Below are 140,981 nucleotides of genomic sequence, written 5' to 3'. Positions count from 1 at the left end.
GAAGTCGTGCCTGTAGGTTTCAGTCACAGTGAACAGTTATGACACTTTTTTTTATCAGATGGCTCCTTTCACGTGGACTGATGAATGTTAGTGTTTTCTTGAGGTTGATATATGGAAAAAGTGGCTTTAATGAACAGGTTTGTTTATTTGTAGTTGAGGTTTAAAAGAGATGTTCAGCTGAAGGATAGCTTCATGATGAAAAGCAGTTTGTGTTGAGGATTTACATCATTTCTATTTATTTATCGAACTGACGTTTTTGTACAATAGTGGTACAAATGCAAACATGACACCAAACATGAACCACAACAACCTAAATATTGACAGACATGAAGAAAATAATGGAGGAATACCCACATTTATATAATTAATAGGGTTAAAAAACATCCAGTGTATAATCATTTGAAACATGATAGATGGTGTCCATGAAGGGGTAGTTGGGGTCATCTGAGCTATATGGGTACGTCAGACATAAAATGTTGGGAACTGCTGCTCTACAGGACCTGAAAACACTTTGCCTGATAATTTGGGGAAGTAAAATCTGCCATATGCACAGAATGAACTCCGCTCTGTATGAAAGAAATATGTGACATACATGTTCACCAATGGGTATATTAAATTAAGGTATGCTCAGATTGTGACATGAGAAGGAGTTCTTTGTGGTGCGCAGCAGGACCTTCAAAGTTGAGAGGTCACACACTTCAGTGGGCATAGCTAATCCTGTCATCTGGACTCTGAATTCCTCTGTGCTGAAAGGTGTTAGAGCTTCGGTTACTAGTCTGGGTGTCAGTTTATTGCCATATTCTCAGGAAAAATATCACTTGGGTTCATTTTGATCTTACCATATGGTCTAACCCAGTGTGCTGTAGCTCCTGTATTTGCATGTTGATGCTGTGCCCGGTACCAACAAAAAGAACTGGTTAAGTTGCATTGCATTTTAGTGTGTTATAATCCAGCGGCTTGACTGCTTAAGGCCGCCTTTGTAATTATTCTAGTTGTAATGAAGGGTGAAACCAGGGAGAGGACGGAAAGATGCTGACTGTGTTTTTCTGTTTCCTCTGAACAGATCGTGAGGACCAATCAATCCTTTGCACGTAAGTACTGCAACTCTTAACTCTCTATTAATGGGCCTCCTCTCCTCTCTTGAGGTCATTTCTCTGGTTGTCCTGTTCTTTAAGGTGGCTCTGGTGATAAAGCAGCTCGATGGGCTGGAAAATCAAACTGTCTCAAGATGAAGACTATATAGCTGCACCTTAATAGGGTTACCACATATGAAGACAGGGTCTTACTTCTTGTCCTCAAAATGTGTATGTACAGTGAAGAAGAGTAAAAGCTTTGCAATGACATACAATGAGAGCACTTAATATGGATCATCACTTCTGAATGGGCCAGCTCCCATCATCCTGCTGTTTTATTTAAAGACTGGTTTCAAATAGCTTTTTGTGGAGGCTGGGTTGTGCAGCAGCTCTACCCAATACTGAGGGAGTTATGAGTGTGGTTTGGTGCCCTGCCTTCATCTTCTTTGGCAGAGAGTAATTAAGTGGCACACTCTTTCAGTGTGGCTTGAGTTGACGCTGCCAATGAGCGTACAAGAGCTGTTGTGTAATCTGTCCTAAATGCTCAAAACTGCACCCCCTGTTGGTGACAGCTGAGCCATTTTAGCAGTGTTTCACCCAGTTTAGAGAAGCTGCTTCATCACTGTAAAGAAATCTATATTGATTTCAGTGTAAAAGACGTCAGTTGGAAGTCTACAATAATATTTATTGAGCAACAAAGACTTTTGGGGAATATACTCCATCAACATACAGTAAAGCATCTTCAAAGGTAAATGTAGGCCCGTGAAAATGGAAGAAAGAAGAAACCAGTATGTGGAACAATGGATCCTCTCAGTTGAATCTCCCAGAACGATATGAAGACCATGTGCAAAAGTAGGTCTGAAAGACAGACTGAGAGAACAGATCTTCAGACTTTTCAGAAAACTGTACTATTATATTTTTGTCTTCTTCTTGTGCTGCTGCAATGCAAACATTTTCCTCCTGAGATCAATAAAGTTTGATCTAACTTAAACTCTCCTTATCTTTTCGCCAAGCCTCCTTTTTACTGAAGAGATGTAGCATCACGTGGTTAATACTGTTTCCGATGCTACTCTTCCTCCAAGGAAAATGGATCCTGGAGAAACACTGATTTGAAAATAATCACAAGTTATCTGCCCAGGGTGTGCAGGCCAGCTCACAACTTGTGTTTATACAGATCTGACTTAGAATAAAAAAGACTGCATGACCTTTGCAACAACCACTTTTAATCCAGTTAAAATGTCACAAACCTATTTAGCATAGTTAGTAGTTGTGTGGTTTAGCAGTGATGTGTTCAGAATAAAATCTGCTGACCCGGGTCTTGTGTAAACGGTCAAGTTCCTGTTATTTACTTGTGTTCCCGCATTTACGGATGAATGAATGATCAAACGTAGGATGAGCCTGTGTTAAGCTTATATGCTGTATCCCAAAGAACAGAACAGGGAGCGGCCCATGAGACCGAGAACTTGTAGAATCTCTCACGTAAGAGTTGAGAACACTGTTGACCCTCTGACGTATGTGAGTTGTGAGAGAGCAGGAGATAGAGAGTGTTCACAAAGTGAGGGGTCCTGCCATAAGAGACCACATTACATCTTGTCTAAGAAAAAGGGTCAAATGTGGGAAAGTCAGTGAACGGTCATTTCCATGAGAAATATTACTATGAAGACATCAAGCCAAACTGGGATGTGTAACTAACTTGACCTATATTGCTATGCCTGTATCCTGTGTTTGAGGACTCGCCCATCGAAATCTAGTGCGGCGGCTAAATCTGCAGTGCTCTATGTGCAGCTCAGCTAATAGCCAGCTAGACTAAAGCCACCGGTATGTAGCTAGATGTAGTGTTGCTGGCCTGGTTTCGGTGTTGGGTCCTGACTGCGGGAGCTGTGGATGGCCCTGCCTGAATACAGCTATCATTAGAGACGGCCCAAAAGCAGAGCCTGGAAACTTTGGAGACTGGCCCACCAAACCACAGGGTTCTCCAGTAAAACAGGCTGACAGACGAATAGATGGGTTTAGAAAACAACAACAGATAGCCTGATGGTCCTTCACACTCTCCTTCTCTCTTTGTTTAGCCTTTTCTTGGGCTTCATCCAATCACTCTTGACCACCATAATGATGAGTAAGAGATATTTTGGTTAGGGTTTTACTATGTTTTGTCTGTATCTTGCTAAATTGTGGACAACTTACACAGATTAATTCCTGTAATTTGGACATGCATCACAACTAGAAGCCTGTAATTCATGATTTCAAACGAAGGGTGTAATCGTTTGTTGGAAGGGAGGAGAAAGGCAGAAACTAAAGTGTGTTTTTATTTGCTTTTACTCATTCTGCATTAACTCACTCTGTCCACTCTGTGTGTCTCCATGCTGTCTATCCCCTTTGTCTACAGAGGTGAATCAGGCGCTGGCAAGACCGAGAACACGAAGAAGGTCATCCAGTACCTGGCCCACGTTGCCTCCTCACACAAAGGACGCAAAGACCACATTCCCGTGAGAGCCCCACTGCCTACATTTGTCCTTCTCTATCCTTGGCCAAGCATGGGCCTCCAGTTTCTCCTCTCTTCTCCTCTCCTCTCAAATACATCCCATTTGAACTGTCCTTGGTATTTGTGAATTTCCTCTGCGCATCATTATTGTAATTTAAAGGAATAGTTCGACATTTTGGGAAACACACTTATGCCAATCAGCATGAGAAGATCAATACCACTCTTATATCTGTCTGTTAAGTATAAGGCAGCCAATTAGCTTAGTTTAGTAGAAAGACTGCAAACAACTGGCCTGGCTCAGCCCAACGGTAACAAAATCCACCTCCCAGAACCTCTAAAGCTCAATAATTCACACGTTATATTCATACAAAAAATTGTTCATCTGGACCAGGAACTTCCAGGAGGCTAGATGCCTGGCATCTGCTCAGCGCCAAGAAATAGTCCAGCAGAAAACCCCCTCATGAAACAGCAAAATTACGTTTTTACACTTCGGTTATTGCACAAATTAAATGAGGACGATATAATGTGTTCATTAGTAAGCTTTAGAGGTGGTGCTAGTTGGATTTAGTTTGGACAGAGTCAGGCTAGCATTTTCCTCCTGTTTCCAGTCATTGTGCTAAGCTAAGCTAACCAGCAGCTGGCTGTAGACACATACATTCATATTTGCCGTACAGATATAGGAGTGGTATCAATCTTCTCATCTAACTCTCAGCCAGAAAGAGTATTTCTCAAAATGTCAAACTATTCACTTAATGAATTGTAATGTTATTGTGTTCGAGTCAAAATAAAAGTGCATAGCTCAGTTTTGATTTTTGATATTAGCTGATAACAAGTTGTGTATTAATCCACAGCTAACCTAATAGACTTTAATGTAGCCTGACTGGTCACTGCTCCTGCTTCATGTCATCCAAAGCCATTCTGCCCGAGTGTGCCCAGTGCTGGGCTAAGTGTGTACTGGTGTTCTGTTTCCTGTGGCTTGTGTCCGACATAAGCGCTTCAGGTTTTAACACTTACATTTGTTTATCCATAACAAACAGCCAGAATCTCCCAAAGCATTCAAGCTCCAGGCAAGTGTATCTCCCGCTTTCTCAAAAAGAGTGTGTGGTCCGTTTCGATGTTCGTGTGTGTGTGTGTGTGCATGCCCTTCTCTCTAAATCTCTGCCGCTTCCATAATGATGTTGACAGACTAATCTAAGCTTCTCTCTTTATGAGGTATTTGTTTGTGCTGGCTCAGTCTTCTCACATGATTATTTGAAGCCCACTGAATCTGCCATTAAACCAGCAGGCTCATGATACTAAAAACACTTTGTTTTATCAGTTGCTTCGAGGTTATTAGAACAGTTGGAAATTGTTTTATTAGAAACATATGTCAGCGTCAAATGCAAAAATGAAATAGGTCAAACCTGTCATTAAAACTGTTCACATTAAGTGCTAGTGGAGCATTAACTGACTCTGAAATCAGACCACAGCCGCACTAAACATCTCTCCTCAAGTGTTTTATACCAAGCTTCATCTTTTACATGTTGGTGAAGTAAATATATGATATGATACTAAATGCCCAGGTTTTGGATATCTTTTAATTTGGATATCAAAGATGATAAAACGTGATGGTAGTTGATCCAATCTTCCATATGTACTTGCATGTTTTCCATTGGTGATGTCCTCCAGATGCATGTGTGTATTTTGAAGTGCATTTCGCTTAATAATTCATTGGCCTATTCTTTAGCCTTGTTTGTGATAATATTATTCCAGTAACCAACTGTGTGCTTCAGTCCATATGTGGCTTTTTGCGATCCAATCAATAACCAAACACGGGTTGTTTCTATGTGGATGCCTCACCTGGGTTTTAATCCACAATGTTTTGTCCCAGAAGTACCATAAATGATACTCTGCTGACACAGTACTGAGTTCGCTCCAACTCCATCTTCTGTCCCTTGTGCTCTCCACAGAACTTGATATTTTCTGGCTCACCTCCTCCCTGCTTGATTTATCCAGGGGCTATTTTTTCTTTCTTTCCCAAATCAATGCCTGATGTTTCTGTGTCCTCTGTAAATCTAATATAGCAGCAGAGACTTCGGTGAAACCTATAACCTGCAGCTTTGAGCACACACAATCCGGGTGAATGCCTGCTTAATATGCTGCGTTTCAGTAGCTGTGAGTGAGTAGCTGTAACTCAGCGCCTCAGCGCTCCCCTGCCAGAGTACGCCATTCACACTGACCTCCTTAATGCTGCTTTCCTTCTGTGTTGCATTACGGCTGCCTCTGAGCACAGGCCAGAGGAATGTAGAACCAGGGACTGAGGGAGAGCGAAGATATGGTGCAGGAGAGAGGTTTGGAAGGGGGTGAAAAGGGGGAGAGATGAAGTAGTGGAGAAGAGGTAAAGCAGACTTTCATATTACATAGACCAATGGAAATTCCTGTTTATTCTTAAGTTATGCAGGGATGTATGCACTGGTTTCTCTGTTATTTAGAGCCTGAAACGTCTCTCCTCTCTCTGATGAACCCTTTCCTTGCTCTATCTCTTCAGTCCAAATAATTATCTCTCTCTCTTTCTGTCAGTCTCCTTTTTCTTGCTTTCTGTTTAACAACACATCTTAGTAGGGCTGTAGGTAGTCCCATGTTTCTTTCGATGGCCATTTCTGTCCCTGTTCCCCCTGAGCGGTCAGAGTCCAGAGGAGTATCCTGGAGTCAGATCAAGGCAGGATCTGATCTGCTGTGGGGGCTATTTCTGTACAGCCAGTGCCCTGGATAGAGCAGATTGTGTCATGTGTAGGGAGATTCAGGGGCTGTAGGGAATGTCCCAACCACCTATCAACCCAGGTTTTGAGATTTGGGAAGAAGCCATCGTCTCTATCATGGTGGTACAGTCTTTGGATATATAGGGCATATCATCACAACCACAGGAATGTGCAGGCGGGAAGAAGGCTCTCACTCATCGACCCAAACTAACCACTCACTGTAGGGCATGTGTCGAAACACACTCGCTATATTGCCTTTGTGGTTTCACGAGTTCCGTCAAAACTATTTGGTTGTCTTGGCCCGTTAAACTTGTCGAGTTCCCCTGACAAAAATCGCATTGTACTGCAGTTGACTGAAGTAAAGCCAACAGAGCCATGATAAATTGTTTCTTGTCTGAAAGATTGGTTTAGCATATTACCTTGGCTACAGCTGCTCTGTGACGAAGGATTGACCAGCTTGCGTATGTTTTGGCAGACACAGAAAACTGTGATAAATAGTGATAAAAATATTCATTACATGGTGCCAGGCGTTAGAAATGTTTGACAGCTACTTGGGTTTTTACCTCTCTGTCTTTCTCCACAGGGTGAGTTGGAACGCCAGCTCCTGCAAGCCAACCCCATCCTTGAATCTTTTGGCAATGCCAAGACAGTGAAAAATGACAACTCCTCTCGCTTTGTGAGTTTACGGTCCCTGTTTAAATGATCATTCTCTTGATTTATCTATAGGTAGTATCCAGAAGGGAAACAGATTTAGGTAAACTCCACATTGACAATCAGTGCAATTTACATTTGCCTTAACAGACACGTACAAAGAAATGTACATAATCTAAATAATCTAAATTTGAAACATGCATTCTTCTTTTCCTAACTTACAGATAACAGTAGTGAGTCCTCACTCTAGATTTTCAAGGTTAGCTACATAAAACAGATAATCTTATTTATTATTAGAAGTTTGGATCCATGTAGCTTTCATGTTTTACCTTTTAACTCTTTCACTTTTCCCCTCTTTCACCTTTTAACAAAAAACAAACAAATTGAACAAAACATAAGGTACAGGTACAATACCACTCTAATGTCTGAATGGTGAATATGACGCTACAGCCACCAGCCAGTTAGCTTAGCTTAGCATAAAGACAGGAAACAGCTTGCCTGTCTAGCTAACGTGTCAATAACTGAGCTTTAGAGGTGCTGGTAGGTGGATTTTGTTAAATTTGTTCCCCCTTTGTGCTAAGCTAACCGGCTGCTACCTGAAGCTTTATATTCACTGGAAATGAGAGTTGTATTGATCTTCTCATCTAACTCTCCGCCAGATAGAGATCATACATATTTCTCAAAATGTCAAACTATTCCTTTAAATATCTTTTGGCACTTTTTAATTTAAATATGTAACTTTGGAATATTTGATAAAAACAATGATTTTGTTCATAGGTCTTCTCTTATAAGTTCTTTAATAATTCCTTCAACAGCTCTAGTATTATAAAGTGGACTGATGCTGTGCTTGTGATATTTTGTGATCTTGTAGTGATGAGTTACAGGAATCACATCAATCCTCACCTTTTAAGCATTTTAAATTACTGCATGACTAAGTAAATCATGTGGCCAAGATTGACCACCACGGTGAGGACCAGTAGACAGATGAGCACACATATTCACACACACTTTCATACACACATTCACTGTCAGGAAACCACAGACATTTCTGAGATTCTTTCTGACCTGCTAACCTGACCTGATATAGGCTTTCTGTTCTGCACTTTGTCTTTATCATCAGCAAAAGTCCACCAAGTGGTATTTAAAATGCAACGGTGCCCAAAGGGAGAGGAAATATATGATAGATGCACACACACACAAACCTATACAGTGCGGTACACACTGACATCTTTTTAATTAACCTTTCAACAAGCTCAACAACTGTCTTTTAACATAAATATGCGTCTTGTGTCCTGCAGGGGAAGTTCATCAGAATCAACTTTGACGTCACAGGCTACATTGTCGGGGCCAACATTGAAACTTGTATCCTCATGACTGGGACAGGCTGACGGAGCAGAAGGTCAAAGGATTGTTTCAAACACAACAAAGGGAGCTAAAAGACAAGAGTACACACTGAGTTCAGTGCTGAGAGCGGCGGTTAGGCTTTACTACTCACCGCGGCTTATGCTTAACCACAAGAATGCCAATCCCGTTCTGCATATTCTCCAGACGGAGCTAGAGGGCACTGAGCTCTAAAGAAACCAAGTCTTTATTGTTATTCCTCATTTTTATAAGTTTATTTATGCCTGGTGAGAAAAATAATGGATAAGGCTCCTCAGCATAGTATTTCACACACTGAAAGAACAACTCACTAAAAAACAATAAAGATTTAATTCCCCAGGGATTTCTTGGATTCTTGGAAGATCTAGGATTTGCGAGGACAATGTATCGGTTGTGTACTTTATTAGAGTTTTAGTATGAAAATAGTAGTTGTTAAGGTTCCTGAAAACACATGCATACTCCTAGAAAACTTTGCAAGTCATAGTGCATGTGGTTAAATTGACTTGCTGTTCCTTATGAGCAGAAGTTTTACAACAGTGGCAGTATCAGTTTCCAGTTTTTCATGTTCTTATATCCTGGTCAGTCCTTAACCTTTGCTCTCAGACCTTCTGGAGAAGTCGAGGGCCATTAGACAGGCCAAAGATGAGAGGACCTTCCACATTTTCTACCGCCTGCTTGCAGGAGCCGGAGAGCATCTCCGAAGTGAGTGTCTGACAGTGAGGTTTCATGTCTGTGCCACCGGCCAGCTAATCTCTTTCTCTCTGTAACTTTTAATTTAGCTCGTTAGTACATTGTTTCATGATGATGCAGAACGTGTTTAGACATTTAAACATTTAAAAGGTCACTCCATCTCTCCCTCACTTATCTGCTTACTCTCTGAGTCTGGACTGAATTGACCTTACTGAAAATGGATGAAATATAACACATACCTCACTGCAATCAAAACAAATCATTTACATTTTTACTTTCGAGGGCAACATCAACACTTATCATGGTCCTAATACACTTTACAAACAGAAAGTATACACTGAAAAAAATCCCAACATGCAGCACAGCACATTAACTAGAAAAACATACAGCACAAAACTTAAAGCATGAATATGAGGATGCTGATATTAAAATTACAGTTAAAATAATCAAATGTAGTTTTTTAACATACTTTTTTTCCTTCTCTAGCGGACCTGCTCCTCGAAGGCTTTAACAACTATCGTTTCCTGTCTAACGGTAACATTCCCATCCCTGGCCAGCAGGACAAAGATAATTTCCAGGAGACATTGGATGCCATGCACATTATGAGCTTCTCCCACGATGAGATTGTCTGTGAGTAGTACTTCCAGATGTGCCCTTAAACAGTACAATCTTATTCTCCTTGTCTTTCTATAATTACATTCCTTTGTTTCCTCTCTTACTCTCCCATTACCCAATTCCCCCCCATAGGGATCACTAATGTGTTATGTTATCCTTGCCAGGCATGCTGAAGGTGGTCTCTGCAGTGCTGCAGTTTGGCAACATTGTCTTTAAGAAAGAGAGAAACACTGATCAGGCCTCCATGCCAGAGAACACAGGTAAATATTCAACATCCGGTCACAACGGAACACGTACACACACCGCCTCCTGACTAGTGTCAGTCATGATTCATCAATCCAGAAAATGAGATGACAGTGGCGCTCCAGCTTCCAGCACAACAGGTGGTGGAAAACAGACCATCATTTCCACATATATACATACTTACACAATGTTCTCGCTCACTGTGAGCACATGCTTTGATAGAGACATGATTGCACTGAAGGTAGATTTGTGTTGGAATACTTGTAATGTCTGGATCACGACAGCACCATCAGATTCACCGGCTGTCTGGACGATACAACAGTCACATACCTCTCTCAGTGTAGGACAGAAGAAAGTCTAATGAATATATAATATAGTTTGTTTTATTAAATCAGCTGTCTTGGGGTCAGACCCAGGAAGTACACTGATCTTAGTTCCCTAAGAACTCACTTAAAGAAAGTCTCAAGACCCATTTTGGGGTCTCAACCCAGCTAGGTTTAGCAGAATTTGGGTATAATCATATATCCTAGATTGTTTAAACGGACTTAGGCAGTGTTGCTTTCAGACTTATTTATTTGATTTTTGATTTAATCATTTGAACCTAGCATCAAGCCTCAATCAGATTCTGAAGTGAGGAAAAAACTCAAATCTGTTTTTTTACGAAATCTGAAGCCATATATGTGAACCAGTGTGAAGTCAAGTTACATGCTTCCTGCTTCCTCCCAGTGGCGCAGAAGCTCTGCCACCTGCTTGGGATGAATGTTATGGAATTCACCAGAGCTATCCTCACCCCGAGGATCAAAGTGGGACGAGACTATGTACAGAAGGCACAGACCAAAGAACAGGTAAGGTCCCATCTGACTGGATTATGTTTATTTGTTTATTCTTTTTTTAAGCAGGAATAACATCAAACCTGGAAAAGTTGAATTCCAGTTTTTATATATGTGCTTTGATATCTTTCTGTTACACCTAGGATAGCTTTAAACATCTTACTGAGGGTTTGTCCTTACTGTAGCTCATAGCAGCAACACAACGTTTCTATTCAGATATTAGCAGTCATGGCTCAATGGGCTATGTACTAATAATAGTGTCTTTCTTGGTTACTCTTCTGGTCCTGCGCTCTTTGTGTTTTCCTCAGGCTGACTTTGCTGTTGAAGCGCTGGCCAAGGCAACATATGAGCGGCTGTTCCGCTGGCTGGTCCACCGCATCAACAAGGCCCTGGATCGGACCAAACGCCAGGGGGCATCGTTCATAGGCATCCTGGATATCGCTGGCTTTGAGATCTTTGAGGTGCTGATTGTGGTGCTTTAATACTAACTTCTAACTAATTTCCACAAAACACAAACTACCTTCTAGACATTGTAGTTTTTATCCTTCATACATGGATTAAACAGGATCTAATGATCCAGGTTGTCTGATCCATTTAATTTTCTATTATTTTGATCAAGTCATGGGGATTAAAGGTCAGCTAAACATGTCACCATGACTAACAAAGTTGGCTTCTGCTTCCTTTCAGCTGAACTCATTTGAGCAGATGTGCATCAACTACACCAATGAGAAGCTGCAGCAGCTCTTCAACCACACCATGTTCATCCTGGAGCAGGAGGAGTACCAGAGGGAGGGCATCGAGTGGAGCTTCATCGACTTCGGCCTGGACCTGCAGCCCTGCATCGACCTTATTGAGAGGCCGGTCAGTGTCCTCCATCTGTGCGTGTCGCTGTACATGTCTGCTTATGAATGCATGTGTTAAAGAAACTCTGTCTCCTCAGACTAACCCCCCTGGTATCCTCGCTCTGCTGGATGAGGAGTGCTGGTTCCCCAAGGCCACCGACAAGACCTTTATAGACAAGGTGCTCCAGGAGCAGGGCACACACACCAAGTTTCAGAAGCCGCGTCAGCTCAAGGACAAAGCCGACTTCTGTATCATTCACTACGCAGGGAAGGTATGTATTTCAGGCCCATTAAGGTGACTTCTCTCTTGGGAAAGGCAGCTTAGTATGCCACAACTCTTAGAAGACAGCTCTTTAAAACAAAAACAAAAGGCAATATGTGTTTTTGAAAACCATTATTCATGTCCACTTTATAGCCTCAGATTCTTCCATGTTCTCTGGCCTGTTTTGAAGCTGAGGCACAGACTTAGCTCCTCTGACGGCGCCGTTAACCAGGTCATTGCCTGAAAACAATAGCCCAGTTGTCGGACTGCTGCTGTAGGAAACCCACATCTGGTTCACATTGGTGTGAGATTGAGTCTTTGGTGCCTGGCGGTTACATAACGGAGGTTTTCAACTTTCACCTTTGTGTGGTGGTCTGCCATCTGTGAAGAGAAAACCATACTCAATATTCCAGTCGCAGCATGAAATCTGACATCATCCCCAGAGTGATAGTTTGATTAGGTTTACCTATCTCTTTTTCCTGTCTTGCACATGTGTTTATGAACACAGTGAAGCACGTCAGTCAGACGTGTCTAAACATCAGTCCTGGGCCTGAGCCCTACCATGACAAACAGGTGGAAACCTCAGATTCAGCCAGTATTCGATACTGGAGCCAGCGTTAAATTTCAACTTCATCAAATAAATCCTGCATGACAGAGTGATACTGAAGAGGAAAAACAAGTGCAAACACTGTGAGTTTGCTTTTCCAGGATTCTGATGAAACCCATATGGAGATCTTACATTCCTCATCTCAGGTTGCCGACCCTGTCAATTGCTTATTATGTTCAGCTCTAATCCAACACTCTTCATAGCACGTTAGACGTTAGAAAAACACATACAAGTAAAAGTCATCATCATGTTACAAAGACTAATACCATCAACACGCTGTAGTCCAGTAAGAGCTGACTGCGCTGTCAGTCAAATATAATGTGCAAATAATATGAAGTCTTCATTTTAACCCTGCTGCAAGTACCAGATGGTTGAGGTTATTATGTCAGTATTGTGTATCATTGTTTGATGTGAATTTCTGAACTTTCTACCACTTACTGTATGGACCCACATAGCACATAAAGCACATCTGGTACTGCCTGTCAGATAAAACAACTGCGTGGTACTTCTGAAACGCTATTAGAGCCAAGTCTGGCTGTCACTTTAGACAGACTACACAGACTGTTGCTGACAGGTGAAGCAACACACCAGCAGCAACCAGTCCTCTCAAAGTGTATTTTTAAAGCATTTTTTTCTTTTATACTGTTAGACCGGGGTATAGCAGTAATGAAAGGAAAAGGATTGGATGTCATGACAAGTTCATGAATGAAATCTGATTTGATGCTGAGTTGTTAACAGTTACAAACCTTTTGTAACTGTAATTATTAACAGAGGTGTGTGGTCATTTTTTGTATGAACCTGTTTGGATTTTAAGTCACGAGCCGCTGCCGTGAAAGTATTTGTCTCATTTGTTATAAAAACAAATTATAATTTCTTAATGCTGAGCCTGTATGTGTGTCTGCACGAGGGAAACGCAGTAGAACATTTTGTGTACAACCACTAAAATAACACTGTGTTTCTTTAGGTGGACTATAAAGCGGATGAATGGCTTATGAAGAACATGGATCCCCTCAATGACAACGTGGCCACGCTGCTGCACCAGTCAACTGACAAATTTGTGGCTGAGCTCTGGAAAGACGGTGAGTCTCTCTAACATTTTATTCTTCTGTGTAGGAGCTCAGCAAGCTGTTAATTGTACAAAAGTATATTGATATGCAATTTAATCTGCTGTATAAATAAACCTGCATTTTTCCTGCATCAGTCCAGAAGGATGTTACACACAATACCTACTGTGGAGTGAACAAATGAGAGACAAAAAGAAAAGCATTTAAAAGCATTTTGTCTTCTCTTTTGGGTTTTTAGCCATGCTAGCAGCATGTCTACATGGGTAGCAATGTGAGCTAGTTGGTCAGTTCATGGTCTACAGATGATGTATCCTAATGTATCAGGTGATCACCTGACTTTTCATGTAGCTGGCTTTTAGTGAAATATCTCGACAACTATTCGATAGCTTGTCATCAAATTTGATGAAGGTTCATGTTCCCCTTAGGATGAACTGTAACAATTTTGGGGATGCTTAACTTTTCATCTAGCACCATCATCAAGTCAAAAACTAATACTTAAGCCTATGACCAACTATGTGTAAAACTAATGACATTCGCATTAGCCTCAGCTGTACTTTGTGTTTAGTGCTAAATAGCAAATGTTAGAATGCTAACACGCTAAGCGAACATGACAAACATTATACCTGATAAACTTCAGCATGTTCACATTGTCATTGTTAGCATGCTGACATTAGCATTCAGCTAAAAGCACAGCTGTGTCGTAAACAACTGAATCTCCTGTCAGTTTCATCCAGCCATGTGCTTCTTGGTTTCTCTAATGTGGGAAGAGGATTGCCAGCAAAAGCACGAAGAGTAAGCCAGGTAAACCACAGCCAGGACTCGTCTCTCAGAGCTGAATGATCCTGTATTTTCTCCCCCAGTCAGATGGAAACCATGGCCTTCATAACCATTATTTTAATTTGACATTTGTTTTTTATGGAATCACAGGCAGGTCACATGAAATGCAAAATGGTTATGTAACACTTTCTGGACTCATCTTTCTCCTGATTAATGTCAATGTTATGATAACCCAACATTAGCTTTGAATAATAACAAGACTTTGATAATAAGCATGTACTGTAGCATTACAGCGCTTGAACTGACATTTACTCTTCAGTCCTTTTTTAACAGCTAATGAATGCTTGTGAAAGTTTTGTATGTGTGCGGGTGTATGAACGATGGGTTGTTTGCTTGCCTACTCTTTTTTCTTCTCTCTCACTTTCCTGTCTTCTTTCTCTGTCCGTGTCTCTGTTGCTGTAGACATTCAGACGTTTCAGAGAGCCTCTTTCTATGACAATGTGTCTGGGCTCCATGAAGCTCCAGGTGAATGATAGTAACACTTAACCTTCGTGAACCACTGGCTTCTCCTCATCCTCTGCACTGGAGGGATCATTGGATCCTTGTCCTGGCTGCACTGTGCGCCCCTCTGGCTTTGCATGGCTGTACTCCTGTTGTATTTAAAACATCTGATACTAAAACATTTCATTCTTCCATGAATGCTGGTAGCTTACTGCCACTGTAATTATTCCAACAACTATTGCTTGAATGATAAGCCAGATAAGGCATTTCATGCAAAATCATGAAAAAAAATTAAGTTTTGTTTTCCGGTACAAAGTGAATTCACACAACAGAAAACCAATTGATACAATTATCGTCAAAAGGCTGAAAATCTGAGACAGGAAATATTATAGTTGAACATTGCCTGGTCAGAGAGATGAATTTTGCTTTTGGGCTGTAGTACATTTTTGTAGACTAAAAGGGGTACAATAAGTGAGTATTTGTTCTCTAACATCTTTGTGAATGGGTGCCCATTTTGTTTATCTTGAGCACACACAAGGTGCACATGCGGGTAATACACAGTCCTGCCAGTGGTTTCACACTATACCGCTGATCAACAGGTGGTGGTAACACACCAAGACATTTAGCATGTGCCAGCAAAGGCAGGGAAGAAGAAGACCGCTAGCAAGTAAACGTGGATGTAAAGTATGCTGGATTTAAAATACTTTAAAATACTCGGCTTTGCAAATGTTTTCTGAGGAACCACCATGTGACAAAGGTCTACTGGACCGCCAAGATGCCCCTAAAGCAGGAAGTTTGATTGTCCATTGATTCATTTTGGTCTTTTTAAAAAAAAAATTAAATTGACATGCCTAGAAGGACAGAAGTAAATGGAATAATCATGCTAATTCCTGTTATTTAATAGGTATGCTGAGATTGTTTTAGATTTAATCCAATGGTTGATATAAAGCAGGCTGATAACCTCCTTGTTTTAGCAATATTCTAATGTATGTTACATATTTAAAGCTGTGTTACGTACTCTACTGCTGCTTGGTGGACTCACATCAGTTAGATCATCAAAATACATTTTTAATGAAGGATTGCTCAACAGTAGGCTGACTGAGAGAAGCCAGCTCTGTGTGTTAGTCTATGCTATGTTGCCGATAATATCAAACCAGCTGACTGTCTCTGGTCACAGCTGCTGTGACTCCATTGTCTGTCTTCATGCTTTATCACAAAATTAGAAAAGAGCAAATCCTGCTCAGTTGAACTCTTCAACCTTCATTGGCAACATTTCCACATTGGATTTAAACACCAATGAAATACTTCAAAGTCATTTTGTTGGCTTTTCTCTTTTCTACATTCATGTAAATAGCACAGCACTTTGCCATGATGTACACTAAAGTCACAGATCAGTTACCTACGTATCCCTGCATTAATACAGTTATTTCTCTCCCTTTGTCTTCATCTCATATTTCATCACCAACAGTCGACCGGATCGTGGGTCTGGACCAGGTTGCAGGCATGAATGAGACAGCGTTTGGTGCCGCCTACAAGACCAAGAAGGGCATGTTCCGCACCGTGGGACAGCTGTACAAGGAGCAGTTGTCTAAGCTAATGGCCACACTGAGGAACACCAATCCCAACTTTGTCCGCTGCATCATCCCGAACCACGAGAAAAGGGTGCGTTACCCTCCGTACCAGCTGGACTGAGATCTGCTGCACTAAATCTGTTGACCTAACAAGGCTTGAGTTATGATTTCAAATACCATTTCTAGGTCATTGTATATTCACTGTACACAACTATCACTACATTTATAAATGCTTCTCTTTTTCTTTTTCAGGCTGGTAAACTGGACCCCCACCTGGTTCTGGACCAGCTGAGGTGCAATGGTGTGCTGGAGGGGATTCGTATCTGCAGACAGGGCTTCCCCAACCGCATCGTCTTCCAGGAGTTCAGACAGAGGTAATGTTCTACCTGAGACTGAGTTAACCTTTGGTCATTGTGTCTCCTGTAACAGTTGTGATGACACAGTAGATCTGATGTCATCCTGGTTTTTGATATTCTTTCCTCTTTTTGAAGTTTGATCTCTGTCTGTCTTTGAGGAGACAGAGGCCTCTGCCACCTCTTTCTGCTCCTTATATTTTAGCACTTATGGAGCTGCAATGTAACACTGTCCTAGTGTCTCTCCATCCTCATAATGCACTTCTTTCTCTGCTCCGTGTCCAGGTATGAAATCCTCACTCCTAACGCCATTCCCAAGGGCTTCATGGATGGCAAGCAGGCCTGTGAGAGAATGGTACGGGTCTCATTTTAGAACAATCTCGCCGCTGCCTCAGAGCTCACGAGGCTCACATTTGAACAAGGGTCTTGTTTTATGACAAGACAATTGCACGATGTAATCAAAATGTTACACAGTCTAAATAAAGAGTTAATATAGAATTTCTGAAGAGAAAATAGATTTTATGAATGATCTACCATCTTTACACCACACAGTTTTTCCTTCAGTCACCTCCAGTAGCCCTTTCCCCCCTTCGATGTGTCTTCCTGTCTTTGGTAGATTCAAGCCCTGGAGCTGGACAGCAACCTGTTCCGTATCGGCCAGAGTAAGATCTTCTTCAGGGCCGGAGTCCTGGCCCACTTGGAGGAAGAGAGGGACTTGAAGATCACTGACATCATCATTTACTTCCAGGCCGTCTGTCGGGGATATCTGGCACGCAAGTAAGGGTTGCTCTACCACTGCTGTCTGCACCTGAGATCCACTCAACCCCCAACTGAACTGGGGTTATTTGTATATATTTGATCACAGAAAAGTAGATTTCACTGTTGTCTCACTCAGTGTTTGTTCTCTTCCTCTCTTGTTGTGATGCTTCAGGGCCTTTGCAAAGAAGCAGCAGCAGCTCAGTGCTCTGAAGGTTCTCCAGAGAAACTGTGCTGCCTACTTGAAGCTGCGTCACTGGCAGTGGTGGAGGCTCTTCACCAAGGTGTGTGCTTGTGTGTATGTACATGTGTGAATGACTGCCTGATCAGATTCAGTCGACATCATCCTCTGAAACGTCGTCTGTACCTGCAGGTGAAGCCTCTGCTGCAGGTGACCAGGCAGGAGGAGGAGATGCAGGCTAAAGATGAGGAGCTGGTGAAGGTGAAGGAGAAGCAGACCAAGGTGGAGGGAGAGCTGGTGGAGATGGAACGGAAACACCAGCAGGTCAGTTACAACTACAACGATACACTGCAGCGTGAGTCCCAAATTATAACAAATTGTACAGATTTTTTAAGGATGCTTGATTAAAGGTTTCCGCGTTATTTATGTGCAGTTAATGGAAGAGAAGAATATCCTGGCAGAGCAGCTGCAGGCAGAAACAGAGCTGTTCGCAGAGGCTGAGGAGATGAGAGCTCGCCTGGCGTCCAAGAAGCAAGAGCTGGAGGAGATCCTTCATGACCTGGAGTCCCGGCTGGAGGAAGAAGAAGAGAGGACACAGAGCATGCAGAACGAGAAGAAGAAGATGCAGACCCATATCCAGGTGTGTCCTAGGAGATGTGAAGTAGTGGTTACTGAAAAACTATTTTTGTACCCTTGGAAATATATGTCAAAATATTACTATTTTAGATAGTTAAATAACACTATATTATAACACATAATATGTTAATTATACTTGCTGCTCTGATTAAATGTGTGTGTGTGTGTGTGTGTGTGTGTGTAGGACCTAGAAGAACAGTTGGATGAGGAGGAGGCTGGCAGGCAGAAGCTGCAGCTGGAGAAAGTGACAGCTGAGGCCAAAATGAAGAAATATGAAGAGGACATTTTGCTACTAGAAGACCAGAACTCCAAGTTCCTCAAGGTGAGAGCGAGAGAAGGCACTGAAGGTCTACACTCAAGCTAAGGGTTTGGATGGAAAGAGGAATTGTGTTGAGTTGTGTTAGTAGTTGAGTTGGCTAGCTGCGCGCTAACCTTCTTGTATCTCTTTCCTTTAGGAAAAGAAGCTGTTGGACGACCGAATCAATGAGGTGACCTCGATGCAAGCTGAAGAGGAAGAGAAGGCAAAGAACCTGAGCAAGATAAAGAACAAGCAGGAGATGATGCTCATCGACCTAGAGGGTAAAGAATGAAATACAGAATGCAATGAATAGTAAAGTGAATTACTACAACAAAAAGATGTTTCTTGGTGTTTTATTAAACTATTATATCCTCTTCTTTTCTTTTTTAGAGAGACTGAAGAAGGAGGAGAAGACCCGTCAGGAGCTAGAGAAGGCTAAGAGGAAGCTGGATGGGGAGACGTCCGACTTCCAGGACCAGATATCCGAGCTCCAGACCCAGACGGAGGAGCTGAAGGTTCAGCTTGGCAAGAAGGAGGACGAGCAGCAGATGATGCAGGCTAGGTAGGAGATACTGGGACCACCTTACAGGGGAATGGAAACACCACAGCTCAGTACTGGTGAAATCACTTCAACAACAAAGCATGACACAACTTTGTGTGAGCTAAATATGGCTGATAGAGCTTCAGTATGGAGGCTGTTGGATGTGAGTCAGTCTGATATAAGTGCTACATAGCTGTACAGACCGCTCATCACACTAAACACTGTTGCATGAAACATTCACACCTGCCAGTTTATATGCCGCATTTTATTGGACTGATTACACTCCAGAGTGTACAGCTGTGATCTTATCATCAAATAAAAAATAGCCTCTGAGCTTTTACTTATTGTTGTGCTCCACTTTCACATGCCACCTGCATTTATTCACTGATCCTCACTGCATTGGAATGTGTTTGCGAAGTGTGACCGTCAGTGTGCATGTAATTTGTGTGGTGTTAGTAAGTGTAAGACCATGCTAATGAGTGGCCAGTACTGCTGACTGCTCCTTTAAATGAAACAGGGACTCTGCTGCCGCCCACTGGAGTCTTTACATAACAGAAGAGTTCACTCGGGGGACTAAATGTGGTTTTTTTTATGTTCTTAAGCAACAGTTTATTAATATAAAACATACAGAATTATTGCAGCACCATCACACAGGGAGAAAGAAATCCAAAATAGGCATTATTAAGCATATTTCAGACATAAATGTACATTGAATGAGTAGCTAAAAGAAGAGTTTTTCAGGCGCCTCTTCTTTTAGTGTAAAATTGCAGTGAGTTTCCTGGTTTTATTTTTACAGGGGTGAAGACGAGGTGAGCCAGAAGAACAACGCTCTGAAGCAGGTGAGGGAGCTGCAGGCCCAGCTGTCCGAGCTGCAGGAGGACCTTGATTCAGAGAAACAGGCCAGGAACAAGGCCGAAAAACTCAAGAGGGACTTGAGTGAAGAGCTTGAGGCCCTTAAGACTGAACTGGAGGACACCCTTGATACAACAGCTGCCCAGCAGGAGCTTAGGTACTGTTCTGCATTTTACTCTCCCTTATTTTACATTTATATCAGAGATATAGATAGTATTATCAAGTCATTTTCTCTGTCTCTGTTCTCTGTAGGACCAAGCGTGAACAGGAGGTTGCAGAGCTGAAGAAGACCATTGAGGAGGAAACTAAAAACCACGAAGCTCAGATCCAGGAGATGCGACAGAGGCATGGCACTGTCTTGGAAGAGCTGTCTGAACAGCTGGAACAGGCCAAGAGGGTAACATACAATCCTCTCATCGCAGGATTATCAAATCCACCCAAGTGACATCACTTCATTATCTGGCTACACTAATGTTTGTTGTTGATTACGTCTAGTTCAAGGCCAACCTGGAGAAGACCAAGCAGAGCCAGGAGAGTGCCAACAAGGAGCTGGCCGGTGAGGTGAAGAGCCTGCAGCAGGCAAAGACGGAGTCCGAACACAAGAGGAAGAAACTGGAGGCTCAGCTGCAGGAGTTCATGGCCAGGGTCACTGAGGGAGAGCGGGCCAAGGGAGAGCTGTCTGAACGCACACACAAACTGCAGGTGAGGGGCGGAGACACAAACATATTGGATCTAACACAGTGGAGACTTTTGTTTTGGGGATTTTCCCCCAAAATAGTGGCGCAGTTCCTGAATTTTTAAGTTGAAACTGCAGGCAACTGTGAGAGAAAATAAACAATATATTTTTTTAACCACTGACAATTAAAAAGAATATTCTTATTGATAATAAAGTTCAGACATTTCTGGACACTTCTAGATGCATAATGCTCATCCTCTTTGTTTCTTTGTTACGGAAAATACAAAATTGAATTTGTTTCTTTATTACAAGACCTTTCTCCATAATTATTTAAGTTGTTCATTTATATTTGAGGTAGCGTCCTTTAACAATATGCAAACCAAAAACCCCTTGGATGAATGGAGACTATAATAATGCTGTTCAAATGAAAAGCTACATGCAAAGTTGACTTCTTACAGTTGCGGGTATGAAAAAATATAAATATAGATAGAAACCCACAACTCATTGTCAAAGTTGGCCGTTGTATCAGACCAAAGTAAATATAGTTTGTTTATGTATGGTTAATTGGACCATTTACGTGAACAAATCGGTCAAAATGACAAGAATTTCTAAGAAAATGTATTTTGTACAATTCCAAGTTCAGTTATTTAAGCACACAGAGGATTTTATTCTTCTTTCTTTGTGATTTCTGAATTGAGAAGCCTGTTTTTATTCAAATGTTTTACATTTGACTTAAAGTGTGTTTTTATCTTGGTGCCTCTCCATACAGACTGAGTTGGAAAATGTGTCTTCCATACTGGAGGATGCAGAGAGGAAGGGTATCAAGACGGCCAAAGATGTCGCTGGACTAGAGAGTCAGCTGCAAGACACACAGGTGAGGTGACACACAGTATCTCTGAGCATTAATCAATCCACACTTGCATCCTTTCTATTAAACTAACTGGACAAATATTCATTGTCCTTTAGGAGCTGCTCCAGGAGGAGACACGCCAGAAACTAAACCTCAGCAGTCGTATACGCCAGCTGGAGGAGGAGAAGAACGCTGTGCAGGAGCAGCAGGAGGAGGATGAGGAGGCGCGCAAGAATCTGGAGAAACAGCTGTTGACCCTGCAGGCTCAGGTAGGACCTGTGGTCTCTGGTGTTGGAAACAATGTTTGAATAATATTGTTGATTTTTATTCTTAATTCTGCTTCTTTTTTTGTTGGTTTGTAGCTGTCAGAGAGCAAGAAGAAGTTGGAGGATGATGTTGGAACAATAGACGGCCTGGAGGAGACGAAGAAGAAGCTGCAGAAGGACCTGGAGCTGGCCAGCCAGCGTCTGGAAGAGAAGACCATCGGCTTTGAGAAGATGGAGAAGACAAAGACCCGTCTGCAGCAGGAGCTGGACGATCTAACTGTAGACCTGGATCACCAGAGACAGATTGTCTCCAGCCTGGAGAAGAAACAGAAGAAGTTTGACCAGGTGAGAACTTCATTGAGGATATTCTGCTGGTTTTTACAGATACTTCTTGTGGAATACAACTTCAGATGAAGTGAGTTTGGAAGTTTGTCTCAGATCTATTTTTAAATATTACTATGTAATCCTTTAGTTTTACTTTTTGGATAGATTTCAGGAGCTTTCATTGCAATACCGTCCTTACAAATGACAAGTATCATTTTCCTCTGTAGATGCTGGCAGAGGAGAAGAGCATCTCTGCTCGTTACGCCGAAGAGCGCGACCGTGCCGAAGCCGAGGCCAGGGAGAAGGAGACCAAAGCTCTGTCCATGACCAGAGCTCTGGACGAGGCGCTGGAGGCCAAAGAGGAGCTGGAGAGGGTTAACAAGCAGCTTCGTGCTGAAATGGAAGATCTGATGAGCTCCAAGGATGACGTTGGCAAGAATGTGAGCATTAGGATCAATAAAGCACCTGTGATTTGCTATGACAGTTGAGCAGTAGTCTCACTTTGTTTACCCCCCCCCCCCCCCCCCCCCCCCGTCAGGTCCACGAACTGGAGAAGTCCAAGCGTACTCTGGAGCAGCAGCTGGAGGAGATGAAGACTCAGCTGGAGGAGCTGGAGGACGAGCTGCAGGCCACAGAGGACGCCAAGCTGCGTCTGGAGGTCAACATGCAGGCCATGAAGGCCCAGTATGAGAGAGACCTGCAGGGCCGGGACGACCAGAACGATGAGAAGAAGAGAGCACTGGTGAAGCAGGTGCAGAACAACGTGTAAACATTACATAACAACAGTTTAACAGCAGTTTAATCTCACCACGCTAACAACTTGCACTGACGCCCCCTCAGGTGCGAGAGATGGAGGCTGAGTTGGAGGACGAGAGGAAGCAGAGAGGTTTGGCTGTAGCTGCTAAGAAGAAGCTGGAGATGGATTTGAAGGATATAGAGGGTCACATAGAAGGAGCCAACAAGGCCCGAGACGAAGCCATCAAACAGCTGCGCAAGTTACAGGTGCAGATTTGATACTTACGCTTGAATCAGTTACACTTCAGTACTACAGTAAGCAGCCATTCTCAGATGTGTTTTCTCCCTCAGGCACAAATGAAGGATTACCAGCGGGAGTTGGAAGACGCCCGAGCTTCTAGAGATGACATTTTCGCCATATCCAAGGAAAATGAGAAGAAACTCAAGAGTCTGGAGGCCGAGATCGTCCAGCTACATGAGGTACAGGACAGTGGGATGGTTTGTTGTGTTACATGGTCAAAGGGTGTTGATTTACTGTTGGTAGGTTTTTGTATTTCCTGTATGTTCGTGATAAAGCACTGGATGGTCCCTCTTAACATTAGACACCTTCTATGCAGGACCTGGCAGCCTCTGAGAGGGGACGGCGCCACGCCGAACAGGAGCGGGATGAGCTGCAAGATGAAATCTCAAACAGCACCTCTGGAAAGTCAGTTCCCCTCTGACCGCACCTCAGTATCTGTCTTGCATCTCCTTGTTTATATTGTCTAACCTGCAGACAAATTAGATTATTAGATCAGGGCACATCTCTTGTACTATTTTTTTATTTTGCAGCTAACTATAGCTTTTTGGTTCTCCATGCAGGCTTTGTTTTATTTTATTAAACTATTTATTTTTTTACATGTTTTATTGCCATTTTTTGGTCCTTGAGATGAATAAAGTAAAAAAAAGATGATACAGCAGGAAAAAAAAGGGGGAAATCATTAAAAAGGTGATAAAGCAGCACAACCTAAATTACAGTCGTATAAGTATAATCAAGGTATCATCCAGTCCCTTCTACAATGTCCAACACCCTGTAGAGGTGAAGTGAATCATTGTGCTCCAGAAAATAGTAGAAAGAGTGCCATCAAGTGTATTTTCTGTGATATAGCATATCTTTTCTAAAGCAAGGCAAGAAGTCATCCATGAACATCGTTTAGCTTCTAACAGACAAGTTCACCCAGCATCAGCATAAACATTTAGAAGACATAGCTTTTACCGATAATTCGACTAACCAAATCAAAAACCTTCTTCCAAAGGGAAATTAGATTTGGACACGCAGAGCCCCTGTGCAATGTACATACATACTGTAAACTCTGTCAACAGACAGAGGTGATGAAGGCAGTCACATCTTGACTTCATTCGTTTTTCTCTGACGACTCCTCTGTGTGTGTGTCAGGTCTGCTCTGATGGATGAGAAGAGGAGGCTGGAGGCTCGCATCGCTCAGCTGGAGGAGGAGCTGGAGGAGGAGCAGGGTAACATGGAGCTGCTCAACGACCGCTTCAGAAAGACGAATATGCAGGTGTGGTGTGATATTGGAGTTGGCAGAGTTATTGGACTTATTTTACAACGATTTCTGAGAATTTTAAATTACATGAAGTTTGTACAATACAGAAATACAGCATTCTTTTTCTTCACTCCACCTCCCACCCTTCCTCTCTCTGTTACCCCCCCTTTCCTCCCTCCGCCCCTCAGGTGGACACCTTGACAACAGAGCTGAGTGCGGAGCGCAGCACAGCCCAGAAGAGCGAAAACGCTCGCCAGCAACTGGAGCGTCAAAACAAGGAGCTGCGGGCCAAGCTGGGCGAGCTGGAAGGTTCTGTGAAGAGCAGGTTCAAGGCCTCCATCACTGCCCTGGAGGCCAAGATAGCACAGCTGGAGGAACAGCTGGAGCAGGAGGCCAAGTGAGAATTCAATACACTCTTCTCAAGTTCAAAAACTATGAACTAAAATATGAGATCAACATTAAGTTCATGGGCTTACCTGGAAGGCTAAATCTGGCTTTGTTTCTCTAAACGTGTTCACCACTGAAGAGAGCGAGCCGCAGCCAACAAGATAGTGAGGAGGACCGAGAAGAAGCTGAAAGAAATCTGCATGCAAGTGGAGGATGAGCGTCGCCATGCCGACCAGTTTAAAGAACAAGTATGTCTAACACTGTTGACATTAACACTTTGTCCCCCCGCAAACTGTTCAGCCCCACATTGGTTTTAAAAGAGTTCAAGTGTTTCCACCCTGCTGGCCTTTGAACACATTTTATATTTCTTTATGTATTTCTTTTCTCTTTGTGTGTGTGTGTGTGTGTGTGTGTGTGTGTGTGTGTGTGTGTGTGTGTGTGTGTGTGTGTGTGTGTGTGTGTGTGTGTGTGTGTGTGTGTGTGTGTGTGTGTAGGTGGAAAAGGGTAACTCTCGTATGAAGCAGCTGAAGCGTCAGCTGGAGGAGGCCGAGGAGGAGGCCACGAGGGCCAACGCCTCGCGCAGGAAACTGCAGAGAGAACTGGACGACGCCACCGAGGCCAGCGAGGGTCTGAGCCGCGAGGTTCACACACTCAAGAACCGCCTGAGGTACGGTGTGGTAGACCGCCTGACACTGTTTAGCATTTTGTTTTATTTTAGGATCTTTTTTTTAAAGGAAGTGTTATTCATGTCTATTTTAAAAGCAGATGTCACTCAAGAAAGAGATAAATACTGAGCAGCAACATTTGAACATATGTTCTCTTGATGAACATCTTCTCTCTAGGTGTTGCTTTCTGCTGCTGTCTTGCTTTTGCCTCTGATCAAACCCCCACCCTCCCTTCACCTCCTCTCCTCTTCCTCCTGCAGGCGTGGCGGCCCCATCAGCTTCTCCTCCAGTCGCTCCGGCAGACGTCAGCTTCAGGTGGAGGGAACTTCCTTGGACCTCGTGTCCGACGACGAGCTGGAAAACAAGATCACCGACAACAATGCCAATGAGACGCCAGCGCCCCAGCCGGAGTAGAAGAGAAAAATGCCTTAACTTTAGCTCTCCCATCTATGTATCACCTCTCAGCCCCGACAGAGATACTTAGACCCTCCCAGCTTGAATAGGGACCCTCTTCTTGCCCCTCTAGCACATGTCTGGATAGACCTGTTCTCTCCAAGCACCAAAACCATGATCTAAGCAAGAAAAGCCCATATTCCTGACCTTACTAGAACCCTAAATCATAGCAGACACCAGCAGTTGGTCCGCAACGCCCCCCCCCCCCCCCCCACTTAAGGTTGTAAGAAGCACTACTCTGCCTTACCCCTCCTTGTCAAGCTGCAGGGCTGTATAACAGTTTGACTCTAGACTACTTCAGTAACCTGAATGAGCTGTATCACAGATAGAAGTGCTTTTCTTAAACTGCATATTTTGTGAACTAATTCATTCGCGCGCACATATACGGAATACGTAAACCTTCTGATTGACTCATAGTTCAGTGAGTGCACACGTGTCTGGATGATAATTATCCTCTGTTGGACCAGTATTCGGCCGTTTCAGATGCTTCCAAATGCTAAACTAATGGCAATATTTGAAAGGAACAGATCACAATGAAAGCAAACAAGCTTCCGCCTTTATTTTTCCATCAATCTACAATATACAGTGTGTCCATCATATGAGTCAGTTTAGTTATATTAGTTGAACTGTAACTAAATAGTATTTTTCCAGTCCTATGCTAGGATTGTTTGCTTGCATATGAATATAGAAATGTGACTGTAAGCTGCCGCGTCGCCTCATGCTACAGAGCGCTGCTCTTCTGACAGTGTCGGTCTCTCACATGTTTGACAGTAGGTCAGTGTCGACTTGTAATTATTCGGTGTGAGTGCTGAAAGCAGCAATCACGCATGTGCTTCTGCTTACTTCTTCTTCTGTGCCTTTTTACGCCCACTCGAAACTCAAAACCCATTTATGCCACATATACTGTTCATATATATGAACCATGCCTACTGTCATGAAGGTATTTTCATAAAATATTCATAAAATTGCATATGTAGTGAGATTTTAGTGGGAAATGATTTGTATGTCCTCCTACAGCATGTACGTTACCACGATGATTGACATGTTGAACCGTGCGGGAGTCTTTGTAGATGGGTGCTATGACTTTTATTATTGATAACTTTTATACTTTTTGAGTTATTACGATTTAAAAACAATCCAATAGACATCAACTGTATTTATATCTCTGCTATTGTAAACAGCACAAACTCCATTCATATTTCAAAATGCTCAGTATTGCACATCGATCAGCTGTACCTCTGCTCGTTATCATGACATGTACAGTTTATGAGTTATTAGGAGTTATATAATACATTAAAGTCTATGGAGCCCAATTCACTCACATTGTATTTCTAACTCACGTGTATACAGCCTGAAATTCAAAAAGCTCTGGACTGCACAACGATTGATCGCCATGTACATTTTATGACTCATCAGCCATCACATAATAATGCCAATCAGCTGACAGCAATCACGCATTTTCCTACTTTGTACATTATTTTGGGGTAAAGACTGGGGAGGCCAAGGCTTTATGGTGTGCCTCTCGGATGAGTCTACATGTTCTTCATCTGCCCCCCCCCCCCCCCCAGCTGCTAGATCAGAAGATCATTTGATAAAATATTTAAGTCGCAGCGCCTGCAGGGCGGTTTCACCATTTGCACAGCGCGTGTGTGACTGTGTGTGATTCAGAAAAGGGCAAAATAAAATGCACAATGACAATAAATCCAATGAATTAAATCCAGATTATGGACAGCTGTGGTGGAGAGTAACTAAAGTACGTTTACTTAAGTACTTTACTAAAAATACAATCCATTTTCTGCTACTTTAGACTTCTACTCCACCACACGTCACACTGTAAAACCTGATGAGTTAGTTCAACTCAAACGGTTTGAGGAAACCGATTGCCTTAAACCATATAAGTTTATTAACTCAAATAAAATCTTTATTCATGCCTAAATTGTTTGAGTAAACATAACTCAAGTAATTATTAAGGTAACTTGGATAAATAAAGTTAATAATACCAATTCCATTCAGTTAATTGAGATTAAAACTATTAAGCATTTTTCCCTCATATGTGGCATTTCTCCAAACTAATTTAAAATGTGTTATTGGAATTTATCTGAATAAAGCAACACTAACTTAAATGCATCTTCTTTATACAAATGTTACTATTTAAGTTGAGGTCACTCGGTTTTCTTCCACTATGCAAATTATTACATTCTAGTTGTGACAGCTTCAAACTTTGCTGTAGCTACTCAATTCATTTGAGGAAACTGATTGCCTTAAACTGTTTAAGTTGTATTAACATTTTTTATGTATTTTGGACACTGAGGATTAGAATCTGTGGTCTCTATGTAGCACACACTGAGGACAAATGTATTGCTTCAATTGACCACATTTACCATCACTGACTGGACATCCACATGAAAAGGGACGCATTTTCCCTTAAACTACCTGCTGGTTCAAGTTCAAAGAAACATCTATCAAATATTCTATTCATGTGCACACTTTCTGTGTTATGTGGCCTTACATAAACTAATGTAATTTTAAATTCATAAAGCTACATTACTGATAGAACTATATTGTAATGTTGCAGGAAACATTCCTGAAGCAGATTTATGTGATCTGCAGTCTTAAAGGCCACAGCAAGCTATAACATGCTCAACTATAACATGTAGAAAATGATTTTATATGATTTTTCAGCTAACAGTTTTCACTTCTAATTAAGTTAGTGTCCATCATTTTATACAATGAAGCTGGTGAATAAAATGTCATACAGATTTATATATGTTGAAAAGGTTATGACAGTAAGACTCTAAATAAATAAATAATTAACTCGAAAATAAACGAATGGTCTTTTCCAAGTGGTAATGCAGAAAGTGTGAAGAGACCACAGAAAAACTGCAGAACTGCAATGTAGTAGAAACTATTAAATCAAGCTAGAAGTCCCTGTCAAGTGATTTGCACAGTACCTGTTTAAAAAGGGACAGTTCACCCCAAAATCAAAATTCTTTCCTCTGCAGTGCTATTTATCCATTTATCCAGTTTTGGTGTGAGTTGCAGAGTTTTGGAGATATCGGCCATAGAGACGTCTCTTGCCAGTAATCATGACCTGGTTACTCAAAATGATCCACATTTCTGCAGTAGAATCTACCAGATTCTACTAGAAAGAAAGTAGTTCCTACATGAAACTGCTCACAACAAGGTCTGTGGATTATCTTGAGTAACTGAGTCATGATTTCTGTAAAGAGACATTCAAATGTATTTATTTTTTGGTGCTTTTAGCACCACAAGGTGAGTGCCGTTGAGTGCCGTCCCATTATATTAGACATCTTTACAGCTGATATCACCAAAACTCTGCAACTCACACCAAAACAATCTAGATGGATAAACGGCACTACAGGGCTGGGCAAAAATATGTATTTTTGATTTGGGGCTGAACTGTCCCTTTAAACAAACAAAAATCTGAACTGAAAACAACTAAGGGACCACAGTTCACTGTTTATTGCTTATGCATATTATTCTCCGCAGTAAAATGCTCAAGTTATTCTCACTTGTTAAACAGTTTAGGCATGCAAGCCAAAACATTATTTTCAGACAATGCTGAGCTTGAACAACAAGGAGCAGTGGCGCTGTTGACAACTTACTTCAGCTCATTTCTCAAGGCCTGCAACTTAGGTTTGACCTGCTTTCTCCCATCATCAAGACTCAAGAGGACAACCTGGATGAACTCAAAGAAGCCACTTAGCTTCTCGGGGTGGCTCAAATGGAGCGCATAGATTAGTCCAAACAAAATCACCAGAGAATCTGGCCAAGATCTGTGAGACATTACAACCTGATCCTCGAGGGCGATGGACGCGTGGCGAGAACACCTGCAGGTACCTCCTCTTCATCCACCACTGCCACCAAAGCCACTGCTCCCTCCTCGGTTGCCTCCAACTCATCCTGAAAAGGGAATACATGTTCATACATGTAGAAACACAGAAGTTTCAATTTCTAATTTTCCAATTTTCTCTTTGCAAAATAAATTTAGATGAAGGTATTGAGCTACGGGTATGGGAATTGGAGAAAACAAAAATACCTTGCAAGTTATGAAGACCTCTGATGGATCCTCCTTTAAGTACAGTGGTAGGCCAACCAGGGCTGCTGTGCTACCTGCAGTGATTGTTGTCCAAACAAACACAAGGCATGCATAGGGGGATGTTAGGGTCCGCTGTTCACATTCAACATCAATATAATGCATTAAAAATATTTTCACCTGTTCTTCATATGCCATCAGAAGTTCTTCCATCTTCTCACCAAAACTTCCAGTCTTCTTTTTGTAGAGCTTCAACAGCTGAGGTGCACATTTGTCAAGTGCAGCAAAAAAGGAAAATGGTGGATTTTGATTGGTGATCCTGTGGAATTCACTGTAGAGCTGCATGGAACACAAAAGCACAGCACAGGACATTTTCAGACAAATAGACACACCATATTAAACAACTCCTTTTTTCCAGGTCAAGCATGATGAATCATCATGACTTTGACAATATGTGTGTCTTGTCAACATGTTTTTCAAGTTTTTACCCACTTGGACTTCACAAAAGAGTGCGGGCCATCTGTCTTTTAGTTCGGCAATGGGAGGAGCTGAATTCACTATTTCTCCACGCCTGAGTGCAAAGGTGCGCTGCATATGTTGATGGATGGGAATCATGTCTCTTTCTATCAGTGTCTTCTTGAACTGCTCCACCATCTCGAGCCTCATGGTCTCCAGTGTGTCTTTAGTTTCTCCAAGGCGATAACTGGGAAGGAAGTTGACTTCCCCTCTTTTGATGTTGGCCCTGGATGCTGCACCCTCTGGATTGGTCCTGCTGCGTTTTCCTGCATTCACAGCCACGTCCTTTATGCCAGCCTCTGCTAAGTTTGGTCCTGTAGTTGCCCATTTTGAAGCGCAGGCTGTTCTTTCAACCCTCATACCCTGTTTTGGATCCATATTCAAGGGTGTTTGCTCACCAGAGCCTCTGCAGCCTTGCCAATCTGTTTGCTACTAGGATATGCTTTATGCTTATATATTTCAGCAGCCATTACATCTAGTACAGTGGGGCAAAAAAGTATTTAGTCAGCCACCAATTGTGCAAGTTCTCCCACTTAAAAGATGAGGTCTCCAATTTTCATCATAGGTATACCTCAACTATGAGAGACAATGAGAAAAAAAAAATCCAGAAATCTGGCCATATGACATTCTCCCAATCCTCTTCTGGATCATCCAAATGCTCTCTAGCAAACTTGAGACGGGCCTGGACATGTACTGGCTTAAGCAGGGGGACACGTCTGGCACTGCAGGATTTGAGTCCCTGGTGGCGTAGTGTGTTACTGATGGTGGCCTTTGTTGCTTCGGTCCCAGCTCTCTGCAGGTCATTCACTAGGTCCCCCCGTGTGGTTCTGGGATTTTTGCTCACCGTTCTCGTGATCATTTTGACCCCACGGGGTGAGATCTTGCGTGGAGCCCCAGATCGAGGGAGATTATCAGTGGTCTTGTATGTCTTCCATTTTCTAATAATTGCTCCCATAGTTGATTTCTTCACACCAAGCTGCTTACCTATTGCAGATTCAGTCTTCCCAGCCTGGTGCAGGTCTACAATTTTGTTTCTGGTGTCCTTTGACAGCTCTTTGGTCTTGGCCATAGTGGAGTTTGGAGTCTGACTGTTTGAGGTTGTGGACAGGTGTCTTTTATACTGATAAAGAGTTCAAACAGGTGCCATTAATACAGGTAACGAGTGGAGGACAGAGGAGCCTCTTAAAGAAGAAGTTACAGGTCTGTGAGAGCCAGAAATTTTGCTTGTTTGTAGGTGACCAAATACTTATTTTGCCGAGGAATTTACCAATTAATTCATTAAAAATCCTACAATGTGATTTCCTGGATTCTTTCCCCCCATTCTGTCTCTCATAGTTGAAGTGTACCTATGATGAAAATTACAGGCCTCTCTCATCGTTTTAAGTGGGAGAACTTGCACAATTGGTGGCTGACTAAATACTTTTTTGCCCCACTGTATGTTGTGTTTTTTTATCCCTGGTCAACCTGAGTGTTTTCCCCCTCTTTCACAAATGCAGAGTTGCCCTCCCTCAGAGCATACTCCACCTCGGATGAGAATGCTGGAGCAACAAATATCTCTGGCCATCGGCAAAGACGCTCTGGTGAATCTGTGTTATCAGACAGTAACGCTGTGTCATCTGTGCTGGTCGAACTCAGATCTGACTCAACACGTAGTACCTTAAGTACCTTAACGGTTGCCCTGGATGGTAGGTCCTCTATGTTAACTAAATTGCACAGGGCATTGTCAAACTCTGGGTCTTGAAACTGAAGGCGAAAGTCATAAAACAAGTTCAACTTCGTTTTCACCACACATATTTACATTTACAGTCTCAGGACGAGAGGGCAAAATGAGCCTCTCAGCACTGATGTCATCTAGGACAACCCTTAGTTTCAGGGCATCAGTCACTTCCATCGACACTGTGTTAGGGAGACCTGTAACAGAAAACACAAAGAACTGCTCTCCGTTGGCTCTCTGTCTTTCACTAGTTGCCCCCTCAGATGAATAAACATGTCCCTCTCAACAAATGGCTGCTTAAAATGAAAGGCCTGATCAATTGTCAACTCATGACTGTCTCCATGGTAGAGTCTGTAATGTCTCAGTAACTGTATTTTTAAAGGCACTAGGAAAAACCACACAGTTGACATTCCCACATGATTTGTCACCGTTAAAGCAGCTGATATCAGACTAAACCGTTTGTCAAATAAGGTTACCGTTTGTAGTAACCCTTATTTTTAGTTTCCCTCCATGTTCTGAATTCACTAATCACTCTTTTCTCCGACCAATGAAGAGATGAGATGACCCCGTTAATCCTGGAGAGCAGAGAGCAACGTGGCTAAGAGCGCCAAGTGCAGCACAGCCTGAATAATGTGGACGTTATGAACTTACATGTTTAAATTGACAATCCTAAGCCGTAATTTGCATAATAGCAACATTTTTGTAATGATGTAAAATCAACTTAAAGAAAATGAGTCAGCAGAACAAACTGGAATTATAACACCAATACTTAAAATGCTTTAAAAGTTTAAGTACACTCAAAACAAGTTGAGTTATGTTGCATTCATGGGAATGAGTAACTCCAGTTTTTTCTTTTTGGAGGATTAAGTTATGTGAACTTACTTCTTTTATTAAGATATGCTGTTCGGTTTTACAGTGCAGATGGACATATTGTAGTTTTTATAGTTGCTAGATCCTCTGTTTAACGTTTTAGATTAAAAACATTTCACCAAAAAACAGCAAAGACTAGAGACCAAGTCAGAACATGGTGCAGATGTGTGTGGCAGTGTGTGTGTGTGTGTTCCCTCTTCAGCTGATCATCTCACAGCCCCTCACATTCATCTTGTGACCCCTTCGGAGGGGCCCGAGGCCCAGGTTTGGGAACCGCTGGACTGAACTTCCTAACTGGATTCAAAGCAGTTAAAACTCCATCTCCACCAGTAATGATAATATGTGGTAACACATCTATCACACTGTTTGCAGAACGACTACTTTTACTTTTGATACTTCAAACACCTTTTTCTGATGACACGTCTGTACTTTCACTCAAGCAGGACTTTTACTTGGAGAATGTTTACATTGTTGTATTGGTACTTTTACTTAAGTAAAGGATTTTCTGGATAAAAATGATTGTAATCTTAAATGCTTAATAAAACCAAGACCTATAATTATTTACATTAATATTATTATGGTACAGCAGCTGAGGACAAGACACTGTTGGACCAATCAGGGCCAAAGAGGCTGGTTGTGTCTCTAATAGAAACGGTGGTCGCTGTTCGTGTCAGAGGCGAGATAACGTGTGTGTGTGTGTGTAATGCGCCGAGTTGTGGAAACAACTCCTGTAATCCTTCATCATGTGACTCATAGTAATAATCACTTATACATAAGAAGAGAGACGTCTGTCTCGGTGAGACGGAGGCGGAGAAGGAGAGCTGGACGGTCGACAACCCCTCTCACACACACACACACACACACATACACCTACACACACACACACACACACCTCAGCATCCTCCGGTAAGTGCCTCGGCAGCCTGGTCGGTGTGTTTTAATTGTTTTGTTCGTTGTGTTGCAACAGAAATATGTCAGCTACTTACTTGTCTTGAAATGGAGTTTATCAGTGAACATCTCAGTGCCAAAACTTTTGTAAGCGGCTGCTGTACTGCTCCTGGATCAGTGTGCCTCCCCGTGAACACTGCTGTGAACATGCCGGAGATGGTGGTTCACAGAAAACCATTTGTTATTATCCGTCAATTGGTTTTAGAGACAAAAAAAACAAACAGTGGACAGTTAATTGTAGGCTTCGGCAAATTGCCTCTCCACCAGTTGTGACCTTCGTCCATTCACTGACATCAAATATTCAAATGCAAATGAGCCGGTGAATCACCGCCGGCAAAGCTGCTCCAATAAATGCGGACACAGACCGTCTTGTTGTCCTCGCAGGGCCGGACAGAGGTGATCCTGCAGAGCGGGAGACAAGAGACGCTGCTGGGGGGGAGAGAGAGAGCGAGAGACAGAGAGAGAGACAGAGAGAGACAGAGAGAGAGAGAGAGAACTCGTATGATGTCCGTTGTTGGCGCGCAGCCTTTCATCAAGCCAATGCAGCCGACACCTTCTGTCTCGCCGGGCATCCAGAGGAGACACACGCTCCCCGCCAGCGAAGTCCGACCGCTCAACACGCAAGATGCCATAAGCGTCTTTGAAATCGAGCGAGAAGGTAAGCGAGCCACTTTTCACGCATGTGTCACATGTCGTAAAACCACGCGTGGCATCAGCTCTAACGACCTTTTTTACTTTCACTTTAGTCGCAGGTCAGATTTCCTTTCCATTAACCTGTTAATGTTAGACTGTGTTGAATCTGTACCCCACAATCAGGGCGAAGTCCAACGGCCGATTTGCGCCGCCTTTACTGTGCGTAAAAGCGGTGCCAAGTGGTTTTTGCGCACGGCCATTCTCATTCTCTCTCTCTCTCTCTCTCTCTCTCTCTCTCAGCATTCATCTCCGTGTCAGGTGAGTGTCCCCTCCACCTGGATGAGGTGCGTCACTTCCTCACGCTGTGTCCAGAGCTGTCCATGGGCTGGTTCGAGGAGGGCCGGCTGGTGGCTTTTATCATCGGCTCTCTCTGGGACCAGGACAGACTCACCACAGTAAGACACCCCCCCGTGTGTGTTTCCAATTCACGACGACTTATATGTGTCATGTATATGAGGTCGGTAATCATGATCTCTACACACTTTACTCCAGGACGCACTGACTCTCCACAAGCCCTGCGGCTCCACCGTCCACATCCACATCCTCGCTGTCCATCGCACCTTCAGGCAGCAGGGCAAAGGTCCCTTCCTGATGTGGCGCTACCTGCAGTATCTCCGCTGCCTGCCCAACGTGCGTCGAGCCGTGCTGATGTGCGAGGACATCCTCATCCCCTTCTACCGCAAGTCGGGCTTCAAGGTGCTGGGCCGCTGCAGCATCACCGTGGCCAACCTGACCTTCACAGAGATGTGGTACCCCATCAGCGGCCACGCGTACATGCGGCGCAACAGCGAGGCCATCCGCTTCCCCCTGCATCCCTTGACTCTGCCGCTGGCAAAGACTGATGAACACGTTGATGTGTGACGTGTCTGCGATGAGATACCTGCACAGCTTGTCTTTCATTTAAAAGCAGTGTTGTACTCCTTCTAGGATGTCAGGGTTTCAGTTTTCAGTGTTTTCTTGGACTGAAGCTCGCCAGTAAATCTTGTGTGACGTTCTGTCATTGTGTTCGCTAATAACAAGAATGTACTATACTGTAATGTGATGTATTATATGTTCACTTTGTTAGGCTCTATCCTGCGTGTATCGCTCACCTGTGAGAGGAGTAGACTAGTGTGTTGAACTGTATTGACGCTGTGTTGCATTTTGTGGTAGACACTTGGATGTGTGGCTGCACAGTAAGATGTCTCCTGCTCAGCACCTTTCTGGGCTTCCCGCGACTACGGATTGACGTCAGCGGCCGAGCTTTAGCCGCTCAACCGCAGCTCCTCCAGCTCTAATAGGGGGCTTTAGCTGTTGTAAACGTCGGTGGATTTAGAAGGGGATCCACTCATCACTGCAGATCCAATGACCTTATACTTAAACCGACCAATGTACACTGTAGATTTTAGATGGGAGTTTGTGAAGCCAGACTTTGTATCGTGATGTTTTGTTTCATGTTTGTGTCTGTGTCAGTCTCACAATTTCAATAAAATGTTTTATACTGTTATAGTCGGTCATATGTATGCTCTCATTGACAAGTTTATTCAAACATTCCCTTGAATGCCTCATTATGAGAGGTTCCTAGCCTCTCTGTAGTATAATGCCACCGCCTTTAGCTATCTCTGCACTGTACCTCTGGAGACTCAGGACAGCCAGTGGGAAGCCTTGCGCTCTTGAATGGAGCTTTAATCCATGATACAGTCACAGACTCACGTCTAATCCACTAACGTGCCAGGGTGAGCAGCTCCTGTCCCTCTGAAGGACAAACTCGGCACTTAGTGGTCACCTGCAAAATGACCCAGTGGTCCAACTAGCATCAGCACGCGGTGAGCAGGGTTAAGATGTTTGAAGTCTGATGCAAATACTCTCATATTATCAGCTGCAAAAAGCCAAAAAGGACGAAGCCTCTGACACAACACAGTGCGTGGCCAGTGAAAGTATCCACTGAAACTCAGATTAAAGTTGAAAATGAGAACACACGAGGACCTCATGACACAACCAAACATCCACCGTCAGACAAAGACCACAGGGCAGGGCGTGGATCAGGGGGATTTTGGCACTGGCAACAAGGTGACATTTGAAGCACACGTCAGCTACGTTTTCTCTCAGGAATCTGACTCATTTTTGTAAATCTCACTGGTCAAGCAGACTTTGTTAAAGTTATATTTACAGACAGGAAGCCCCAGAATGAAGATGGCTCGCAGCATCATTGGTTTCAAAGCTGATGCAGCCAGCTGGCATCTTTGCGCAGTTGGCTGTGGGGGAACTCTGAGCTTTACTGGAGTTTATTTCCTTCTGGCAGAGGCTTTAAACCAATGAAGAGCGAGACAAACACACCACACATTAGTGCATGCGATGAAGTTGCTTATGACTCATTTCTTGTGTCGGTTATCATACTTCTTACGTTTAATGCGCTTTTATGTATGTTTGTATGGATGATCAATTTCCTTTAACAATAATATGCCTGTCTGACCCAGGAACAAATCCTGATATTGTCGTAGGAAGAGGGAAAATACAGGACAGTGCTCGCTGACGGAGAGTGCTTTAAATACTAGCTGACATGGTATTGGCATGATTACAGAGCAGGCATACAGGAGGCTTTGTTGTCGTCATTTATAGAGAGAGTGAATAAGAGAGAGATGTGCAAATGCTCCGTGTCAAGGTTTAAACCGTCAGCACTGCAGTCTAGTATTATGACAATAATAATCCTGCAAAACAAAAGGGAGCTGCCAATTACCGTGTACGTCACTCCAGTCAGTGCAAATGTGCTATCTGTGTTTCCACGTTCTGTATGTGATGCTGTCGTTCATTGAGGAGGCTTTTTATTGGGAAGGCAGTCATCACACATGCACTTAGGGCACTACACCGTGGATAGAAACAGGAGATAAAGAAACATCCTAGAATTCAGAATTTGATTCCAGCCAACAGGTAGTACAATTTGCTGTCAAAACTACATTTGAAGAAAACGAAAAAGAGGAAAGAAAGCCAAAGAAAAGACAGTAACATGAGGCCAGGTCATTAGAGCATCATGTCTTCTAACTACTTTAAGTGAGATGACACAACCATCAGGGAACATCCTTTACCACCCCCCCCCCCCCCCCCCCTCCTCTAGACACAGAGTGGGGCCACTTCAGCCTCCAGACAGGCTCATGTGTAGTAATCCCACAAAGTCCTTGCAGTCACCGGGTAATCTGGCAGGCAGACATCCCAGCAGAGAGGCCGCATATTCCCACATGAATACTATTTACTGTACCCTCCACCGCTGGGCCAGACGGGGTCTTTTACACAATTTCCCAACCGACGTCATCTTTTCACCCTTGCCAGGAAAAGGGGATTTAGACCTTTGTTTACACTTTTTGTGAGACGCACTGAAGCAAATCGGTTTCTACAGAGCTCATTTGATAGGTGTGCCTGCTGACTCTGGCACTACATAAAGACCAGTGGGTCTCAGGCCTAATATTTTAGTTGTCTTCATGCTTCCAATGTCTGCATTTGCCCGGGCAGTCTTTATTATTAGACACGTGTGACCTTGTTAACCTTAACACACTACTGCTCGTATGTGAGTCATATTTAATCTGTATCCTTAATCCATCATTTCCAAGCATATGACTTGCTGCAGTTTACACGCCCTGTATATTACAACTCCAGCTATGTTGCCATGAGATAAAGCGTTAGTTAGAGCAGATGATTCACTGTCTTGTGGCAAGTTGTGTCTGGAAATGGGATATGCGTCATAAATTGTGAATCCCCCATATTAATATTAATGGCAAGACTAAGGGTCTGCAGCCTGTACTTAGGCACAGCAGTGCTTTGAGCTAAATGCTAACATCAGCATGCTAACATGCTGAAATGACAATGCAACTGTGCTGAATTTTTTAACATTTCAATTTAGCATGTTAGCATGCTAACATCTACTGGTTAGCACTAAACACAAAGTACAACTGAGGCTGATGGGAATGTAGTTTTGCAGGTGTTTGGTCATAAATCAAAGTATTGGCCCTTTTCACAGCAGCCATTTTGACATGTCAAAGCAGGGTAAACACAGGTATAATTGATAAAATTAGTTATGGTCCTGTTCTATTTAGTGTGCCACAGCCATTCCAGTGAGCCAACATGCACAATACCAGGGCCCACCTACTGACTGAATTACACCTGTGTTTACCCTGCTTTAGTCTGACTCACCGGATATCCTGTTGGGATAAGTCTGCCATTGGCTGACTATTTCAGTCGGCATTCTCCCCTTCTGCTATCAGTATGTTACTGTTTTGCAAGGGCAATGTCGCTGCATCCTGGGCTTAAAGCCGCCCAAGACGATTGTGATTGGTTTAAAGAAAAATAAACGAGCCAGAGTGTTTTTTCCCCTGTCCCAGAATGATAATGGCTTGAGCCAGACATTTCTCCGAAGTATGGAGATAGGTCTGGCTGCTGTGAAAGGGTCCTATTCAAATTTGGACCTTTGGGATCATCAAAGTGATTACATCATCATCACGATCATCCAGAGGGGGATATGAATGTTTGAACCAAATTTCACAACAATCTATCAAATAGTTTTCGAGACATTCCACTCAAAACCACAAAGGTCAACCTCCACGCACCATAAATATCTGTACCAGATTTCATGGAAATCCATCTGTTGATCAGTTGTTGAGCCATTTCAGTTTGGACCAGAAGTGGTGGACTGACTGACCAACTGACAGAGCAACATTTAGCAGCAGAATGAAGACCATCACATGATCATCAGCATTGTTTTGTAAATACTCCAAACCATGTCTAGTTTATGAATTAAACTGACTCAATTTACATGGATATGTTTTCCTAATTCACGTCTTAATATTTTAAATGACGACATAAAAATCATTGTCAGGCTTGTGGAGTTTAATAAGCACTTATGAAGGATTTAGCATATAAAACAAACATGACCCTCTTTTTTACAGCAGACCCAAAAATAGCACGGAAAAAAAAACATGTACAGTTTCACCAAAAACAGTTCCCAGTTTTTTTCGAAAAGAGTATGAACATATACATTTTTCATTTTTATCTCTACGTGTATCAGTTAGTGTTATCATACACCCTCTAGCACCAGAGGCTGCAGCAAATAAAACAAGTTATATCTTAAGCTTCACATCTAGACTCTGTTGTAAGAATTGAACCGGTAGTTTGAGTATGATGGGGCATTTGTGGCATCAGTGGAGGCTACAGGAAGCAGCAGGAGGCCTGTGCTGATGTCTTTCTTACACCGATCCATCGCCTGCTTGTATGATATCTTCTCTTTAGTGATGGGGTCTACCAGCTCTTTTGTGAGGCAAGCCTCATCTTGTAGCTCATTAGCTGTTGTGCTGTCGATCAGATTGGAGGCGAGAGCTTCTTTGACAGTGAGACGGCCTGCTTTAGATGGATCCACCAGCCCACCGGTCAGGTACTGCGCCTCCATGTACCTTCTGGCGTTTTCTTTGGGAATATACCCTTTCTGTGCTGCCTGTCCCACTGCGAGACGCTCTTTAGTCACGGGATCCTCAACCCCGGTGAAGGCCTTCTGGGCATTCAGAAGCTTGTACATATGACCTGTGTCAATGAGACCGTGTTCAGCTGCCTTGTGGACAGACAGTTTGTCCTTTTTGCTGAGATCAACTATTCCACCGGCGGCTGCTTGTGCCTCCAGCAGCTTCAGAGCTGTGTCGGCATCAATGAGTTTTCGGGTCAGGGCACTTCTCACAGACATCCGGCTTTCAGTAGTGGTGTCAAAAATACCAGAGATGGGAAAATGTTCATCACCTGCTGAAGCGCTGAGGTTGTTCAAACTGCCACTATGTTGAGTGTTGAGGCTGGTGAGGGAGGACCTCAGGGGGGTTGGCATGGAGTTCAAGGGAGAGGTTGGGGTGGGTTTGGTGGGTGATCTTGGGGCTGTTATTGGAGGAACGTGGGGCTTTCTGGTTTCCCCTACAACAAGAAGGGCAAACTCAGAAATGTGCATTTTTCCTTCCTTGTAGCGGATCACGTCGTACTGGGTCAAGCGACCATCCCTCAGAGCATCCTTGACGGGGTACTGCTTCCCACTTTTGCGATCCTGCAGAACTGTTGTATCCCCATCTGGACCAGTTGAAGTGATTTCCTCCCAGTCGCACTCCAACTCCGACAGGTGGATGTACTGGTTGCGATCAATTAGCCCCTGCAAGTAAGCATCATAGGGGGACATGTCTTTACCGGTTTCTGGATCCATGATGGTGATCTTCGTGGAGAGATTTGTCTCTCTGGTGTGAGTTTCAGAGTGGTCCTCTTTCTTAATGCTGTTCTGCAGCTCAATGATGAGTGTGTCTCTCTGGTGTATTTTGTCTTTTTCGTTTAAGATTTCGTTCTCCAGCCGTTGCATTTCAGTGGATGTTTTAAGACTTCTCTGCCGTGCCATCTGGTTTCTCTCACTCATCATTTTGGACTGTTGCTGGAAGGTAATGCTGATGTTCTGTCTTTGAGACTCAAGCATTTTGATCTGTCTGAGGAGATCCTCCTTCTCTCTCAGCAGAGCATCTCTGTTGGTGATGACAGTGGTCTCCTCCTGAGAAGTCACTGACTTCGATGTCTGCAGATGGGCCATTTTGATGTTGATGTTCTGAATGTTATCCTCCTGGTTGCGCCTGAGATTTCTCTCCTGGGTTACTAACTCTCTTAGATGTTCCCTTTCAGCCTCTACTGATGGGTCTTTCTCTACACGAACAACTTCTCTGTAAACAACCTTCTCAATAGACTTCTCCTTTTGCAGAATTTCCAACCTCATCTTAAGATTGCGTATTTCTCTCTCTAGACGACTGATATTGGTGCCCTCAGTCTCCAAGTCGACCCGTATGCCATCAGTAAGTTTTTCCAGCATAGGGTCTCTCTCCACTTTCAGGACCTCCTCGATTACAATCTTTTCCTCAATGGGCGGCGGACTGTTTTCCAGTTCAAGAATGCGTGATTTGATCCTTCTAAGCTCTGATTCTACTTGAATCTTCTTCTGACGATCATCCATCTGAGCCAGGGCACTCTCTTTTTCTTGAACCAGGCCTCTGAGCTGTCTGACCTCTAATTCAAGCTTTCTACGGGATTTCAATTCATCATCCAGGGTCTTGTTCAACTTATCATGCTCCAGAATCTGCTTGGGGTCCTTCTGAAGACGCACCACTTCCTGCATTACAATCTTCTCTTCTGGCTTCTGCCTTTCAAGGATAATGTATTGGTTCTGAAGGTCAAAGAGACACTCCTCCACACTGCGGCGCTGGTGAATCTCTTCTCTTACATCCCTCCGAAGTCTGTCTGCCTCTTTCTCAATAAGAGGATCATTCTCATATTTGATGACTTCTTTATTAACTAGCTTGGTCTCCACCTTGGATTTTTCAGCTTTCAACTCGTCCCTTTCTTTACGCAGGTGAGTCAGCAGCTCTATGGTGGTGTCACAGTTGACTCGCAGACGGGAGACTTGGTTGTTCAGCCTTTGTAATTCCCTGATGACCTCTGGGGATTTCTCTTCTTTGATCACCTCCTGGGTCACCTCCTTGTACTCCACTTTGGGTTTCTGAGCACGCAGGGCAGTCAGAGTTGTTATCACAGTGTTGATTTCCTTATCCAGGTCTGTACGGTTACGGCTCAAATCCTGCAGCTCTTTCCTCAGACGCACCAGCATGACTTCTGTCTCAGGATCAACTCTGTAGATCTCATTGATGATCTCCTTGACCTCGACTTTAGCCCTGAGCTTGTCCACTTCACTAAAACGCAGCTGAAGGGAGGTCAGATCCTTCATCAAGATAGCGTTCTCATCTTTCTCCTCTTCCAAGGCCATTCGTAGTTTCTTTGACTCTTCAAGTGTTTCTGGATCTTGCTGTACTTGCTTCACCACCTTGGTGACTATCTTGGGTTGGATGGTGGGAATGACCCTCTCTAGTGTGTTTAGTTGGCTCCTTGTTCTGAAAATGCTGTCGTTGACTAACTTGCACTGGGATTCCTCCTCTGCAATATCACTCTGGAATGTGAGAACAGCTTTCAGCATCTCTGGATCCTTTTCAAGCCTCACCACTTCTTTCTTAACAACCGTCTCCCTGATTTTTGGTTTCTGCTGAGACAGAACCGTGAGCTCAGTTTTCACATGAACTGCCTCAGTATCTCTCGTTTGCAGCTCCAGCCGTATCCTCCTAATCTCATCTCTAATCTTGGCAGCTTCTTTGTCAAGCTGCGGGTCTCTCTCATATTCAGTCAGTACCTTGGTCACCAGTTTAGGTTCGATCCTGGTCAGCTGTATTTCCAGTTTGAGGATCTTGTCATTGATAATTTCTAACTCTGAATGGGTTCTTGACCTCTTGAATGCTTCATCCTGGATCCGATTTTTCAGGGACTGTAGTTCCACCTCCAGTTTAGGGTCACGGTAGTATTGCACCACCTCCTTCTCCTCCAACCTCTCCACTCCTCTCCTACTTTTCAGAGACACAAACCTCGTACGGTATGTTTCCAGGTCTTTTTCAGCATGTAAGCGCCTGGCAACCTCCTCACTTAATTCATTCTTCAGACCATCACTCTCCTCCAGGTCCTTCCTCTGGCTCTGTAGCTGCAGCTGCTGATTGACAACTTCCTGACTAATTTTATCTTCTTTCTGCACATGAACAAAAGGAGGACAAAGGAGAGAGAGGGTCACTTCAGAACAACTGACAATAATAATTATGGGCAGGAAACACCAGGAGTGATTCTGTTATCTATGAGTTGATATTATTTTAATTCCATATCATACCCTCGCCATGATGTTCTTCGCCATCCCCAACTGGCTGAGTAGCTGGTCGTTTTCTGCAGACACCTCAGAGAAAAGGTTCAGTAGATCTTTCTCCTGTAGTAGAAGCAGAAGGCAAAATGAGTTTAGAAATTGAAGACGACAGTTAAAAGTTCTTAGTTGACTTAGGCGATTGTCTATAACTGTACCTTTCTTTGTATAGACTTAGCCATAGTTGAAGTTTTACGTTTCTTTAGGATTGGTTCATCATTCTCATCGTCGTCATCATCATCATCATCATCATCATCATCGTCATCATTCAGAGTGCCACTGTAAGTGTTTGACTTAACCTCATACTCCTGAAAGGAAATATATTTAAACATTGAAGGATTAAGTACTTGGAAGTACATACCTAGTAGACTGTATTTAAGTTGCAAATGGTAAATGTGAAAAATCACATTCTCTGAACTCACATTTAAGACACTCTGCAGATCACGGGAGAGAAACTTGACGTTGTCTAAGTCACCTGATTTCCTCTCAAGATCCTCCATCACTCTCTAAACAAGACATGTCATTCAAAAACCACAGCTGATAAGACAGAGCGGTGCTATGTCATTTGTAAGTAGGAGACAGGTTGATGTATGTAAATACTTCCACTCACCTTCTGAGAGTTCTGCTTGGCGGTTATCTGCGCCACATCATCAGTAGGTTTGATCGTATTATTGGGCAAATTGACCAAAAAGAAATCCAGTGACTGAACAGCATTCTGGAAATCTTGTTTTTTATTGGTTGCTTCCTGAGTGAGCACAGACCTAAAGCAAAAAAACACTCATCACTAATGAATTGTATCCGTTTTTAAATAAAAAAAAACATATTTGTCAGAGAAGTCAAAAAACACACAGGCACATACAGTTACAACAATGCCTGAATCTTTTTTTTTACTAACCTTTCCTGGAGCTGATTATTGACAACCGTGTAACGGTTTTTCAGCTGTTTCACATCATTCTGCTGGCGGCGGATGTCCGGACAGTATTCATTGAAGCTCTGCTGCAGGGAACTGCATGCTTGCTCAGTCAGGTCCAAGTCTCTGCCTAATTTATTAAACTCATCCTTCTTTGAGGTGACATCCTTACGCATAATCTGTTTGGCATGAGAAAGAACACAGATAAAGACAAAAAAACACCACAGGTCTGGATCCTTGGGGCATCCTATGCTCTATCTCCTCATATGAGCCTATCCTGAAATCTTTGACATTTTTGGTTGCATTATAAAGTACACACCTGTAACTGCTGGTTGCGTCTCAAGAGGGCATTAGGTTCATCAAGAATGGCCCCATCTTTGGCTAGCTGCTCCTCAAACCCAGAGACGATGCCTTCCACTTTCTGCGCCTGATTCTCTAGGAACATGGCGGCTGTAGCTCTGGTTAAGAGGAGAGGAACACAGGAGGGAACGCTGAATATCCCTTTTCAAAATAAAAATGTGTACACCTCCATGTGCTACTTGCCTGCTAGCCACTTTGGCTACAAATGACAATTATAGGATAATGCTAAATGCTAAACTACTATTACGCTAAACAGTAGATACTAAGCTATTGTAAAAGAAGCAGAAAAGGGAGAAGAGTCACATTAGCAGTAAGTGTTAGCAGCAAGGGTTTGTTTTATTGCTTATATGAAGACAACTTTTCATTTGTAAGAGGAAGAATGTCTTATTTCTTCTTTTAAGGTTGTATAGTTTCGCTTTAAATGATGTTATTTTTTTTAAAGATTGTCTTGGAAAAAGAAAACTGCACTGTGCTATAATTTCATTCTGATCTTACTTTTTCTTATAAAGATCGATAAGGGTGTTGATGTCATCAATCTTGTTGTTGGTAGCACTGAGTTTGAGGGGCAGGGTGGAGGTGGTGGGTCCCAGGGGTTTCTTGGCCAGAATCGGCTCCATCTCTCTCTGGACCGCAGACTTCTCAGACTCCAGCTTCCTTACAGTCTGAGCAGATTTCTGGAGGGCAAGACATACAGTTACTGATCCCAACGAGACCGACGGGTGAACTTTAATAGAATGAATAAGATAATCAAACTGTAACCTAGGTCATATCATTAAAGCGTAATGTTGTTCATGGTCACCTCGTGCTCCCGCAGCCTGTTCTCCAGGTCTTGTGTGGGGCTGCGATTGTCTAGTGGGGCTCTGAGTCGACTCAGGGTTTCTTTTTTGCTCTGATCCAGGGCTCTATTGATCTTGTCTATTTCTCTGGCTAGCTCTGCAGCTCTGGGATCCTCTGGAGCACTTTGTACAGCGGCTGAGGAGGAGCAAAGACAACAATTCTACAATGAAAAGTTAGATAAAGACTCTGTCATGGTCTTATAGCCAGGGGAAACAAAATAAGAGGGTTCTGTTAAAACGTTTTTCTTCTCACCTGCCTTCTGAGGGCGAACCACCTCCACGATGGGGTTCTTCAAGGAGGCCATGAGGGAAGATCTATGGCTCTTCAGGTCTGTCAGCGCTCTGTCCAGACTGAACACACGCAGACACACAATGTCTCATTAAAATCCATCAACCATAAAAAAACTATAGAAGGAAAACATACTGCAGTTGGTGAGTTTGTACTCTGTACCTGTTTACTTTCTCCAGGGCCTCGGCATCAGGTGGTGGGATCATGAAACATGCCCCAGGGAGGGTCCTGGTCCTCCCACTGCTGCTCTGAAGCTCCCAGTTCTTATTATCAGAGTTGGACTTTAGGTTTAGCGTCTCACCTCGCCTCACCTCCTGAAACAGACAGACGATGAAATAAAGATGATGACAGCAATGATGTAATCCTGTATAAGCCTGTAAACGACTGCTGATCACATCCCACCTCTTCATCTTTCCAGTCACACAGGGCCACCACGGTGGTGGGTTTGGTGGGCTGGATTCGGCGTAACTTGAGAGGCACGACGTTGCTGCTGAGCTCCCTGAGGGCAGCCAGGCGCTGCTCATTCCTCTTTACTGCTGGTTCATCTCCCTGAGGGTATCATTGAATTAGAACAGAGGCAACATAAACAAACAGGGGTGCAATGTGCTGCATTTCTTCATTAGTGACTTTGCTGAGCCCATTTAAAGCAGGTTAGATCTGCAAACTGGCTGCTTTGAAGAGTGCAGCCTGACCTCCTCAACTGCCAGAGACCTGTTCCCAGAAGCAGGTTCACTGAGTTATCAAGTGAAACCTTGAGCCCCATCAAATCGGGACCATAGAATCGTGCATATAGATCAGGGCGGGTATGTATGAAGCCGCTCAGAGTAAAATTTTGGTCTGAAGTGCATCACAATTTTAAAAGCTCTTATTTTTACAACTGAACAATGAGTGTGATGCATGGAGATAATGTAAGAGAGCTCCAGAGGTCTCATGGGTCAGTTAGCAGTGTCAACAATACATAACAATATAAGAATGATCATGTCCCAAATAGCATACATTGATATTGTCAACAAAACTGTAAGAACAATCTCTTATATGAGTGTTCCTCCTGCATGCTACAACGTACTGACGTAGTATATATAGAATATAATGTTGGATACAATGAATGAATGGTAGTCTTCATCTTGAGGGGGTGCACATGAAGCTGTGATGATTGACGGTTGAGGGAGGGCATTGTGGGTAGTTTGAAGTCTTTAGGGGTCACTGCAGTCTGCGCTAAAGAATCACATTTAGACTTTGCTAAGAAGTTACTCTGAGCTTCTTTAGAAAAAGTCCTACTTTTTACTAAGAATTTCTTTACTCATAAGTCAAAGTTTGGGACCAGAGTTTTAAACATTCTGGGTTTGACTCAAAAACCTGATCCAGATAACTCAGAAAACCTGCTTGTTGGAACAGACCCCTGCAAACTGCGAAGACTAAACAAACGCTGTAAGTCAACACAGGAGGTGAAGAACCTGAACTAAAACTTCCCTGACAGAATACAGACATCTTTAACAAAGCAAACATTGAGGTCGTATTCATTAAAGTGACAAAAATACTCCCCCAGAGGTCAAACTATGATTGTTCATGATGAACAATATGTTGTATGTATGATTCAATGTAAAACGCAATATGTATCATGCAGAATGGGGTCGTTTTAACCTGCGATTAGCATTTATTTGGACATTTGATCTGCTGTTACACCACTGTTTCCACAGTTTTGATTGGTTCATCAAACAACACAAATAAAGCTAAATTCTTCTTATTATACATTTGCTCTCCTTTTTGTTTCACTTTTGTTTCCATTATTTTGTTCATTTTGACTGATCCCTACTTAAATATCAAAAACATATCCGATTATTTTTAATGTTAGTTCCTACTTGAGACATTTAAGATTTGACACATAAAATTAACTTTAAAATAATGTGTGGTGTGCAGAATAACACATCACTGCTGCGTGCTGCAGGTTTCCATCCTTTTCAAGAGCTGCATAGAAAGCACGACGTTAGAAAACACAGTTGTACCTCCAGCGCCAACAGGACCTCCGGGTTGCTCTTGTTGGCCAGAGACTTGGGGTCCAGAGTGGAATTGAGTCTCTCCAGGGACTTGGACAACGTCTCTGCCTCCAGCTGGAACTGCATTGAACAAATAGCCACTTCTTAACAATGAGCTGTGGTGGCTTTATATTAGAAATATTATCACGGTCAGTCGTGTCAAAAGTGTGGTGCCTTCAGGGGCTCTCTACCTTCTTGTACTCTTCGATGTTGTCCAGGTGTATTTCCTGTGCTAGACACAAGTTGAGGAAGCCTTGCCACTCGGCCTGCACTGTGTCTCTGTGCGCCTGACACAAACAGTTCCGTTCAATGTGATTAGAATCTGTTCAGTTTGATTCAGTTCAAAATAAATCCTCAATCAATGATTTATCACAGTTATCATGTAGTTATGTCTCTAATGTCTGACATAGCTGACAGGTGTACCTTTATAGTTGGGCTGCCGGGGTGTTTCATTTCAACAAGACGGTCTCCTTCCACCTGCAGCTGGTTGATCTCACTCTCATGTGCCAGCAGTCCGTTATTTTTGAATTTCTGCACAGAAAAGAAAAGTGGGATGTAGAAAATTGAATTCTCCCAGCAGCTACGCAGCCGCTATGTGCTGTACTGGTTACACCAGTTGGGTCCCAAGCTGGTGCAACCGGCCCCTAGAGGATCATGCCTGGAGGCAAGCTGACAAACAAAGTTTTAATATTCTTCTTTCCACCCGGCACCTCCCGCTGATCCCAATACTGACGTCATCTGCCAGGACACATCCTGCCCGCTGTCCCCCTCACCTCGTACTCCATGCGGACGCCTGGGGAGTCCACCATGCGATCACTCCAGTCTCTCTGGAGGATCCTCTCCTGCTGGCCCGACAGGTAGACCAGCTCCTTACTGCAGCTCTGCATGTACTCATACAGAGAGGCCAGGTGGGTGCGCCTCTGCTGGGAGCTCTCCTGCAGAACACACAACAGGCGTGCAAGGTAAGCACACTACATATACACACAGAGTATACTCTGAACTGACCTCAACTCCCTCAAATAAACAACTCACATTAAGTTTAGCATATTTGTCTTTGAGGGCGGCGAACTGCTCCTGCGGACAGAGAAGATGAAGAAACAGGTAAATGATTCATCCCACATGTAGTCTCTGCAGAGTGCATGTGTGTGTTGTTGGGCGCTGTTACCGGGGAGGAGGTCGTGTCGGGCTGCAGCTGGGCGCTGTAGGCCTCGATCGCCTGGTGCAGGATGTTGTGCGCTGCTGTCTGCTTCTCCACATCAGACAGGTTGGGGCCATATGCCTCTGAATTTAACTGTTTCTGCGAATCACAGCGGTATAAACGTGTCACACTTTCATGAAGATGTTTGGCTACTGGAAACCCAAGACTGACTCGAAGCTTGAACTGACCAGTTTCTCATCCAGCAGAGGGCCCCAGTCGATCTTTGGCTTCGGCTCCAAACCCTGCACCTGGCCGTACACGTCTCTGTAGGTGGCGCAGTCCTTCGCCCAGCGATCATGCAGATTTCTAACGCTGAGGAGACACAGAAGTATTCCAGTCATTTGTGAGCAGACGGGTGGAGAGCAGCAAAAGGGAATGTGGAAGTGACACTTTGTGGCTGGTATATCTGGATGGCATGTGACACATCGAGTTCTGACTGTTGGAATAAACTCACTCTCTCTCTATCTCGGTGGCCTGCGGGTGCTGCAGCCTCTTGGACTTGTCCACGTCCATGAAGAGATTCTTCAGCAGCCCCTCAGCCTCCGCCAGGTTGTCTGCGTTCACCTTCTGGTGCATCAGGGGCAGATTCTTCCCATCCCGCTCTGTGTCCTGCACAGGAGCCAAACGTGTTCATTATCTAAGTTCGTTTTTGAATGGATTTATATTATCAAATCACAGTTGTTTCAGGTCCGAACACACTGGCATTAGCTCTGGTGTGTGTGGATTTCTTACCAAAGCCAGCAGCTCCTCTGATTGCAGGACGTTCTTCTCTACTTGGTCTGCATTCTTCTGCATGCGAGAAATCAGCACGGCCAGGTCAGCGGCCTGACTCCTGATTAAAGACACAGAAAGGTGATGGTGGAAATCCTCCAAAGCAGTGACATGATTCTGCACAGAGTCTTGTATGGGAAACTAACTCTTCGAACTAGCAGAAAGTGCGTCAGATATACTCTTCTTACTTTGATTAAATACCTACATGCATTCTAAAATCCACTTTCATGGGATTTCAGTAGATTTCATTTTTGTGCTCAATTACTTTTGGAAAACAAGAATTACAGAACAGCCTTTGGTTACGTTGTCATGGTGAACGCTCACCGCTGCAGCATGCAGCATCACTGCATTTAACAGCACCTGGTTTGTAAAGTGGAGGAGGAAGTATATTGAGTACCACACTGCAGATACACAAGTCCTGCACCCGTGCGTTTATTTAAGTAGAAGTAAAAAAAAGTATAACAGCTAAATGTACAAAAAGTATAAAAAGTAAAAGTACTCACTGGGTGCCAGAATTCCCCCCAGTAAGATTATTATTACTGTGTAAGCGGTGTTTTAATGTTTTAGCTTTTTGAGGTGGAGATTAAAAAGTAGAATATTTCCTTGTGGTGTAGAAGTACAAAGTAGCAAACACTGGAAATACTCAAGTACCTCAAAATTGTACTCAAGTACAGTACTTGCCCTTATTCTTACTTTTGCCCTCCATGTAATGAAACCAAAGACGGGAGCATAAAACAAAGCAAGTTCCTTCACGACACCATTCTTCACTGGCATGTCACCCACGAGCACTTTCTGCGGACCTGTTTGGGCTCTCTGGGTGTTTGCTCTGTCATTCCACCTCCGCTGTGAAATGAAGCCAACTATTTATCCTGACACACCCGGATCAGGACCCAGGGGACGCATTGTAGAGCGCCCCCCCCCCCCCCCCCCCCCCCTTTAGCAGTCAGGAATGTTGTGTGTGACAGAGACATTACTGCTGAGACGATCAATCAGTCAGCTCTTATCAAATGAATGGTGTCATTAGTTTCAGAGGGCAGTGACAGTCAGTCATTATGGCTCGTAGTAGGCGCTGGAGGACGATTGGTTTTTACTGCGCCCAGTGGTGGAATGTGACCAAGTACATTTACTCAACTGCTGTACTACAAATCTGAGGTTCCTGTACTTTACTTGAGTCTTTTCTTTTCATGCCACTTCATACATCTATTCCACTCAAACTCTGAGGGAAATATTGTACTTTTTTTACTCTTAGATACTAGTCACCTACATTCTACAAGATCTTCATATTTGATGATGTGCAAAAATATGGAATAAAAGTACGATGCTTTGTTATGGAATAAACCAAACAGTATATACAAGTAGAGCTGAAATAACTAATTGACAGAAAAGTCTTTCACGTCATGGTTCCATCCTCTGTGATGATTTGCTGCTTTCCCTTTTAGCTATTTGAATCATTTTAATTGATTTTTTAATCATTTCAAGGTTTGGTGGGACAAAACAAGCACTGCGAAGGTGTCGCTTTGGGGTTTTCTGGAGTAAATGTGACGGCGTATATCTCACTATTTTCTGATTTTTTTTACAAAGCAAACAATCAATCGATAAATCAACCGAGAAAATAATCATATATATATATATAGTTAGTTAATATTTTGATCTACAGCAGTATAATGCTGCATTTACAATTAATGCATGTGTAATAATAGTATCAGGGGACATTTTACTGCTTACTTTTGATACTATAAGTACATCTATCTAAGTTCTGTTGTCAGAGTGTGGTATTAGTACTTTTACTTAAGTAAAGGATCTGAATACTCCCCCCCCCCCCCCCCCCCCCCCCCCACTGATTGCTCCTTTATTCAAACAGCTTCTTATCTCAGAGGTCCAACATGTGGGCGACTTCATTCATCGCTGAGAGCTGCGTTACAGACAGGCAGAGCAGTTTTAAATATCCAGCCCTGTGTATCAGGAGAGCTTTTCACCACATCATACACTCACACACTGACTCACTCGCTTCCATTCAAGCTCCAGTGTCACCGTGGCGATGAAGACAAACAGACCTAGCAAGCAGAGTGAGAGAGACCCTGCCCCGCCACTCCCTCGGCACCTTCCCCGTCTTCTGTCACTAACAGTCTGGAGCCTCTGGCTGCTCGGCTACGCCCCGCCGTGAAAGGAGCTCTGATGTTCACGGGTGACATGTTGCACCCAGAGCAGATAAGCACTGCTTAGTCACTCTGAGAGGAGCAGGGCGGAGGTTGCACAATTTCAAACCTCTAAAAGAGTCACTTATTGCCATGCGTACCTTCATAAAACATGACTGATGGCTGCGAGAGCCGACTCCTCTACTCCTCTACTCAAACAACCACCAGTTCCACTGCATAGCAATGACAACACGCCGCTCAGTCTATTATACATGTCCTCTGCTGGATTAGAGCATTAAAAGGCACACTGTTGACCGATCAGCTTAGTGAGTCAGAGCACAGGCCCATTGAGTGGCACCAGGGATGGATTCAGTGAGTCAGTAGACTTTGATGATACACCCTTTGGGCAAAGGTGCAAATTAAAAAAAGTGTCGTGGTTCAATATAGGAGCCAGGTGAGGTGACAAGAAGACAGTCAATGAAGTACACTCGGCCTGCAGAGTCAGTGACACGGTGGTATCATCGGTCAACATGAGACACTTCATGTCAAGGGAGGTTTCATTCATTTCCCAAAGCTCCTCCTGCTCCTTTTAGGACGAGTGAAAGGCTAAGGTGTTTGTTCTTCAACACACAGACAGTATTTTAACAGTCGGATCATTGTTGCTCTCACATGGCACCTGACTCCTGCGGTGCGTTTAATTGCCCTGGGAAATAAAGCAGCCCTCTCCTGTGCAAAAGCAAATGGGATATCACGGTACAACAACAGCATGAAGCAGACTTCTGCGACGGGACGGTAACATAAGACTAGCAAACCTGACACACACACACACACACACACACACACACACACAAAAGCACACACACACAGAAGAAGGTGACAGAACTCACTTGCTGATCTTTACAGGACTGTATTCCTTTTGCTTCGACATCTTGGGAAGGCTGTCCGGGCCTGTTAGGCGTAACCCGAGTCCGAGTGTGTTCCTTCCGACTCCTGCTGCTCGTCTCTTGTGGCGTCTTCCCCCACCCCGAGTTAAGGAGCGTCCACCTGTCTCAGCTCCTCCCAGGCCAGCAGGTGTGTCGACAGTAAAAGCAGCGGAGGAGCAGACCGGGCGGACCTGTTCCACGCTCCTGCCTCCTCACTCGGGCTTTATGTTCGAGGAGCTTCCCCTTCATGCATTCATTCTAGTCATTTTTCATGGGTCTGCTTTCTCAGGAATGTGTGTGTGTGTGTGTGTTTTTTTTTAAGGCATGCTCAGGAGACAGGTGTTGAACCCTGAGAGAGCCTCATTATGCTCCTGATACCACGCTTTAAATCTGTAGTGTTTTCTTTTTCCCAACTCTACACTTCGCCTCTAGAACTGGCCTCTGAACCTGATACCGCTACAGCTTTGCTATCAGCTCCATGCGACACAAGACGTGGCAGGACGTTATATAGCACTCACTGTTTCCACATGTACGACTGTGGAGGAATGTGGCAGAACTAGTCACTCAGTGGCTGGATATCATCATTACTGTCCATTTAGACGAGCTGATGTCTCGTTTAGATTTGCATGTGCGGTCGTGTGTGCCATATGTCAGTATTTGTGGTGTGAGCTACATGATGACGAAGGTCTGGAACAGTGAAATGACATCTGAAGACGCAGACAGTAAGGTGTAGAAGTTGAACCCTGATGACTTTTAATTCACTGGCGGAATTGTTTTAATTAGTCTGCAACCTGGTCCACAGTGACGGAGCATGTTAGTTCAGAAGGATGTCGGGGACACACACACACACACACAGTGCATGCACGGTATGTCGTCTGTAGTCAGCACAAAACACAAGTAGGCACTATGCACAGCGGAGTGGGTGGTGGGAGCCGGGGGCACAAATGGGACTCCTTCACACCTCAGTGGGAATGACTCGGGCCAGCGTGCTGCTCCGTCTCATGCTTGCAGTGGGTGTGTCTGATGCACACCCAGAGCAGTTACTCCTCAAACCCACACCCACATACCTGCAGGGAGAGAGAGAGGGAGAGAGAGGGGGGGGGGGGGGGGGGGGGGCATTTAGCCACCAAAAACAGAGCTAGAAGAAGAGTGAACATTGGACTCCCGTTTGTCAGGTGGACACAAACACGACTCCAGATGGATGTTAATGTAGCTGCGTATTTGCTGGATGTGTAAATAAGAAACTGTTGGCTAACAAGTTTGACTTGTTAATTAAAGGCTTCCAATGACTTATTAATGGTTACTAAGTTGTTGCAGGTTAAATAATGAGTGAAGGTGCATATTAAACCAGGACCAAGTTCAGAAAGTATCTACTAGTTCATACAAAGTCCAGGCTAGGCCGTGTGTGTTTGGTGGTGGTGTGGAGGGGTTGGACGCGACAACATGAACACATGTCATGCAACATCTCTCTCCAACTAACAGCGGATTTCTCTGATACTTTCGAAGCTTCACAAAGGTGGTGTTAATTGCAAAGGTTTACATCGTATGGTGCCGGTGTTCATGTTATTGTGTGACACCCCTGCACTTCAATCAGCCCAACCTGTCTAAACTCCACATTGTGCAATCCACCCGAGATAAGCATGGTCCGTCCGTCCTCTGATCAAGTGTACACGCAGTGAATCATCAATAACAGGTGTCACTTTGGTTCTCAATGTCAAGAGCCCCCCCCCACCCCCCAAACAGAAAGTTAATTCAAGCCTAACATGTTTTTTTATGCAAATGCTGCTGTCAACAGCAGGGTGTGGCTGTCGCAGATCAGGATGAAAAAGAAAAAGCAATTCTCTGACTCACGTAACGAAGATTGCTCAACAGTATTTACACAGCGAGCGTTCCACACATACTTGCACGGCCCTGTAAATATGTAGAAAGCAATTTGAATCAGCCGCACCCGCAGCACTCCTGTTCACCGAGAGATCTAATCTATAATCGCTAGGTGCTGACCTGTGACCAGGTTTCAGTCTTTGATTATATACATGGTTGAGGTGGAGCAGCACTTGGACTGAGACACATGTGGGCGCAGATCCTCTTAAGCTTTTCACCCTAATGACAGAAAGATTGAAATCAACAAACACGCTGACCCAGGCCCCGGGGGTCAGGGGGCCTCAAAACAGAGCCTCTACTTGAGGTGTTGTTGGAAAGTCTTAAAGCCCTGATCACAAGATGATTAACAGGACAGGAAGAGGACAAAAACATATTTCTGCCACACAAAAGAAAGACTTTTTTCTTTGCTTTTCTGTTCTATTTCAAAGAAAGTTTAAATCCACAGTTTAAAAAGTCATCTTCATCTACAACATGAACAAAACACTGAACATCAGGCGTAGATTTCAACCTACAGGAGCACTCTGGATTAATAATGACTTGCAAAATGTCCCCAGAAAAACATCACGGGCAACACAGTTCTGTCAGTAGCATGGGGGTTGATTTCTCGATAAGGGGGGGGGGGGGGGGGGGGGGGGGGGGTACTTATAATATATACTAATATATTTCTGCTTCCCAGCGACCCAGTGTCTCCTAACGCACTCATGCTGACCAAGAACTGGTTAGATACATGAACTGAAGTGAGCTTTTTGGTCCTCCACCAGCAGGTGGACACATCACTCCATCTCTGCTCCAACCTCCCAAAACTAGGTGTCCTCAACTATGTGATGAGTTTTTTAACTACTGCACAGTGGTAAGTAAGGTTTATTTAGTATAGCACCTAGGTGTAATTGGAATATGGTGGTTTTAATTTTGGCACAATGTGAAAATGTTTTGAGAGCCATGTGTCATTAAAAGGTCATTAGTGGTGGCAAGAGAACGCGACAGGCACGAGACTTGTGGGGAAAACAAGTTCCCAGTCCCTTTCTGCTGCTGGGATACAACGCAGAGGAAGTGATGTGCATTTCAGATTAATTTCTATTCTGCTACAAATGTTTTGGCAACATTAACACCAAGACACTACAAACAGCAGTTGCCCACTGCTGATTTCTGTATTGTTATATTACTATACACATGAAGTGACATGCTGGTTCAAGAGGTTACCATACTTAAGCCCAACCAGGTGCATAATTTAGTAAATTAGTTAAATATGACACCTACTGGACAGGAAAGATAGTACCAGTGTTTTGATTTCACTGGGGAACAATTTGAAAAAAAAATTCTGTTTACTTAGATTTTTATGCTGATTAAAACTAAAATTGGCATGCTGATTCCAAAATTGCAGTCAGTTTTTTTCTAGCACGTCAAGTTTTTTCTCCACAGCTTACCCTCCAGAGAAGCAAAATTTCACTGATTAGCTGTAGTAAGACTTGCCAGCTGATTACGATTGGACTCATCTACAGCTACGTGGCAAGTAAGTATAGTATTTCATATTTAAGAAAACGGGGATCCTATAGTCCAAAAACTTGACGTGATAAGAGAAAAACTGAGATCAGTTTTGGATTCTGCACCCAAAAATTAGTTAAAAACAGCGGTCAGACCTAACTCAACAAAAATTGTGTTCCCCAGTGTTATTGTCCCTTCATCGACTTCCACGATGCAAAGTTTAAAAAACAAAAACCAAACCAAAAACAAATGGCAGGGGTGTTTTTTAATGTTTTATTTGAAAGATCATGCAGTGCACTTCCAAGGTCGGAGCTTAACATCACTTTCAATGATACACATGAAAAACCAATACATTGTAATTACCTAGTACAAAACATAACTAAACATTACTGAGGAATGTAACAAATTAAATAGAAAGGGGGGAAAACAAGTGTGCAGCACCACTATTGCTGCACTGCAGATCTTAAAAGGCTTGATAGAGGTTGAAGTTGTTTGTAACCCTGTTGTGTAAATACAAAAACTCTGGATTAAGTGTAGAACTTAAAACAAGACAAAAAGCAATAAATTACTTCTTTCAAGTGTATGGTGTGTTTACTGAGAGAACTGAGGAGGCATGGGGTAGGGCACCAGAGGTGGGGGGTGCTGCTGCGGCGCCTGTGCCTGGGGGAATGGGAATGGGGGATGACTCGCGCCAGTCTGTGCACCACCCTTACCGGGAGCAAACTGCTGGGCCTGGAAGTTGGTCTGGCCTCCGAAGGCGCCTGTTGGGTTACTAAAGTTGGACTGTCCGTTACCATTGTAGCTGCCTCCGCTGAAGCCATTGCCACTGCTGTTATTGCCCCCATAGCCTCCATTCTGTGAATTTGCGCCAAAACTTTTGTTTGGTCCGTTGTCAAAGCCTCTACCATTATCCCTGTCCCTAAAACTGCCAAAGTCACGCCTTCCAGAGGAATACCTATCCCGACGGTCATCTCTGTAGTCACCACCTCTGCCTCCCCTTGAACGACCTGGAGAAAAGGAAAACAAACTTAAGACGCATGGCTATAGTCATGTTTTGGTTTAAAAAAATTAAAAAATAAACAAAAGGGTTGGAGATACCAAAAAAGGTCTTTATGATAAACCCACCCACTTCTCAGAACAAACAAAGGACAGCGGCAGAAAGAAAAGCGGCTGCAGTTCACAGCACAGTTTCTGTATCTCACCAATTAGATTTACCTCCTCTGTCTTCCGCCATTTGGAGGAGCTTGGGGTTGATGGCCTGGTTGGCCTCGCGGAGCACAGAGATGAGGTCACTGGCCTGCCTCATGTTGTTTGGAGTGAAGAAGGTATAAGCTGTGCCTGTCTTTTGGCTACGAGCCGTTCTGCCAATGCGGTGGATATAGTCCTCAGAGTTGTTGGGGTAGTCATAGTTGATGACAAATTTCACGTCTTCAACATCTGTAAGATTGTGTTGCGGTGTGGCATAAAGGAAAAAGGAGGAGAGCACACAAAGACGTGTGCCAACGCCACCACAACAACCAGATCAAAACAAAAAAAGTTAGTACATTCATGAGGTAGGGATGGAGGTAAATCCACAAGGCTGCAAGAGACTAGCATTAAGACAAAACTAAATATTTACTCCTCGGGGAGACTACGGTGGGAAAAGAGAAACGATGCACACTCCATTGGCTTCCAATCCAGTGGGATAAAAAAAAAAAAATCTGCCCTCTTGAACCACTGCCACCCTCAGAAAGAATGGATCAGAAGTCTTACCATTTTTTGGAGTATGCATTCACTAGTCCATTCCCATTGCAGCACACGCCCCACATATTGTCAAGTGACTCACAGGTGTCCCTATAGAGTAGGCAGCCATGCACACTACTGCCTCCTAGTGTGCATGAACTAGCACTTAACCGAGGTCCCTTTGTCACACACTCACGAGATGCTTGCTCTAAAGCTCACACTGCAGTGTCTCTTGCCAAAAAAAAACAAAAAAAAAAACTGTAGATCTGAATCAATTTGCAGGATGCCTACAAAACAGTACATCCCCACTCTCAGCAGGGTTTTCCCAGACCCCGTGTTCACTTGATCATAATGTCTCTCGTTGGCAGGTCTCGACATGACTTTGAAACGCAGGCGAGGGAGGAGTGTGAGCTTGGATTTTGTCCAAGTGTGTCCAACTAGCATGTCCCACTGTCACCAAAAGCGCCAGTAGCCATGTCATTACAGAGGTGATGGTATGATCGATCTGGCAGACTGGTCTTCCGACAGAAGTTTAGGAAACTGCAACATAAACGCCACCCATGCTTTACAACAAGTCTACACAACAGAAAGCACCTCCCAAATGACTCAAATGGCTTGCAACGCAGTGCCCAAACATACATGCAAGACAATAGGAGACAGTAGCTGGGCTTTGAGCTGGGACAGTTACAGAGCCTGGGTGTGTGAAGCAGTCCAAACCATTGCCAGAGAACAGACGGGCATATGGGGGAGGAACTCGCCCCCCTTTTTAGGCAGGCCAGCGCGTTATGCTGCACTTGGGCCTGGTCACCTCTGTATATCTGCACGACTGGGAGACCCGTGCCTCGCCAGTCAGGACACCTCCAAGAATCCTCCTTCCCCCTCTGGAGACCTGGGCTTGTCATGCCAAGGCCCTGCCACACAGACTGCTCCTTCAGGTCAGGGGAGAAACTCAGAAAGAAGCAGAAGAGTTAAAGAAAGCAAATACACTTTCTTTTTGAAATACATTAAGAGTACAAAACGGTTCAGGTACAATACTGACCTAGACCCCTGGAGGCAACATCTGTGGCAATGAGAATCGGAGCCTTTCCATATTTGAACTCTGAAAAATAAGAATAAAAATCAGACACAAAAAACACTTCCTATAAGTTGTACAGCTCTGGTTAATCAATCTTAGATTTACTAGTGATGCAAGCTTACCATTGAGAACCCAGTCTCTTTCCTGCTGGCTTTTATCTCCATGGATTCCCATAGCAGGCCATCTAAAAAGGAATTGAAGGTTTCAATATTTGTTCATACAAGTACTTCATAACTAGAAAAGGACAGTACAACAACAAGGCAGTCATGATACGAGTATTTTAATTTCCACACATACCCATCCCTTCTCATCCTCCTGGTGAGGTCATCACAGCGCCTCTTTGTCTCTACAAAGATGATTGTTTTGTTCTCCTTCTCACTCATGATTTCCTCAAGCAGACGGAGGAGTCTTAAAAAGAAGAAGAAAGTCAGTACAAGTTCTGTAAAGAATGTATCACAGTCACCTTGCTGTTACCACCATGGTGAGATTACTCACTTGTTCTCCTTCTCTCCGTCATTGCAGACATCCACTATCTGCAGGATGTTGTGGTTGGCACTGAGCTGCAGTGCCCCAACATTGATCTGGACGTACTCTTTCAGGAAGTCCTCTGCCAGTTGACGAACCTCTTTGGGCCAAGTGGCACTCCACATCAGAGTCTGACGGTCAGGCTGCAAAATCAGCGTAAAAATTACCAACACTTTCCCTTTAGTAATATACAACTAGTGAGAAGGTATTCAACTACAGCAGTGTGTTAATAGTGCACCAACAACTTACTCTGATTTGGTCGACAATTTTTCGGATCTGTGGCTCAAAGCCCATGTCCAGCATTCTGTCTGCCTCATCCAGCACAAGGTAAGTGCACCGACGGAGGTTTGTCTTTCCTGCCTCGAGGAAGTCGATGAGCCTTCCTGGAGTGGCGATGCAGATCTCCACACCTTTAATGGAAGAGTCATTGTAAGTACTAAACTCTTGCAAAACAACCACTTCAAGTGTTTGACAAAAAAACAACAACTACAATACCTCTTTCCAGGTCACGGATCTGGGGCCCCTTAGGTGCTCCTCCATAGATACAGGTGGACTTGAGGCGAGAAGCTCTGCCATATTCTGCAGCCACCTGTTGCACCTGCTGAGCCAGCTCACGGGTCGGGGCTAGCACCAAGCACTGTCGAGGGGGAATCATGGCTTTTCAATAAAAGTCGGCCAAAAGACAGCTATACACTACATTCAGTTCCAAGTATTGAAATAAGATTGTGCACTGCAGATAAATCTTTTCTAGTAAATGTTCTTAGTTTATGGGTATTTCATTCTATGAGACTACAATCGTCATTAAAAATGTTTCACAGGACTGCTAAAACCAGCTCCAACATAAAATGCATGTAAATCAATAACATTGCGTTATGACTACTTACTATGGGACCATCTCCACGTTCCAGGAAAGGCTGGTGGTTGATGTGCACTATTGCAGGCAACAAATACTGCAGAGCAAACACATGTAACAGTCACTTCCATGTGCTAGACAACTGTAATATCATGTAATCATATCCTCACTGATATGAGCAGTAGGCAAAGATAAACAATCTATTTGTTTATCAAATAAATCCATGTGTCAGAAAGAACATGTAACTTACAGACAACGTTTTGCCAGAGCCAGTCTGCGCAATGCCGACCATATCCTTGCCACTAAGAGCCAGAGGCCAGCCCTGGGCCTGGATGGGTGTTGGTTCAGACCAGTTCTGTTTGTTGATCACGTCCATCACATAAGCTGGAGGAATGAGGAAGACAATTAATTGAGATGCACTAAACTTCATTTGGTGATATTGGTTCTACAATGGTTTTAAAAACTTACATGGGAAGCTGGCCTCGTGGAACTTTGCAATGGGATTTGGGCAGTCTCTCCCCTTAAATGTAATCACTTTAGCCCTTCTGTATTGTTCAACTTCTTGCTGCAAAATAAGAATGAAGCAACTTTAAGTTCAGTGTTCATAACCGATTACGTAACTGCGACACGTGCAGGAGGAAGCATTTCTAGCAGTGTTGCATAACATTTCAAAAACCATGTGGACTAGCGTTACATACCAGAGACCTCCGGGCAACGTCGGGATGCTGTTGATAGAAGTTTTTCTCAAACTTTGGTAGCTCGTCCAGGTTCCATTGTTTCTTCCGCAGCCGTTCACCGGGATTACCGAACTTCCCTCCACCTCCTCCACCACGATTGCCACCAAAGCGAGGAGGCCCGCCGCCATAGCTGCAAATAAATTAACCGTTAGGTCGTGGTGTACAAAGTCAGGTTTGGTCCAGTCGTACAATCTACGGCTGCGACAACAGCAGATTAAAACGAACAGAGTCCCATCTTAACTGCGTCATTCTGTGAAATTACAGAGTTGTCATATACTTTCCAGCCAGCAGAGGAACAATGGAAAAACAGCCGGCATTTTGTATCCGCATTCACGCTGCCACATGGCGAAAAGCCGACTAGCCAGCTGCACTAGCATCAGTACATCCGCGCCGGAGGACGGCACATTATGTTAGCTACAGAGTGAACATTATGTCCAAATAAACTTATCTTGAGAAAAGTGTACTAAGTAGTAGTAATACATCTACAATCAGTATAGTGAATAAGCCTTCCCTGTGGCGGTGAAATGTAACGCCGAATTAGCTAACGTTATGCTACCAGAAGCTAACGAAAAGCCGCTGTGCCGGGGCACGAGGCCAAACTAGGCCTTGAGCCAAAGACAACGGCAACGGGCTCCGTCCACCGGCCTCGGCCTTGTGTGGATAAAGAAAGCCGGCCAACTGCCCGCTTTTCAAATTGGCGGGTTCCTAGTTAAAAACAAAAAAATTATTTAGGGCGATTTCTCATAAAAATAAATATTTTTTTGTCGAACGGTTCATTTTTCTTGGTTGTAAGTCTGGTCCGCCATTTCTACGAATCACACGAAGGCAAAACTCGTCTAAGACACAAGAGAAAAAGTACTTACCCTCTATCTCTGTCCCTGCCACGGTCTCTGTCAGAATATCCAGGCATTTTGTAAGTAATGTGTATAAATAAAAAAGATAAATATCCTACACTGTGGCTTGACCGCCGTCTAAAAAATCCCGACCGGCAGTGGTGCTGAAATGCCGGTAAAGTGAAAATGAGACCCGGTATATATGGCAAAAGGAAGTCCCTCTTCCGATGTATTCATCCGCCATACGGTTCTCAACTTCAGCTTCTACCGACTGACAACATAGACACAGTGCAGAAGAGTGGAACTATGAAACTTCATTTCACTGTAACTATTATCATAAATATTACATCTGGATCCCCTAACCCTCCGCAGAATATACGCTATAAACTAAAGTAGAGCAGACAAAATGCACTCGCAAAAATTGTTTATTAAGAATCTGAAATTATGTTTTCTATTTTCTCTTACACTTGAGTAATGCCCATCTGAAAAGCCACAAAGCTTTTTAGCGGCGCTTCTTTTTGATACATAATATTTAATGATTACAGAGTTGGTGGATGGATATGTACGACACAGAAACTGGTAATCCGGCTCTGACTGTGCTTCCGAGCTATTACGGTAAGTGACGTCATCGGGACCAACCCAAACATGAAAGAGGTGACTTTTTTTCCTCCCTTTTGTATTTTTATGTTACACGCAATGTGATCCGTGTGAGGAGTTTTCACTTCACTTCTGTCGGAATAAGTGGACAAGCAAAAGTATTGCAGATTTCTTTTGTATAAAACTAGTATATTGATGTTCAAAGTGTGGCAGAAAGCAGTTTTCTTCCAGAGGCACATAAAGAGGTCATGTAGGCCAAAAGACTGAACTTTCAGCCAGAGTGAGGTTTACTCACTAACTAAATTATTTGGTCTTTCATGATTATTGGACTGCACATTCGTGTATATTTGGTACTATGCCATAAAAACACAACATAAACGGTTATGTGGTACATTTTGTTAGCTTTGACATACTTATCCTTGATACTGATTACACAGGGAAGCATCAACATATGAACCATTATTATCCTGAAGAAGTCTGTGTAGAAAGCTTTCAAGACCTCTCTATAGTACGATTCAGGTGCATATCTATGAGGCAACAAATACTGTACTTGACAACTTTCATTGTTATTTTACCCCCTTTCCCCCGCCCCCCTCTGAGCCATCTGCCAGAAGTTGTAATCCAGAGTGCCATCAGTGGGTACACAGTGGGTGGTCAGGGACATGTGCCATTCAGATGTAAAGCACGAGTCTTTGCATCCCACTCTTGACATTTATTCGCAGCCAATATGGTATTAACAAGCCCCTGATAAATTGATTCAATGTTAATAACTGCTGTATCAAAAGGCCAGTTCAAATACACTACTGTGAATGGCATAACAATAATTCATCTTAAAAAGCTTTCTTCTTTGTGACATGTGAAACAACCATTCAAACAGAAAAAGGACAGGACATATCTTTGTACAAGGCCTTACATTGTTAGACAAAGGCAAGTTTAATTAGAACTAATTACACACAAAAATAAAATACTCTTACAAAATGATAGTGTTAACATACATCAAATTGCATCAGTCAGCTATGAGAGATATAGTCCTGCTAGTGGATCATGCTATTAAAAAAAACAACCAAAAAAAACAAACAAACAACACAAGAGCGGCATCTCTCAGTTCTTCAGTGAGAGGCAGCTACATGGCGCTGCTGAGCGATGTAGTGTGGGAACAGACAGTAGGGCGATCAGCTTGTGCACTGGACTTAAAGGCGAATGAATATTTGTTACAGAAGTCCCCATTAAATACACATGGCGACCTCGTTCTGTTTGTGTGCAATTCCTCTTTTCATTTCAAGAAAAAAAAAAAAAAATCTTCTACTTAAGTTAAAGATAAATTACAGGTCGGTTTGATCCACATATATGAACAATATCTTATTACTGTACAAAGCACCATCTGAGGACACTTTTCACTTTGCATACACATTAGTCCACATAAAAGAATGACAATGAACAGTTCTTTTTGTGTGTGTGTGTGTGTGTGTATGCAAACGTTAAGAACAGTCCACGGTCATAGAGATTGCTAGACAGGCAGCATCTTTTGAAAACATTCAAGGATTTCATTTTTAAAATCGTATAAAACAATCCCCTTTCTGTAATTAAAAACATCACCGATGGGACTGTGTAGCAGGCTAAAACACGGCTTCATCTCATTCAGTTCCCTTTCAAACAAAAGCACATATGGACACATGCAACGGTTACTGTATGTTAATGGTCTGTTGTGGGCAAAACTATTTAAATGACAAGACTTTTTTTTAACCCCTTGACATTCAGGAAATCAAGACAAATGGCCAGAATTAGCTTCTTGTCAGTCGTCAAATCAAAAAGGACATTACAAACTACATATGACATCTCCTGAGAGTGTGGCTAGGTAGAGCGCTTGGTTTCTTAGACGTGTTCTGTGGCCACAAGCAGGTATGAGCACGAGTAGTGTATTGTGCACTTTAAGCAGTAGTATGTCAATGAGTAAGGTTGCCAATAGAAGACAAACGTTAATGCTATTTAGCACCACATGGCTAGAAGGTAGTAGGTTTTTCTTTTTCAACAACAACAACGTGGACGCAGCACATAACAGGTTATGATGACTCTTCTGAACACCATTAGAAATGAATGGTAGGTTTCATGCTAGTGACATTAATATAGCCCAGCTACAAATGACAAACTGTTAAAAAAAAGGAGGAATAGAAGGGAATCGTCACACCATCATATGTAGCTCCAGGATGAAATCAGTAGAATTTAAAGGGTCCGCTCAATATTTGCAAAGATTCATTCATTCAAAAGTGATTATGGCACTCATAGGACGTTGTGTTCAACATTTTTTTGCCCTTTAAAAAGACATACCTGTCCTTGTACAGTATGAGAGAGGTTATGTCAAGAAATAAACCACAGCCTTCTGAAGTGAAATTCAGTCAAGCTTCATTCTGTTTTCACAAATTGTCTTCTATAATTTAAACACTTAACATCTAAAAAGATTTTTTTATTTTTCTGGGACAATGGAAAGGGATTACTGAAATATAACAGCAATAAATTATATATATTATATAGAATTTTATTGTTTCTTTTTCAATTTTTCCTGTTATATAAAAATAACACATTTCAAGCTATTCATTCATTTATTCATTCAACAAATCGAGTTGACAAACGAGTGAAATAGGTTTCTGGGAATGCAGCGCCAGTTGCTGGGCAGCGACTCGGGAGCGGAGGTCCTTGCTGCCGTCTTTGGAGAGGGTTGTAAACAGTTGGGCTCTGCCTAATCCAGTCTCTGGTCTTGCCATCTCATCTGCACACATCCCCACTTTCCAGCCTTGGCATTACTGACAGCCCCAGAGAGATCACTCTGAGGCCGGAGTCATGCACACTCCAAATGTAGTGTTTTCGAGTGGTTGCGGTAACCAATCAATAACCCTGTACTCTAGCAAACAAACCAGTCGTGTTAATGTTGTTTCAGAGTGGACTGACCTTGTGTTCTGCTTGGTAAGATGGAGCATTGCTACATGGAATACAGTCTATTTTTTTTTTAAAAATGCTAAAATGAACTTAGAAAAAAAGGGAAGAGCCAGCAAATTTCGCAGGTTCCACGAGTTAGTAAACAGTCTGAGTTATTAGCAGCTGAAGAGATCCTTTTCAATGATAAAAAAAACACATAAAGGAGGGCTGGAAGGTCTAAAAAAAAAACAACCCAGAGTCAGATGACATGTTCTGGTCTTCTCTGCCCACCCTCCCTTAGCTTGGCCACATGTCTCGGGAAGTATGGGTGCCCCTGGGTGAAACAACCGTGGATGACACCCGTCTGAGTGGATTGATTTGCAGGGGGTGGGGTGGGGGGCTCATCATGGCCGAACCATGTTGCTTCTGGTTGTTACTGAGCTCTGCAGGCATCAGCGACTCACTCTACAGCGAAGCCGCACGTCTCCTCGATGGCAGTGAGCAACTTGTCGTACAGTTTGTCATAGTGCTCGTAGGGAGGAATGTCAATCCGATTGAAGCTGGGAAAACAGAAGGGAACAGATTTTAAAGTCCTACTTTGAAAAGATCATCTGCTGCAAAGCTCAAGACAAAAGTAAACAGAGAGGTTTGATAATACTAATTGCTTAACTACCTTGACTGTAAAGTGAAAATGGATTGAATAAAGTTTAATCTAAACCAAACACTTCTCTTCCCCTCTGTCTCAAAGGCAGGCACCATGTCAAACTATCTGAATATGTTACAGTGCTGACGGTTTCCTCACCAGGTGTGGGCTTTGGGCAGGTTGTTGGTGCTGGCATCAATCTGGTGGATGGTAAAGAGCCGCGGGCCAGCAGCACCTGGATAAACACAGTTAGTTCAGCAAAAATGGACCTCCACACACCTGCTCCGCACTGTGAAGGATTGTCTGGATTCTCGAAATTTACAGAAGGTCTTTTAAAGCTTTGATTTTCTTTTAAAGTTCAAATATGCAGACTCAAAATAAAAAAAAAATCATGTAGCTCAGATTCAGTGTGTCATTTTTAGATCTAAAAAGTCAACTAAGAAAATCATGATGCTCACAGTAGATTGCTGAAATTCAGATGCCAAAATTTCCAATGAAAAATTCAAACTTGAACATAGCAAGGATAATCAATCAGACCTCTGTCCTCACCCATCAGGATCCCCAAGAAAGAAAAGTTCAGGGGACTAACTGGAAGCACTGGATATTTGAATTTTTAGCTGAATTTGTTTTTGGAATTACGCAACTTGAATTTAACTCTGAAAAGTTAAGTAAACGTAAAATAGTTCAGTTCTGTAACTTCAGTAAATGAAAGCAGCCAGTGATGAGAAGTGGTTCCTTTCACGATTAGGTTTTCAGTTGCTTATAAAATGATAATTATTATGGCCTTTCTTTGCTTCCATACAATAAGAAGGTATACGCCGTTACAGACTTTAAGACTGTAATCGACTTGACATTAATGACCGAGCTGTCATTTGTAAGGTTTCATTTAAGAGGCCTTAATACTTCCACGTGTCTACATTCCTTGGACTTGATAGTGCTGATCATAATGAGTTGATGTTTGCTTTCCAACTACAACCAAACAATAAAGAAACACAAGTAAACTTTAGTGATGGACATCCTTTGAGTACTTAAAATCACTCACTGTGTGATGTTTCCTGTTATTGAAGACATTTCATTATATATTCAGATGGTCCAACAAGACATAGTACTGAACAGTATTTAAAAGTCAAAGTGTGTGTGTGTGTTGTTTCTGGGTGTTCTGGCCTCTGGTGTTGTTTTGACCAAGAAAGGGTGGCTATATAATATAAAAGGTGTGTAAGGGCGCTGTCTGCCTGTGGATCACGGTGTACTCCTCTCATGCCTGGGTGCTCTGTCTCAGGGCTGCACTGTCTGCCAGGATGGACCCACTGAACCACTGCACTGAGCGCAGACTCAGGGTTCGTCTCAGGTCGGAGAAACCCAGAGACACAAGACACACACACAGAGAAGCCAAGAATCCCAAACACACACACCCTAGATTGTGTTGACAGAGCCTGTGAATGTAGAGCACACTGTGTGCAACAAAGGAATGGGAAAGACTGCACCACCACACCTTTCATACATTATAGACCTGACGTCACACATTAGCTTCTTTCAACTGCTGACTAATATTTATGCTCACTCTGGTCCGAGTCCATCTCACAAACAAGGCAATTCACTGTGTCATACGTAAGACTGTTTCGCATGTATTGCATAACAATTGCAATGCGAAAGAGCATTTACATAAGAAAACATACAGCATGCACAGTTTGTTATTACCTTGGAGGGCCTTGAAGCCTTGCAGGGGAACTCTGGAGGAGCCGGTGACAAACTGCAGCAGCCGGGCTCTGCGCTCCTCGTCGAAGGACTCCACAGCTTTCCAGAACCATTTAACAATGTTGCTGTCCGGAGTGCAGTGTTTGAGCCGTGTGTTGGACTTCCAGTCGTTGATGTCGATTTTACCCAGGCCACATACAATCAGCTACAGGTCGAGGGAAGAAGTAGATTATTCTTTCTTTAGGAGTTGAACTAAATGTACTTGGAAGGCAAATCAAGCAATATGAAATCTAGGTGTGTGCGTGAACAACAAAGAGGTGTGACAATGGGAAAAGTACCTCGAGCTCCTTCTCATCGAAAGACTTTAACAGGTGTTGGGGGATGACCTCATTGAAGCCCTTCTGCAGAGCCAAGAACTGAGCCTCTATGCCTCGCAGAAAACGCCAGTTGACATAGAGCCGGACGTACTCTTTCTTGGTGTCCTGGGTGACGGGGATGCTCTTACCGTTGGGCTTGAGCTCGTGCTGGATGATCTCTCCGTAGGCATTGTGTTCAACACAGAAGGTGTGGTCCAGCACACCTGTGATGTCATTGTCCCTGAAGAGAGATAAAACATTTGAATTAGTGTTTTGAAGGCATTTGCCCAATCAGTATGGGTCACTATACGTGCTCTTCAATTTCAATAAAACACTGGTGAGCTTCTTTTTGCTCAATGTGTGCTGATTGGTGAAACAAGCAGATGTGATTTTACAGCTGGTCTGAAAGCACGTGCTCAGGGACCACTGATGTAAGAAATATTCAAAAACCCTGGGGGGCGCTGTCATCAAAGTACAGGAGAGAGTTTTTCATGTGGGCAAAACAACTCATCAGCTGGTAGATTATAAAATCTACTTTTAATTTATGAAATTTACATTAAAGTTGCATATTTTTCTTTGACGAGTACAGATTTGTTTTACTCGTTATACTAATAGCACACGAGGACTTTGGACAGGAATGCACAACATTTACACAGAAAAGTCAATACTGGTGTTGTACGTACAGGATCCACACAAGGCTGTTGTGCAGGTCAGGGTCAACAGACTCCATGTCGTCCAGGGTGATGGGTTTACCCAGCAGCTGTTTGTAGAAGGGCAGAGTGAAGCCTCCGTCGATGTAGTGGCCATGGAACACTGCCATCCCCATGATACGGCCCACAAAGTGAAAGTATGACAAGTGCTCCTGAGGGGAGACAAAACATCTTTAGTTTCCAGATGAAGAGACAGCAGTGAGAGACCAGCAGAACGGAGCGATTAAAAAATATGAAACCACTGAATTCTGCGTGATACAAGCAGCGAACAACATCTGCTTGAAAGTCCATCCACCAGATCATGCCCCTTGACTGGACAGCAATGATAAATGGACCAACGAGAGTTTGAGAGACTCTGATCAGAGTTTCTGCAGTGTTTACCAAATTAAAATACTTTTTCAATACAGCATAGAATGGAATTTATTGCCTTTTCCATGATCATACCAGTCAAACAATGATGGAAATCCAGTAGGAATGGCCTACATTTATTTATTTGACGTTCATATCACGTTTTTCAGCACTTCCCGGCTGTATATAACAATCATTCCTCAAAATATAATTAATCAAACGTGAAATGGACCTAGATAAGTGGCAGAAAATGGATGGATGAATTAACCCATCAAAAAATAATTCATTCATTTAAGTTCATTTAATTGTGACACTAGCCCATTATGAGACGATGAGCTTCCTAGCTACAGCAGCGAGCAGCAGTGACAGTGTTTGCTACAGGTCTGACAGCGCTCACTGAAACTCCACAAGAAAGGATTGAACAGCCTCCTGCAGCACAATCTATTGTCACACCAGTCTCATTCGATGCTTATAAATGTGTAATGTCTCCAAACAGCCCACAGCCACATACAACAAAAAGTTATAATTAATGTTAAGGTCCACTGCAGGCAAGAAACAATATTCAGGATCTTTGTAAATGAAATTACAGAGGGGACTGAATTCTAAGCTTCTTAAGATTTTTCAAGACTTGCAGACAAACTTCTAAGAGTGCATACATTTTATATGTGGAGTACATTTTGAGTTTTTTTATGTGCTGCGAGTAACAGCTGTGACTCACAGGGTTGACAGCAGAGTCGGGGTTTATCTGCAGTGTGTAAATGTCGTCCCGGGAATACTGGAAGAGGCCATAGTACGGGTTCAGCATCTCATGGGACAGCAGATAGAGCCACTCCCTGAGGTCAGGCAGGGGACGAAGGGGGAGAGATACCAGTTACATCCAAGTTCAGAACATGCTAAATTAAAGTGATGAAGAAACGACCAAACCAGACAAAACAAAGGTGAGTGGGTTGTGTGCTTTGGCTCCCCCACTAGGAGGCAGACTGTCTGTGTGTTCCCTGCACCATGCTCTTCTTCTGCTGCGGCTTCTTACCTTGCCACTCCTCCATAATCGAGCCCCTCCTCTCCTCTGAATTTCACCATTAGCCTTTTCCACAGGTCCTTCGGCCTCATCTTCATCACCTGTCGATACGATTCCTGCAACACAGATGCAAACAAACACACAGGCCTGGGTCAAAGACAGCGGCAGCATCAGTTCGACAGCGGTTTGTTTAGCATTTGCTATCTGGTCCTCAGCAGAGAAAGAGTTAAAGAGAAGCCATTTATTAGTTGGTCACTATCCATGTGAGAGGCTCTGCCTCTGGGGAAACGGCCAAAAATCATGTGCAACCAGTTCCAGGGATGCACCCACTCAACAAGCTCCATCCTTTGCTTTACAGTGCATGTTAAACATGGCAGCTGCTAGACCAAAGGTTGAGACTCAAAGAACTGAAGTTAAGAGCTAGAAAAAGACAGTGTTGGGGACGTTTGCTTTATGGTAGCAGTTTTGTAAGAAATTCGATGGATGCAATGTGGTGTTCCAGCAATCATTTCCAATTGGTTCTCTGCTGTGAGATCTCTCCGCCTCAATCAGTGTTCATCCCACGTGCAGACGGCTCACAGCGTCTGGGAGGAGGGGGGGGGGGTTCATTTAAAGTGGATTAGGGGCAGTTACAATAAACACAGCCATAAGACTATAATAACACAGCCATGTTCCACTATGCCCTCCAGATCCAGCAGACAACAGAGAGGTGCTGCGGGAGAAATGAGAATGTCTTATCTACGCTGAAAAGTACACATTAAGACAGGCCTGACAGTCCACCAGCTAACACTTGCCTGTTCAGTCATAATGTAATGCTTCAGCTGGTCTGGAGACGCTATGCAGTTATGTCTCGCTCAACCTCAAGACGTTCTCTGCCCCCCCTCACCCCCCCCACTCCTGGCCGTCTCTCTCACATTGAGATCAGCCAACAAAAATGTCTTCGTTCAGATTAACAGACGTGGCTGTTCCAGCACATTCCAGTGCATATTTTATGAGGGTCATGCAGTCTGTTGCAGGTGTTGTTGCTCTGATGAAGGCCCCGCACCTTCTAGATGCAGAAAAAAACAACTCCCCAGCTGGGAGAATGTACTTGAGAAAATCCTCATCTCAAAACATGAGGTCTGCTTTAGATTTTGAACAGACTACCTTCACACATCATCGATAACCGTGTCTGTGTGAGAGAAGTCATTCTCACAGCCAAACTGCTATGGACAGTTACCTTTATGGGAGTAGACGAGAAGAAGGGGGGAACAAACCTTCAGAGAATGTTTAACAGTAACTTGGGTGCGTCTACTAATAACTTCTAATTTTACAAGCGGCTCCGCAGGTACAAAAGATTGAGATATTGTGTTGTTTGCTTCTCTTAGAGAGCAAGAAGTGTACTGGCATTATTTGTAAATTGGGGGACAAAACACGATTGCTATTATTTATTGCTTACAGTGCTAAATGTAGATTTGTTGGCTGGAGTTTTGGGAGGAAGGTGGTTGTGCAAAGAAGCAAATATTACATTATTCCCATGTTTTTCTACCATTTTGTTCTGCTTTTTAATTCATTTCACGCATGCTCTGGCTGTGACAGCTGAATTTCCCTCTGGGATAAATTAGGTTCCTGTTTCTGAGTGTCTTTAATAATAGGCACCCCTTGTGAGCTTCAGATGATATGACGACATGACTGAGCTTGTTTCTTTCCATCCTCACCTCAAAGATCTCCTCGCGGGACACCTCGATGCGGCAGTGGCCAGCCTGAGGCTGCTGCTGGGACAGTTCCTGGCGGAGGATCTTGAGCTTCTGAACAAGGTCTCTCTTGTACTTGGGCACCGTGAGGCACTCGGCCTCCTCTGGGAGCTGACCGGGGGACACCAGAGCCTGCTGGACCTGTTCCTTCAACTGGTTCTGACGACTGGAGGGCAGACAGCAGGGAGAGGGAGAGAGAGCAGCGATGGGAGGAGGTAAAGAGGCAGAGGCAGAGAGAGAAAGACAGTAAGACACAGAGGGACAAGATGAAAGACAAAATATTGTAAGTCTTAGATGTACCAATATCAAACACAAACAACTGGTGAGAAAAAAGTAAGCCAGCACAAAAACAACAAGAGGAACGCCAAGAAACTGAGAGTTCTTTCTCTGTCTCTCTGACTGCAGAGAACGAGGAGTAAACACACTGAGGTCATCTGGGAAGCACATCAAGTCAAACAGCTGCCTCGGCCCCTCGCAGACAGACAGACAGACAGACAGACAGACATAGGTGGAGGTGGGATCGCTGGAGGTAAGACATCTCACTCACTGCCTCTCACACACACACACACACACACACACACACACACCTTCCTCTCTCCACCTGGCAGAGGCCTGGTGGTCTCACACAGGAACTAAAATAAGGCTTTCTACGGGGGAGCAGCAGAAAGAAAGCTCTGTAAATAGATCCTCTGTTGCTTTTATCATCATGTACACTTGATGTAATGTCGGGTCATCGAGGCCACCTCACAGAGGCATACTGGAACACTTTCTGAGTCCAGAAGTTTGTCCAAAAGAGAGAGAGAGAGAGAGAGAGAGAGAGAGAGAGAGAGAGAGAGAGAGAGAGAGAGAGAGAGAGAGAGAGAGAGAGAGAGAGAGAGAGAGAGAGAGAGAGAGAGAGAGAGAGAGAGAGAGAGAGAGAGAGAGAGAGAGAGAACAGTGCAGGCCCTGTGATAGATAGAAACTCACACCATGTACTGGCCTCACAAGCCAAAATGCATTAACTACATATTTTGTCAAAATTGAGTCTCGCCAGGAATCAGTTTTACCATATAAAAAAAATTATGAAAAAAAAAAGCATGTAAAATTGACAGGCAACTTGACAGGAGAGCTATCCTCAAGTGAGATAGCTGGTGAGATAGCCACAGCTAGACCTGAAATTAAATATACTAAAGGCTGTGTCAGGCTACAGGAGTTTTAAAATCCATTTTGAAATAAAGTTGCATCACTCACATAAGGAGAAACTTCCCACATGTTCATCTCTCTATATTAAAACATGCACACAGTACAATATTTGAAAATAATGGCATCACACAAACTACAGGATATTAATATTATTATTATTGTATTATTATCATGACTATTTTTCCAGAGGGAGCAATTCACCACCTTATCTGATCCCAGGGGGAAGCAGATTTAACAAAATGGAGACTGACGTGGTGCAACAACTTTCTAGCTGTAGTAAAGCTAGAACATCGGTACAGAACAAAGTCCCAGATCAGTTTTCTCCTCCGATTGTTGTGAGGGGTGAATCTGAGAGAGAGTCTGAGCCCGGTTTAACAGACTTTTCCCCAGCTGTAATCTGTGATTAAAAATGATCCATTTTGATAAACAAACATCTTTGAAATTCAGCTTGTTACTCCACATAACTAAGGAGGCATTGGCTGAATGCTATCATGATGGAGAAAAAAAAACTCACCTAAACTCCTGATGAAGCCAACTAGCTTTGGCCATTTGGTGGCAGCAGAAACAAGTTTTGAACACAACATAGACATATCATCATCTTTTAAGTTGATATGGTAAATTTGTTAGCAAACAGTTGCTTATTTACACATCCAGCAGTTACGAAGCAACATTAGCATTTTAGTCGTGTTTTGGCCCCCCTGATGAATGTAATTCGTTATTATAAAAATGGATTATAGCTACTTTAAATGTATTAAATTGTAGACTCATTTAATGTTGATTTCAATGTACTGTACAGACACAAGCAAAACAGGGCTGCATTTCATTTCAACTATGAACTGCAAATGATCAAAATTGTTTAATTTCTTTAAAATAGAATTAAAACTAGTCCAAATAGACAAGAAATGTGAAAGAACACATTTTGTTTGTCCAAAGGTTAAAGTGCAGTATCTGCATTTCTGCCAAGGTCTAATGTAGCGTGGCTAGCCTGAAAAAAAGCTTTTCACTGCTTTTGTATTCACTGCTCTCTGTACCAGCATGTTATTTAAACTGTTTGAATTCGAACTTTGTTGCCTTTCAAATCATCTCTCATAACAGTCTTCTCACTCTATTGGATACTCCAAAAACTAAAGCCAAAATGTGCTAAAAACAAAAAAGAATTTCAAGTAAGTAGCGTTTGATGAAACGTTTCAAACACTGTGACAAAGAAGCGGTTAACCACAGTATCAACAGTGCGGCTGTGAATGTCATCTGCAGTTAATGATGACAGAGGTCCCGAGAAGACAACTTCTGAACTGGGCGTTGTGTTTGGGAAGACGGCCTCAGAGGGTGGCACAGTAGGGAGGCACACAACACACAGAATCAAAAGAGCCTTTATGGGACCTACACTAAAGGATTATTTGCACAATGGCCTTTTGCACTCCAGTGGGGGGGGGGGGGGGGGGGGGGGTAGCAGGCATGCTCGGCCCTGAGCAGGGTCATAAACACCAGGCTGTAGACCCGAGCACAGAGGGTGGTGGAAGCATACACATGTCAGTCTGTGTGCCGGCAGTGTGAATGCGTAGGCTATAACACTCAAAGTGATGCCAAGGTTAAAATAAACATTTTTCACACAGGCTTTTATCAGGAAATTTGATCAAAGTTTTAAAAGGAGCACACAAATGAACTGTCGGTCCGTTCACTTCATGACAGAATACAGTTGTCAGAAGTTACTTTAACTCTAAACTGCTTCTCTCAAGTATCCGCCCTATGGCTTGCATTCTCCTCTACCACAATGTCAACTTCTCCTGACTGAGTGACTGCGTTTGGTTTCTGGTGTCTGCCCAGTTTGGCTTTTCAATCACTTCCTGCTATCCCAGAAAGCCACAGGGCCCCATAGGACACTCGAGACCTCTTCTTGAATCCCTTTATTTCCTGCAGACTAGACTCAGAGGGAGGGAAGGCAAGGGAGGGAAGGCAAGGGCACTCTCCAGAAAGCACCCAAATACTGTAGACAACTCAGAGGGTGGGAGAGGAGGAAGGAGAGAAGAGGCACGGAGCATCTCTTCCTGCACTTTGACCCATAAATCAAACATTCCTCTGTTGCTCTTCCTCTCATGGTTGCAAGGAAACATGCCCCCACAGTTCCTTCTTCTCTTTCCAACTCCTTACTGATGAGCACGACTCTGGTGCATGTTACCTGAAGATGCTCACAGCAGAGACAAGTAACCCTAATAAAAGCAATGGTTTGGCTATGTGACAAATCACAAACGTCTGGGAAATGATATTTCTCATGCAACCATGCAGAGGGCAGTCCTGCAGCCAGGTCTAAAAACCAGACGAGGATTCAGTTAGCTATTGAACAGTGACCTCGACCAGTCAGGGGGCTTGAATTCGACAGAAGATTGCAACATCATAAAGGGAAATCTAACCGAAACCGTGGTCTGGGTGCTCAGACGGTGTCTTTAGCAAATAAAAAAGGCAATAAAGTACAACTTTGACGGACATATATATATCAAACATTTTTGTGGGATGACGGCACAGGAGGGGTGAAAATTTCTAAAATCCCTGACTTGATAAAAGGCAGATGTCTTGATGGAAATCCATGATGACTGATATCTTTTCCAGAGTTTTGTCACAAGCGAGAAAGTCACAGTCCACAGTCTATTCTATTTGCAGTAATAGAGCAGCTTCAGTTGGGACAGAAACTGTACAAAAAAGGCAATAGGTTACCTATTACAGGGTTAATGTAATTAGAATGGATTGAGGTAGGCTCAGGTTGAACCTTAGACATCCATAATTTATAAAGAACTTATTTCAAAGTCTCAGGCCGAGGTCTGCGTGCCCTTGAATAACCAGGACATGTACGGCACTCTACAATAAAACCTCCAAACAACACAAATGTGCAAATGTACTTAATGACAACTGCACTAACCACACTAATAGGGGCACTGATCTTTGTTTTTGGTGTATAAAATGTTTCCTGTGATATTACATTAAAAAACATTCCAACTTCTTGGCTTTGATGTGAACTGATCATCCTACCAGAATACACATACAATAGAAATTCAGTGCATGAGATTTTCACACATCTGGGCACAGTCATGCTCATGACAAAATTCCTATATTCAAAACAAATGTGGTGTGCCAGGCTACATTTTTATAAGACTTTTCAGAGGGCCATAGATGAAAAAAAGCAAAACGAATACAAAATCCCAAACACGTTCTTTGATCCATCAGAACAGGAAAAAAAGGAAACCCGATCTCTCTGTCGATGCATTCCGTCGCTCTCTGCACGGAGAAGGAATGAGATCAGGCGAAGGAGGCCCACCACGGCACCCACACGCTGCTCCACCTTTGTGGGGCAAGGACCTATGGGTAATTCTACTGCTATTGCTGCACAGTGTGTGTTTGAACAGCTGCACAGGGGAAGAAATTCTGAACATCCATGCATCCATGCATGTACCAAGAACAGAAGCATGAAGCAGCACACATGAACCCACACACACACACACACACACACACACACACACACACACACACTTCATTCATTGACTTGGGCATCAAATTTATGCTCCGTTTCCTGGACGTAAGACGCTCCTCAGCCACAGACACAGCAGCCTCGGTTTCCACTCAGCTATCTGATGTCTGGCCAAAGCCAGCTTTGTGACGGATTGTGTGCTAAAACGCCTTTATGATCAAAACCTCTGCGGGGCTGAGGAATTTCAATTTTTTTGTGTGGAAAGAAAGACTGTGGGGGAGTGCACACTGGGTATGTATTTCTGTGTGTGTGTACGCACAAACGTCTGCTCAGCAGAAGGGCCACTCTGAGTGCTGAACCTCTACAGGTGGTGAACACACCTTGGCACAGGATCCCACAGTAAAACATTGACTGAGGGGGAGGCAAAGTGAGTAAGTCTGTGAATGTCTGGGGGAGTGTGTGCTTGTGTGTGTTCCCGTCTGTGTGCAGTGACGACTACTGGCATGAAGCCCAAACCTTACCTGACATTCTGACTTTCGATGCCTCCTCGAGAACCATTGGGGCTTGGACTACAGACACAAAAACAAAGACAGAAAATAAATCTCTGTCTAATTTATTTCACCATTTCACTACATTTTTCTGGCTCAAGGGTTATGTAGTACTCACTTTAGGACTAGATGCAGGTTGGCGGAGAGGCGTGGGTCCGTGAACTGTGTGGTTCGGTTGTTGTGGTCGACAAAGTAAACCCTCCCAGTGGCAGTGTTGCGTATCTCCCATCCAGGAGGTAGAGGACCCAGTTCCTCACAGTTCACATTACTCAGATCTCTGAAATGCAACAGAAGAGCACAATGGAGCGCAAGAATTTAAGAAAAATAGAGGCAACGTAGGGTGGGACAGGGGAGAAGAGAGACAAAGCACGCACGCACGCACACACACACATCAAATTCTAGGTATAAAACATACCAAAGCACTGACTAACTGGACTCGGGCGGACAGCGAGATTCCGAGATGTCTGAGAAATCACTTTTATTCTATTTTTCTTCTTCCTCCCATCTAAATTATTTACTGCTGCCCTGCAACCCCTTTCAGCTGGACTCCATGGAGACAAAAAGGTTCAGAAATTACAGCAGGCATGTTATGCTGGCGCTGACGTTCTGTTTTGCAAGACTAAAGCCAAAAGGGACCAGAACCTCAAGAGCGATGCAAGCTTGGCAGCTAAGCCATCTGCTAATGTTGGAGCTGTCTGAGGAGCACCCAGCGAGGTGTGGCATGACCAATAGTCTCCTATCAAGTGCTATACAAATATCATCTATCACTCACGTACAGATAGAACACAAGTGAGCAGTGGCCAGGTATTGTAACATCAATCACGTTTTAATGATGGCGTCTGGGGTGCACTGAAGCCCGTCTTTGCGCATGCACATGTAGATCTGTGTGTGTGTGCATTTCTTTTGGAATATGGTAATCAGTAGGACACACAGGCCTGACTGAGTATTGCCCAAGCCTCTGGTATGGCTGATTGAGACCTGTGTGCTGTTGGACATGTGTTCCCCCCCCCCCCCCCCGAGTGAGGCCTTTCAGCGCTCGTGCCAGAGGGCCGAATTGCTCTCAGAGCCCCGTGACACGGGTCTGCTCACAGCATGTCAGACTCATAATCAGCTGCAGGTTTATGGCAAACTACAAGGGGACCAGGACTAAGAGTCTGCCGTGACACAAGCTGAGGGTAATGCCGGTTTCTCATTTATGCATTTGAACATTCTCATGTTTTATATATTTTACGGTATATATTGTGGATAGTAAAAAGAGCAAAACAATACAAAGTGACAATGGAGAACATCATGTTGTGGCCACAGATCCTGTGGCGGATGTACCTTGGTACTCTGGGGTCATGCCATGTGCTGACACCCGTCTGAGTGTGAAGAAAGTACACTTGGCCTTGCTGCGTGGTCCTCTGCTCTGTAAGAAGGCATTAGAGATCCTTGGTTATACAATGACGTGAATCAAAAATCAAGTGGCATCAAGTGTATGTCAAATGTTCACAATATATACAAAATGAAATTGAGTTTAATTCATGTGCCACATGCAGACGACTGTGCCTATAATCCGTCTGTGTAAGAGAGAGATCACACAGATGGAGATAAAAGGGACTGTCTGAGACAGTGGAGATCCCAAAAGGCAGCCGGGAAGAGGCGGAGGAGGGAGGAGGGGAGGTGAGCGACAGGGTGAAGAACATTGGACAGGAAAGGAGAGGAGAGATGGGGTTGTCTGACTTTTGAGTTGGTGAGCTCATTCATCACAGCCTGACAGAGATATTTCCACAGAGCGGCGTGCCAGAGAGCTCTTCTCTGGCATCCCTTTGGGCCTACCGCCTGGCTTTAACATGCATGTACACACAACCTCCAAAACCCACAGCCGCCCGATGAGAGCGCGATATATACGTTCCGACACACAGGGTGACATGTCTTGGCTAGCGTGCGCACACATGAGGGGAATAAGAGGTGTTGACAGGTTTTATAGGGACTGCCCAGGAACTAAGAAAGTCAGGAGAAAGATAGAGAGAGCGCCAGGGATGGAGAGACCAGCGCAGTGAGGCTTGGAGCCTCCTAATCTGAAGGACTGAGAGCAAAGTTGTGATATGCTTTTCGGCTCTGGCTCCCAAATCCTACAGAAGATTTTACTGTGAGGATAAACAAAACTCCCTTGGGCTGTGTGGGGGATCGCAGCTTGTGTGTGTGTTTGCTTTTACATGAATGCGTCTGATTGTTTGACTGTGTGCAGAAAGGAGAACAGAGGGGCGGGCGGGGAGGGGTGAATGGCTGCCGCCAGCCTTTAACAGCTAGATCAATTCAATTAGATTGTCTAAAATGGAGCCAGTATTTCAGGCTCCTTGTGTGGAGCTGCAGCGTCATCCGAGCGGCGCTGGACTGAATGAGGCTACAGATTAGCCGGGTTACTGAGCCCAGTGTTGAGCAGGGAGGAGGCCAGGGGCGAAGCAATTAACACAACAGCATTACAATGATGACACCATTCATGGTGGAAGTAGAGATGGCTTTCATAGACGATTAAAGAAAACCCAGCATACTCCAGTGTAATCAGAATATTAAATATTTATCTGTCTCAACATGGGAAAGCTGGACATACAATATTGATAGTACAGTGACGTGGCTTCCAACCTTCTCTTACCCAGACGTATCATCAAAGCCTGTCAGATGAACTCAAGCACCCCTTCATCGAAACCACCAATCACCGCTGTTTGGATATCAATCTATTTCCTTCATCAGTTCCAGTAAGTACATACATTAACCGAACCTTGTACAATTGTTATTATTTTAATGAGGGCTGAGCAATAAGGCTAGATGATAAATGTTCACTCATATGTACAGTAATATAAGTCCACTCTGTGGTGCTGGCTTCCCACTAACCATATCCCTCAGGGAGGTCCGGGGGCGTGTGCAGGTGGGTTCTGCTCATGTAGTTGCGGTGCCTCTGGGAGCGGACCCGTCTCTCCTGGGCCCGCTGGTCACCGCCACTGGGCGGCAGCGCTGTGGTGGGCGTGGCCCCGTTTGTGCTGATGGGCGTGTTCTCGTCCACGATGCAGCTGAGAGGCCGGCCGGGGCTGGAGTACTCTGACGCAGGCCTGAGAGGGGCAAGAGGGAAAGAGGGTGAAGTGGAATGTGAGGACCACCGACAAGGCCAAGAAGAAAAGGAAAGGTGAGGAGGATTGACAAGGAGGAAGTCATCTCTAAAAACAGCAGCAAATCAATAGGCCACATTTAGGAAGTCTTCGAGTGCTAACTAGTAAATCTATACAAGGCAGCGCACAAGTACAACAGACAGAGACAGAGCTGGGAAGAGATGCCTCCATTTCCGCTCTTGCCGGCCCCGTGACTTCCCTGGCTCTTCCACATCATTAAAAATCACTGTCTGGAGCAGTCTGTCTGACACCTTTTTTTGAGTTTTTGGACAGCCTTCCCCAGTTTGGGAGCACTGAGGTCAGAGATGAGGTCTTCCATCGGCCTGCTGCTGTTTGATTTAAGAGGCCTGGGTTTGAGTTTCTGTGGGCTGCAGAGTGTACTCACCTGGTAGGCCTCTCCCACTGTGTGGTGCGTGTGATGTGGTTCAAGTACTGGATTCGTCCAGACGCCGTTCTCCTCTCCTCCCAGCTGGCAGCACAAACATACACAGACACAGCAGTCAGCGGACATGGTTAAGCAGCCACAGAACCATCCAGTCGTGTTCTGTCTCGTTGCTCTGTCTCACCACACGCAAATATCATATTCCATATAACTTTACCCCCGTACTCGAAGGCAGCATACGTTGTTTGGGATTTGCAACAGCGACTGAAAAAGCTCCTTCTGAGATAAGAGATTTCCCCAAACTCACTCACCCATCTGGAAGATCATTGTCAAACAGCCGACTGCAGTCCACCACGGGGCCTCCTGTGCCTATCCTGTCCCTAGACTGCAGGCTCACTGCAGCAACACATGGCAGACAGATGCACACACAAGGATTACTAGACAGCAGATTATTGTGCAAGCAAAGATATTTTATCGAAGCACAAAATAGAGCTATATATCTTTATGAGTAACAGGAATAGGGTTAAATCTTATCCGGGGTATCCTGGAGGGTCTGGTTAAAGAAAGGTTATTTTTTCCTTCTGCGGGGGGGGGGGGGTCTGGTATTATGAAATCTAATCCTAAATTTTATATGAAGACTGTGACAAATGTGCTGAACATATTTCACGATTATATATTTATATTGACATTAAAGAATATATTCCAGACTATTTTTGACCTATATACAGTAAGCATCAACATGCAACAAGCAAAACAGAACATGGAAGGTCATTACAAGAACTGACTGACTGATAAAAGATGATGTATAAAAGATGTATATTACCCTCCTTGAATATTCAATACACAGTGCATGACAGACAACATGCTATACATCTGCTGACTATTTAAGAGTATTTCACGTATTAGATTTTTGTATAACTTCCTATTTACTTTATAATTAAAGTGACCACTTTCCTAAATGCATCCTTGTGTCCATCTGTACTCACCCACTATCTGGCCTCTGACGGTGTCACTGTCATTGGGGCTCAGCTTGTTCAAGTCTAGTCTCTGGTCTGTGGAGAGAGGACAGAGGAGAAAGAATGAGAGATAACACCATGAGACAAACAGGAAATGAGAATGAAGATGAAAGAAAGAGTAGAAAAGAGAGAAGAGGGGATTCATGAGAGATACATGTAAACTAGCATGTGTTGGGGATGCATTTTTTCCTCCATATTGCTCTGTATCATTTACATCACTCAGGGTCAATTCCTCTCTCCCTCATTATCCGTCTCTCATTCTTCTTGGCTGTGCCCTGGAACAGATGGTCTGGTCTGTGGAGCAGCCACAGGCTGTAAAAATCTCACTGAGCATCGGTACAGAGCAGGCTTCAGTTCAAATGCAGAGGTCAAACATTTGACAAATTTCAGTACAAAGCCTGCACTATTCCACTCAGTCTTAGCATGGACATGAACTTCTGCCAAAGTCTGGAAACTCTTTGTCTGAACTTCTTAAAGTCTGCGGAATTTGAGAGTGAGGGAGAAAGAGAGAGATCAGGCGGAAAGAAAAAAAAAAAAAAAAGAACAGACACAAAAAAAATGTCCAAGTTGCCTGCAGACATGAGAAATGCCACTATCTGCTCTCTGTTGTCTGGGTGTCATGCAGATCAGCTCAGGATGTCTGTCTAGACTAAACAGGGACCAAAACAGTCAATGGTCAAACCGTTACAAGGCTGGCCAGAGGTCAGCAGCCACAGAGAAAACAGAAAACAAACACAGCCAAATGTATGCAGAGAAGTGCACTCTTGAGTACATACATTTAAATACATATGCAGTCATGTACACAAAGACAAGAAACACAGACACTCTGCAATTATACATAAATGTTACAGTCAACCCCAGACACTCTACAATTATACACAAATGTTGCAGTCAACCCAATGCCCTCTCTAAGGCCTGTGGAGGGGACAAAACTGCAACTGCTGGTAAATTCAACACAAAAAAACAAAAGAATGACAAATACTCACAGGGAGAGAGACCACAACAGAGAGAACACAACAAATCTACGCTTACACTTAAATAGCTGTACAATTATGCATGTCTGCGTGAAATGACCGGTTGTCTAGATCGGCAGACGGAGATAGAGGGAGGTTAGTCACAATGGCATTTTGCGTGTGTGTGTGTGTGTGTGCACATGCTGCCAGTCTACGGAGGAGACTGAAGGGGAAACTAAGGGGTGAGGAGGAGGCCAGGAGAGAGAGGAAATGCAGAGGCAAACCACTCACAGCTGTGGCACAAGGTTCAGGTTTCCTGTGTCGCTCCAGGAAAACAACAGTGTCAGGGGCTTCTAGGAAAAGCAGTGGGATTCTTTCCCGTTTCTGCCGACAAGGCCGCAGGCCCAGAGCAGGTACCAGCTCAACACACAGGAAAAAAAAATCACTCCAGACTGCTTTGTTGAAGCTTCAACTGTCTGGCACTGCTTTTACTAGGAGCCATTTACTAAAGCCTCCGTCTCATTTATCCAGTTAGCTTCTGACATGAGACATTTTTACAGTAATTGCAGGGTGATGCTGATTGGCTCTTCCTGTTCTGGCAGGGGCAGAGCGTTGACCCCTCTCACACACAGGTCTGGCCTCTGTCAGACCTAGTGAGGGAGACGGGACACTAAAAGGAGCGACTCTATGTTCTGTCACTTAGCCCTGACAGCAGCCCTGGGTTATTAACTTCTGCTTCTTATCACACTGCAGCTATAAGACTGGCTTGATGAATACGGCTTCATTTTACCATTAGGGCGGTGGCAATCTGAGGACTGACATCTCATGAATAACTGCAATTAACCCCAGTAGAGAGTAAGAAACTGAGTTAACTCAACAACAAATAAATAGCTCACAAAAGTAAAAGTCACGTGTAGTTTGGTAACAAAACAACATCTGTGCTGCAACTCATATTCAGAATAAGACAAAAGAGCATCTGGAAAAAAAAAAAATAGTCAGCGTGAAACTGGCAGCAGGACTGTGTCTTGGGTGCATGTCTGTCCTTGTGCACCATACAACCAACCTGCTTATAAATACAATGCTCTGTAGTGCTACAAGTGGTTAGAAACTGCACAGGGTACCTTTAATATACAACAAGCCTCCCTCCACTAGTGGCCAGACAGAGCCACACAGTCCCATGCAGCTTAGCAATCTTAAAACATAATAAGAAACCATTGACGGGTTGCTACATTAGACTGACACTGACACTTACAGCCTGTGTCTTTAAGGCGGTTGATAGCGTTGGACAGCAGGCGGACGCAGCCCAGGAACCCAGCCCCTTGCTTCTTGTGAATCTTCTTGTGATTCCACACACTGATGGTAATAGAATCTGATTTTCCAATGTATCTGAAGGGTAAGAGAGAAGGAGGAGACATAATTAATATTCAGCAATGATAGGTTCTCTCATAGACACCATGAGAGACTTCATTATTGCATAGTTGTACAGCTCTTTAAGTGTAACTAAAGCTGTTAGACCGTATAAGAGAAGCACTGGTAATGTCAGCGTAGAACAGCTAATGTGTTGACAAGAGTCTCAATCAGGATGTCCCCAGCAATGCAGGGGAGACACACATTCGCCACATGGGCTATACTGCCAAGTCGCCTCGTCAAGGACACATAACAAGACACAGTCGGGACGTGGAGGAGGAAGAGGAAGGGGAAGGTGGGGTGGCTGAGAGGGATTTTCCAGACAGCGCATGTGAATGTGTAAATCTGACCCTGAGCGTCTGAGTACGAGACAGAGCACCACAAGCAGACTGTGACCCTGTGAATCATTTATAATATTCACAGCAGCACGTCCCCACATATCGGGGGGAGTGAGACGGAGGACGGGGGGGAGGAGAGATACAGCAGAGAGATGACGGTGACGTGATGAGCAGCAACAAAACTGCCTAACCCAAACTGAAAATATGTTTCTGTCAGACTGAGGATAAAGTGTCTAATTTAAAAAGCAATTTTGTAGAACAAATGTAGACTGAAACCAAACTTTCAGCTCTCTAGCCCCTTTTGGTTTATATGAAAAATCAAAACGACCAGCTGGATGAAACCAGCTTCATTTACAAAGTCATGGATATAAGAAGTCATCAATCATGCTGTCAAATGTGGAGGGTTGTAATATTAGATATACAAGGGTTGTTTGCTATACAGTACACAGAGACATACTGCATGCATGTCAGCTTTAAAATCACACCATTTGCTGCATGATGCCCTATTCTTAACTGAAAAAGTTAGTTGCATGGAGTAGGAGACAGATGTGACAGGTGGCATTCAATCAATAATTACACAACGAAAAATAACACAACAAGACTGAGAGTCTACAGACATGTTAGCGGCTCTGTGAGGCTGTACTAAGGCAGAGTGGTGCTTTGAGCTGCTAGCATGGCAAAAAGCAACAATGTTAAAGGAACGATTATTTGTCTGCTTTGCAAGTAAAGAACATGGTCAGGGATGAAACAGACGGATTATTTCCTCTCTCCTCCAGTGCATCCGTGCTGCTCTCGTCTCCCCCCTTGTGTGAGGCAAGGCCGAGGGTGTGATAAAATCTCACCAAGTGAACCTGTTGTGGCACATCTGCTCGGGTGGGCTCCCTCCTTCAGTCTACATCTAGTCATCTGTACAGCTCGCAGAGCTGCATCCCACTGTAATTATCATGCTGCTTACCAAAAGGGATATGAAACAATGGGGCTGTGAGTAAGACGTCTGGACATTTTGAGTCAATGCCAAATGCCTGTCTGGGGTGCGATGTGAGAGAGCTGCTATGTCAGACAGACGTGACGGGAGGGAAGTATTATAACCAAACCCCAGTCATCTGGATCACCCTCCATGTAATAAAATTCATTAGTCTGGCTAAGATTTTTAATACCAGTCATAGGCAATAACACACAACACACAACACACAACACACACACACACACACACACACACACACACACACACACACACCGCACAAGAGACAATGGGAAAATTGCAATAAAAAGGAAAAAGCAGCAGATTTAAAAGAGTCAGATGTGCTTTCTAAATACATCCTTTTATTTGGCAGACTGGACTCATACGAGAGGCTTCTTTGGCTGTTTTTAGTAGCTTTTTCCTGCAAGTTACTGCCAAGAACATATGGTCAAAGAGCAACACTAGTAACAATCTGAGATACAAACAGAAACAAAAAGGGAAGGCCCACTACAAAGATTCACAACTTGGACTTAAACTAGTGAACAGCTAAATCTGTCCTCTGACGCTGTTAAAAACTAAACATCGTGGGTACTTCCAGGGGTACTTCTGCACTGGTCAAAGATTGTGAAGTAGCTCAACTAATTTGACTAAAATAGAAATGACCACTTAAAAAAAGTGGTAGAAGTATGAATGCAAACTTGACCTAAACAACCTATACATTGACAATTCAACTGTATGAGAAAATCATTGTAACAATATCCACTTTTATATAATTAAGTGTTAAATAACATCAAGTTTAAAATGAAAGGAACATATTTGGAACATCTGACAGGGCTGTGGGGGTACATCAAACAAAAAAGATTGCAAACCAGTTAAACAGATGATTTCTCTGATAAACATACATAAACATCTGGAGAATCTCTTCTACCTCTTCTGCATTGGGTCACTTATTTCTTCCCCACTTTGCTCAGCCCTAATTATACTACATAGTAATATTAATACAGATCTAATAAGTCCATTAATGGTGCTGCTGTTTAACTGGGTGCTTCCATAGAAAGTGAGCTTGGATGGTGGGAGGAAAATGGATGGATGAGTGGGCGTCAATTATTTGAGTCTAGACTGGGCACTTAACATTGCAGATGTATTATTTAATGATGCCATATTTGAAGAACTCCTAATTAACCAAATGTGATAGAGTGCACACTGAAGGAAGACTCCAAAATGCACTGCGAAGGTCTTCATTATATTACTGACAATCACTGCATCCTTGTGCTCTACCAGTTGGACAGTTTTTTATGCTAATGTTTCTTTAATTTCAACCATATCTGTCATAGTGATTGTCTGTTTTACAAACTTGGTGCAGGCAGAATGAGTGTGAGAGGCAGGCAGCCAGATAGACTGTGTCTGCTATCCTTGGCATGCGGGCCACATCCTGCAACAATGCTGAAGGGTCACAGTTCACGGGCCAGTTTGCTAGCTGTGGCGGACCAATGAAAACCAAGGCCCTGGACACACACACATACATAGACACGCACACAGGCACACTTACACAGGATTTCTACACCCTCACATGAGCACATACAACAAATGGAAAAAAAGAGTCATTGCCAACAGCTTTAATGCACTAGGCTGTATTCGGAACACCAGGTGTTGCAGGCCCTATTTTAATAAGTGTGAGCCAGCCAGACGGCTTTCTAGGCTGTTCTCAGTCAATTAAAACCTCTCTCCTGCAACACACCACCTGAGAGTCCTTCTGCCGGCCATGAGGACAAACACTGACAGACAGACAAGGGGGTACACTGACGTTAAACTTCTCACTGGCACAGAAACACAAGTCATTTTCACATAAACTCCAGTCAGCTACATCTGCAGGCTCTCGGGACAAATTAGCGCAGAGGAGCTCCACTGAGCCACGAGTCTGTGTTCTCCTCTCCATCGATCCCTCGTTAAAGGTGCGCATGCATGCGCGTGACTTTTTTCCCCCCTCTTGTCAAATGTGACATGAGTAGCTAATTCAACAGCCATGTAGGGAGAGGGTCCTGTATCCCCAGCAACCAAACAAACGGAGACATGTGCTTCCTCTCGCTGTTGGCAATGCATGGTGGTTGGATAAACACCGGGGCGAATACTGGAAACTTTCACTCTCACATTTTCACTCACGCGCTCTGTCTCCGTGTTTTTTTTCCAGGTTACTTTCACAGGACAAACCATCTTTGGGAAAGGCAATCAGGGTACAACAAGCCATGCACGTGTTTCAATGGAAGAAAATACTATTGGAGACGCCTCTGCTTTTCTGTTTCTTTAAATACTGCTCCAAGGGACATTTTTAGACTCTGCTGGAACTGAAGGGTTATGTCATTACAGAGTATATAGACAAATGAGAGACCAGATGCAAGAGCTGTTTACATCTGTTACTGTTTAGGTGCTGTTAATGGCACAGCCTGACACCTCTCAGTGTGCTCACTTATTGAGGTTAAATAAAGAATGACATAAAAATGGTTAGGCATTGTAATAGCCTGAGCAGGGCCTCAAACTGCTGTAATCAGATTAAGTCTTTAGGAAGGTGCGGAGTATTCAAATAAACAGAGAAGGAATCTAATTTTTTGTTTGTCTTTGAAAACACGTCCGAAATGAGAAGTGTCAAAGTCTCTGGGACTCACAGGTCATAGTGTTGATTCCACTTGGGGTCAAGTGTGTTCCTCACAGTGTCTGTAGAGTGGCATTGACCTGAACCGTCCACAACAACCTTGGCAAAGGGATCAGGGAGGCCTGCGGGGAGAAAAGAAAACACGACGACGCCACACTCTCATTCACCAAGAATAAATAAAAGATAGCAAACAATTTAACAAGACACATGACAACATTACACAGCGGTGTTAGCTCGCTACATGGCAGATGGGGATAAATACAACTGACGCAGATGCTGTGGTGTCTACAGCACTGTTTTCTGCTGTGGGACCAGTCCAGACTACTCACAGATTACTCATTGTTTACTTCCACAAATGTTTTTGTATTTTGATCCCAAAATACGACAGAACTACAGCTGTGGATAACTAAAGATGCTTTGAATATGTTGCTCTTAATATATTACCCTGGTCTTGTGTGAAAATACACCACGTGATTATTGCTGAATGTATTAGCAGATTAATTGATTAATTACACAAAAAATATTTGGTGTTTGGTGAGAGATTACGTCATTTATCAGGAGAAATACCAAATAACATATGGTATGAGTTGGCTGCAGTATTGTGTAAAGGTATTTGCTTTTCTCTGTTTTATATTACTCGAAACAGAATCACTTTGGCCTCTGATGATTTGTTGATCTGATGATAGACATTTTTTGACATTCTATTCACTTAGAGATTAAATGATAATGCAAATGATTATTCGTGACAGGTCTAGAAGTGATAACAAAACAAAAAACAGACAAGCACATTGTTGATTTAGTTCACAAATAAGGACACACACAGACATTTTTATCTATGGTTTCAGCGGTGCTCTCCACCAGCTCCCTGACTGAATGTTTGCTCAGCTCCTGAGCACTGGAATGGCAGGAATGGGCACCACAGAAACCACCTGAGTGAGCAGAAGAACTTTACATGCTCGTTCACCATGACAGCCTGACCCAAACACACCAAAACACTCACAACACTAAAGGTGATGTGGCACTATGTAGACAACACTCTCCTACCTCCAAGGACATATGTAGTATGTAACCATCCACATCTGTTGAAATGGCTAAATAAGTAGATCCTAGTGGGTCGCTGAAGGCTGGCAGCAGCTGACAGCAGGCACTTTATCAGGCCAAAGTGACCCGCATTTTATAGTGCATGCATCATACACCCACAAAACCAAAACGGAAAACCAAACAGGGTGTGAAAAGCAAATATAGATTTATCCTAAACAGCTGTGATGGGCAGATACTTACGGAAGAAGTCTTTCTTCACCAGGTTTTTGGCGCAGAGGACTGAAAAAAAAGAAAGAAAGGAAGGAGTCAAATGTTAATTCAACATAAACATTAAAGTCACAAACAGTAAAGCAGGGTTGTATTTGTTAGAAAAGTGGCAGCAAAGTGCAGGAAATGATTTGTCTAGTTCAGGATTCAATTAGGAAAACACTTTACTGAGAGCAACTTTGGCACAGATTACACAAACTCATCTCTTACCCACAATTAGATAGCATTTTAATAGCACACAATGCCTACAATGTGTATCAAGACACCCCAACAACAACAGCAGAGGAAACAACTCCTTAACTTGTTAACAATTATTGTATCATTAGAATTAAAAACATGTCACTCTGAATTCTTCATTGCAAAATCCAGCCTTTAAGCTAGAGGAGGTTTGTTTCTCCTTCCCAAACCAAAGAGGCTGATCCTGTTGATCTACTCTGAGAGCCACGGAGGCGGTTGCTGAGGCGATGAGGCAGAGCCGGATGGATGAGGACGCTCAGTCACCACCTGGGCGTCTGGAGTTACAGTTACAGTCCATGAGTCAGGCACATGGAAATACAGTTTTGGCTTAGCTTGTTTCTGTGATTAAGTTTTCTAAGGAACAGACGCTAAACGGTCTGGATATTGATGTGGCTGATTCATGGGTTTGAAGAGAGATGAGAATATAATTGTACTGTGTATCTTGATACAAAACATGCAACAATTATAGTGTAGTTTTACATTTAACACTGACTCTGTTTTAGAGCCCATGTTTTGTCCATATAATATCAGACTGGTCTAAAGATGACAGATGCAATGTGACAGGCCTCATGCTGCCATATGGGCCCATTTCACACCTTTCATGGGCGACATCTGCCTGACATCTAGTCCAGTTCCAATAGTCCAACTATTTTGACAATCGATTAATCATTGAGATCATTTTAATAGCAAAAATGTCAAACTTTTCTCTGGTTCCAGTTTCTCAAATGTGATAGTTTGCTGCTTTTTGAGTTAAGTGAAACAAGCAAATTTGAAGACGTCAACTTGGACACCATTTTCACCAGTGGATTGACCAATGATGAAAACAACCTCGCTGGTTGCATGTGCGCCCCCCCCTCTCCCACCCCACATGCAGGTGAGAGTGCTCAGACTTTGCTAACACAAATAGACAAAAGGTACGCCCATAGTGGCAGCCTGCAGCCACCGCCAGTTCATCAGCCCCTCCATCCCATGCCGCACATACTCAGACACACACATACACCATGTCAAATATCACCCTGAACCACTTTAGGTCTGAGTCGAAACTATTTTACCCACCAGGAAACAGAGGGAGGAGGACGGCCTTCTGAGTGTCGATGAAATTAAACACACCACAAATCACCAGCTTCACCAGTGTCAAATACACCGACGTCTACATACGCATGGTGTTTACAGATGCACGAGGGACACACACGAGGTTGTGGGTTTAACGACAAGAACCCTATTATAAAAAATACAGTGGAAAGAGCGAAGAACAGACGACTAAAGTGGATGCATACCCTCCTGGGGGGAGGGGGGGGTGCAGAACATGCTCGACAGATGAGGAAGAATTTCTTTCCGCAAACATCCCTGGGAATGTGTTACGTTCCAGTGAAACCCACCTCATTTCTAAAACATCTGGTATGCATCGCTTTCGGTCGCGCTCTTCCTGAACACACAGACGAGAATGTGGGTGCGCGCACACACACACACACACAAACACACACACCCCGGAGACAACTCGCTCTCCACTCCAGCTCCAGTGATCTAATTAATTATTAACATGCACAGAGGAATGTGTATGTGTGTGTGCGTATGTGCATGCTTTGAGCCTTTAAGAGAGGTGAGAAAAGGTAACAGTAACAGGTGACAGTTTTCTTTGTGTTTCCACAATGCTTCTGCCCACATGCCACAGACAACATGTACATCATGTGAAAAAGAGCTTGACCCTGACTTGATGGTGTTTCCAGAGGGGGAAAAACATCAAGCACTGCGTTCCCCAGTCTGGAAGTCACAATGCAATAAATTCACATGAGGTAAAGAGAAACAGTGGTGAACCACTGGGAAATATGGCTCTAAAGCAAGGTATGGCACTGGCAACAAAACCCTACATTCAAAGTCCAGACAGGAACAAAGAAATGACAAAAACAAAATGAGACCAACTGCTGCGTAAGGCAAGACATGACATGGCCCACACATTGGCCGGCTCCGCTTAAACCAAAGTAAGCTGCGCGAAACCCTGCAGACCCTCCTGCGAGTACATGAGCAGTCCTCTGCTAGCCACACAGCAGGAAGGCAACACTACAATTATACCAATATAAGCTCCTTATGAAAACATACGAGGGGCCAAATTACAGCTGAAAACAGAAAATGGAGAGTTAACCGCTGGAATGGTACACGCAGGGAGACAATGGCAGCAGGGAAGCCAATTAGGAGTCTTTGGCTGCAGAGCAGCGAGACGGAAAGCAAGGACAGCAATCAGGACGCAGAGGAATCCGACCATCAGAATACAGTGCTCATTACACACTGACGAAACACAGTCATTATAAAATGTTATAATGACATACATAAACTTAGGTTGAGCTTTATTTTACAGCTGTGTATGATGGTGGGCCAGTATTTTAAAGGCAAACAGTAGATCAAGAGTAGAGAGATCAGATAAGATCAGCAGGCTTACCCTTCTGAACGACTGATGTGTAGATGCAAATGTGTGTCATTATATACACACACAAAACACACAGCAGCATGAAAGGACCCAGAGAAAACAGTCTCACTCTTATCACAGCTATGAGAGCCTCCTGAGACAGCATTATGTAGCAAAGAGCAATTCACCTGTCAAAAACTGCAGTCAGCTTGGTCCACTACCTCTGTATACACTTAAAGTTACAGAAATGGTCGGACACGGGTTTCCGAGGCTATTTGAGCATCCAACAAGCACTTCTGACGGAGTATACTGGCTCCTTAATAACAGAAGAGAGTAAAGCTAACTAGTTACAACAGCAGTTAGTGTTGACTTTACGTTCAAACTTGCGCTCAGCTGATGCAAAAGCTGTTTTATATCTGTCTATACAGCTCCCTTTAGTCTTGAGCTTCTACTTACAGGATGAAATGTGGACCTACCCAGTCCACACACTCCGAAAGGGAAACAAAATAAAAAAATAAAAAAACTGAGCTGAGCAGACTACTCCCTTTAGTTAAGCTAGAGCTTCACTGAGACTATCAGCAAAGTCTCTCCGTCTTTCTGTGACTGATGCTGCCATTGTTGAGGACTCAAAGGATTCTCAGATCTATGACATGAAGGGTGGGCTGGGTTTCTGGGACCCTTGGTTGGAGCTGCCATGTCACCCTCTGTGGAAAGATTGGCCTCATTTAATGTTTGATGGAGCCTCTCTGGGGTTTCTGCTTCCTCCTCACAATCCTCTTCGCCCTTTGTGTGCATAAATCTGAATTTCTAACACACCTCCAGGTTGTAAAAGTCTCTCTAATGATGTTGTTTTAAAAACTGTGATGCTCTGAATTTACAATGCCGCTTCAGAAAAAGAAATGAGAGAAATAAATAGAAAGAGGAGTAGGGAGATGTGATGCGAGGGGGGATCTGAATGTAGGGCAAGCAGGAAGGAGAGTGAGAAACAATGAAAGAAAAAGCTTAATGTTTTGATCCAATGATGAAAACAAAGTAAGTGGCACCAAAATACTAATAATTTTAAGCTCCTGAATAGGTTCAGCATGGCCTACAGATTTCAGCATAGAACCTGCTATGTTGAACCCCTTACAGAGATATATCATCAGTAGCTAAATGACCCAACATACACAAAAAGGTCATTACATTTTCTTTCCCGATGCAAAAGCTTTATGTGATGACATTAATAGAAATGGCAGTGCCTCTTTACCCGCCAGCACACACAAACACCCCAAATTTATGCTGTTATGGGAAATGGGGTCCTGATGACAGAAGCCTTCCCCAAGAAAAGGAAGTGGGCGAGCTTGCACCTACAGGGCAGCGTCGTAAATCTGTTGTTTTATTGGTCACCCAGGAACGGGCTCTCTCATGTTCACAAACCGACCTCTCTCTCTCTCTGGAAAATGGAAGAGAGACACATACGTCAGCACAGACACACAGTCAAGCCCACAATGTGATGGACATACACACATGGCCGCAAGATTTAGAAAATGACTAGAAATGTTAAAAGCTCATCTCAGATGCCAGCTAGAATCATATCATTTCTGTTCCATGGCTACACAGAACGCTTGTTTTCAGGGAGAGGCCATTTTTAGCTCAACCAAATAATGTAGCGGATTGCCAGCGATAATATGGGCTGAGAGGTTAGAAAGGACAAATTCAGAGCTTGAATCAGAACTGCAGATCTAACCTTTAATAAAAAAAATGTCTGAGTGAATAAACTACGCAGAATTGACTTCTTCATAGTCCCATGAAAGTGTAGTTGCGGTGGAGGGGATGTTATCCTGTCCTCAACATAAGACCACTTAAGCACAAAATCATTTTCCAGACTGTTTCACACTTATTATGGCACAATATTTCATAACACAAAAACATGACAATATGCATCATAAACTCAAAAATGGACAGCTATATCAACTAAATCTTACTCAATATCTTAACCCTCCTATCGAGTCGTAACTAACGATAATCTTCATTAATAATTAATATGCCACTTATTTTCTTGATTCATTGATTAATCAAGCCTATCAATAAAATGTCAGAAAATATAATTTACCAGAGTCTAAGGTGACATCTTCAAAATCATTGTTTTATCAGTCACCACAAATGTTCAAATTACTATCATATATATGTGTATTTAAGAAGCTTAAGTCAGAGAGATGTCTGGATTTTTTGCTTGAAAATCTAGTACATTTTATATTCTTTTATTAAAATTTGCCTAATTTATATTATTAAGTGTTTTACTATTTGTATTTTGCACCAAAATCTATGAGAAAAACTAAACATTAACAGTAAAAGAAATAAGGAGTGGTGTCTTGGTTGTTTTATCAGGAGAGTATTGAACAGAAAAGTCTGTAATATATTGTACTAGATGACTGTATCATTACACTCCTTGACGGTTTCTAACTTTCTCCTTCTCTATCACACACACACACACACACACACACACACACACACACACACACACACACTCCGGAAAAGCATCACATAGCCCTGTGCATCTCGGCATCCCATCTAAAATCCTCTGTCGTCATAGCGACGAAGAGTATCGAGGGGAAAGCTGAGAGAAGGGTTTCTCTGTGTCGCCTGTGTTTCTCATTCCGGTCGCACTGCCTCACACAGCCAGGGACTGCAGCGCTGACTGATTCACAGCAAGAGGCGGGTATAGACATTTAAAACAAGACAATAAACAAAGACCGCAGCATTAGAGGCATTTTCCACTTACAGCCATCATTTAGACCAGAATGGACTTTTGATGGGGGTGACAAGTCAGCGTTTTCACTGCCCGCTGGTTTTGTATAAGGCCGTCCATACAGCACAATACACAACACACAGGTATCTGAATTGCTCACTGTGAGTATTTAGTTTAACTACTCCAAAGTCCATCTTTCCATCATTGGCTCATCCACACAACACTTTTGAGCGGGAACAGGGATCACAAACTATTCCCTCCATCTGATAAATGACTAAAACCTTTTAGGCTGGACGGCCCACTTGTCTTTTACCCATTATTTGTTAGTTTAAACAAAGCACAGAAGAAGAGTAAGGAATTTAAGGATGTGATGGCAGGTCGAAACATCAAAAAAAAAAAAAGCAGCATCATCTAACAACCACCTACAGCCTCACACTAACACTGGAAGAAACAAATGCTTGGCACATTGGTCAGTGTCTAAGTGGAAATATGACCTGGTGGCTCCACATAAGGAGCAGGGGTGTTGTGTGTATGCGCTCAGCTGCTGCTTGGCTGACTGCAGCTTATTAGTCACATAATGGCTTTCCACATTACAGCCCAAACAGGGCTGCTTCCCTGAGGACAGCAGGGAAGCTAAACAAACACCACATACAACTGATTATTAGCTCGGATTTTGCTCGGCCTCCTTCCTCTGCCAGCCTGTATCTTAATAAAAATCAATTCCTCTGAGTGGCAACAGCAGAGACAGAGATCTTGGGGTGAAGTTAAAGTTCCACCTGTGGGGAGAGGATGGGCCCAGTTTCTCACAGGCTGGCACACAAAGAGCCCTACTGTGCAGGCGAATCAATGAAGTCCACCAGACGCAAGCCAAACACCTGGGGAGGGAGAGGACACGTGACGTCTAGGGGAGGGAGGGGGGCGTCGCCATGGTAGCAATCACTGGTCGAGACAAGATGGGACAGGGAGTCGACATATACGGCCACTTTAACAGTCGCGTTCACACACACTAACACAGCAAAGCATGGGAAAAGAAAAGAGCACCGTGGGGAAAAGAGGGTTCACACTGCCTGTAGTCTGCTGCTCTGCGGTTAACCATTACACTGGAGCCTATGAGGTGGAGGAAATGGGGGTGTGGGAACAGAGACAACCGCCTGGTAATATTCCACCATCCCTGTCCCAAGTCAAAACTGTCTGGAAACACAGCCTAATAAGAGGGAGAGGGAGAGGAGGGGGCATTTCAAAATATCAGCCGATCCCCTCCTCACGTAGAATCGTAACCGTGTGTGAACCTAAACAAATCTCTTCAGGCCCACTAACTCAGACTGACCCCATTCTGAACCCCCCTTCCTGTCCACCTGGTTCCTCCAGTCCAGTGCACTGACCCAACCCGCCAGACAGTCTGACACATCTTCAGGGAACAGTAACCCCCCACCCCCTACACCTCCTTCCCACTATCCCAGCCCCCAACCTTTCCTCTGCCTGTTTGTCTGTCTGCCCTGTTTTGACTCCAGGCGTAGGACCGTGCACTCTCATGCGCAGCATTGTTCTTCTATAAACAAAAGGCTTCCTTTCCCCCCTCTCCACTCCTCCCTAAAACCTAAAGGGAGGGAGAAAAGCTGAGATGAAGACGGCCGAGTTGTGACTGACAAGTGCTAATGGTTGTGGCAGTGAACCTGTTCTTTATCTGTCTCCTGCTAATCTCTGAGACGTCTCCTAATCAATCTCCTATGACAGTGTGTTGGGTAATGTTTGGTCTTGAATGCTGCCTCTTGTAGGCCCTGTCACTGGGGCTGCAGCGGAGGCTTCCTATTAGCTTCCATGCATGGCAACCTCACAGACACGCAGGCATTCAGTCTGACACAGGAAGGAAACTAGGCGCAGTTCATAAGGAATAAGTCAGAGTTCAATTTAAACTGAACCAAGTCACAGACCAACCAAAATGTTCCAGGAAATATAGACGAACTAAACCAGGAAATCAAAAATCCAAAGAACCATGACGAAAATCGCCATATTCGAAATGCAATTTACACACGAGGAAACAACACGTGGTTGTCATCCTGTTGTTTGTATTATTGTGGTGTGACTGAGATGTTTTTTGAAAAAAGGAGACATGCAGAGGAGGAAAAGATGTGAAAACTGCATTCATTTTTTTTTTCATTGAAATTATTTTAGAAACTAATCGGAAATTAGCACTCGCTTTGTTCTCTCATTGCACTCCCTCTCTCTCGCTCGTCATTCACTCATTACCTCTCTTGACCAACGCGCCATCTCTCATTCACCTGCTGGACCACAGCGCTCTCTCTTTTTCAAACAAGTTGGGAAGCCAATAAGAAAGCCTAACTTTGTTTTTAATGTTAATAGACAACAAGAAATTTGGACCTCTTGTCCAAATATTGTTACCAGAGTACTTCCCTGTTTTGTGAATGAAGTAGCACACAAATTGTGGTTGCCATCTGTGTTTGACCATTCAGTGACAGAAAGCTCTGCCCTGGTGGTCAGGGCAGGGAGCAGCTGGATACACCTGGAACCATCTCCTATAGGAACTACATTTAGTCCCTGGTTCCTCCGGTCACTGTGCAGGTTGAGTTTGTCAAAAGGTTCTTGGTCACCTGGGAAATGTCCAAGAAGTGACCGAGCAACCGACTGCCATTGTGAGGATCCCACACTCTCACTAACGGGGGATCAATTTCACAGAATTTCCAACTGATTTAATATCTACTTCCACATTCTGACGCATGTGAGATGTAATGTAAGCAAGTGGAAGTGCAGCAAATGCTCATTATCTCTCAAAAGCAGATACCAAACAATCAACCTTTAAAAGAGGTCCGGCTTTATGGGGCAGTCAAGTGTATTTGACACAGAGGCAATCACACCACCCATTCACTGAATACATTCAGTGATGCCCTATTCACAAAAGTGGGTTACTTTTTAAAGACCTGGCTACACCACTTAACTTTAGCCCTTAACTGCAGTCAGGCAGAATAGAGTGAGGAAGCAGGGTAGAATTTCAGGAGCTCGGTCCAACTCTTCACGGGGAGCAGGCTAACTGTGGAAATGTGGTTAAGGCAAAGTGACTTGTAGGCAATGGGAAATATCCCAGCTTTGGCAGGTTTTTATGTCTTAGCAAATCCACTTATGTAATATGCAAATCTGATAAGACTCCTTCTGGTCACATAATACAGATATTAGAGTCATTGGTGGCAGAGTGATCATGGAACTACTGACTGCCAGGAAAATCTTCTAATACCTCTAAACAGACCTGTAATTTCCAAGATTCAGAAAATTAGAAAAGGAAAAAGAGTAACAAAATCCCCCGTGCATCATTTTATACTGAGAGGAAAACAGAAGGGAAACACTTAAAAAAAGAGGGGAAAAAAGACCATGGTCCCCTCTTTTCAAGTTTCAAAAAATTATAGAGGCATTCAAAGACATGCTCCATCTCCATCTCACACGTGCCCTGACTGAGCAGGGGAAAGAACAATCTTGTCAACAATTGAGGAGTGGAGAGGAAACCAGCAGTGAAACGTCTTAAGAAACTCATGGTCCCTGTGACGTGCATTAAATACCGCAAAGCAAACACAGACAATGTAGATTCCCAGGACTCCTGTGACACACGGGGAGTAAAAGGACGTCTGGGGACATCTGCTGCAACAAATCACTGTGACCAGAAGCATAAAACAACAGTGGAATTAGAGGAAAGAAAAGACAGAAGACATAATATATCCCTCATAGCTTCTCTTCATAAAAAGGATAAAAGGCCATGACTAAGAGAAGCCATAAATCATCATACATCACACTCAGCACCTGCTGGAAGAGCGATGAGAGATCTCGTGACACACATCGAGACAGAGGAAGCACAGGTCTGCTCTGCAAGGTGCTACCATATATGTAAATGACGTGCTGCGGTTACAGAATGAATCAGCATCAAAGCAGTGATTATTAGGCATTGTTAATATCTGGACAACCAGCCAAACTAAAGAACTGGCCAGGAAGTAAAGTTTTGTTTTAGGTGCAATGATGCATAATGCTGGCAGCTGTAACCAGTGGAGTTTTCTAACAATCAAGTTTCAATGCTGCTCAGTGATGCAGGACTGTTACTACAGTGACAATAACTGTGCAACAATGACTATTTTGAGGCAACTATTTTGATAATAGCTTCTTCTAAATGAAAATTTGGAGATTTTCTTCTTTCTACAACTGTATATATTTTGGTTTTGCACTGTTGGTCGAACAAAACAAGACATTTGAAGCAATCCTGGGCTCTGGGAAACTATTTTATAAACAAAACAATTAATCTAGAAAACAATCGGCAGATTAATTGATAATGAAAATAATCGTTACTTGCAGGCCTAAACAATAATACTGGTCTCACCAAATGAAATGTGTCAACCTGTGGAAACACTGTTGTTGAACCAAGATTGCTTCCTAACCAAACCGGTCTTTAATCAAACACAAAATGGTGCGGAACTGCAGATACAAAGATGCACAATTGTGACAATCCAGGCTTATCTTCCTTTGTAAAAACCTGTTTGACTACACGGGGACACTCACCACACACATCCACACGTGAAAGGAAAGAGGCTGGCAACATTCTTAGTGTGAGAACATTTCATCCATCTCACGTCACCTTTTCCCTCCGTGATACAGTCCACTGTAATTGCATAATAGAGGAGTCCACCCTGACTATTTTCGGCTCCAAATAGTGGGAAACCATGCCACAATGGCAATTTTTAGTGGCATTCCTGTTCCCCCTGCATAGTACATCACCCTGTCTTTCCACTCTGTGTGATACAACGTGCCTAACAGAGAGTCATCCAGGCGAGTAAAGTCTTCCACAGTACCTTCACCGCTGCTGCTAAGTGAGAAGTCAAAACAGTGAGCAAATCTGAGCGCGGCGGCGCAGCTCAGGCTTCTGCAAGCTTGCACTACCGTTGGCCGGGACCCGAGCTGAATTCAGTGGCTGCGCGGCTCTGCTAGCTTCTTGGCTCCTTTGCCCTGTCTGATGTAATGGAGGAGAGTAGAGGAGAGGCCTGGGCCGCGCTGCAGTGGAGAGGGTGGATAGCACCAACCTGCTTAACAGAAGTGGAGGACCACCACACTGCTGTGTTATATGCCAGAAATGCTGCTTTGTTTCTTCACTTTGCCCCCCTACACCCACCCCCCAACAATCCTGGGGAGTTTTAGTTTCTAAGAATTCTTTCACAACTTCATCTGGGAGCAGTGTTACATCATTACCACCCAGCCATATTTTTCCTTTTATACCGCGTTCCTTGCCAAAGACTGTTGGACTGAGAGGACGCTCAGCCACTTTTCAGAGTCATGTCGTAACCATAGATGAAAGCACTGCACAGCCGTCTACTACTGTGTCTTGAGAACAGGGCTGCAACTAATTATCATAACTGATTATTTTCAGAATTGATTAATCTGACGATACAATGTTTAGTCTATGAAAGATATTCCTTTTACAGTGACATGTGACAAAGAAAAGTTTGGCATGTTTGGCATTTTTTTTCACTATTTTTGCTTGAAAAATCAATGAAACTAGTTCTGGACTGAGCATAGAACGACTGGTGGCTGTCCAGGTATATACAGGATGAAGCTATTTTATCCACTTCCTGCCTGACGTTACGTGACATGCTCATACTCAGTAATTAGCCCTGATGTCTCACAGAGATGCAATGGTGGTCTCTTGATCAAAAGCCATGACCAAATGCCGCTGAGTGCAGGTGCACCCCATAAACAGCTTTTACTAAGTGCTGCAAGTCATGTTTAAATTAGATGACGCGTGTCTGCAGGACATGTGTCATCGTGTCTGACCCAAATTTAGCTCAGCTTGGATGAGATCATCTCTCGGAGTTTGGGGTTGTCAAATGAAGCCACTGAAGTTATTTTTAACAATGCAGTTAAACCTGGGGAATTCGACAAATGCCGTATTAACATGTAAAGCCTTTCAAAAGTAAACATATGGACATTAAACACGAGCTATGAGTTTCAGACTGAATGTGTTGATGTGTGGAGAACATGTGACCATCACAAGCCTGAGCTTAGTTTTTTAATTCATTCAAAACCCAAACAATCATTTCATTCAGTCATGGGAAACCAAGTGACATCCGAGCTGGTGTACAACAATTCACTTGAATTCACTTGAATCTCTGAGCATTACCAACATGACTGACTACAGTTTCTGCCTGAGAGCTGAATCATCCGGCATTTGGCACTCCTAGTTTTGGATTTGAACATTAGTTTCATAATGAATTTCATGCAAATCAAAAGGCAACTCTTATCAAGCAGACAGTTACACATCAGAGTCTATCTCAAGGGCCATCAAGAACAGACAATAGATAGGGACTACCTATGTGCCTCCGTGCATATTTAGGATTCTTCTAGGCTAAGCGCGTCAGGGAGCAAAGACCCCAGTGTTGAAATATCGCATTTGCTTCTCTGTGCGCATGCAGACAGACTTTTTTTTACTACACAGGAATCCTGTGGTGTATTTGTTCAACTTTGGCAGAGGTGCCGTTTGAAATGTGATCCGGTGTGAATATAAACATCTCTCTTCTGGTCCTGTCTCCTCAGAGGACTGAAGGAGCTCAAACGTCAGGCCGAGGCACAGACAGACTCCTCCAGTCAGCTGTTGGCGTCAGTGCGGCTTTTGCGCCAAACCAGCCCCCTTCACCCTCCACCCCCACCTGGTAACACTGGAGACTTGAGAGACCCCCATCTGCTTGAGGTTAGTCAGAGTTACAGAGTTAATCGTATCAGCCCGTGTCCATCCAGGTTTAAAGCAGAGCCAGCACGTCTGAGAATTATTCTCAGGTTACCCTCCTCCATCAGACAGCTGGGCAGCAACACTCAGGCCACCCTGCCTCCACCTCTGTTTCTAGGGGAAATGAAACAACCATGGCATTTGTGGATATTTATGAGGGCTAATGAGACTTTGTGCAAACTTGCTGAGTGATCTCACCTGGGCACGCTTGCTGAGAGATGATAATAATCACAGACATCCCTACAAACAAATGAAGGAGGAAACAAGCTTAATGCCAGAGGTTCAATCAAGAGATCAAAAGTGGAATGTGACAGGAGAGGCCCACAACCACAAGAGGAGCGTAACATCGACCAGTGCAATGATAAAAGAAAAGGGCTCCATTTTACCGGCACGCCATTGTGAATTAGGAATGGGTGTGATGGTGGACTGGCACACTTTTCTCTCTGACCAACACAAAAGCCAGAGATGTTGCAAGACAGTTGATGAATGTGAGATAGTGAGGCTTTACTGCGGCAGCAGATGTATTGCATTTATCACCATTGCAGCGTGAGTTTTCACAATAAACACATTGCAAAGGGCTGCTCCAGTCCTTGTTGCATTCCTTTCAGGAACTAAAAGGTCTTGTGGTTGAGGAGCAAAAGCAACAAAGCAAAGCGAGGCCTTTCTCCACTTTTCCTTTTTGACCGAGTCTAGAATCATAAAGCTTGTAGTTCCTGCTCTCCCTTTTGCCATGCTTTGTCAGAGCTGCACTTAAAAGGGTAAGCCACAGATATAACATTGCAGACTCACGATAGATAGTCAGAAGAAAGCTTCAAAATCGATGCAGCAGAACCAGATATCGTCTTTTTTATTCCACACATTCTTCTTCCTTGTCAAAACCCGGTGCCCACATTACCCACAATGCAACTCAACTGCCAACTGTTCTCAGACTCAAGTGTGGTTTGCTAGTAGCGGCGAATGTAGCCTCGAGCCGCTAGCCTCAAGCTGAGACGAGCGGGCTACAGAGGTCTGGTAAGGCCGCTTCTTTTTAACTTCCCACCTCCAGTTTTTTGATTTTCGAACTTGTAGTCTTCAGTCTCAAGTGACATCATTTTAGGCAATTTATCAGACTTTACGCAGCTCCCTCTGGAGCCACAAAAGGCGTTGCATAACTTTTTCACATATGCAGTAGTCTTCTGTAAACAGATCTAAAGGGGAACACGTTGAAGTCTGTTTGTAACTCATTTATCACACAGTGCATGTTTTCTTCATATTATGCAACTCTACAGAGCTTGAAATGACTGAATAGTCAATGTGATACGTTAATGATCCTCACAAGTCACATTTTCCAGCAGCAGTGACAGACAATGACATAAAGCTCAGCTACTGAAAAATGTATTCCTCTTCAGTACAGACTGTCTGCGGAAAACTAAGGGCATCTAAAGTCAAACGGGGTCCTAGACTGACATTGGATATGCATGCAGCCGCTTCTGATAAAAAAAATACCCCCGAGTGGAGTTTCTAACTTCAAAGGGGGCACTAGCTTAGGAAATAGGCAAGAAATAGAGGGGCTAGGGTGGTGGGAGGGACAGCGTGGAGAACAGCCAGGCAGGAATGATAGGAAAAGAGCCTGCGGACAAGAATCAGTCGAGTTCTCACTGGAGCTCCCCTCCCTCACACTCACCGCTAATCCAGTTCTGACCCATTAACCACCACAGCCAGGTTAACAGAGCAGGCCTTTGAAGAAGGTCTTTCCCAAACCACCCAGAGGGATTAGCACTTCTCTGAGGCCAAAGAGACACTCTGCACTCTTTCCCTCTTGACAGCACTGCAGGAGGCATGCGACTAGTGCAAGCTTGCAATGTGGCGCAGTATACAGATCCTGAACTGAGATGTAAAGTCATATGACTCATCCTGGCTGAATACACCATACTAATTTAAATTCTTTATGAACTAATTAACCATGGCTTCCAGCATACCGACTACATAAATCACAAAAATGGAAATAAAAGAGGACACGTTCAGGTGCACTTTAAGAGCAGGGACAATCTTCTTTCTCTAGCAGGAGGGTGGAAAGGCAGAAGTACATGTGCGTGTCTGTGAGGACGAACTGCGGCTCACTCAGTACAGCTGATATGTGTAGGATCACACGCAGGCTTGAGAGCAGTGCTGCAGATGTTCTGGTGTCTGCAGCGAACTGTAAGCATCAGTTCCCAAATGGATTCCCTCCCAGTGGATAAATGCAGTATGTGCTAAGGCACATCCCATGTATTTGTAATGACTCTCTCCTTGAACACTGTGTAATAAGAGTGGTGATAACATAAATAATATAGAACTATATACAGCTACAGTCATCAATTAACAGAGGCTGTGCTGCAATGGTTTCCTACCTTTTTTTTCCCCCTAAATGTGCCCACAGAGTCAGATGGACTCCTTCATCAAATCCACCAGTCATGTTCATTTGAACTGATTTAAAACTGAAAGTTTTTTATTTATATATAAAAGTATATATTTCCATTTGAACTATTATTCATTACAACTGTTAAGACTTGTTTTCAGGCACTCTCAACCGCAACAAGTAATGTTAAAGCTAACTCGATATGCGGATGTACTGTATTTTTAAAGTCAAATTGTAATTTCTACCCCCTGGGGCACAAGTAGCCATGGTTGGGAATCACTGCTGCAGGACAGTCAAGTATAAAAAGAGAACATGGTAGGTAATTTTCTCTGTTCTTTCAGGCTCCAAATGAAACAGGATGTGTGGATACAGGAAAATATTATCTGTTGTTAATGTTTCAAAGCAGCCGTTCTGAAGTGTTGATGCTCTACTCTGCAGGAAGAGCCAATCTCTCCAAACCACACATGCCGCCCACTAATCAAAGCCATGGCACGCTGTTATAATACAGTGACAGGACAGAGACGAGGGGCCTAATGTCCTGCTGAGTAACAGCAATTCTTCCCTTTATTATTACAGGAGAACCTCAAAAGGGGGTTTCTGGGCAGTTCTGCTCCCCACCTGTCAGGGGTGACGTTTGGACAAGTGTTCGGGTCTGGGGAGCACTTCCTCTCTAAGAAGCTGCCCACTCTCTCTCCCCCTGCTACATCTGGTCTCCTCCGGGCCGTTGCTGGCGGCGGTTGAGGGTAGAGCAACCGCAGAAGGCTTTGTCCTCATTGAAGAGCAGCTGAACCAACAGGAAAGCCAACCCCAGCCAGTCAATTAATTGATGGAACAATTTAAAATTATGGGAGGCTCTCAGCAGGGGGAAGGAAAATGTTTACAAATGATGTGCAATAATTGCTCGTTACTTTCCCCTTTTGATTCCCCCACCCCTATTTTCTTTTTTCTGGTCTTTGGCCGCTATTATATTTGTTTTCTTTCGCATCTTGTTAAAGCAAAATGTGGAAATGCTTGTTCAAAATGCACATCCATGACGGGCCAGTAGAGTCAACAGTTCACCACATGCAGCTAATCACTGTGTATTTACAACGTATCCTGTCTGAACACCCAGATGAACCCAAATCACTTCCATACAGCCACTCTGTAAAAATGGCTCTGACTGAGACCACATGAATGTACCAAGCGCCAGTTCAGACCGCATTAAAACGGTCTTGATCATCAGGTCCTGTGCCTCCACAGCCCCATCTGTGCCCAGCTGTGGGGGTTTCTTCTTCAATTATCCAACATCCAAAGACCCCTGTCTGTAGACTACAGTTGGACCAAGCTGCATTGAAAGAGCGAGGACTCGCACTAAAAAAGGAGACCTAAGCCTTTCACTCAAAGCCACACAGCGGGCCAGTGTGAAACCCCAGGGCCTTTGTTGCATCTTTAATATAAGTCTGTTTTATTCTCAAGCAGCATCTGTGTCCATTCAGCTGTCAGTCATCTTACAAGGGAGAGGAGCAGGGAAAAAGTGCAACCATTTAACCAAGAATAAAAGTGCTGGTCCTTCTATCTGGAGAACTGGCTGCAGAACCATCAAATACTGTTAATTTGCAAAGCAGCTGATTAAATGGGGAAAAAAAGACACCCAACTACCCACAGACATCAGACAGAAAGGGAATCAGAGAGCGCGGAGGAAGCTCAGCTAGTGAGGGTGGGAGTGAAATGTGCTTTGGACTCAGTCTGAGGGGGAAGAAGCTTACAGTCGGAAAGAACAGGAGTGACTCAGAGAGGAAGAGGTGGGAATGCGAATGGAGAATTCTAGGGAATCCCACTGAGATAGCTCTCTTCGCTGGTCTGCACCGCGCCAAAGAATTCAGATGAGCAAACCATATGCTTAACAAGTCACATGTAAACTCCCTGCTAAGACTAAAAAAACGTCCATAAACGTCAAGAATTTGAATCAGACCAGAAAATCAAACCAACGTCAGTTCATTTATTATCCTGCTGCACATCTTTCTGGACAGAAAATGTATTTAAAAGAGCAAAGACAGAATATCGTCAACTCTTGCTGATTTTTATAAGTATGATTTCACTTCTATGTGATCGACAACTTGTGACTCACAGTTCGTGGCGGATTGGAGGGATGGGTTCTCTTTCCTGCAAAGTCTCAATCGCATCAGAGGGAACTCTGAGGCTTAGCACTCGGCCGCGTGTCATCAAATTTATGGTTGCATGGAAAGCGGTGCAAATTATACCACGAGCCATGTCTGCATGACAGAATTTAAGAATGATCAGACAAAGCAATGAGCCGTGCCTTAATGATGTAATTTATGACTCGGTGAATCACACGTGTTATGCCATTAGCTGTGTTTGTGTGTCACATAATTTAGCAGTGATCAGCTGTAGAGTATAATGGAAACCTGTCCCGTGTAGTCAAGGGGCAATTCTCACCCCAAGTGTTAGTTTTAGCAGCTTGCTTGCCATATTTTTCCAGTTTAATAGCTGGCAAACATCTGCAACATCTGGTTCAAATGGACAGGGGGTTGTCAGCAAGGAGAGACGCCTACAGCACAAACAGCTACAGGCCTGTTTGAATGTAGCAACTCATCATTCACAACCTGCCTGGAAACAAATTAATCGGCAGCTATGTGTCAAAAATCAACCCGACTACAGATGACAACATGCAGCTACAATGTCGCAATGATGGTCTCCGGGCCCATTACTCCCTATGCAGCAATCTAATCAGCCTAGTATACACAGCTGTGCAGTGCTAAACAAAGAAGCACATAATGACAGTGTGTAGCCTCTCTGCTAAATGTGAGCTCTTGGGCTGCCTTCCTATAGAGCTTCCTCTCGGGCTCTGAGCCCTGCTTTACAGGGAAAGGGAAAGCACTGAGCTCAGCTGTGGGACAGGGCTGACCATGTGGGTGACACGGCACAATATTACATAATGTAATAAAAGAGAGGGATGATATTTAGTCTGGAGGGGTGTACAGTGTCACTCAGCATCAAGAGGAGAGGTGGTCTGTGAGGTTCTGCTCTCAGTTTTTCCCCCACAGTGGACTCACATTCTTAGCATTCCACCAGGAGACCACTGTGGTCCACCTCAGACTGCAGTGACAAACTGACGGACTCGAGATTTCAACATGAAAGTTGTGTATAAACATTTTTTATGGTGACATGTCTCTGAGGGACATCACTGAGTGATAAGGAAAAAGTCCTGGCAGCGCCATAAACTCGCAATCTGATGCTGTGCTACTGTGTGACAAAAAGACTGATAACTTGTTCATCCACAATATCTACATGCCTACATAAAAGTTATTTCATGACAAACACAACTCAAACTGTCACAATTAAAATATCTTATTGAAAAACGAAACGAGAAATATTTCCACTCCACATTTTTGAACCCTGACTGACTTCTGACGACTATAAAAATGTTGCACGAAGCTTGATGTCCTTGGCCATCTTGCAACTCCAGCTCATTAAATCCATCTCATTTAAAAAGATCCCGCCCTGTTGTTTCCACTTATTCCTATCAGAAACAGCACCAGTTAAAATATTTAATTTGGCCCTTTCCTGATAGAAAATCATGGACATGCATCAAAAAAAAGGGGGCAGCTGTCAGCCACTCCTTCCAGTCAAAACAGTGTGCTCTCATGTAACCCTTTTTGCTGTTTGTGTTGAAAAGGCACAAAGCAAACAGCCGAGGGAGATGTCCAAACAGACCAGGGGCATGTTATTTCACAGTCATTACTTCATTACTGTGTCTAAAAAAGACCCGACTTCCAGTGAGGATCATGCTGTAAAAGTGGGTAAAAGCTGCTCAGTGGTTGAGGCTGAACTCAGAGCAGAAGTGCTTTATAAAAAGGATTCAGTTATAATGCAACTTAATGGTGACCTGTTTTAACAACAATGCCAATCAGAGGAGGCAGCTGTCACTAGACAGTTATGGGACACTGCTCCCTGTTCAATGGCAGTTGAAGACTCTTGTGACCTGTGGAGCTGCCTGTCAACTCAGCCGAGGGTTGTTCTGGCATAAAGGCTTGATTATTGCTAGCTGGCAGGCTGTCTATGCTAGGCTAACGTCAGCTAGCCAACTTTATGTGAGCCTGTCTGTCAGCAGAACAGCGTGATAGTTATGTGGCACTCTTACATTGCAAATATCTATATCTATAGGTTAAATGGACGTGTGAGATGTCCCAGATTTTGGATTCAACAAGCGACAACCACCTCAATGGCAGAGCAACACAATATATAGCCAGGATACTCCGGGACCCGTGTTATGGCTGGTGGTGGTGGTTACTGGCGACAATCACAAGGTTGAGACTATTTCCAAGAACAATAATATCCATATTCAGCGTTATCTACGGGTCCACCCGGTCAGCTTTCCAATATTAGCCAACACACAAAAAAATAATATTTAAAATGCATTGTAGCTGTAGGAAACCACGGGAGAAAGAACCGGCGGTAAGCCAACTCCATGGCCCATGGGAACTGTTCCCATCCAGCAAATACACCGAGCCTTCCTAGCTAGTGTGTGGGGGGAATATACTTGGGGATTTAAAAGCATTGCTAGCTACCTGTTAGTCGCAGCTTCACGGGGCCATTCCGCCGAACTCCTTGGTTAGACATCTCCTCCCGGTTCCAGACTTTAATGCACGTAATAAAAAAAATGTGTCGTTAACTGTAAAAAAAAATAACAAGGTTTATCAACCTCTCCGCCAGTTTTAGACAATAATGGAGTCAAGGCATTGTGGCCCGGATGTGAACTGAACTGCCATAGCGCTCGCTCACAAATGTGGAGAAATTAAAAAAAAAAAAAAAAAAAAAAGAAAGAAAGAAAGATAAGAAAAAAGAAAACCGCTGCATTTACTAGAAATGACTTCTCCCAGGTGAAACGTGTAAACGAGCAACTACGGGGTGGCGCGACGCTGTAACGCGGTGTTTATCTTCACATCTTCGGAAGGAGCCACTCTGCCTCGGACTGAGTCCTCCTCTCCGCTCGCCGAGAGTTGAACTGTTGAGCCCTCCGGTGTGGATCCCACTTCAGGAGGCTGCTGGTAGGAGCTGACCGGTGACGACAGCACACTTTGGGGGAGTGTAACATTTCTCCAACATGTGGCACCTCACTGTAATTCACACACAGGTCCCAGTGTGTCCATGAGTTTTTACTTTGATGGCATAAACAAACACAGCTTCTTGTGTTTATGACAATTTATTGCTTTTTAACAGGGGCGTAGCCACAATCTTTGATGTCCTCCGGGCCCCCTTCCACCACCACAATTATTTCATTTATGTCATCTGTCAGTAGTATGTAAGTAGTGTGCTCTTATAGTTTTGTTATAAATGAATTAAAGTAACATTCAGATACTACAATAGGCACAGAGTTCAAACATTTTATTTCCTCCGATTTCCTGTTATAAGTAGTCATTTATTGTCATTATCTAACTGAAGCAGCTACATGGAAATCAGCCGCTATTATTTTTTTCTTTTTACCTGTGCCTTTTCTTTTTACTGTCATGCCAAAATGTCTCCTGTGAAGAAAATACTATTTTCATGTAAATATCTTTGCCTAGACCAAAATTGGAGCGAGCACAAACTGATAAACAGACTGGAGAACTCAGCAATCATTCAGAATGGTGTGAGTTGAGATTGAAAATAAAAAATAAAGCAAGAAGCAATGCAGGAAGTCAAGTTTGAGAAATACACCCATGAGTTTGAAGGCATATCAGACATCAACACACTGCACAGCAGTTTATAATATTATGAGACAGGATCTCCTGTCTTGACAATGGTGATATAAACAGCAGCATTAGGTCAAAGTTGAGCCAGGTTACAGGAATAGTTTGACATTTTGGGAAATAGACCAATTTGCTTTCTTTTTCACAGTTAAAGATGGAAACCACATTGATTGTCAGCGACCAGAATTGGACCAGTACACTGGGGCCAGTACTGGAGTCATTCATTACAAGTCTGGTATGTGTGCAGCAAACCATTTGGCTACCTAGACTATACACTTTAATTTCCATCAGTGTTCTGATTTTGTGCACATGCACAGGTCAGAGACTGCAAGGTTGCTTCAGTTAGTCAGCTTTAGCTTTTCAAATAACAGAAGTGTGTTTTAAGCAAAAACAAAAAAAAGACACAGGAAACAAAGGGTCACAGTATTTGTTAATCACAACACAAAAACTATTGAAACCTCCCTTCTTGTGAGGGAACTTACTTTTAATTGTAACTAAATATATTATTTGCATCAACAATAGTAGCATTTGCTACTGTACTCAAGTAAATACACTTGATGGTGAAAAACTAAAACCCCACACATGATCTGACAACTTTATTTACAATCATGTTTTATCAGTTATGTTAAAACAGTATGTACAATACATACAAAAAGAACACGACAATTACATGAACAAAGGACAAACAGTAGCAATGAGGGTACAGTACAGTTGAGAGTAGAGGTATTAGAAAGTTTTCTAGAAATTGAAAGTGCTCTGGTTTTCACTGATTTGGAACGCATAGCCGTCATTGGTTGCTTCTGGGGCCACACCCTGCACCTCCTCCTCCTTTAAAAGATCAGAGAATATAAAACAGTAAGACCACTTGTGTGCATAAAAAGTTCATTTAAAAATCAGTTCAAAACATCCTAAAAAAGAAAAAGACACTTACCTCTTCAGAGAAGTACTTCTCAATCAGGTTGAGGGCTGCTTTGTAGACCATCTCATTCTCATGAGCCTGCAGGGCCTCAATCTTGTCCAGTCCACCGCATTCTTCAACCATCAGACTCAGCTTGTCTGCCTCCCCAATTTTTTCCCCAGCCTGGTAAGAAAAGACAGCAGCATTATGACACAGCCAGTCTGCAATCGCCCATTGATAATTTGACTCATCAGATTCGGCAAAACCGATAACGCGCATGTATTTTTCCATGAGTGCACTCACCATGAAGATATTGGTAATGGCATCCAAGATGACGATGATAGTTTTGCTGTCCTTAGAGGAGAGTAGATTGAGAAGAGGCTCAAGCACATTGGCTTGAACAAGGTAAACCACCTGCTGAATAGTGCCCCCACTGGTGAAGTTGGTAATAGCCCAAACAGCCTCTTTCTGAGTTTTGTAGTCACCCTGCAGAGAAAGGAAGGATAAGCTACATATCCTGAAAATTGTCTAATGTAGGCATCCGTTTTAGACAGTGCACTGGTGAAGCTGAAATTATATTCTAAAGCCAGTGAAACGTTAAAAAACAAACAAAACACACCCGCACAAGGACTTCAACCATGTATGGAACGAGGCCTGCGTTGATGACCTCCTGGATTTGAGCATCCTTCCCTGCTGTGATGTTGGACAGAGTCCAGGCCGCCTCCTTCTGAATGTTGGGTCTTTTGTGGCGCAGCAGCTGGGGGAACATGTTCAGGGCACCGGCATCCAGCACCACCTGAGTCTGCTCATCTGTACCGGTCACGATGTTGCCGATGGCACGCAGCGCGGGGGTCTGAAGGAAGGGCGAGAGGGGTCAATCTACAACCTGCGAGAACCTATGAAGTGGCCTAAGGGTGAAGACACAATGTACCAGACCACACGAGTTATGCACAGAGGCTACCAGAGCCACACGTCAGACTTTATACGTACAATGACAGGTAGCTCCTGAAAGCCAAGCAGCTTCACCAGGCGAGGAATTAAGCCAGTGTGGACCACCACCTCAATGCGGTCGTTAGAGCCATCCGTCAGGTACGACACAGCCCAACACGCGTCAGCCAAAACCTCCAGGTCATCACAGTGTAGCAGACGAATGAGAGCGGGCAAGATCTGTTGGATTGCAGCCATAGGAGGGGAGGGGTTCTTGTTGCGGCAGAGGTTCGACAGCGTCCATGTAACATTTCTCAGGTAGCCAGTCTGCAAAAACATCAAGTATAAGAGAAGGGCAGGAATTAGTTTGACATGGAGCTGCATTTGGTTGAGTTAGGGTACCCCCTAGTGGACAATAAGGAGAACAACTGAAATGTGTTTTACATGATTAAATTGACTTTAAGAACTTTTATACAAACTAAAAAAATACTTACATTAAATACAGACAGGTCAGGGACTGCCAGCAGACTGAGCAAAGGGGCCACAGCTCCGTGCTTGATGACCCTGTCTCTAAGAGCTGATCCATCACCTGAAAAGCAAAAAAAACAAATATAAGCATGCTTCTAACCAAATAAGTCATGACAATACTTAAAACAATAAAATCAATATATTCTGTCACTTACCAGCAATATTTCCGAGGGCCCAGACTGCTTGCTCGCTGATGTGCTGGTGGGGGGACGTGACCAGGCTGATGAAGGCAGGAATGGCCCCGCCCTCAACAACAGCAGCTGTCTGATCGGTTGTCCCGGAGGCAATGTTTGTCAGAGCCCAGGAAGCCTCAAACTGGATCGGGGGACAGTCTACCAGCCCCAGGAAGGCGACAAACTTGGGGATCAGACCAGCACTGATCAACTGGTCAATGGGAGGGTGCTTGTCACGAGACAACAGCTTCCTGCATTCAGGACAGCACGATAAAAGTGAGTCATCATGACAGCAATTAAAATCGTATTGATTGTACATTAAGCTTTACTGCACAATGTTCTTTAATGAACCGTTATTACCGTGCAGCCTGTGTGGCCTGGAGCTGGGACTCAGCATTACCGCTGTTCACTCCCGTGAGAATCTCTTCAACTGTCCACTGTCTGAAGGCCTGTCACACAAAATCAGTAATGGGTCAAAAAGGTATACACACGTGGACAACATGAATGGCTATACATTACATGCAAACTAATGCAATACCCCTGTGAGCTTTATGAATGTTAGCTTTTGTTGAAATGATCAGAAAGGAGTTTGTTTAACTGTGGTAATTCGAGGATGGGGTTTGTGGGTCCCCTAATTTAGTACTGTATGAATGTGGAGACAAGATATATTTAAAGTCCGTAACATTAACAGTCTCAAAGATCACCCCAGAGCCGAATAAACTCCTCTCAACCACATACTTTACTGTATTCGTGGCTATTGTATGAGATTATACAGGGTGTTGAGTTCATGACCCCCTGAAATAACGTTAAATAGCACTTCATTCGTGCAACACACGCACACATTACCCTTAATTTAAATAAATAGATTTAAAAAGGCTCACCTGACAGTTCTGGGTTCTTTCCTGAAGGGGAGAAGTGGCCTCATCAGGAAACGCAGACACATTTCTTCTTTTGAAGATCTGGTCATCTTTCTTCGCCTTGCGGAGCTCCACGTTCACCTCCACTCGCCTGCGTCGAAGTTCCTGCATTTATTTAAAATGAAACCAAGTCAGAAATGTATAAGCTACAAAGATATGACGTTAGATATTATGCTAAACACCAACTTGTTGGAGGAAACTCACATTTGCGTCTTTGCCTTTGTTCTTGAACTTGTTCAGACGTGCGACGTTCTCGGACATTTTCAAGTGTTAGGGAAGCTTAGCAACAGCTAAAATGAAGTTTTGTGGTGTTCCTGAAAATAAAGTTTAAAAAGAAAAGTTACTTACTGACTTACTTTGAACTGCCTCGTGATCTTACAGCAAGATGAATGACAACCATGTCAAACTAAGCAGACCGTCGGTTTGACAGAAAACCAGGCTAGCAAGCTAGCTCAAGTTGGAAATACAGTAAACACCACATAGAAAAGCATGGAAAACTCAAAAAGAAAACTGAATTCCTTTTTATAAAACTACATAAGCAGTTCACACGCGCTTACCTGTTCCTCGCGCAAAGGTTGTGGTACATGGACAGCGCCGCACAGACCTTTAAATTCCTGCAACAAAGCCTCCTGATTGGGCTGTTCGAGCAAAAGCATCCAGCCGCCTCCGTTCATTGGCTTGTTTAAAAGAAAATCGCAGAGCTAACAGGAAATGTCGTCACTGTGTCGAAACATCGCGAGATCTCAGCATGTGACTAATACTGGGTTGAATCGGACTCTCGGTCAGTTTTCTGCCGTCTTTATGTTTTTTCAATGGACGTTTGGGAGGGATGAACTGTTCCCGAATCAGTTCTAGTGTCAGAGGGAAATCATTTACGAAAGACCTCATATCCACGCCTCAAATGTTACTTTTATGCCCATTTTGTGAATCTGAAATGGAATATTGCACCTGTTTTTCGACTGCTGCTACCCCAAAATGTGTGTCTTTGTTAATATTTTGTTGCTATAGCAAATTTCTGAATACATGGTTTTATTTGTATCAGCTCATACTAATAACGGGTGTTGAGTAAAACGTCTTTATGTTTCCGACGTTTGTCAATTAATGTGTGAGTTTTTTATGCCTGTAACCAAACAAAACACACAAAAAACTGCCTCTGAACTGGAAGACATTGTAAAGCACATTTAATGTTTTGTCAATTCTTTATCTTTTATTAAAATGACTGTTTTATACTGTGCCTGCTTTATATCACAATTCCTGCGCTGCTATGAATACACAAACATTTATCTTATACTAAAACATCTTTAAAGTTTTACAAAGTTGTGACCAACACTCTCACGTTTGCCACAAACACACAAGGAAGGAATCAGTCTTTTCAATTTTATTAAGTTCCATATACATCAATATTTCTTCAGATGTAATACAAAAAAAGAAAAAGAAATCCAGTCAAAATCTGACAAATTTTTACAAACAGGGCAGGAACCTTCAAATACATTGTTTTCATCCTTCTCAAGTCAGTCACTACTGCGGAGCAATTCATTTACAATAGCTTATTACCGTACTTTCAGTAGGTTATAGAAGTTTAACCAAGCAGACTACTGATGTCCAGATATTTAGTACAACTGTCTTTCATGCCACTTCAGACTAAACGATGAGTGGAAATGGGAGAAAAAAAGTTGTTCCACTGCGATATCTGAATTTAGACACAAAACTCTTGACACATTATGCTCAGTTAAACTCAGCCATTGTATGTCAGTATTCAGTTTCCTATTTCTCATTGGACATGATGACCACAAGGATGGCCTGAGGGGTTTTTAACGAGAAAAATAAAAAAAATAAAAAGACAGATCCAAAAATAAAGAACATGGAAATATGAGAGCTCCTTAAGAGTCTTTTCTCCGAGGTAAACTTTCTTCTGAAATGCCTCAGGTGTTCGCGCTCCTCAGTACAGTCCCACTGACGAAAACACGTCCAAAGTAGGTCCCTTAGAGCTCAAATGGGGCAGAAGGCGGCTCTGCCTGAACCGTTCTGTGAAAGCAGCAGTGCTGGTTGCACCGACAGTCAGAGGAGGTGAGGCAGTCTGTCACAGAGTTACAGTTCAGAAAAAGCCATATTCTTGGCAAGTGCATTTTGTTTGAGCAATGTGCGATGCTTTCTAAGAGGCTGAAGAACACTGTAGCTTGTTGTTATGAGACCTACAGAATGCGGAGAGAGGGGAAAGTTGAGAGCCCTTCGTATTTTGTTTATTGTTGTGACATCTCGACAGACAAGACACAGAGGGTTGCAAAGGGGGGGGGGGTCGGTGCAAAGGATCCTGCAGCCATGTTGGTGTGATTCACTGGGAATGCCTTTATTACTGAGGAAATCTTCCACAACTACAAACTGAGGTTACTTTGTGAAGTGAGGGAACAAGAAGAGGTCACTCTTTGTGGTACATTTTAGTCTCATAAAATAATACTATCTAAAATGATTTGCTTCATAATTATTTAAAACATTCAAATACAGAGTCAGACACATCTTATAACCACTGTACATGATAAAAAGTATGTACATTCAAGACAACCACCTTGACAACCAGCTAAATCAAACTCAAAGGGATGTAACATACAAAACTTCTCATAAATATCTCTCTGTAATAAAATATGCAGCTTTATATATATATATTTTTTTGATATCTGGTAATGACAACACATGATCCAATCCATCTCAGATGTATAACAGAAAAGAAATCCAAGATAGGAAACTAAAATGCATTTTAAAATCCCACTGAAAACATTCTAGCTACTGATGGATTGTTCAAAAGGCCAGATTTAAGGAAATGATGAGAAGAAAGCATGTCCCTCAACGACATGATGAACACGTGTCAACATGGCTGCCATTCTGTGATTAAACTGAATATTATAAAAGGTTACTGAAAATGTTAAATTGGTGGCGTTTACATGAAAGCACATTTGGTGTTTATGTGTTCTTGTGTTATTCGTTTCTTTAGTGATGGATATTTTTTAGAAAGTTTCCATGACATTATTACTAGAGACCCCAGCATCCAGTCCAGACTCCAGCTAGACTGGCCCACTTAAGAATCTGACAATCTGTAAGAAAGAAGAAAAATGGGATGGCATAAATCAAAAAGGCATGCAGCAAAGGTGAACAGACACAAATGCAAGATGAAACACGGTACAGATGTAACATGGCACTAAGGTCTGTTAAGACATTGGACATAATGCCTTAACGTCTGTTTTAGTACGGCCAAGCAACCCTTCAGACCACATTGGACAGTTTAAAGACGACTCTAGTCTACAAGTAAAGCACATTCTACTGCAGATTAACACTCACGACACATGCCAGTGGTGTAAACAAAAGTAAAAAGTGAATGACAGGCATAAATGCATAAAAGAACAAATGACATGGCAGCCGGCTGAGTTAAAGCTTCACAGCACACGAACAAAAGCATGGAAAAAGGAGAGAGAGACTTGGGGAGCCCTTGAGAGTCTGCAGTAGCAGGAGCACCGGACCTTACCTGCTGGCTTTGAAACCTTTCAGCTTCTGTACAAAGAAGGCTTCAAGCACCTCGGCGCACTGAAAGAAGGGCGTGTCGTTGGGGTTGTAATAGCGACAGTTGTCGAAGATTTTGGTCACGTCGGCCACGAACTCTGTGAGCTTGTGGTAATGTCGCTTCTGCAAACGGGTCTCCATGGTGGAAAAGTCTACAAGGGACAGAGAAATATGTGAAAGAGAGGAAGAATATGTGCATAACATTTCCTACATGACAAAATACCATGAAATAAGCAGTATGGAAAGCAATATTTGATATTGTTATTTGGATCATTTCATCAGCTTAGGGAAATTCAAAACTAGTACCTTCTACAATGGGAGACAGGCACATTGGACATTTTGCCATGATTTGCTCTTACCCATTGGCTCCTTGATTACGCGATAATAATCCGGTGCGTCATGGGGATCCACTGGTTCAAGGAAAGGCCAGGCCATTTTGTGAGACTGTTGAAATAAGAAATGATTAAAACATTTAAAATTACTTATAATACCAAAAACCCGGAATAAATGATTTAGGCAAAATTTCTCGCAATGCGCTTGGATGCGAGAAATTGATAACTGTATTACTGGATGCTGAAAAAGCTTTCGATAGGGATAGGATCTCAATGTCATTACGAAGTAAATCAAAGCACTGTATCACAAACCAGCAGCCTCAGTTCCAACAGTGGTACATTATCCGAACAGATCCACACGATGGGGCTGCCCTATCTCACTTGTCATTTCTGTGTTGGCATTGGAGCCTTTGTCATGTGCATCAAAATCCAAAGAAGACATATGAGGCATCAAAACTGGGGGATATGGTCATTTTCATACATGAACTGCTTCCTGTCTTTCAGCCTTCTTGTTATCTATTGTGCCATTAATGTCATTGATCTCCTTATATAAATCAAGACAGTCTGGCATACAGAGGTCCCATACCTGTAGCGAGCGTAATATTCTTTTCAACCCCTCGTAGTCTTTGTCAGTGAGCGGCGTGAGGACTGTCATGGCGTCTTCTGTTGACTGACACTGCGGGCAGACGTACACGTCGATGTGATTGGCCTCACTCTGCAGGATGCCCACGCAGCGCCCGTGGTACCAGTTCTGGCAGCGGTCGCAGCCGATGTAAAACCTGTGGGATACATATATATATCGTGGTTAGCACACCAATGGAAGGTTCCACATGTAGAAGAGTTTCATTAGTGGACACTTGAAGCCGATGACAATGATGTAATTCACAAGGAGCCGTACTGTGATTCGTCATATGGTGTCCGGCAGATGCAGTATAACTCTTCATTGCTTGCTCCTTCCTGGCCACGTTTGCAGTCATTACACACAAAGTCCTCCAACTTCTTGGCCTCTTTCTCCGTGATGCCAACACACGCGCCGTGGAACCAGTTGGAGCACAGGTCGCACCCGATGTAAAACCTGAGAGAAAAAGATCATTTTAGGTTTTGTCTCACTGAAATCGTCATGACGATTATTCAATAGTTTCCCAGAGAGCTTACTTTGACTCGTCGTAGGGTGTTTTGCAGATACAGTACAATTTGCTGTCCTTCTTGTGATCCTTTGAGGTAGAAGAGAGCTTCTTCTTCTTCTTGTGTTTAGATGAGCTTGAGTCTCGGTCCTTGTCTCTGTCCCTATCTCTGTCCTTGTCCTTGTCCTTGTCCCTGTCCCGGTGTCTGTCCCGCTCTCGGTCTCTCTCCCTCTCCCTTTCCCGATCCCCGTCTCTGTCTTTATCTCTGTCTCTACATTTGTCTCGGTCCTTGTCCCGTTTCTTGTCCTTGTCGTGATGCCTGTCCCTGTCTCTGTTTCTGTCTTTGTCTCTCTCCTCTTCCCTCTTCCGTTTGTGGGATGAGGAAGGCGAGGGTGCTGTGTGGGTACTCTGAGAGGAATGTGTAGAGTGAGAAGGATGGGAAGAAGAGTGGGAAGCGGCTGCCTTGACTGTTGCTGCAGCAGCCTGGGTGATAGCAGCTCTGGCTTTCTCTTTTTCTTTCTGTAGCCTGGCGATGTCCCGCCTCAGCTCCTCCTGAGAAGACAACACACGTAATGTAATGTATAGTATCCCTGCGTAGTGTATTTTAATAAGCATCTTGGTGAGGGCAGTCTGTGTGCTAACCTGTACTTGCAGCTGCAGCTCCTTGTCCAGCAGGGCCCTCTTCTTCAGGATCTCAGCCTTCAGCTGTTCTTTGTGCTTGTACAGCAGTGCCGTCAGCTTGGTGGCATTCTGTTTGGAGCGCTTCTGCTCCACCACCTCCTCCTTCTTTCTCTTCTTAGCTGCCTGCTTCTCATCCTTCTCAATCTTGTCGAGGATGAACTTCATCACCTGGTTGCACACAATCATTCTGAAAACAGGGGACAGTTTTAGTTGGTGGCGCAGTTATGAGGTGGAAATCCAGTAAACGTTTACATCAGGATGCCATGAAAATACTACTGTCATCCACAGGAAATATTAACATCTGTCATAAAGCTCCATAATGATTATTAAAGACCCAAACCTCTGGTTCTCCTCCCGCTCAGCTGCAGCCAGGGTCTTCCTCTGTTTCAGCTGTTCTGCTGTAGCGTTCTGTTTCACTACCACCTGACAACAAAAACACTTTCCGTTAATATTTGCAGTATCTAGAAGCTGTGAGAGATGAATCATCGTGAATTGTTCTTTTTGAGTCACACCTGTTTTTGGATGCCATCTCCGGGGCTAATGGCCTGCAGATTCTGCTCTTTCTGTTCCCTTTTAGCCTCATGGTGTTTCTTCTTCTTTGGTTTTTGTTGTTGTTGTTGTTGTTGTTGTTGCTGCTGCTGCTGTTGTTGTTGCAGTTGTTGTTGTTGCTGTTGCTGTTGCTGTTGTTGTTGTTGCTGTTGCTGCTGCATCCTCTGGAGCTGCTCCTGGACGCTCGCTGGGGCCTGTATGGTCACCATGTTCTGGATCTGGTGGGCCTGAATTTGCCCCCCTGTCTGCTGGATCTGGATAGGCAGCTGCAGTTTAATCTGCTGGGGAACTGTGCCACCCTGCTGCTGCGCCTGTGCCTGGATCTGGGCTTGGATCTGGGCAGCGACATGGGGTGGCAGAGCAGAGAGTAGCTGGACCGGCTGTTGGAGGCCTGGAACGGTGATGAGCTGATGCCTGATAGGAGACTGGACCTGAACCGGAGGCTGCGCTTGAACTTGAGTTTGGTTCTGAGGCTGGAACTGGACTTGGAGCTTAGCTTGGACTTGGGGTTGGACCTGAAGCTGTTGCTGGACCTGGGTCTGCTGCGGTGACTGCACTTGAAACTGGGGCTGGGTTTGGACCTGTGACTGAGGCGCCTGAGGTTGTGGGTGAACCTGGCTCTGTTGCTGGAACTGGACCTGAACTTGGGGATGGAGTTGGGTTTGGATCTGGGGCTGTAGCTGAGTTTGGGCCTGAGACTGAACCTGAGGCTGTTGCTGAGCCTGAGGTTGGGTTAGAGCCTGTGTTTGAAATGGAGCTTGTACCTGGGGGTGGTACTGAGGTTGGACTCTTGGTTGGAGTTGGGCCTGGGCTGGGGCCTGGACCTGGGGCGGGGTCAAGGCTTGGGTTTGGGACTGAAACTGCACCTGAGGTTGATTTTGAGCAAGGGGCTGTACTTGGCCTTGGGGTGGTTGCTGAGTTTGGGGCTGAAACTGAACTCGGACCTGGGGGTGGTTTTGGGCTTGTGCTTGGGCCTGGAGATGCGCTTGAGCCTGAATGTGTGGCATTTGTTGGACTTGGCCAAAGGGCTGGACCTGAATCTGTGCACAGATTTGGGCTTGACGCTGGGGTTGGAGCTGCGGCTGCGTAGGTCTCACAGTAGTGACAACAGAAGAGACCGGTAACCCCGTCATGTGAACCTGCACTGCTGAGACTGGAATTTGAGACACCTGCTGCATGGACACGACGGTAGGGTGCTGGACTTGGACTTGAGCTTGAGGCGGAAGAGATGCTTGAGGCAGAGCGGTGACAGGTGAATGTGTGGAGACTGATGGGGGGGCAGAGGCGGGTACAGTAGCCAGGACAGGTGTCTGAAGGGGAGCTGCAGCCTGCTGAGCTGGCTGAACTGGAGTATGAGCTTGAGATGAGGCCGGAGTCCAAACCTGGGGCTGAGCTGCCCTCTGCTCCGTCAGAGCTGCAACAGGGGGGAGAAGTAAAGAGTACGTATTTTTAGAAAAAGTCAACCATTGTATATATAGACAAATGACTAAAACAGGATGGGAGTCACGGAGAGTTCGTTACCTGGCACTGAAGGTGTTGTAGAGGTGGCTGTGACTGGTGTGACAACAGCGTTGGCCACAGCAGCATGAAGGGGAACCGGAGCTGTGGCTTGGATTTGGGTTAGAGCTTTGGCTGAGGATGGGACAGCAATTTGGGTGGACACAACGGCTATGACAGGAGCAGAGACGGGAGCAAGAGCAGGGGTTGGAAATTGGACAGGTGAGGGAAGAGAGGCAGAAACGGGCATTTGGGCCGAGTTAGAGGGGCCTGAGACGGGGGCTAAAGCAGGGGCGGGAGCGGTAACGTGCATCGGGACAGGGGCTGAGGTTAAGGCCTGGGCAGGGCTGAAGGCATGTGTCTGGAGCTGGGATTGAGGGGCAACTTGTCCTGGGACAGGGAGCGACACTGCAGTTTGGGTTTGTGTAGGGAATGTGCCTGGGGTTAGGGTGGAAACTTGGCTTTGCACCATGGCTGGGACCGCATTTTGTGCTGGGGCAAGCACGGGTCTTGCCACTTGGGGTTGTGCGGGGAAAGATGCTGGTGTGGAGGATATAACCTGTGTCGAGGCCTGGGCTGCAACGTGTGGCAGGGCAGGCACAGGAGTGGATATTTGAGACTGTGCAGGGACTGATAACGGGGTAGCGGCTGAAACTTGTGTTTGCATCGAAGCCTGGGCTGCAACTTGGGTTTGAACAGGGACCATGGCTGGGGTGGGAGCCAAGCACGGCATATGTGTCGGGGCTGGGGCTGCAACATGTGTTGAGGCAGGTACAGGGGCAGCCATTTGGGTTTGGGCCAGGGCTGAGGGAGTCGTCTGGACTTGACTTGGACCTTGGGTTTGAGCTACGGCAGGCTTTGGAGGGGTAGCAGTAGTGGGTGCTGAAGCTGATGCTGATGAGGATGGGGGTATGGGAGTGAAGAGGAAGCGCTGGACCTGGCCATTGGGCATTGCTGCCTGCATTAGCTGCTGACCAGGACCAGGGATGACTGTTACACCCTGTGGGATGATTTGCAGCTGTCCCTGGGTCTGCCCCTGACCCTGTATCACCACCGTCAGACCTGGGTTTCCACCCTGCAGAGTTGTAGACAAAAGGAATCTTTCCTTCAGCCAACAGTGATATAAATCTAAACTATCTTTACACAGCACAGCAGAAAAAAAAAACAGATTTAGTGTATTAGTATGGAGGAAAAGATGATAGAAGAAAATGTGGCCTCACCTGAGCACCCTGTGTTAGCTGCATGAGCTGTGCCATGGTGAGTTTAACTTGACCCTGCTGTGGTCTGTTGGTCTGGGAGGACGCTACAGGTGACTGTCCAGGTGCTGTTGCGGCTGCGTGAGGTGACGGTGAAGTACCTGCCGCTCTCTGAGCTACCGTCGTCTGCACAGGTGTAGAACCAGGCACAGCTGTGGATCCAGGGTGAGCACGGCCCATCTGGGTCCCAGCCTGCTGAGGTTGACCTGGAGGGGATGAAGGGAGGGGAGGGAGTAAGAATTGTTTTTTTTATTTGTTTGTTAGGCATGAGCCACAAAGGCTGAAGACATTCATTTGCAAATGGAAATGACCAGTTGGACAGAACACCTGTTTGAGCCAACGCTGGACCTCTGACCACTGCTGTGCCCAAAGAGGTAGACGGGGTAGGTGACTGGCTCATCGTCATGCCAGGCTGTGTTTGGCCTCCTGCTGTAACAACCTGGAACAAAAAGCCAAAAGGTAAAATCATCAGTCAATCATGCTTAAGATTTTCCATGGCTTCAAGGAAAAACTGAGAAGGACAGGGTGAAAGACAAAAGACCTGTTGCTGGGTAGTTGAGGCAGAGGAGGTGGCTCTGAGGTTGATGTTGCCAGTTGTGGGATGTAGTGTACTGTACGTCCTAAGATTAGCAGGGGGCCCAGAGGGGAATATGCCCAAGACTTTCTGCTGGACTACACCTGTTGATAACAACAATTACATAAGGAAAGAAGCAAATATACATTGGGAACATACAGTGATACAGGTCAAGGATGTACAGAAGCAGGGATGCATGCACTGTGTGCGAGGGGAAGATCTTTGGAATGCCTTGTTTGTTAAAAAAAAATTTGAGCAGTATCTCTAAATCAATAGAAAAAGCTTCAGTTCATCAGATAACAGTAGTTTATAAAAAAAAACTGCATCGTCCATGCTCAGTGCCAATTCTTCACATGACACATGACACTCTTCCATCCATTTTGGCAAGTGTGAGCCCAAACCAGCGGAAATGGATGACACTCATGCTCCCTACCTCCTTGAGTGGTGGGCATGTTGAGCGTGACAATCTTGCTGTTAGCGGGCAGCGGGAGTTTGGCGGCGAGGACCTGGCCAGCCACAGTCACTGGGCTGCCAGCGATCTGGAAGGTTTGCTCGGAGGTGGTGATGCTGCTAGCCACGGTGGCCACCGAGCCAGTGGAGGCTGCAAGACACACCATGCCACCTGCCGTCACGCATACCCACAAGGACCACCACGACAGCCAGTCCTACGGCTGTGGTGTCCACTGGAAGGTTTGAGTCAGCAAAGGGGCTGGCATCTTTAAAATTTTGGATTATGTGCTTTGCCATATGTTTAAATCCTGATGATACACAGGCTCTCTCTGTAGCACCTTAGTGTATAAAGGACTCAAAACAAATCTAGTCTAAACAGGACTGAAAGTGGACACCACGAGCCACAAAGTCATCTTGGCAAGCCAATCACATTATGTAGAAAACTGACACACACACAAAAAAAATTTGTGGAGTCATGCAATGATCGACTTCTGACAGACTGAAATGGTGACAAACAACGATTTAAAAAAATGAAAAAAAAGGGGGGGAAAAAGTCTCAAGTGACGAAGTCTGTTTGTCTGCCTGTGTCCAACAGAATATGATGGATGGGAAGGGACACATCTCCAGACTATTATATGTAGGCATGTATGTTCAGACGGGCTGAAGAGAATTCAGATTCTCCTCATCTTTGACCGCTTACCTGAGCTGTTGTTGGTCTGACCCTGCTTGACCCAGGAAGCAAAAGACTGATGGAAGTTTTTGTCTTGCTGGAAGGAAACCGGAGAGCCCAGTTTGGAGGCCAGGACCATCTTGGTTCCAGATGTGGCCTGACCTGTCCTCAGGCCCGTGGACGCTGGGGTGATGGGAGTGCTGGCTGAGGTGGAGGTGGTTGTTGTTGTGGAAGTGGTGGCAGGTGTACCCGATCTCTGCTGCTCCAGACGTTTCTAAAACAAAAATGTGAGAACATTTAAAAGGCATATACAGAGTTTGTTAACCTCCCAGTGTAGCGCCGCCCAACTTCAACCTAAACAAAGTCTTACTAAACCAGAAAAACTGATAACACATGTGTATGCAGTGTTCCCACCTGCTGGGCAGCCAGTCTGGCCTGTTTCAGCTGATTCTCCAAATGGGCCTTGACATCTTCTGCTGTCTTCAGACTACTGCCAGTCTTGGAAGGATCGAGACCCTGTGACTTCTCCCGCTCCACTCTGTGACACCAAGGAAAAAGGTGACAATCTGCTGTATTAGAAGAATTCAGTGTTCCCCAAAACAATAAGGTTTGGGGCCACAGGCCAGAGGAGGCTTGCTGTGCGTTTCTCACCTTTCTGCAAAGGCCCTGATCTCCCACAGCTCCATGTCCTCTTCAGGCACCCATGTCTCCACAGCGATAGGCCCAGTCAGCTTGGCTGGCTCCTGCTTCTTGGGCCTCAAGGCGCTTGAGCGCAGACCTTTCCTCTGTGGAGTGGGTGTTTCTACTCATGGGAAAAGAGAAACAAACTATTCATTATCCTTATAAAGCGTTGGCAAAACTCTTCCAGCAGTGGATCTTGGTCATTCTTCAAATTTGCAATTTAGATGTTTCTTTTTAAAACCCTACATTGTTTCTGAACAAATGTTTAGCTTTTACCTTTAGGAGTGTCTCTATTCCCAAGGGGACAGATGATCTTCCTGATGCAGTATTCTGAGCGGATGCCGAAAGGCCCCACATCTCTTCGTTTTATAATCTCTGTTGTGGTGATGTCTGTGTCCGTGGTCTCTGCGGTGACAATCAAACATACGTGCACAATTATTTAAAATGGCAACTCTACAGTCATATCACTACAAGCACTCATCCATGCACTGAAAGGTGGAGACAACAATGTTTTGTGGGCAGAAACAGAAGAAGAGAAGATGACATGCACAGCAGTTTCTCACCTTTCCGAGTGGTCCCTACTGTTGCAGAGGGCTTAACGGCCATGTCGTCCCACCTCAGGCAGGCCCACAGCAGCCTCAGCATCAGGCTGACCCCTGCCAGAGACCTTACAGTCTGGAGACGGTACCTGAACGGGACACATTCATAAAAACACATGAGCTACTAATTCCAACAACAGTATGTACGTTTACATACATGTACGTTTACATTAATTTACTGTGTTTTTACATCCTGGTAACTTAATATTGTGCTCATGAATCAAAAGTGCAAGCTCTAAATGTATTTTTTAAGTATCCTAAACAATTATCAAATTGTGTTACCAACCTCCATGTGATCCCAAACGTGGGCCGAGGTGAAGGGTAGGGCCATATATCCAGGGCAGGCTTGGCGTTGTAGTTGAAGATGGGTACCTCTCTGATGCTTGCCCTCCTCGCCAGCCTCTTCAGGTCATCATTGGGCAGGATGAAGATGCTCTTCTTGCTGCTCTTGGTGACAAACTTGCGGTAGGACGGCAGGGCGGTCCCAGAGCGGGCCTTCTTGGATTTGGAGAACCTGAGGAGGCTGACTCGATCTCTGGTGGAATACTCTTTACTAATCGTCATGGTGCTGGTTGATGTTGGAGCAGAAGTTCCTGTCTTGGTGTCAGTGACTGTAACTTTGGTCTTCTGAGGGACAACTGCCCTGGAGCTGGGCTGGGGGGTGGTGGCGGTGGTGGTGGTGGTGGAAGTGGTAACAGGACTGGACAGGTTAGTTGTCAGGGCACTTTGAGACTCTGTGGTGGTGGTGTTAGTGGTGATGGAAGTCTTCAAACCTTCGCTACTGCTGTTACTGTCAGTACTATTACTATTCAGGCAAGAAGGGCTTGAAGATGGAAGCTTAGCAGGTACCGTCCCCTCACTGTTTATGGCCACGTTCTTACTGAGAGCGTCTCCTTTCTCTGCCACATGGTTTTCTAATTTCGGGACTTTCAGCGGAGGTGGATGACATATGTCAGACACATCATTTTGCGAGAGATTTCCATTCATCAGAGACTTGACAGGCTCTTTCTGAGCCTCTTTGATATCACTTTGGACTCGACTGGCTGGGTCTGAGTTGGTGTTTGAGTCTGCGGGGGCGGTAACCCCAGTTTTCCCATTCACCTGCACTGGACTGGTCTTGCTTTGGCCGACCTCCATGCTCTCTGCGTCGCTCTTTCCACTGCCTTGCTCAATTTCCTCGTACCCACGTTTCTTAGCATTCTCTCCCACTCGAGCCACCTCTGTTTTTTCTTTGCTTTCTGTTGCATCTGATATACAATTGTTCTTACTGTTGAGCTCTGTGCTCGCTAGGGGTCCTCCATTTACTTCTTTGTGAGCTAAGGCCTCCCCACCGTTCCCCTGCACGGCATTCACCTCCGTCTGTTTGCTGTGGTCGGGTGCTGTGATGTCTGATTTGACATCCAGGTTCTCAGCCTTTATCTCCGTCTGTTCCTGCTCAAAGTGAAGCTTCTTAACCACGTGGTCTTTCACTTGAAGGCTCTCCTCTTTCTCTGCTTTTACACAAGTGGTCACAGCAGGCTGCTGTTTGCCTAATGTGGATCCTTCGGTCTTAACCCCGGATGTAGGCTTTGCGGCAGCCATCTTGGACAGCAGGGCCGCCTGTCTCATCCGCTCGAGCCTCTGCTTCTCCTCCAAGGTGAACTGTTTTACCCGGTGCTCCAAAAGCCCATCCAGTTTGGAGGGCTTTACCTTCTTCTTATAAGCGGTCCGCAGCTGGAAGCCCTCGCTGACATTCACTACATCGTAGTAGGGCTTTGGTGCAGTGGTCTCCTCCTTCTTGGGTTGTTCAACTCTCTGGATTGGTTCCTCCCTCACAGGCTGCACAGCAGGCGAGGGAGGCCCTTTGTTTTCAGCTTGATCTATAACAAAGAGTCACAGAGGTCAGTGGATGATGGGAACAAATATCCCTTCACAAACAGCATCAAGGAAAATCTGAAGATAAAGGAGAGATAATTGAATTTCAAACATTTACCTTTCTCGTCACTTGAAGCAGCAGTTTCTGGGCAGGGGTCAACCTCCATTTTTTCATCTCCTCGCCTCTCTTCTACATTTTCCCCCCGCTCCTCCTCCTCCTCCGTGGGTTTTTCTTCCTCTTTGGAGGTCTGAGGATTGCTGTCCTCCACTGATGAAGCGCTCTGGGATGACGCAGTGACGGATGCTTGCTCATTGTCTTCGTCCGCTGTGTTTTTTGTACTCTGCTTCTCAGTTTCCATCAACTTTTTCTGCTTATTTGCGCAAGCTGCTGGATTTTCCTTGCTCTTCTTAGCTGCTATGAAGACAGCAAAAGAGAAAAATCAGAATATGAGCCAAACAGACCAGCAGCAGAAGAATACAGTGAAGACATTATTATGCCAGTTTAGCCCTTACCCTCCAGTTCTTTGCGGTAGTTTACGTTTGTGTTCCCTGGAAGCTTTGGAACAAAACGCGGCACACGAGTCTTACTGACCCAGCTCCAGCCTCCATATCCTGTCACTCTGTACTCCTCCCCCTTCTGCTTCCACACCTTGATAGACAAACACACAAGACAGGCACAAAATGATTTACACCATACCAATATACCACTGCTTTGATCTTTCAATGCACTAGGTCAGTGAGTATTTCTGGGTATTTCTGCAATTGCCAAGGGGTACGTGGAGAGATTGTTCATACAGTCTACAGAATTGGCTAAATATAATGGACAAATAGTTGAAATAGTTAGCTAAAAGTAATTAAGTAGTTGAAATAGCTAAACGAGCAGTTGAAATAGTTCACTTAAAAGTAATGATACGCACACAAATAGTTAGCTAAAAGTAAGGGACACATGGTTCACATCAGTATGTATGATGTAAACAGAGCTGGATGACAGATGAAAGACACTGCTGCTTTACCTGGTGCTTGATAGGGATGGTGTACTTCACCCAAGTGGCCTGTTGCAGTGTCTCCTCATCCTCCAGTTTTTTCTCTCGCTTCTTCACCTTCTCTTTCTCCTCCCGCTCCATGGAGGTCATGCGATGTAGTCTGAAGAAAGAAAGTATAGCATATAACATATATAGTAAGGAGCATGGGCAGTACTGAAATAGAAATGTTAGAACTGAGTCTGCTGCGTGTTTGGTCAACAATAGCCAGCTGAAGAAATCACTGGTGTAGTGACACAGATGGTGAGAAGCTTGAGTTGGAAAGCACAGTTAATGTGCTACTAGTGTTTATAGCCACCAGTTGCTTGGCTGCCATACAGTTCATGCAGCTAGTTTTGTTCTTCCTTTACCTTGTGTGTCCAAGAGAATCTTTCCATACGGGCAGCATGACCACTGGTTTGATGGCACACTCCAGTATAGCCAAGGCCAAAGCAAACTCCCTGGCCTTGCTGCACATCTGCACTGCTTTGTTCCAGTTGGTCCTAGAAAAAACAGAGACAAACTGTGTAAAACAACACATAAAACAGCACAACTGCATATTTCTTCCATAAAGTAAAAATGGATCATCATATTTTGCAAGAACCAAAATGAATTAGTTTTGTATCCTTAAAGGGAAAGTTGGTCATTTTGGTCAAAACACAATTTGATGTTTTTACACAGTTTTTGAATGGATTAAAGAAATTAGATGTTAATAAGGAATAAGTTTCAGAGGTGCTGGTAGGCTGAATTTGTCACCTTTGGACAAAGCCAGGCTAGCCGTTTCCAGTCTTTGTGCTAGAGGAACTTGCCAGATCAGTTCAAGCGTTACCTGTTAAACTGCAGTTGGTTTCATGGTAAATTACAAACTTGATATAAATGTATGAATGCCCTGTAATTTATTATTTTGACAGCATCTGGTAAGTCACCAAGAACATTGTACCAGTCCCTGCTTACCAGCTCAAAGGGTGCTATGTGAAACAACAGTGAATCTGAACCTGATCCGAGTCGTACCTGTGCGATGCCCAGTTAGGATGCATAAATGGTCCAGGGACATTGGTCTCCAACTGGATGATGGTGAGACGCAGGGTGGAGACCGTCAGGCTCCGCGAGCCGTAGATCGAGCCGTTCCATTTGAACTCGGACGCGGTGGTGAGGCTGAACTTGTGGGAGAGGTGGCGTCTCTTGTCGTGGTCCTCTCGGTGCTGGTGTTTGTTCAGGGCCAGGACATTGGTGCTGTACTGGTTGTGGTAGACCCTGTATTTACCCTCCTGACCCAGTTTGAACAAATTGTTCAAATTCACCGTCAGGTCCCTTTTGAAGAAGCTGAGACGTGAGGCTTCGCCTTCAGAGCGTACAGGAGAGGACTGAAACAGGAGAGGGAACATTATTTTCAACTAAACAATAAGAATAAAAAAATAAAAGCTGTTTTTTTAAGGACGTGCAGAACTTGTGGCTTTAATATTAGAGATTTGAAAGATTTTGATACAATAAATTTGAGTACATACATGCGCGAAAATGTTTATACAAGCCAAACTTTTTTCATTGAATAAATAACTAAGCCAAGTCAATACACTTTGCCGTAATAAAATTTTGGATCCTAAATGCTAAGGACACAATCAGCCCTCACTCTTCGTTCATTTCAAACAGATTTCTGTCAAAAACAATGAAAACAACTGTGGAAAAAACATTTTTGTTCTAGACATGGCTCACCTCTTTGCTGCCTCTGGGCGTTTGGTTATTGGATTCCCGTCCTGCTGCTCTCCCTCGATCGCTCTTGACCCTTTCGATATACTCGTCTGTCATTCAGAAAGCAGATGACACTGTCAGTGCAACGACAAACTCAGCATCGACTCAAACAGAGATTTGACACAACTGAACTGGTTCCAAAGGCGGTGCTGATTTACTTTTCAAGCACTAATGAGCCTCTCTCATGTTTACCTGTCCCGTCCTGGCTGGTGAAAGAGGACTGAGAGGTCCGATCAGCCAGGTCAGGCTGCTCTGGTTTCCTGAGGCTCCCACATCCAGAAACCTGGCTGCTGCCGCTGCCGCTCGCCTCTGGCTGAGCTGACTGCTGCTGTGGCTGATCCTGGGTTTGTGTCTGCGCTTCATCGGGGTGCTTGTCTTCACTAGACTCCGCTTTCACATCTTCATCTAAAAAAAAAAAAAAAAAAATAGGGATGCAAGGAATGAATCTGAATGACATTAATTAAAAAAGTATGGCGGCTGTGTAAACAACACAAATGACAACAATATTGACAAAAACTCAACCTCTGCAATCAGGAAATTCTCAATATAGCTCAGCCAGACATTGTTCAATGTAACACCAGGTCTTAAGACTTGAAATTTGCATATGACCAACAAACAAAAGGAAAGGCTACACAAATCTAAAACAAGCTGTGCGCTGGCTGCAAAGCCAAATTAAGTTGTTTGAGTTGTTAGGGGAGAGAGTCCTGCATATATATGCAGTTCTTTGTTGACGAGGTAGCAGGTGGGGCTTCCAAGCAGAGAGCCTTTTGTCTGAGCAACAGGAACCCATCCAAATGGCCATGAATTGGAACGAGAATAAGGAGCTGGTTGTGACAGACATGGCGTGCGAGCTGCTGCCAGGGACGCCGTCTTACCAGAGTGCCAAAAGCGCAGCAGACAACATATAACGCAAGACGAGACACGACCGCACCAAAAACAAATGGAGCATTTAGCTGCCAAAGCAGGTGCTGAATGCAGCTTAAGATCTCTCAGGAGCAATTAAATGAGAGGGAAAAAATATCTTCTCAGTTTCTAATTAGATGATGTTTGCTGAAGATAATGAAGGGATGCTGTGGAAGGCTAATGACGGTCACTCCAGTGTTGCACGAGTGGTGAGAGCTGCGATGTTTTGGTTGAGCTACTTAAAGACAGGAGGACTTAATGGCCACAGCTCATTTTTTTTTTTTGTCTGAAAAGATTATGTCCAGGTACAAGCACAGAGACCCACAAAGTTAATTAGAAACTGATCTTAGGAAACACAACTCAACGCTAGGGAATGTGTAACATAACATGGTCAGAGGCACACAGTAACCCATTTGAAGCCATGTAAAACAGAAGGTGGAGACACAAATCATCCACTAACCAGCAGCCAGCCAACACAAAAGCAAACAGAGATCAGTAATACAGTATTTGTGACTAGCAACGTATGATGCTAAAACCCCAAGGGAACGGCCACATTTGGTCTGTCAGAATTTTGGCGAGATATCTAAACCTTGCAGACATGGCAGAGGTATAAGAAAAGAAACAATAGTCTAAATTCAAAGCACTGGAACGCCTACAATCACCTCCATGTGATGCCACGTTTGCCAGAGATGGTTTCATTATAATTTATCTAAAAACAAACCCTGGAACGCTTCCTTATATCCAATTAGCAAAAAAACAAGATTTAGCCTTCTGTAAAACAAATGGAAACCTGACTGTAAAATTACAAATGTAAAGAGACAGTGAAGGAATCGCTGTAGCCTCCCTTACACCCAACATGGCACAAAGGGCAGGGTATGGTTAGCAGCAGCCAGCAGAGACAAGCACACAGATGAGGATGAGATGCAGCCCAGCAGCAGGGTATGAAGTGGAGGGTGAGTTGAATGGCTAGAGATGCTGCTGACAGGCAGACACCGGAGCGAGGACGAGTCGAGCTTTGACTCCGAGTACCTGTCCTTTCCTGCTTTGCCAACGGAGGGGACTCCCCACTCTCCTGGCTCCTAGAGTGAGCAGGCTGCGTTTCCTTGTTAGGTTCAAGGGACTCCGTTTTGGGCGCGGCTGCGTCCCAGGTGGCCGAGCCGGGGTTAGGATCAGACACGCAGCTCTCCTCTGCCGCGGGGGGAAGCGTGGCTGCTATGGTACGGACATACATACACAGGGACGGACAGCACCAGTGGAGTCATAATACCATTTATCAACAAGTCAAGTAGAGGTTGAGGTGTTGATACTGCTGCAGAGACATCACTGACACACTTCCACCATACAATAGAAGAACACATGCACTTCGCTTTGCACCCAGTACCAGTGCGGGTCTTCTGTTTATGAGTACTTAAGGAGAAATGGTGGGTAAGAGAGATGATTTAGAGAATTCTGTATATAAAGTTCAGTTTTTACCTTGTGAACTAGCATCTTCCTTGGCCTCAGCGTCTTTGTGCTCTCCGTTGTCGAGCTGCGACGTGAACTCTGCAGCGTCCTCCGCTGTCTTAACAGAGCCTGTTTCTGCTTCCTGCTTTGGCTCCCCTGGTCGCATCTTTGCTTCCCGCCTGACCTTCATACGCTCCATGATCACATCTACAAACAAAAGGAAACATAGTCATTTAAAAAAAAAAACTTTTTGGAGCAATTACATATCCATGCAATACCATGAAGGACTTGGCATTAGATGTTAACATTTAAACACATGTAAATGCTCTGTGTTGAGCAACTGCTTTTTCCAATTTAGGATGAGATCATAAATCAACACTCTTTGTCCGCAAGTGAGAAAACAACATGAGAAAGAATACAGTCAGGAAAAACAAACAAAGCACAATAACAGTGCTCATTTCTTATGTTTCCATATGAAGATCACTTGCTCCAAACTTTGGGCTGCAACCAACAATTGTTTTCATTGTTGTTTAATCTGCTTATTATTTTCTTGACGAATAATGAATCCTTTTGTCAGTGAAATGTCATAAAATAGTGAGAAATGTTTATTGAAATGTTTCAGAGCCCAAGGTGACGTCTTCAAATTCCTTGTTTTATCTGACCATCAGTCCAAAACCCAGGGACTTTCAGTTTACCACCACATATGATCAAAAAAGCAACACATCCTCACATTTGAGAAGCTGCAATTCAAAAAATGTTTGATATTACTGATTGAAAAATGACTGAAGTGATTAACGATTATCACAAATGATCATAAATCGATTAATCGTTTCAGCTTTATAAAAATATTACAAAGAAGCATCCTATTGGAGCGTAATATATCCCGATGAGACAATGCTGCTTTTCAGCTCCAGGTGACCTTTGACCATCTGACAAGTTATATATAAATTAAGTAATATAATAACCTATTAATAGTGTGAACTAGCATATCTAGAATGTATAACTCATAACCTAAAAAGCTATTCCCATCCCCATAAACCCAAGACTTTCCTCAGAAGGCCAAAATCTCCAGAGAACTGTGTTTCATAACTAAAGTTTTCACTGGTGTTACAACCAGCTTAAAAAGGAAGAAAAGCAAGGTGCAGGCAGCACTGTGCTGCAGCAGCAGCAGCAGCAGCAGCAGCAGCAGCAGCAGCAGCAGCAGCAGGCTTTTAACGGATGAAATATACCAGCAACACCCATAAATCACTTATGATGGGGTTAAAAGTGCTGCAACTGCTTCACAAAAACATCTTTTCTTCCATTTTGGTACAAAAAAACTATTCAAACCTCTAGTTCTACACAGAGCGCCAGAGGCACATCCCCAGTTCGACACAGTACCCCACTGTGGCAGTTTGGTGACAAACACAGGAAAACTGTTAGAAAAACAGATATGTCAGCCTGTCAAACAGAAACAGAAGCTGCTGGCTTGATAATCAGAAGTCTTCTAACCACTCGGTCTCCTTGGAGGAAGGTAGAGGGGGAAAACAGTTGCTCGTTGTCTGAGAGAGAGTGAAGCAGGAAGAAAAGGCAGCACCTAACATTTCTGAGTCAACTGTCATCAGAGCAGAGCAGAGCACTGCTGCCTGAGGGGAGGAACTGTCTGAAGCTGAGACAGACTGTTTCTGAATGTAGCCCTGCAGGACACATTCACTGCTTGAGCCACACTATTAACTGTCAGATCAATGATTTCCCCATGTCACCTTCAAACGCTGCTCATGTGAACACATTCTACTCACGCGCACCAGAACAACATTACACCACGACAAGGTGCAAATTCATCTCTATTTTGGGGAATGAAAACAACATCACATCCATACCGTTGACAGCAGTGAGGTAGGCTTTATTGTTTCCTCTGGCTTTGTTGGTAAGGTCTTCTGTGATGTCCATGTGGGCTTGCACTTCGTCCTTCATCTCCTCCAGGGTGGCATGGAGGTCCATCTCCCAGTACTCCTTATCCAGGCACTCCATGACCTCCTCCAGCTGCGCCTTGGTGCTATAGTACCAGATCTTCTTCTTCTCATGCTCCCCATCCTCCTCACTGGGGGGGGGAGAACAGAATGGGTTCTTAGATAGACCGTTAAATACTTCCTCTACCACTTCACATCAAGGTATCATTACAATATCATTCAACTGAGAATGATACCAGCTGTTTGTGAAGAAAGATAATCAGGTTCAAGATAAAAAGGAGTGTGAAGGACAGGTTAAACTATGACTCGAGTAGATTGCTCTCCTACTCATCAAATATTCTCTTGGTGCCCAACAACAACGTTTTACCCCAAATCAAAAGCATTAAAAGGCTCTGTCGATGAATGCAGCCTCTTATTTGTGAGGTCTGTGCTCAAACAGAACATAGGTTAGCTTCTATAATCTTTAGTCAAACAAACGGCTGAATTCATGGAAGCATGTTGCATTCTAGTGCCAAGTGATTTTCCCGGTAACTTTCAGTGTCACACTCCAGCTGTTTCAAATTTTAGCTTGGAACAGCACACACACACACACACACAGACACACAGACACAGACACAGACACACACACACACACACACACACACACACACACACACAGACACACACACACACACACACACACACACACACAGACACACAGTGCAGAGACAGGCCTGGTAATGTGAAACTACTTTTCAGGAAACTCTGTTCAACTGGCTGCAATGTTGTTTGCATGCATTTTCATTCGTCCAAATCTGAGGCCTGTTTTTGTCATATTTAGGACTTCTTTATTACATAGCTGTTACTTTTTCACTGCTTCTTGACAATGGTAACACGTTTTACATGAATGCTTAAGCTCAGCACCTCAGATCTTCCCACAGTGAAGTAACACAATGACTGTCACAGTACGACTCCACTGAAAGTTGATATTTGATAGCACTGACGTATTGCCCAGGCCTGCCTGCCTACCTGCATCCTCTGCTTTGAATAACTTGTAAATGGATTGTAAACATGCCATTGTGTTTAACCAAGTCACCATCTGGACACCACTGTACTGGTGCTAACGATGCTTTTTGGTGTTACTGTGGATCTCACTGTGTTTTCACCTGGTTAAATAAAAATGATAAGATGTTTCCCATTTGTTTTCATTTGTGGTGCTAACTTAATGCACATTCTGTAATCTGTTTTAGGAAATAAAGTGAAAATGAAGTGTAATTGTAGTGGAACGGAGAGGCAGTGAGGGTCCTAACTTACACAATAATCCTTCTGTTTAGGAACCAGTATTTCCTCTGGTGGCGGTCATATCCAATGGGCTCCTGGCGGATGTATGGCCTGTTCTTCTGCGCCTCTGTCACACAGTCTGTGACACCAGGCACCTTGTGTGCCACACAAATCTCGCACTGCCACTCATCCTCTGGAACCTCCTCCAGTGGCGGTTTCACACACTCCAGGTGGTAGACTGCCGAGCAGGTCTCACAGCACAGCAGGTCACCCAGGCGGTGGCACACACGGCAGTGGTCATCATACTGCATACTGCCGTCAGACATCAGCTCCTCGCGGGCGATGTTGGTGGTGAGAAACTGGTCCACCAAAAACTGTAGCACCTTGATCTTACTTTCAATTGGACCATAGGGATAGTCGTCCACCTCCTGATATGGCAGGACATGATGGTACTCCCGGTCGCTCTCACAGTACGCCCGCAACACCTCAGGCCATGCCATGCCGTCAATAAAATAGAGAGTAGAGTTGACGCTGTCCTTGAGGTCAGCGGGGCCAAAGGTAGTGTTGGAGGAGTCCTCCTCACGTAGGATTGCCTTCAAGAGGGAAATATGCGTCTCTGCTATTAAAGTGCACTGCTCCTGGCCCACCATTGCTGCACAGAAGTCCTCAAAGCGGAAGGGGGAGAGACGCAGCACCGTGCTGAAGTTCCGCACCACCTCGTAGATGGAGGTGGCATTGAGCAGTTCCTCATTAGGCACCAGGAGGTCCTCTGAAGTGTCAGGAAGCTCAAGAAGAGGAATCTCCTTCTCCTCCAGAATGGGAGTGCGAGGTCGAGGGGCCCGACCCTTTTTCTTCCCTGTAGGATACACAAATTATATTAGTATGCCATAATAAGATTGCTTGGATCCATAGACCTCTAAAATTATTTCATACTGCTGTGCGAAAGGATTGTCACATTATATATATTGAAGTACTGAAAATACTGTAATATTTGACCTTATCAATATCACTCAGCCTATATCACAATAACCATCTTTTATATACCAATATCTCTGACATTCAGCTGGACATATAGTGCGTACTTTCTGAATGTAGGTGTATTTTCAAACATACAGGTGCAGTTAGCTCGCCAGAATTAAAAGAGACGAAATTCAACGTATTATAACACAACATGAAAATGTTAAATTGTGAAGTCTGGTTTGGTAGCAGACTTGTGAGTGTGCTACTCTGCTGAGCCGGCTCAACACATGGCCAGTGTCACTAGCTAAATGGGGGCTGCCTCATCCTCCTGCATCCAGGACAACATTAGCTCGCCAACGGGCTAATAACGTAAATGTTAGTCAGGCCACACATTATGACCCCTTTTCTTGGTGTTGCCCCCTGAAAGACTTCAGCTGTCATTTTCTGATGAGTTTTGGAGTGAGTTGTTGGGTTAACTAAGTTCAAAGCTGGCAAAGTGATAGAAACGACAGGCATGCTAGCCAAGCTAAGTTAGTTAGCTTGCACTTTTCTTTCTTTTTGACAGCTTCAGTCAGAAACTACAATTTCTTATTCACATAAAAAGGCAGTGAGTGTTGAGGGTAGCTAAAAATACGCAGAGTTACAGTTATCCAACTAACGGAGACTTCAGGATGACAGAAGGCAGCATGAGCTAATTTTACTTGCTAACGTTAGCACGCTAGCAGCTAAGTTGTTGACTTAAATGCAACTGAATAATATTTCGAGTTAGAGGCATTCGCAGTTACAACTAAATGTGTGTGAATGACTTGAAAGGTGTGCTTTAAGATGTGTTGACGGTCGGTAATGGCAACAAGGTAAGCTAGTGACACAGGTACTTAAATCCACCTGCAGTAGCATTAATGACTGCGGCCTGTGTCCATACAGTGTGCATTCTCCATTTTGAACAATAACCTTACAGCTTCCTGCACTGATCTAAAACAATCATCAGCAGCATGAGGAGCTTTTCGGGATGTATTTTCCAACCCCTGGAGTGTATGTTGGGACACAGTAGCCGCCGCATGATCATGGTGTTTATTTACCCGGAGTGCTGGCGTGTGTGCTCTGACTCCGAAAGCTACTCTCTGTACAGTAGCTGGCATCATCCTCCTCCTCCTCCTCGTCCAGCACATCATCTTCAAGGCAATCAGAGTCCGCTTTGAGGGCCTCATCCTCCTCGGACTGAGGTTCCTCCTCAATAAACTCGTCCTCCTCCGACCTCAAACTGACAGCATCGTCCTCCTCCTCGCTCTCGTGGTCGTCGTACACCACTGTTTTGGACGCAGCCGTCCGCCTTCCTCCGCGACCCCCTCTGCCTCCTCTGCCACCGCCGCCACCTCTACCTCGTCCCCTGCCCCGTGACGTGCTGGATCCCCCTTTCCTCTTTCTGGCCGACTTGGTGGTCTCCCTTGTGGGGCTCTCGACGTCCTCATCTCCGCTGTCCCTCAACCTGGGCTTTAGATTCCTCCTGGGTCGCAAGCCCCGGGCCGTGGCTGGGGATGGCTCCTCGGCTTGTAGCGGTTTGGGCGGCCTGCCCCTCTTTCCTCTCATGATAAGCGAAAGCTATTATTTTACTATCCCAGTTTTTGCGTTTATTTAGCCTACACGAGCGCGAGCGAAAACGGCACCCCTACAAAGCTGGACCGGTGGGGATTCAGACGGTGCAGTAAACCCGAGAAGCCCCTGTGTCTTTTCGGGTATGAAAGCTCAAAATGTTAGCCCGGCGTCCCGTTTGGGTTCGCCTAGAGCCGCCATTTTTCTTCTTCTCTGCCTCTCTGGCTGAACAAACAGCAGGCTCTCACTAGAGGAGTCACGTGGTGACACCGCTTACAGCTCAGTGGCAACATGAGCGAAATGACTATTACTCACAATTAGTTTCATATTTTAAGTCACGGTACGACTCATTTTTCTTAAAGTAGCAAATGTGCAGTTTCAATTTTAATGAGCACTTTGCGGGAAACCTGGTTGTTGCTGCACCGCCGTTCATAGCCGCTTCTAGGGGGATATAGATGTGAGCAAACACCTGAGTAATGCACTTAATGTAACGCAAACAAGATAAAACAACATTAGCCGGAAAGTGTCCAGTTAGCTGCTCACATAGACTGGCAGGTGGTGATTGTGTGAGAGGTTGTAATAAAAAAATGTTTGGTATATTTCTGGAGATTCTCGTTTTAGATGTTTATATTCTTGATGCATTAACTTGTAACGAGTCAAGCAAAGGTGGCATAGAGTCAAGCTAAGTTTAGCTGCCCCTGAATTGAACTATAACTGGGGATGCATCATATTTTATCAATCCATCATATGTTTTGCATGTAAAAGATTATTCTGCAAAATTCAGACTTTCCCTCCCTGACCAGAATAAAATCTAACAAATGAAAACACAACTGCCGTGTGTGTGTGTGTGTGTGTGTGTGTGTGTTAACATTATGAGGGTTAATGTATTAACTACTAAAATGAATCAACAACAGTATTTAATTGATACAGTAGTAAAGATATAAGGCTAGAATGCTCCCTTGCAAATATAACTATGTAAACTGAGGTTAGTTGAGCTCCAGTTTCCCTCTTCTACTCTGCAGCCAGTCCACTTGTTATGACTTTACATTATCATTTGAAAACTATGAATTGCTCACGTTTTCTAAAACATAATAAGTTGTCGTGGCCGAGTGGTTAAGGCGATGGACTAGAAATCCATTGGGGTCTCCCCGCGCAGGTTCGAATCCTGCCGACAACGCAAAACCTTTTTTAGTGGTATGTGGACATAATGTCTTTGAACCGTAATACTGAACATATCATGTCAAGAAAGCTGCAAAGTCCCATGAACGAATGACATCTGCGGACAACATGTGGTGTTCACGGTAACAAAGCAACACTGCCTCATCACAAAGACTGGACTCACTACTATAATGATTCAAAGTAATGTAATAGCGCCCCCCACTGCTTATCTGCACGGCATTGCTAGGGATTTTATTCAGAGTCCAAATCCAAAACTCATATTTTAACCATTAGTGGAGACTAAACTTTCCTTAGAGCCAAATGTTTTGTGTTTAAAAGGCCAAGACTATATGTACTTTGTCACACACTGGTTCAGTTAATTCAACAATATGGAAATATATATATATATATATATACATATATATATATAATTTACATATATATAGTCATGATTTGGTAAAGTTGAGGTCAGTACTTTATGAATTGAGCATATTTTCATATCTTAACATCTAAGTGGTGTGGCTGCCTTATTGTTGCAAAGTAGGTTATATATGATTTAAAGAAATATCTTTATTGAGAACAAAAGTCATTTTTCTCTGAGGAAGGAGCCTCTAGAGGGTGACATTATTCAATTCCCTCCCCATATAAACCAGCAAATGTCACCACCACTAAATTATAATGTAGTGTTTGCCCACATATTGGGTCTCTCATTCAGCATTGTTTTGTCAACGAAGAAGTTGACAAAACACATCTCGATTTTTCCAGGTAGTGTGGTGATCAGCCAGTAGGAGGCAGTAATGCACCATAAATGACTGAACAGAAAGAGTGCACAGCTCTCAGTGTACCAAATCAGCTTGAAAAGACTTATGATGCAAAAATGATTGAGGAGCTGTCTGTCACACAAATTATTTCCAATATTTATATTTGAGTCCAATGTTTGCAATACACAGGCTATTTGCATGAAGAGTGGTTAAACAAGTTCAATTATGATGGATAATTATGGATGCCCTTATTGTGACTTTTGAATTGCACCTATTGTGACCCTGAAAGCACCCACTGAGCAGCCACAAAGGTCAACATCGGTGCAGAAGTGTGTCAGAGTGTGTTTGAGCTCATCTCACCTACCTGTGTTTGCCAGTGGGGAGTGGGGTGGAAACCTTTGCATGCCAGATAAATGAATGCGGTCATACAGTTGAAACAAGTGATCTGATAACTCTATCACATATCAGACACCTACACAGGGACACGGATAGTTTCCATGGGTTCATAATTCAATACATTACATGAGGGAGTGAGGGTTAAACTTAGACTGCTGCCCACTCAGGTGACATCACCAACAACAGTAAACATGGGCAGAAATAGACTGAAGAGATCTAACTGAGGGACACAGTCAGAGGCGGTTTAGAAACTTTGAAATGGTGCACAGCTTTAAAGAAGGGGGGCACATTTGTTAAATTAGTAAAAATGTGTTAAGACTGTGAAGATTTAAAGCTCTGGTTCTGTACATTATTAATAGTCACATTGTTTATTCCGTGTAATAAATGAATATATGAATATTAAATAATAAATGAATATTCTGTAATATCAATAATATATAAATAGCTGCTATTTGTAACTCCAAAGAGCCTACAGCCATGGACATTATGAGACAACAGGCCCCGGACACAGACAGATAAAAGGCTTCCCACCCCTCTACATAGGAGCCAGACACCCACACTCAAAGAGACGCAAAGTGACTACACGTGTGTCTCTTTGTGGTCCTTTTGAACGTCTTTGTAGTTGTTTTGCATTTCTTTGTGGTCCTTTTGCATCCCTTTGTAGCTGTTTTGTCTCTTTGGGGCTGCTTCCTGGGGTGGACATTGGTCCTTGTTGTTCACCTCCTCAGTTGGAGTCCGAGATGACGCCCCATGATCAGTCAACAAGGCCTTCATTTTTCTATTGTTCCCAAACTGGATTTATTACTTACACCTAGCAAACCCAGACATGTTAGTTTATTTACCTATAATAGCATCTCTCTCCGTGAACAGTGTGTCTAGACTGAACTGAAAATGTGATGCCGAGGGACTGGCACAAACAGGTCACCAGTTCACATGCGGACAATAATCTTCTCAACTCTGCACTCAATGTCCTCCTCACTTGCAA

The 140,981-nt window shown here is 44.0% G+C and overlaps 7 protein-coding genes and 1 non-coding gene across 14 annotated transcripts in view; 3 read left to right on the top strand and 5 right to left on the bottom strand.

The window, feature by feature from the left end:
* The window catches only part of LOC139299747 (myosin-10-like), a 50,953-nt gene extending 24,927 nt beyond the window's left edge, over positions 1-26,026 (top strand). Inside the window, exons 4-43 of the mRNA XM_070922634.1 lie at positions 1,064-1,091; positions 3,460-3,559; positions 4,593-4,622; positions 6,877-6,969; positions 8,243-8,306; positions 8,928-9,026; positions 9,501-9,644; positions 9,794-9,889; positions 10,599-10,717; positions 11,011-11,163; positions 11,390-11,563; positions 11,643-11,816; positions 13,378-13,492; positions 14,717-14,779; positions 16,224-16,417; positions 16,579-16,700; positions 16,965-17,034; positions 17,296-17,456; positions 17,611-17,719; positions 17,809-17,940; positions 18,050-18,256; positions 18,437-18,574; positions 18,708-18,831; positions 18,941-19,112; positions 19,888-20,100; positions 20,196-20,340; positions 20,439-20,645; positions 21,389-21,493; positions 21,586-21,738; positions 21,832-22,080; positions 22,287-22,499; positions 22,598-22,810; positions 22,900-23,061; positions 23,146-23,274; positions 23,412-23,500; positions 24,230-24,353; positions 24,527-24,735; positions 24,865-24,973; positions 25,220-25,392; positions 25,651-26,026. Of these exons, the coding sequence (XP_070778735.1) occupies positions 1,064-1,091; positions 3,460-3,559; positions 4,593-4,622; positions 6,877-6,969; positions 8,243-8,306; positions 8,928-9,026; positions 9,501-9,644; positions 9,794-9,889; positions 10,599-10,717; positions 11,011-11,163; positions 11,390-11,563; positions 11,643-11,816; positions 13,378-13,492; positions 14,717-14,779; positions 16,224-16,417; positions 16,579-16,700; positions 16,965-17,034; positions 17,296-17,456; positions 17,611-17,719; positions 17,809-17,940; positions 18,050-18,256; positions 18,437-18,574; positions 18,708-18,831; positions 18,941-19,112; positions 19,888-20,100; positions 20,196-20,340; positions 20,439-20,645; positions 21,389-21,493; positions 21,586-21,738; positions 21,832-22,080; positions 22,287-22,499; positions 22,598-22,810; positions 22,900-23,061; positions 23,146-23,274; positions 23,412-23,500; positions 24,230-24,353; positions 24,527-24,735; positions 24,865-24,973; positions 25,220-25,392; positions 25,651-25,804 (5,528 nt within the window). The 3' untranslated portion in view covers positions 25,805-26,026. The remainder of the gene's footprint in view (positions 1-1,063; positions 1,092-3,459; positions 3,560-4,592; positions 4,623-6,876; positions 6,970-8,242; positions 8,307-8,927; positions 9,027-9,500; positions 9,645-9,793; positions 9,890-10,598; positions 10,718-11,010; positions 11,164-11,389; positions 11,564-11,642; positions 11,817-13,377; positions 13,493-14,716; positions 14,780-16,223; positions 16,418-16,578; positions 16,701-16,964; positions 17,035-17,295; positions 17,457-17,610; positions 17,720-17,808; positions 17,941-18,049; positions 18,257-18,436; positions 18,575-18,707; positions 18,832-18,940; positions 19,113-19,887; positions 20,101-20,195; positions 20,341-20,438; positions 20,646-21,388; positions 21,494-21,585; positions 21,739-21,831; positions 22,081-22,286; positions 22,500-22,597; positions 22,811-22,899; positions 23,062-23,145; positions 23,275-23,411; positions 23,501-24,229; positions 24,354-24,526; positions 24,736-24,864; positions 24,974-25,219; positions 25,393-25,650) is intronic.
* An 8,423-nt stretch (positions 26,027-34,449) lies between these two features.
* Positions 34,450-35,502, top strand: LOC139300086 (serotonin N-acetyltransferase-like). Its single transcript, XM_070923069.1, has 3 exons — positions 34,450-34,606; positions 34,882-35,036; positions 35,134-35,502. Exons 1-3 carry the CDS (start codon positions 34,450-34,452, stop codon positions 35,500-35,502), a joined length of 681 nt encoding a protein of 226 aa, XP_070779170.1.
* Positions 35,503-39,477: 3,975 nt separating this feature from the next.
* On the bottom strand, positions 39,478-52,927 carry evplb (envoplakin b). Of its 3 annotated transcripts, none has more exons than XM_070922820.1 (22): positions 52,816-52,927; positions 49,755-49,854; positions 49,477-49,631; positions 49,211-49,334; positions 48,990-49,121; positions 48,857-48,898; positions 48,598-48,759; positions 48,248-48,355; positions 48,016-48,111; positions 47,795-47,905; positions 46,194-46,340; positions 45,954-46,105; positions 45,756-45,853; positions 45,466-45,638; positions 45,162-45,340; positions 44,626-44,764; positions 44,292-44,485; positions 44,007-44,157; positions 43,819-43,902; positions 43,555-43,704; positions 43,370-43,462; positions 39,478-43,234 (listed from the first exon to the last, which is right to left on the bottom strand). In XM_070922820.1, the coding sequence occupies exons 1-22, from the start codon at positions 52,854-52,856 to the stop codon at positions 39,746-39,748; spliced, it is 6,120 nt and encodes a 2,039-aa protein (XP_070778921.1). In that variant the 5' UTR covers positions 52,857-52,927; the 3' UTR covers positions 39,478-39,745. The 3 variants fall into 3 exon arrangements, with proteins under 3 accessions (XP_070778921.1, XP_070778923.1, XP_070778922.1); XM_070922822.1 differs by having other exon boundaries at positions 48,857-48,892; XM_070922821.1 differs by having other exon boundaries at positions 48,990-49,115.
* Positions 52,928-56,473: 3,546 nt separating this feature from the next.
* Positions 56,474-62,124, bottom strand: ddx5 (DEAD (Asp-Glu-Ala-Asp) box helicase 5). Of its 4 annotated transcripts, none has more exons than XM_070922462.1 (13): positions 61,990-62,124; positions 61,088-61,256; positions 60,858-60,954; positions 60,640-60,773; positions 60,421-60,486; positions 60,032-60,173; positions 59,786-59,946; positions 59,507-59,679; positions 59,309-59,419; positions 59,134-59,195; positions 58,976-59,035; positions 57,430-57,651; positions 56,474-57,221 (listed from the first exon to the last, which is right to left on the bottom strand). In XM_070922462.1, exons 1-13 carry the CDS (start codon positions 62,034-62,036, stop codon positions 56,806-56,808), a joined length of 1,860 nt encoding a protein of 619 aa, XP_070778563.1. In that variant the 5' UTR covers positions 62,037-62,124; the 3' UTR covers positions 56,474-56,805. The 4 variants fall into 4 exon arrangements, with proteins under 4 accessions (XP_070778563.1, XP_070778564.1, XP_070778565.1 ...); XM_070922463.1 differs by having other exon boundaries at positions 61,088-61,260; positions 61,997-62,051; XM_070922464.1 differs by having other exon boundaries at positions 57,062-57,221; positions 57,417-57,651.
* A 2,981-nt stretch (positions 62,125-65,105) lies between these two features.
* On the bottom strand, positions 65,106-108,516 carry smurf2 (SMAD specific E3 ubiquitin protein ligase 2). The gene is made up of 18 exons (XM_070923116.1): positions 108,392-108,516; positions 89,288-89,326; positions 88,020-88,128; positions 83,906-84,039; positions 81,671-81,736; positions 80,996-81,080; positions 80,688-80,771; positions 80,031-80,245; positions 78,480-78,564; positions 77,275-77,433; positions 71,934-72,135; positions 70,249-70,352; positions 69,937-70,051; positions 68,844-69,022; positions 68,143-68,401; positions 67,808-68,009; positions 66,269-66,344; positions 65,106-66,026 (listed from the first exon to the last, which is right to left on the bottom strand). The coding sequence occupies exons 1-18, from the start codon at positions 108,441-108,443 to the stop codon at positions 65,927-65,929; spliced, it is 2,265 nt and encodes a 754-aa protein (XP_070779217.1). The 5' UTR covers positions 108,444-108,516; the 3' UTR covers positions 65,106-65,926.
* Positions 108,517-110,144: 1,628 nt separating this feature from the next.
* Positions 110,145-113,310, bottom strand: kpna2 (karyopherin alpha 2 (RAG cohort 1, importin alpha 1)). 2 transcript variants are annotated; one of them, XM_070923118.1, is made up of 11 exons: positions 113,200-113,310; positions 112,960-113,100; positions 112,762-112,770; positions 112,439-112,515; positions 112,061-112,329; positions 111,872-111,966; positions 111,441-111,704; positions 111,070-111,303; positions 110,754-110,936; positions 110,484-110,633; positions 110,145-110,380 (listed from the first exon to the last, which is right to left on the bottom strand). In XM_070923118.1, exons 1-11 carry the CDS (start codon positions 113,254-113,256, stop codon positions 110,291-110,293), a joined length of 1,569 nt encoding a protein of 522 aa, XP_070779219.1. In that variant the 5' UTR covers positions 113,257-113,310; the 3' UTR covers positions 110,145-110,290. The 2 variants fall into 2 exon arrangements, with proteins under 2 accessions (XP_070779219.1, XP_070779218.1); XM_070923117.1 differs by lacking the exon at positions 112,762-112,770 and having other exon boundaries at positions 112,439-112,527.
* Positions 113,311-114,358: 1,048 nt separating this feature from the next.
* Positions 114,359-137,722, bottom strand: LOC139300119 (nucleosome-remodeling factor subunit BPTF-like). The gene is made up of 32 exons (XM_070923115.1): positions 137,171-137,722; positions 135,165-135,987; positions 133,782-134,002; positions 131,953-132,129; positions 131,509-131,691; positions 129,769-129,981; positions 129,541-129,626; positions 128,842-129,194; positions 128,202-128,333; positions 127,825-127,954; positions 127,325-127,460; positions 126,930-127,226; positions 125,244-126,816; positions 124,922-125,046; positions 124,635-124,763; positions 124,329-124,479; positions 124,092-124,215; positions 123,708-123,951; positions 122,991-123,158; positions 122,525-122,661; positions 122,311-122,422; positions 121,948-122,189; positions 120,752-121,802; positions 119,194-120,644; positions 119,022-119,104; positions 118,643-118,868; positions 118,032-118,552; positions 117,775-117,951; positions 117,463-117,655; positions 116,904-116,988; positions 116,510-116,696; positions 114,359-115,187 (listed from the first exon to the last, which is right to left on the bottom strand). Exons 1-32 carry the CDS (start codon positions 137,676-137,678, stop codon positions 115,148-115,150), a joined length of 10,278 nt encoding a protein of 3,425 aa, XP_070779216.1. The 5' UTR covers positions 137,679-137,722; the 3' UTR covers positions 114,359-115,147.
* A 1,054-nt stretch (positions 137,723-138,776) lies between these two features.
* Positions 138,777-138,858, top strand: trnas-aga (transfer RNA serine (anticodon AGA)). The gene has a single exon. It is a non-coding gene; the product is annotated as a tRNA-Ser (tRNA).
* The last annotated feature ends 2,123 nt before the right edge of the window (positions 138,859-140,981 follow it).

Source organism: Enoplosus armatus, chromosome 17, assembly GCF_043641665.1.
Source record: "Enoplosus armatus isolate fEnoArm2 chromosome 17, fEnoArm2.hap1, whole genome shotgun sequence".
NCBI lineage: Eukaryota > Metazoa > Chordata > Actinopteri > Centrarchiformes > Enoplosidae > Enoplosus > Enoplosus armatus.
Note: the sequence above shows the minus strand (reverse complement) of the source record. Positions and strands in the feature narration are given on the sequence as shown.

Coding starts and splice junctions, on each gene's coding strand:
- evplb (XM_070922820.1), bottom strand. CDS start 52,856: ATGTCGAAGCAAAAGGAATACAGTCCTGTAAAGATCAGCAA. Junction 46,106..46,193: donor GTGACTGGAAAGATGAAGAG/GTGGGATGTGAT, acceptor TGTCTGTTTCAG/GAGGTGAGGCGAGGTGAGAC. Junction 44,765..45,161: donor ATCGATCTTTATAAGAAAAA/GTAAGATCAGAA, acceptor CCTCTTAACCAG/AGCTACAGCCGCCATGTTCC.
- LOC139300086 (XM_070923069.1), top strand. CDS start 34,450: ATGATGTCCGTTGTTGGCGCGCAGCCTTTCATCAAGCCAATGCAGCCG. Junction 34,607..34,881: donor CTTTGAAATCGAGCGAGAAG/GTAAGCGAGCCA, acceptor TCTCTCTCTCAG/CATTCATCTCCGTGTCAGGT. Junction 35,037..35,133: donor ACCAGGACAGACTCACCACA/GTAAGACACCCC, acceptor ACTTTACTCCAG/GACGCACTGACTCTCCACAA.
- LOC139300119 (XM_070923115.1), bottom strand. CDS start 137,678: ATGAGAGGAAAGAGGGGCAGGCCGCCCAAACCGCTACAAGCCGAGGAG. Junction 124,480..124,634: donor GAATAGAGACACTCCTAAAG/GTAAAAGCTAAA, acceptor TCCCATGAGTAG/AAACACCCACTCCACAGAGG. Junction 120,645..120,751: donor TACAACACCTTCAGTGCCAG/GTAACGAACTCT, acceptor CCCCTGTTGCAG/CTCTGACGGAGCAGAGGGCA.
- ddx5 (XM_070922462.1), bottom strand. CDS start 62,036: ATGCCTGGATATTCTGACAGAGACCGTGGCAGGGACAGAGATAGAGG. Junction 59,680..59,785: donor AAATTGTCGACCAAATCAGA/GTAAGTTGTTGG, acceptor CTGATTTTGCAG/CCTGACCGTCAGACTCTGAT. Junction 57,222..57,429: donor AATGGCGGAAGACAGAGGAG/GTAAATCTAATT, acceptor CCTTTTCTCCAG/GTCGTTCAAGGGGAGGCAGA.
- kpna2 (XM_070923117.1), bottom strand. CDS start 113,256: ATGTCCGAGAACGTCGCACGTCTGAACAAGTTCAAGAACAAAGGCAAA. Junction 111,304..111,440: donor TTCAGGAGCTACCTGTCATT/GTACGTATAAAG, acceptor CCCTTCCTTCAG/ACCCCCGCGCTGCGTGCCAT. Junction 110,634..110,753: donor CCATTACCAATATCTTCATG/GTGAGTGCACTC, acceptor TTTTCTTACCAG/GCTGGGGAAAAAATTGGGGA.
- smurf2 (XM_070923116.1), bottom strand. CDS start 108,443: ATGTCTAACCAAGGAGTTCGGCGGAATGGCCCCGTGAAGCTGCGACTA. Junction 69,023..69,936: donor CCGACTCTGCTGTCAACCCT/GTGAGTCACAGC, acceptor GTCTCCCCTCAG/GAGCACTTGTCATACTTTCA. Junction 66,345..67,807: donor AGGCTTCAAGGCCCTCCAAG/GTAATAACAAAC, acceptor GTGTTTATCCAG/GTGCTGCTGGCCCGCGGCTC.